This window comes from Barbatula barbatula (assembly GCF_947034865.1).
Source record: "Barbatula barbatula genome assembly, chromosome: 12".
NCBI classification, from domain to species: domain Eukaryota; kingdom Metazoa; phylum Chordata; class Actinopteri; order Cypriniformes; family Nemacheilidae; genus Barbatula; species Barbatula barbatula.
In genome coordinates this window covers 5814185-5936080 of record NC_136775.1, presented here as the reverse complement: position 1 = coordinate 5936080, position 121896 = coordinate 5814185, and the positions used below count along the sequence as shown (strand labels likewise).

Here is a 121896-nt window from a genome sequence, read left to right as displayed (position 1 = left end):
AGTCACCTGCCTTTAAAAACAAGCATGATACCAGCAGCGTGAACACCGTTAACTCTTCTTGAAGAAAAATATTTGTACTTTCTAAGCTATGACACTCTTTCGCAAGGCCTTCGACGTTAAGATCAAAGTTAAACTCCCCCAAAGTGAATGTTAATTGTTTGAAGGCTATTTGTCTTTGCACAAGACAACAGAGGTTGATTATCTAGGAAAATGTAACGTCTATTCACCTTCATTTAAATGGTTAAACGACAAAAGCTTGAAGAGCTCCTACAGACTGTGTTTAGGTGATAACCATTTAGTGCAGAAACTCTTGAGACACTTAAGTGCATGCTATATGCAGAACCTAAATGTAAAACTAAAGTACCTGACATGATTCCTTGAAAGCTAAAGAGTCGACTCAAAGCTTCTATACTGAACTAGATTGTGATATCTCATATTACAGAAAATCTACTCTAAAAATATGCTCTCTCTCTTGTAAAGTGCATAAAACAGGAAAATGAAATTGACCGATGCACTTCATGGAAAACAAGACTCAAGAAATAATTCCTACAAAAAAATTTATTAGGGAACATACGTTGTAGTTTTAATATGTGGGCTTTTTGAACAAACGTCGTAACCTTTACACGGTGGGAAAACAGGAACGAACAATGAGAAAAGGAAAGATTATGTAGCCCTTTTAACCAAACCCTATGATGACCTTTAGTTTGGGTGTTTGTTTATTTATTTTAAGTGAAGTGACAGACGTTGTGGTGGACAACCTTCTCAGCCACACGTCTGCTGTTGGTCTGGATGTCTTACTAAAACAACATCTGAGACAGCACTCCTAAGGTGAATGTGATAATTAAGGGCTATGAGGGTTTTATTTTCGTAATGTGTCATGGCAAAGGACCCGGTAAACCAATCACTTTAGCTCCCCCTCCTTTGTGCTCGCTGGGAAAGTAAAGGTGACGTCAGTTGTTTTAGATGTCTGGCCGAGAGCCCAAGCACTGTGGCAGCTATAAGCTCCCTCTTCACTCGTCCAGAGAGACAGGGCCCATAAACATGTCAACTGACAGAGAGGCCAAAGCAGACATTAAGACACGCTTTGAATCGCAGCCTGCAATGTCTGCGAGCTCTCGGCATGTTTAAAGAGATAAAGACAGAAAGAGAAAAAATAGGTGTTATCTACCGAAGATGAGATCAGATGAAACGTGGCGAAGAGTTACGTCGATCGTCATGATCGGTTAGCGGGAGTCGCAGTTGATGCGAACAGAGCAGACAACTGGAGGCGAATAAGACAGACAGCGAGCGTCGGGCCGATCACCTTTCTGTACCCTCTCCGCTTACATCCCCTAGTCTGCCGCAGCGCAGTGGGCCGCTACATAACAGCATCGTAAACCGGCAGTCCAAACACTCGTTCATCATTACAATGCATTTACGTGCAGAGTCAAATCCCGTCCCACTCAGTGACTCAGGCAACATTAAAACTTCATCTATTACGCTAAAGATCACAACCACTTAACCCTCAAACATCATTTGTAAAGTCCAAGAATAAAAAGCAAGCATGAGGTGAAAATGGTTTTGAAAGGGTTTTTTATTTAATACCAGACCCAAGTGCAAAAATAAGGTCTCTCGCTCTCTCCCCCCCTCTTCCCCTTTGAAGGACACAAGACGGAGAACAGCGTGTTCGGCCGCAGCATGGGAACGCTGGAAAGTACGATGGAAGTGTACGGTCCACAAAGCGCCACTCAGAAAAGGCCAGTTTCCTGCGCCGCCCAGTTTGGAGTCTGAATAAAGAGAAGAGAAAGCCAAAGGTGTTATTAACCAACACAAACTCAGAGAAACAGCAGGTAACCTTATTATGGTCCACTGAACATTCTAGTGTTTCTCGTGGAGGTCCTACAGACAAAAAAATATTTTCCTAAGTGCAAACCGTTCAAGTACAAGTTCACACCTTTCAATAGTGTTCTCCTTGAGAAATGTTTAATAAAATTGCTTTTAGCCAAACATCAAAATAAGGCACTGTGTGTTATGGCCTTTGCCACTTTGGTGTTTGCGTGTGTGAAGTGAGAAACAAAAGAAGAACAAAGACAATTTTGAAATATTCTCCATCCTTCCAAGTTCACAGAACAGAGCGTGTACATTCTAGGTCTCGGTGGGCCAATCAGTGTGCTCGCGCGCACACACACACACACACACACAGCTAAGATCAAACAGATACTGACTGGACCCCAAGCAAAACATCTGTGGTGACTCCCAAAAGTAGGGAACTCCAACTCAGAGTCCATAGACGCTTGTGCGATTGTGTGCGAGCGTTATTTACTCTGCTGAGCTGAGTCACTGGACTCGGACCCTCTTCTTTATGGCTGGGCTGTGCTACCTTGTCATTAGGCCTTTGAAGAAAAACACCATGATGAAAGCACTCGCTCGGTGTAAACCAGAGAGAGCAAGTTTAACAACATAAAAGGGTTGATTGCCATTCAACATTCTTAGGAACGCACTTTGGATGGATCATTTGTTTTTGCAAACTACAGGAATCAAGACAAACAGAGGTGAGAGCAAATAAAAGCGGTAAGAAAAGAAGTACGGTCAGGGTTGGAGGAGGAGATGCTCTGACCTCATTCTTGTTGACGTTGCTCTGCTTCTTCTCGATGTTCATGGCCAGCATTTGGCTGCGGAATGAAAGGCTCTTGGTTTTCTCGATCACCTGCTGGTACAGCGAAACTGCGTTGTTGCCCATCACTACATGACCCTGCCGGAGATGAGAGATGAAATTGATGTCAACGTAGCAAAAACCCATTCCTGTTCTCCCACACTTTTTTCCCCAAAATATTAACGGTCTCAACACAGTCAGCTAAAACAACACACATAAGCTAATTCTATGTGATTTGTGAGATCAGAAGGCTTTTTTTTGTTTAAAGAGGTGTCACGACACGCAGTGTTCGTAATGATAAAGTCTGTCTACCCTCAAGGTAGGATACAGTGAGCAAGCCTAGGCCTTTTTTGTCATAAGGTACAGGGCAAAATGACTGACATAATTGATTGTGCCTACTTTATCTATTAAAGCAGAATAAAATCCTACAAAAAAAATCCTACACTGAAATTAGATTTTCTGAATAATTAAAGGACACTACAGCAGCAGCGTCCATCAATCATTTGCTATTCGAGGAGGGAGGCAGACAAACAGGAGTGAAATAATATGAGTGTCCCTCACCAGTTTGGAGTCGATTTTGGCATCCAGCCTGGCATTGCGAATGAGGTTCACGATCCATCTCTCTGCTTCCTCGGGAGTCATATTCAGCTTATCCGCCAGCATACTGTGAGGAAAACAAGAGTCCATTAGTACAAACTATGGTAGAGAGAGAACATTATATACGCTGATGGTATTACGTGAAAATTGGGAGCTATATAACAAGCTCACCGAGAGGTTTGTGTGTGTGCACGTAGGTTTAAAGTGCTGATGGAAAGTGCTGGATGATAATGGGTTCACTGTCATACCTCAGCATTTAAGAGTCTGTTCAGGAGTGACAAATGCCTTACATTATGTAAGCAAGGCAATGGTGCTAATTGCACCTAAACTAAGAAAGCCATAAAAAGGGAATACAACTACATCATTGTGTGTCTGTAATAGATGGCGACAGACAAACGGAACATGTTTCAGAGACAGAATCCAATAAGTTTGGATTGTAAATTAACTACTGACTTCTACTGACCATTCCCTTGTGTTTTGGGGCTGCTGTCCATAAATAAAAGCCAGATGTTTCCTCTGATCTTTGACTGGTCACTTCCATGGATGTGTCATTGAGGGAGGACGGTGGCAGCTGGCATTCTAGTGTCTTTGATCCGAAATATTACTTCTACAGCAGGCCCCCTTGTGGCATTTTTTTAGCAAACCCTCAAATCATCTTCTAAGCTTATTTAATGCTAGCAGGAAAAAAGGAAGCTTGTCCAGTTCTGTTCTTAAAGCTAAGCCTACAGCCAGGATCCAAACAACTAATTGGCTCACGCAGTGAAAGGTTAACTCAATCACCCGCCGCGTCAACGGTACGGGTCTGGAGACAAGCAGAGATGACAGCTTATATCATTTCACTCCCAGTGTTACCCTTGGAAAACGATGCGTGACAGGGTAGATTGGTACTAAAGCTCATTGTTCAAAAGCTAGCTGCCAACGAATGTGCCGGTTGTCACATCAGAAGTTCCAAGTTGGTGATGGCTAACACATGTCGGACATCATGCAGTGACACTTGGTATGGGAGAACGAATGCCTGTCGACTCCAGGGGTTAAAGCAGGGACATGAAATCCAAGCTCTTTGGCGGCCCCAGAGTATTCGGCAAAGCAAGCTGTATGTTGATGAACAATTACAGCTGAAAAGGAACCCAATTAAAACATGGGGAAGTTTTGGAAAGTGACACATCCATTCCCAGCCTAGACCCTTGGTGAAGCTTTAATATAAAAATAAATACAACCCAAGAGTTAATTAAAAGCTAAATTTCTTGTATTAGAAGACACTCAGAGGATCAATAAACAACTGAGACTCTGTTCTCGTTCCTGTCGGTGTTCACTGACCTGACTGACACCGGGGGCAATGAACATTATTTTATCGATTTGATTAAGACATGACACATGTCAGTCAAGCCAGAGTCAAAAAACGACCCAAAACAAATAAGATCATGTTTCGTCTAAGGGGAGCCGACCCTCTGGACGAGCTGAACCAAAGACCAAGGTCAACCACTGCCTCTACACAATGAAAAGGCCCACACGCACTAATCTAATTTCTCCCAGACGAAATTTAACTTGAAGGGAAAAAACTTGTATTGGATAGCAACTTCTTCAAGCTTCCCGGTAATATAAATGAAGTTATGAAATAAAATAAAAAAATACACAGACTGAACAAAATAATTGGCGGAAAAGAAAGAAGCTGGATAAATGAGCCACTCAAGCGTAAGTGCCTGACAGGGCGGTTTAAGACAAGCTACTTGACTCCCCTCACTGCGGTCTCATTTTACACAGCCTTAAACCTGCTCCTCTGGGGTTGGGGGTGATGGGTAAGGATCATTTTCACTTCGACCCCTTACATGCACTGGGCTCCTCAGAGTTGATTTATCCGATTCCAGGCCGGAGGGAGTGGGGTAACAGGCCTCACACCAGAAGCCATACACTTTAAAAGAGATTGACTGTGAATGGTGTTTAGAAAGAGATGCTGACTTACTTTACAAATAGTTTTGTTGAAATAAATGTGTAAAATATTTGCATATAAAGGCAAAGAAAGACTCGTCCATTTGATGTGACGCCTGCTTTACATTACATTTAAAATGGATGGTTAAATCAAACTGTAATAGTACCAGAGAGCACCAGAGATCCATGTGGAGGAAAATGTTTTTATGTGGAGGACAAATTCCAAGTACAGTTTATTGAGAAATTAATAGAATCAGGATATGATAATGCCATAGACTTTATGTTACTAACATGCAAGAAAGCGGCTATAGACAGTTTCAAAGCAACAACACAAACAAACGTTTATTCGCATGCAAGTGCCCTTAACTTCCAGTACACATTCACAAATAATAGAGTGCCTGTAGAGGATTTCTGATAAAAAGGAAAAGAAACCGAGAAGAACCATAACTTGCCTAAACTTGTGTCTCCAATATTTGGAATTTAGACTGCGATACCCCTACATGTCAATGTCTCATAAGGTTTCTTTCCATATCTATGACATGCACCCACATAAAACATCTATTTTTTCTTCCCAATCCCCTATAATAAAATTTAACAGACATAACATGTAATTCAGGCGACTTTTATAAGCTACTAACTTGAACAGATAAACAGCAATCACCATTCAGTTTCCTAGTTCACCATTACCTTTGTGGCGTTTGACAAGAAAATGGATTCAATTGCAACAAGAGCCCCTACGAGAGCCAGCTCTCCAAATCAATTCCAGACTATCTGCAACAAGAGATTTGGACGGCGGCTGATCGCATTCCATGTTTCAACCTTGACTACGGCCCTTCTTGGTTTTATACAGAGCTGAAAATGCAGAGAGCAATTAGGCTGTACAATGAAGCATGGAAATAGTGCGGGAACCTTAGCGCGGCTGGTTTTAGATCGCTGTGTGTTTGCACTTCTTAGAAAATAAATAACAGATTGAGAAATCCTGTGACTACAGTTTGATAACGCTCTGGAGAATTTTAAGAAAAGCCTGAAAAACCCTTTACAAATACAGCTTTTCGTCAAACATGGTATATGATATCGTGTTGGTGAGCGTGAACATGGACTGTTCGGGATTTCCAGGATGTCATAAATCTCCCAAGGTAGATGCAACCTGTAAGCGGACCTCAAGTTGCTGTCAAGTGCTTTCTGGAAAAAGAATGCAGGACAGATGCTCCAAGACTACTAGTTATGAAAGCTCATTAAACAGGCGGGAGGGCAACGCGGCCTCTTTGCTCTATACTCTGTCAGCGGAAGGCTAATAGGAACCAGGCAGAGGGAAACCAATGACACCCGCCTCAACCGCCCTTTCCATACAGACCATATCTTTTCCACCAATGGAAAATCTTGGGGACTGAAACCATCGCGTGTCTTCTCTGGAAACCTACAATGCTGTTTAAATACCGTAAAAGGGGCAATAAAAAAGCGTAACCAGAGTAAAGTGGCAATAAAACACCTGCCGCACTCAGAACGCAGACCAGGATGTCTACAAGAAGATCAGAAGAAACACAGTGTGGATCAATGAAAAAACATACCTGTACATCCATCTCAACTTCTGCATTGTTTTTGACCGTTACGCTCAAAGGAAATCAACGCAGGCAGAACTTTCAAATGGACAACAATTCCGTGCTAGTAAGGACATGACAAGATTGCTATAGAAGGCTATACAATAAAAAGTATTGTAGACAGATCTGCTGTATTAGCCACAGATGGAGCACAGCCAAAAACATCCTCCTGAGGGCCAATATGTAGACCCTTTAGATATGCTTCGAAACAGATGGATGGATGTGCCTGAGATGTCTGGTTCTGAATGCGTGTCTGCATGTGTAAGATTGAGGCACTGGCAGCCGTTCTCTGGACACGCTTCCTCCAGCACACTAGTAATAAAAACTTATCAGAGCGGAGTGGGAATGGAAGAGGAAACAGGAAGCAATCCCACTTTGTGGACAGACTTTCAGACCTGCTACCTGTTTTTTATCACTTTCATTTGTCAGTTTTTAATTGCATTCTAGATTTGTTTTAAAGTGAAAGTTTACCCAAAAATGAAACATTCTGTCATCATTTACTCCCCATCTTGTTATTTCAAACCTACATGACATTTTTTATTCTGCAGAACACAAAAGGAGATATCTTAAAGTATGCTAGTAACCAAACAAGGATGGTACCCATAAACTTCTATTGTACAACAAGAGGGTCAGAAAATGATGATAGCATTTTCATTTTTTGGTGACCTATCCTTTTAAGTGAAACGGCAAGAGCAAAATAAAGTTTGTGTGAAAATGTAAGACTATGAAATGGAATTCAGAGGATCCCTCTGATATCAAAGTCTTTAATCAGTCCTCTTACCTTATACTGATGCACTGGTGAATTCTGCAGAAGGTCTCGAAAATGAACAGCCGAGCATTTTCAATGAAGTCCTCAAGACACGCCACCAAGAAAAAGTCATTCACCAGCACCTTCAAAAGATTGAAACAATGACACATTTAGCATGTTATAGGCACACTCATTGGAACCCAGATCTGTCTGCGCCCAAACAAACACAACGAAGAGATCCATTTTTATTTTATAGTTTATATAAACTCCACGCCGAAACAAAACAGTCTCTTTGTCCTTGGCCTCTGTTAACAGTAACAGGTTGCAGAACAACGAAAGGACGAAAAAGTCAAGAGCAGGAAAAATGTAAATAGAATTCCAGAGAATTATGGAAATGCATAGCTGCAAGGGCCAAGAGAGTCATATAGCTCACACATACAAGATATCCTATAAGAGAAAATCCCAATCTGGGGCAAAAAAATCTGGGGTCATTCTCTGCGCTCTAAACTAACCGCAGATCTTGGAATTCCACAGTCCCCACATGAAACGGGGCAGGAACAGAGCCAGCCCCCAAACCCACCGCAAGGGCTGTGACTTATCGGTGTTTGTCTTGCCCATTGCAGTGGGGTCCGCTGGGTTGTGCGGTTGAACCGATTTACAATGCCACTGCTTTCAAATTACAAACCTCCAAATCCTGCACAGGAGCTCTTTTGCCCTTACCTTGCTCTCAGATGGAGAGCAGTCAAAATCGAATTTCGTCGTGCATTCCACACGGCTAAAGACATGTGCGAGCCCCTGCTGTATCTACACGGTTCATGTGAAGTCCTCGTTCAACGTCTTCTGCGCCCGTGGGCCCTGCTTTGTTTGCTTAGGCTTTGAGAGCTGCTATGCGGGAGGTTCTGCTTGAAGAAATCCTAACTACATGACCACTGCCCTATCAGCCAACACACATTTTATCACTGACAGTGACTTACATCGAGCTGATAACCGTTCACTTGGGTGCTACAATTACTGTTGAGGTTTTTCAGAGAGAGAACAGCGCTATAACATTTTTAAAGAAAATAATTTACCCGAGTTCCGTTTACTGGAAGTGCAGATTTCTTTGTTTTTTCCCAGTCTCTACAACGATGTAAAACAGTGCTAAATAAGGTTGGGTCTATGATTAATGCAACGCATACCCCATTAAGCACCCAAACCATTGTGCCGCTCTACACCGAGATGGATCAACTGGAGGAGGACAAACTGCAAAAGCTGACTGGCTAAGCATGATAAGGTAATCACGATGCAAAATAAGCAATGTGATGATCCAAAGCTCGAGGAAAAACCCATAATGTCTATGCGGTGAGTGTCTACAGATCCAGGACTGTGTCCAGTTGGACTCACAAGCCTGCAGACCTCTGGAGCCACGGCAGCTGATTTTATGCAAAGGAATTGCTTGTAAACGGCAGTTACTTTGAAAAAAATTACTTCATTACTTCAAGAATACATTTATTTATTCAGGCGTAAATTTGATACGATCACAATTACACAACAAATGGTACACACACCAGGTGGTTTTATTTAAGGCATTTAAATTTAAAAAACTACTAATTGTTTTGGTTTACTAAAAATGTACATTGTGAAAACGTTTCTGTTCATTCAAATAAAATAAAATGTTGTCCTAAACTGATTGGAAAAATTTTAATTAAAAGAAAAAATGTAAATGTGGCCTCGTTAATTAACTGAAATTAGTTATAACACAATTAAAATCTTAAAACAAAAACTTAAATAAAACTAAAATGATAATTAATCTTATATAGCAACATAAAAATAAACTATAAATAAATTAGAAAATGACAAAAGCATAAACCAAAGTTGCAAAACGAACTAAACTTGACAAAAAATTATAAATCTAAAAATTAAACTGACAATAAAACTAAAATCAAAACTTTAATAACTATGTATATAAACCTCCCCACACACACACAAATGTTTTTTGCCTATAAATCAATTACACTGCACTAAATTATGTTTATTAATTGTATAAAGAAAAATATAATTTTAGTGTTTCCTTTTTTGACACTCAAATTAAAAAATTTAACAATAAATAAACAAATTGAAAGTGTCAATTTAATTTTAAAGATGGCAAAAAAAACATTTGTCATGTATATTAATATGGCACATTTTTTCTACATCGGTGTTTATTGTCTTAAGATAGCTTGTTTCTGAAGAGCACTGCACTTAACAACCAATTAGTTAAGAGAAACCGACAACTTTGGAGGTAAAGATGTTTGTAAAAGGCGGCCAAGAGCAGACACACTGATGACTTGAGAGGAATCAACGGTCCAACAGGAAAAGCCCTGGGCTGTAGACATGTCTATCCAAAACTCATATTAGTGAGTGTTTAGAGGTGACGTACCTCTGAGCTTAACCAGTTATATCCACATGCCAGAAAGTTGTTTCAAAGCTTGTGATCTCAATAATGCCTCTGGCTTTCATAATCAGGGTCATGACTATTTAGCGTTCATTTACCCGGTGCCCCGTCGGAGCATTCGCTGCAGAACAATGGCCGGTTCTGGAAGTCCAGCAGCCAGACGGCTCTCACAGATGCAGGTGTGCGAATTACTCTTGCAAGCCCAAGCATGCAAAGTGTAATGGAGATCTCCCAAATGACTCGATTGGTTATACCCGCAAAGACCCACCCATCCGAAAAAACGTGACTCCTGGTGATTTTGGTCTCATTTTCTGTGGTCCTTGACGATAAGCGTCCAAAATGAAAAACATCTGGTCCGATGAAATGGTCACAGGAGTAAATGTTTATAAATCGTGTCACTGTTTCAAAAAGGTTCGATGTTAAGTTGGGTTGTTCTTTATTTCACTCTTCTATAAAAAGCCTGCTATTTAACACAGGGTGCTTGTTAAACAAAGTTCATGAGGAATGGCAGGCGAAGGGCAGTGTGATTGGTCTTTGAATTCATAATAATTTAGAGAACAGGAATGAGTTTTAAGAGCTTCGACATAAGTGCACACTAGGCAAAAGGCACTCAAGCTAATTACGCTTGGGATGAATCCTTGTAATGTAATGTGTTTACTGCAACCAACAATACGCCTGAAGGCCATTTCTGGCTTTTATCACACAGAGACTTCTAAATACTCTCTCATTCAAAGCAAAATACTTTTTCATGCAGTTTAAGATTTGGCCGCAGTGTTTGCGTGGCAGTTTACCAAACAAATTTATGTCGAAAAGTAATGTTTTCCAGGGATAGGATAGCAAATGAATCTCGGTGCCCTGCCAGTGTTGTTCATAATCACATCGCACAGCGATCAGATGCTATTCCTGCACTACGATGATGAGAAAACTAACATGTTACAAAACAATACTGTCGCTGTTCTTCTGAAATCGTGTATGTCCAAATTCACAGTTTTTGAGGAAATGGAAAAATCACTGAACTTTTAAATGGTTAAATACTGTGTTGTTAAAGTTGACAAGCACCTTTTAATACAATTTGCAAAACCAAGTGATAAACATAAAGGGTGACTAATAGGGGTGTGACGAGATCTTGTGGTGGTCTCACAATTTCCTAAATCACCCTGAAGCACACTCCCTGTGGCTCAGTGATTAGAGCATGGCACTAGCAACACCAAGGTCATGGGTTCCAAACCCAGGGGATTGCAAATACTTTTTCCCAGGGGAAAAAGCTAAATAAAATGTATAGTACAATGCAATTCGCTTTGGATAAAAACGTCTGCAAAATGCATAATTGTAAATGTAACCTGTGCGACCTCAAAATATATGTTTTCATTACTGTACAGAACATGTTAATAACTGTACAAAGTATGTGCGTGCCGTGAGCTACAGTGACCGGCCCAGCCATTCATAGAAAAACGTAGCGAAAGTAGCACCGCTGGATGGAAAATAACGTTTTCTATCTAAACACGCGCTAGACGGACGGGCAACCTTCAACTTTCAACCTTCGCGCACCTCTGCCACACCTCTTGCATAAAAGCACTAGTATTTACGGCGTTTCGTGCTGCCAGCAGCACTTTGAGAGCGTGCAGTGCACAGCTGAACAGCAGCTGAGCTGCCTGTACCACAAGTACAGTTTACCAACTGCAAGTTCACATTACGTTATTTGAAATGCATTCACAGGCAAACCTCTTCAAAAACAGATCATCCGTCTCTTACATATGTGCAATGGTAGCATAAAACATGATGTGTTTATGTATTTTTAACTGTTTCTCTGAAGGCTATGAGGGTTCAGTCAGTGGACGAGAGAGGATTGACAGCGTGATATGATCGCCATCTCTGCTAACATGAGCACTATGCAAAAGCATACAGAGAAAACCACAACTCTTTATTAAAAGCAACGTTAAGAAATCAAAGCATAATGTTAAGAACAAAAGTTGTGACAAAACATTTCGCAGTGTTTACATATTGTTTATTACCTCATAATATAATTTAGGAAAAGTCATTCTACCAGATTTTTGGTTATTTTACAAATGATGCCATTCGTGTTAATAAATAGCCAACAAATACTTAATGTTAAAAATAACATTTTTAAACATAGTTTAACAAAAAAATTAAACAAAAACTTTTTTGTAACTTTTTAATAAAACAAAAATGGAAATAGACGTCAAGCCAAACCTTTCTGAAGGCATTTATCTTGAACTACCGCAATACGCTTTCAGAAAACTATTTGCCTGACATAATGTCTAAAATGTACTTCAAAATACACTTTATTAATCTAAAAAAGACTCCCAGCTTCATACAATGACCCATTTAGTGTCTTGCAACAGTAGCCGGCGTAAAAAACGTAACCGAAACTAAACTCGCTCTATTTGACTGCATTTGTCTTCTGTTCAGTGCCGTGTTGGCACTCGAAGTCTGTGCTTTAACGGTAAAAACAGAATGAATGACAAAGCAGGGCAGGGGTGAAAACTGATGAAGTGACCATTATAGAAGACCATTTATAAAGGGGAACAAAAATACAGATCACTGGCTTGTCTGTACCGCAGAAAGCTCTTTCCAGCGTGTGCGTCCGCCCCTGCACACCAAAAGCACTTCTTGTTAACCATCCCACTGATCTGACAATTACTGGCTATCATAAAAATATGACAAATGGTGAGTCAGAGGCTCTGAGAGGGGCCTGCTTCCACAGCTGCCTGTGACAAGACGGCACGCCGGGGCCGCCTGAGCTTTGAGACCCCTTTCTGTGCCTGAAACAGAAGGCTTTGCTGTTCGTTTTGGTTACACACAGCATCGCTGATGACCTTCACCAGTTCTGTGAAAGTTCAGGTGACCAATCAGAGATCAGGGATTGTGCCTGATGTCATCCGCACTCATCATTAGTGAAATTGAGGCATCATCTATGACAATTACAAATTTAAAGGCTCTTTGTGGCTAGACAATTAAAGCAGCATGAGCTCAATGTCTTTTGAGAACGACTGTCTCGCTGAACTCTAGCTAACAGAATATTTTAGGAAAAGCAGGGATGCCATGGTAAAAAGCTTATCTTATGTTAATTCCTGTTTTCCACAAACACAAGATACGGTCATTCTGGCCTTTAATGGGGAAGTTGTTCGTGGACATGATGCGAAGAAAGGTAATAAAAAGGAAAAAAGGTAACAACAGCTGGGACTTACCGCCTCACACTCTCTCAGCTTCTTTTGAGCACTATCAAAGTCAAAGTTCACATACAGGCACTCCACGAACTCCGTGATGGGATCTTTGTAGGTGTATGACTCCTAAAAAAAGAGAACATGTAAACATTTATTTAAAATAAGAGCAAAAATAAAACATTTGTCATCACCTACAACGCTGGGAGTGTTTTAAATGTGATCTTAATTTGTAATTTTGGGTGAACTGTCCCTTTTAAATCGTGGGTGTTATCTTTACCATACACAGGGTTATTTTCAGTGAAAGCACACAATAATGAGCACAACCTCTGCCTAATGTGCCATGTCTATAAACACCCAAAAGCTGAAAGACCCCGTTAACAGAGGCCCTGATGGGACAATTCCGATTCGGATATGTGATCTTCGGGTCTTCCCTGGATCTAAATACCACAGATGCTTGAGTAACCATGAGAGGAGGAGGTTGTACAGTTAGAACGGCACGCACCTCCGGACACATGTTTAAGTGATTACGCAAACTCCACGGAGACGAGCTTATTTGGATTTCAGTGCCATTGATCTCTGAAGAAGCTACTGTTGTTGGACACAGAGACATTGGAACACTACAATCAGACCGCCCAGCACCATTTATCAAAACTAATGGGTTCAAGACTAACACGGCCTGCTGAGGAGGTACAAAGATAAACTGAGATGCAGAGAGCGAGCTTTTATTTTCAGGCCAATATACACCACTCATTCATTAAATCCCACTAACGCAGTGAAATATAAGATTCCATGCAACGTGCTGAACGTATTAACTTCAAATAAAAGTATGTTCTCATTTGAAACATCACAGAAAAAATGTAGCTATGTGTTGTTTATCTGGTGATGGGTAACCTCTCATTGAAAACATCTGTCACTGCATGCAAGGCCAGTGAGGACGATTCCAGGGAGACCAACAGAGAATCAAACACCTGGCCAATGGGGTCGTGCGTAATAGAGCGGGCCAACCAATCAAATGTGGACTGTTCTTCGATTGTGCCAAAGGCTCGGTATACAAATATAAGAGAAGTTAATATAAATAATCGAAAGCTAAAGAATTTCATGAAAAATATATGAGGGTATTTCTTTCACTATAGTCCATATGGAGTTGTGTATGGAGAAATTAAACCAATTTCTCAAACTTAATAAAACTCAAATCCAAAAAACGTTAAAAGCATTAATCTATCACTCAATAAATAATATTTTTCCAAATGTTAAAAACAATTACAGCTTAGCTTGACTTGATATTAAACGTATTAAATGTAATTTAAAACGCCACCTGGGACAGAAAAGGGCCCATAGTTATTTAACCCCCATAAATGTTATAAACTGTCAATTCATTTTCACATCAATTTGTCTGCTAGGTAAATAAAACTATTACAAGTTATAAGAATTAAGACTCAATCAACACGGAGCACATACCGTGCAAACAAATGTAAACAAGGCATCCCCCATAAATAAAGGACCAAAGTCTTGTCTGATACCTGCTGGATGACTTTCACCAGATCCTTTAGCACCTGTCTGCGCTTGCGGACGTCCTTGTTGGTGATGACAGCTGTGGTCAGATAGCGCAGTATGTGTGGACACATAGTCTGAATGGCATTGAGGTACCTGAAAAAACAAAACGATCATGACACACTAGAGGAATATCTGTTATCTACACCTACTGTAGTTGAAAACATTACACGACTGTTTCTTTGTTCACTTGGTTGGTGAAGAGATCCAATGATGTCATTTGTGGAGGCTGGACAATATTTCTGAACATTTTAACATTTTCTGAACCGTCTGAATGGTACAACTGTTAATCTCTGCAGCATGTCATCTGCATGCTTGCCAAGGTGTCTTGAGATTGAAAACGAATCGCCTGCACCAGAGTTCAACATGTCAGGGCATGCACGCTAACCGCAACAGCTCTGACATGCAGCTAGTAAGAATGTTTATTCTTTGCAAGTAACCGCATCCGATTTCTATAGAGACCGTGAGCCATCAGTTTCACTTTTCTTTAATATAGTGAGCTTGCTTATTCTCTACAACATGAAATGTTGCATGTTAAAAGCACCACTGTTCATTGGTCCCCATGTGGAGAGAAGAGAAGGAAAACCCCCTTCCAGACACGGATCACCAACAACAGGCCAGCGGAGCAGTGAAACCCTATCCACCAGGGACTTGTTTTTCAGCCACAGGTCAACTAGCTGTGGGCTCAGTTTGAGATGGAAAGCAACATAGCACTACTATTACAACCCAAGACAAAGTTTCCTCTTTACAGACGTGCATGAGCTTTTTCTTACGTGAAACGAAAAAAACATACAACAGATGCCTTGTCATAGCACTGAGAGCTCCTGTTAAGGTGCACTTCACTTTGAGTCAATTTGGAGGACAGCCTCTTCGTCTGCGGTATCTGAACATCTTTGAACCCCACGTCATCCACCGTACGAGGACCAAATTAAATTTCGAGGAGGAAGTGGAGCCGCTGGCCCTAAAGCTTCAGCGCAGAGAAACACATGTCATTTGTAGGAAGGGGAGGGGGCTCGCCGGATGGTTTAATGAGCCAAACAATTAAAGGGACAAGGGGCCCTGTGGCACTTGTGATGTCGGAGCTAAAAACGGCAGCGGCTACGGTGGCGTGTGATCCCGTATGCCGCAGCCTTTGGCCCCTCGTCTCTTTGTAGTCATGGACTTCATGGCAAACCGCAACACCTCATGCTGTGTTCCTGATTAACTTACACCTACTAGCTCTCCGAGGGAGGCTCTGATGGCCAGACTGCTCACATGAGTCATGATGCCATATCTGGACTTCACAGAGGAAAAAAAATAAGAGTTATCCAACCAAGCCCGACAGCTACGGCCGGCTAAAGTGAAGACACAAATTAATCGGCTGCTAAATTTCAAGAGGACATTCAATTTGGGTGCAACAAACTCACCCCAGGGAGCTGTTTATAAAAAGTTCAAAACTCATTTCTCTCCTATGAGCACTTAACTATTTCACTACCACAAAAGCGCATAACATTTTAAGGTATAGTTCACAATAAAATTAAAATTCTGTCGTTATGTACACAACCTTTTGTCATTTCAAACCTGTCTGACTTTCTACTGCAGCACACAAAAGATATTTCAAAGAATGCTGGTTACCAAACAATGGCAGTACCCATTCACTTCTATTGAACAGACACAAAACCAATGCTAATCGATGTGTACCACCGTTATTTGGCTAATAGCATTCATCATATATATTTCGTTCTGCAGAAGAAAGTCATACAGGTTTGAAATGACCAGAGGATGAGGAACCGACTGACATTTTGGGAGGGGGGGTGAAAATATTTAACCCGTCCTCTGCTTCAATTTTCTTTTTCTGCATTCGTTGACATTAATCTGGGATCTGTACTGCCCTCGGTCTTGTTACGTTGCAGTGAGATCCTGCAAATGCTGTTAGCTCTTCCATTGCAAACCACTTGCGTTCTCCCTCATTTGTATGTCGCTAAAAGCGTCTGCTAAATGACTAGACGATTTAGAGCGTCTGAGAGAGGATGGAGAGCGATCGGTAGAAACGAAGCGAAGGAGAAAAAGAGATGCAGTTTCAATTTCATGATGTATCTGTGAGGAGGGGGGATTAGAGGTAAATCAAGTGAAACTCTGAGTCCACTCTGCGCTGGCTGGGATAGTGTTTCTACCGTATTAGCTTTCCTGTTTGCACCTACATCATAGGTCATCTTGTGACAATACTCTTTCTCAAACTGCCCTTGGACATGGAGTCGTATTATATGATAGCCTATCTTTTGTCCTGCACTAAAAAAAATTGGTTTCTGTTATTGTTTTGGACATCTGCTAGACAGAATGACTACGTAAAAAATCTTCACACTGAAGATATGGGTGCCCTCTCTATAAAAACGGGCAGCATGCGTTTCTCATCTAAATGCGTTAAAGAAACCTAACAAATAGGCGATGCCAAAGGGATTTTTTGTGGCCTGAGATGGGACAACACAATTAACATTCCATATCTGTCCTTCTAAAACCCTGTATGTCCAAATTTGCTGTTTATCAGGAAATGGAAAAAACACTGGCAACACCGTATGCAATTATTGAAAAATGGATAATTTGGATAATTTTTTCAGAAGGTTTTTCATTTGTATATTTGTATAGTAAAACATATCCTGATTTGAACAACCGACTCTCCTCTCCAAGACACCATCCAATAAACTATGACTGAACTAGAACATAACAGGCTGATGTCAGCCTAAATGTCGACAAAACAAAAACGAAGAATAACAAAAACGAAAAGAACAGAATACAAAAGGTCTTTTCAAAGGGTCAAAAGTGGTTTACTACACACCACGAAAACAGTTTTCCAACTCAAACATGACGATCAATGCGCTTGCCCTCCAAGAACGCAACACTGTTTTGGTACATAAAACGCAGTGTATCTAATGCAGTAAATTACGCCGAGATTCAGATTTATGAGGTCCGATTGCTTTCGTGGCCGCAGCTCGGCAAATAACAGCTGGAGGCAGAAGCAGCAAGAGAATGACGACAACAGAAATACGAAATTTTAAAAAATCATTCCCAGCTACAAATATCTCCGATCTTACAAATCCAACCACAAATTAGAAGAACCTTTTTAAAGGGGGTTTAAATGAAACAATGAATGTTCTCGTATAATGACGGGACCGCCAACTGTCTCAAAGGCTTGAAGCGGGGCTGCAATAAACAATTAAGGCCAATGCTGTGGGTTCAAGTCAACGGGTCAAACATTCAAGCTAAGCTCACAGCCACAGGTCACTGGCCCTCAAAACAGGAAGTAGCGGTCAAGGGCAAGAAGAAAGAGCCAAGCCTCAACAAGGTTTCCAGCTTGCAACAGTACAAACTGTCACCTCAATCCGTATTTGCACCCGCTATGGTCGGGCACTTATGAGTAATTACTGGTCTGGTCATCTTTAGCCATCTGTGCTGGTGGAAACCAGTGGAAAAAACATAATGGAGGCAGATAAGTTATTTGCTGCCGTGACTTTGAATAGACCAAGACATCTGGTCATTAACACAACAGTGCATTAAGGAAAACATGTATAAATTAAGAGATGCTTTGGAATGTAAAAATACTAACTATAGTTAACAAAAATCTAATTATGAGGTCTTGTAAATTCTCTTTAAATTAAAGTATAATAAAGTTCATTTTTTCAAAACTATGCACAAAGCTTATAAACAACGTAATCAAACCCGCTCGCCAGAGATTTCTGCATGTAAACGCCTTTACCGGTTTTCTCTCGGTTTTGTTTATGTGCGCATGTCTGACAGCACAATAGTAAAAGTCCCAAACGGAAGTAACAGTACAATTACACATAACAAATCCGCTCTTGAATCATGCATTTGATGTAGAAACGACCAAATGAAAAACTGATGTTGCATATGCGGGTTCTGCATTTTAATTTGTCCTACTATGGTAGTCAATGATGTCCAAGAACAGAGAATTGCTAACATTCTTCTAAATATCTTTGTTTCTGTTCAGCAGAACAAAGACATTTATACAGTTTGAACTGAGGGTAAGTAAATGATGACAGAATTCAAATCTTAAATTTTTGGGTGAACGATTCCTTTAAACACTGAACACGAATAAGCAGCCCATTTGCAATTGTCAGCATTCACATGATTCGCCAGACTCATTTTCACGTTGACCACTGGGGTCGTGGGTCTGCGAGCACAGCATCAGCAGTTTCGTTTGCGGACTGCGGTGGGCTTTCCGATCTGGACCTGTCCTCGTGTCCCACCTCATCCGTTTTTACTAGAGTTAAACCAAAACCAAATCCCAGATGGAAAACCTGCAGCTGCAGAAGGTGCTTACTGTGGCTGGTAGAGGAAAAGCTCAATGATGTTGTCTCTGCCCTTCGGGTGGTTGAAGAACACGAACAGAGACCAGTGGATGAGCCAAGTCCTTTGCTGAAGAGACTGTAGAGGAGAACTGACAGTCTACAGAGAAAGAAAACAAATGTGGGAGGTATTAAAGAAATACTTCCAAGTAAAAATAAATTCTGGGGTAGCTTACCCACCCTCATGTTTCCATACCTGCATGACTTTCTTTCAAGGAACAAAAAGAGTATTTAAAACAAGTATTTTACTGGACGCTCATTTCCAGAAAACGCAGCAAGAGCTACTGGAATTTTTTTACATAAAGTATTCACGTCCACGCAATATTTCTCAAGATTGCGCCAGTGATTCCCTGAATCATGATTTGATGAACTGGCTAATCCAGTTCACAGTCTTGGCAATCTGATCAGGACACCGAATTGCCTCTTGCCAACTCATTCAGGGTTAAAAGGATACAGAAGTGAAATTGTCAACAAATTCGATTTAACAAATTTTGTATGGCCTCAGAAGACTTGTTTAAAATCTAATATTAGGACTATTTATGACACTATATGGTGTTTTTTTGTCCTTGATAGAACCTGAAAGCTCCCTGCACTGAAAGAAGAAGATAAGAGTACATCTAGTTCACCATTTCTTATTTTGAGTTCTACAAAAGTCATCCACTCATATGAATCAAGAAGGTCATGAGTGTGAATAAATAATGTATTTTCATTTTGGGGTGAAGTACGTCTTTAAACAATCCTAAAAAAAGGTGACATGGTAAGCAGCTTTAATTCCCACAACATACTACGATGAACTTCTGCCTCTGAAAAACTAAGACTTGGCTTCTGTTGCCTTCAACGTACAGTTCAAATTTCAAGTTCAAAACAGAAATTTACAATGTTTGGGTCTTTTGTTTTTTATTTACACATACTTCTCCCTAAGCCAAACCCCTTTGGCCTTTCCCAGCTCAATTAAAAATCAAGCTCCACCGACAAAACAGTGCAATTAAAGTTTGCTTGACTGGTGATGAGAAGGAGGTAGAGAGATGGAGGGGTGCTGAAACACAAGGCGGTCAATATTATGGCCTATGTAAGGGAATATGAGCACGGTATTGAATTCTGAGTGGCGGGGCATTACATTGTTATCGATAGTCTCCCTCAGGCGGGTGAGGTCCTCCATGGCAGCTTCCCAGTTTTGCATCAGGATCTCAGAGGCCAGCTTGCCCCACAGAGAGTTCAGTGCGTTTCTGTCAGTGGCTGGAACCTGCACACACACAAAGTAAACATCAGCATCGATTCACACACTATCCTGCTCAAACTGCACATTGTTCTGCCCAGAAGTCAACATTCCCCTTGTGGTCTCTGCAAACCAAGTGGAATTGTTTTAAAGAGTGTATATAAGAATTGCAATTTGCTTTTTTATCTAGTGCGGGCATAAATTTATCTGAAAGAGTTTATTGTTTAAGAGTTAAAGTCCACAAAATAAAATTCACAAAAATATTAAGAACTAAGCATACAGCGTGTTTTTACTATGGTAGTCAATGGTGCCTTAGAAATCTGAGTTGCTCGCATTCTTCCAAATATCTTCAAAAACAAAGACGTTTATACTGTTTTGGAACAACTTGAGGGTGAATTCATAACAGAATATATTTATTATTCTATTATAAAGGTAAATTTGAATACTGTTTTTGAAAATCTATCTTGTAATGTTATATGATTTAATAATTATTTACAGCAATAAACACAATTTTCGCCAGCTTTGACTGCTTTAAAGACCATAGCCTGGATTTCACAGACAGGGTCACATCCTATACCTTTCAAAATTAGCAAAGAAAGCATGTAAGCTTGACCACAAATGTAAACATACGGAATTAAAAAAGGTGGTCCGGTGCCACTTGATACCAATAACGCAGATCCAAGTACCTTTTCATTTTGTGAATACTGTATTTCTGACATGCATCTTTCCCCGTTTCTGCAAACATATTCGATCAGCATTCTTGGTAACTCATTTATTTACAGAGGATAAACGGATTAAACTATGTCATCTTTGGGAAAGGAGCTTGAAAGGGAAAAAGAAATGAATCCTGAAAGACTGTTTAGCTTTTTATAAAACCTCATTTGCTGTACTTTGTGATAAAGCCACCGCTGTGCCACACACGATCCGCTCTTCACAAATCTTCTGCATTTCCCATTAGTAAGCATATCTGAGCCCACATAACAACAACACACCAGTACTGTAACTCAACTCTGCACAACGAATCTATCCGTACAGTGAATCTATACATTTGGTCAGTAACGCATTACACACATAAGAACAAAAAAGCAGCTGTGAATGCTAATGTTTTTCAGGAGGTTAGATCAGAGAGGTCCTCAGACAAGAGTCAAAGGTTAAAGGCCACCTTGTCTTTCACATTACTGGGAAATAATTACACAAGTTAAACAAGTGCTCCTTAACTAGCCTGGGGTCAAACGCTATCTCTGTGGAAAGGAAAAACACATCAAAAGACGCAAGAGGGTAAACCATTTAAACGGAGTCAAGAATTACAACTTTTCAGGACAAACGTGACTTTCTGAGATATCTACAGGTGGAGAAGAGTTGCATATAGAGTCAGTAGGAAAGAAAAGCTCTCCAAAGCTCACGTGAACTTGCAGTGACCTCAAGTGCATTGCCTTTGACTTGGGTGAGGGTCTTTAATGATGTGTGCTGCTACCGCTGCGGCCCCCGTGACTGGCTCTAACACATGTCTGGGGGCTTTGATCAGCCCGGGATGCAGACAGGACCGGAGTGGTGGAACGCTAATCAAAGTGTCTGTTTACGGAGGAGTGAGAGAATGAGGTCCAGACATTAGGCCTCAACCAATCAAATCCTCAGGTTTGATTGGATGAGGATGGATTAGGGTGTGACCGTTGTTTAAGTGGGAACAGCTTTGCCGAGCATCTGATACGGTGAGGTCTCTCTCTGGACAAATAACAAAAATTGGGCATGTCAGTAAACGCTGCAACCGATCTCGTTCGGTTCCGCTGCTATTGACAGCAGAAGCCAATAACCGTCTTCATAAGCAGAAACAGGCCCTTGGAAATAATGTTTGGATAACTTGATTAACAAGTAATTGCGATAATCTCCTGACCATTTAGAGAAAAAGCAAAACATCCTGCGGAATTAAGTTATGAAAGGCCAGTAAGATACTCGCCCGGTTTCGTGTGAGGAAATATGAACGTGATTTACCATGGTCCATCTCTGTAGAGACGATCAGCTTCAAAAGGAACAAAAACCGCTGTTTTAAATTATGTCTAAAAAGGCTGAAAACAAACACAAGCAGGAGTTAATCTGTTGCAGGTTAGAGAGATGCTGGAGCATCTCTGCATGTTTAAAGAAAAGAGAGATGGACTGTGGCCAGGGGCTCATGGGAAGTGAAGTGGTTGGGTTTACCAGCTGATAGGAAGTCTTACAAGGGATCTAGTTGCAAATAAAACCTCCCATTAAGAAACGCTCATGTATCTACAACGAGAGTGGTCAAGTGTGAATTATTAAAGGTTCAAGACCTTGTGAAACTAAAATGAGAGTTTTGTGGCTTCAGGTCCATTTCTATTAGCTTTAAGGTCATTTGTAGATATATGCAGTTAAGATTTACAATCTCTCTCTTCTGGGGAAATGGATCATAAACATTGATGATTCATCCTGCACTACAGATATTTCTGTTCAATCAAACGCTCTCTAGGATAAGAATATCCCTCTGGAGCAACAAATCAGGGTGCATCTCTGTGATGGAACTAAAGATATTAGGCACTAGTCATAAAAAAGAATGATGGTTTTCCCAACCTTACTATTTCTATTGGAAATGTGTCAACAGAGGAAAGAAAACTGTGTTTGTCACGGATCATGGTGTCTGAAAGGGATGTCAAATTTGTATTGTATCAACAAGCAGATGGATTCATGTAATGTCAACGAAACAATCTATTTGCCTAATGTTAAGCTGCCAAGAGAGTAATATTTGCATAGCGCAAGACAGTTGCATGGAACAGCTTAAAAATAAACACGGTACGGACGCAACTACCCATCCACTCACAACACTGGAGAGCTTTGATCAAAACTCGCAAAAGTTGGACGGGTCTAAATGACTTTCAAAGCCTGAAAGCTGAAAGAGAGATCAACTCAGGGGAGAACCAGAGGAAAAAGCCTTCTGCGTTGCCAATATAAAGGTCAGCATTTCAATTCTAAAAGTGTTTGTTTTTTCTTTTTTTTCCTGGAAGTCCCTGCCTGCTACATTTGGCGAAGCTCCATGTCATTATGGCAGCTCTCTGCACACTGACTGGCTTTCAGCAGTGTGGCCATGCAAGAATAGCTTCAATACCTGGGTTTTTCCACAAGTTACCTTGACTTTCCACCGCCTCCTGAAATGGGCACATTTTCGCTGACTGACCAGCAACAATAAATTTACTGTGCCGGGGATCCAACGGGATACTCAATCTTTATTCGCAACATCCAATCCCTGCATTAACAGATGATATGAATAAGTTGCTCTTTTCGCACCGAGCGCTCACTGTAACAGGACCTTGGGTCTGGATTTTGCAAGCCTGGCTTCCTCCGTTAAATGGCTACATTTCCCACGTTAGAGGGGTTCTAGAGCCCAACCTCTCCCATGCTAGAAGGCACTTGAGGAGATGGGAGGCCCAGCATGACCTATAGAGGAGGGGGGATAAGGAATACAATGAAGAAAAAAGGTGAGGCAGGTATTCCTGAGAAAGTCAACCGATTAAATCCATTTCTACATTTTTCCATGGGCCAGTTCAAATGCTGATGCTGCAACACTTTCTATTTGTTTAATCTAGGATCGTAAACAAGCAGATAACAATTGCAAGGTTTCAAAATACTTCACTGAATGCGAACAAACAAATTTCGACAATTTCTTTATTTACACTGACTGAGCGGTAATGGTGTAAACAATGTTGGTCAATGTTGTTTGGGCTATCAAAAAATTGCTCCTAAAAGTAGACAAACGGTGCTTTTTGATCATATATGGTATATTACAGTAATGTCTTGTGTTCTGCCAGCCAATCGCTGCTGTCTTCGTGGAGTGCTCTGATAAAATTAGCAAACAAAACATGGCAAAGAGGAGATACACATCAGAAGAGGCGATTGGGATGACAATGAAGTGTGTGTGATGTGGGCCTGTGCTTGCAATTAGACAGGAACTGCTTCAGACACTACCACATTTGAGTGAATAGTGCAAAAAATACACCAGGAGAACTGGGGTAAAAAGGCTCATAAATGAAAACTATGCAAATGAATGACACTAATAAGACTTATGCATGTACTACAGTAATATATATATATATTTGTCTATCTGATTTCTATTTACAATCTCACAACACACAGTGATGGTCAATAACCTTAATTTATTTAAAAACATTTGTTTTCTGAAAAATATTATCCTTTCCACATGATGATGGCACATTGTTATATAATTTGACAGTCAAAAAAACTAAATTTTTGCTTCAGGTTCTACAGGGTCAAGAAACCCAGAGGTGTATGATAAAAGACCATTGTAGAAGGCAGTTAGTCATGTCCTTTTAGTATTTTCGCTCTTACAAATACACAAAAACACAATTAGTGAAGGGTGCAATTCAAGGCTCGTCCACTACCCTTTTCCTCGGCTCCCACGAAAACCACAGGGACACAACAAGCAAACAATTAAACAAAACAAACAGCATGACAGATTCTGCAGATCATTTACAAATGGGAAACATGTCGACATTAAACAACAAATGTTAAAACACAATTGCCCCACCTCCAAGTTAAAAACGATTTTAAATCAACGTTTTTTAATCAATGACGCATCTCAACAGTGACAAAGCGTTGCTTGGCAAACGTTTTTTTTTTTTTACGACACAATGTGGGCTGAGTGAATCATACGTGAGAGCAAGTCTGTCTGGCCATCTGACCAAAGGGCAATGCATTCCATTCAGAAAGGCTACGCGGTTACGTGAGAAACACACGGCTGCAGGAGTCCGATAACTTAGCCAGGCGTGGAGCCTCTCGCAAAACTCTCGGCCCAGGCCAGCGTTGACAATGGGCACCTCTCTTCAAGACACTGGACTACTTCCACACAGTGTGACCAGAGAGAAAAGAGAGGGTCAATTTGTTCGTTCCCAGCCGTCTTAACCCCCCCACCCACCTACTAGCCAGACAGCACATCACTGAGCCTTGAGCGTCCGGCCACTTTCACCCATAAGTTCATCTTTCACTCATTTCTACAGGCAGTGGGAGAGAAGCCACAAACACCAGAGCCCAAGCAATGAGCTCTTTGTTTATAGAGGAAATAAGGAGTACGCATGTGTAACGTGGATACTGCCAGTACTCTCCGTGAACTGCAATTATCTTCCCCCACAAACCTACTTTGGTATTATCTGATTCCAAAAGTATTCCACTGGTGAAAATTATTTAATCTAAGGTCCTCGGTGCATCATTGCTTGGATCTTTCTCTAGACAACAACAAAAGAAAAAAGTAAAACGAGAGTCATTCTACAAAAGAGAACAGAGAAATACAGGACTTGTGCTAAAAAAATATGAATCTATTGCAGAAAGATTTTTACAATACTAATATTGAAGAAACTGCCTATTGAACCACTGTCTGTTTCAGCTTGAAATACCAAGAGTATGATTAATAACGTCAAGTAAAATTTGTTCGAATAACAAAAATGGATTAAGTTTAACTTGGCCCCTTCATATAGGAAACACACTGCAAAAAATTGAAATAAATGAATCAGTTTTATTTCCACACGTGGAATTGGCTCACATAGAATTTGAAAATGTCAGATTCAATGTGATTTTAGATTTGAACAGATCAGATGTCACAGGTGTGAATACAGACCTAGTGTAATTTATACGTAAAAAATATTTTTTTATCTTTATTAAGCAAGCTACATTTAACTCTTGCAAGAATAGGGAATCCCAAGAAACCAAGACTGATTAGGCCACAAAATCCCCACCAATAATCTATGGGGAGCAACTCTGCCCACAAACCCAAAAGCTTATGAGGTCTGCCACTGAACACTTGGCCCAGGAATAACCTCAAAGACTGACTCTTTGAGGTAGTTCTCATCAGTGCTGAAGACACAAGACAAGGATTTTAATACGCCATGACGTTCACTTATTAAAAAGAATCACAACATCATCAGGTACTTTTTGTTCTTTTGACCATCTCAAGTGCAAAAAGCTATTACAAGAAGTTGACTGTTGAAAAAAGTCAAGCAATGGATGAAAGCCTCTCAATAACTCATAATAAAACGCATAAAAAAATGCTGGACCCTAATTTAAGAAAATCTACCTGTGAGCAACTGATCTCCACTTTTCACTGACGTCACTTGAAAAACACAATGCTAAGTGCATGTGTAATGCTCATAACTCATAGGATCTGGCAGTGTCTGGTACTAAAAAGCAAAACCATATTAAGCGGAGACAATAATTCAGACTTTCAATGGAAGGACCGTCCACCAAAATTAACACACACAGGGGAGCTCTCCATCAAAATAAAACTGTTTGTCCATTAGACAAGAACTTATTAAACAAGAATGCACTTAATGGCGTCAATTTGCGAAGGAGAAAATGAAAGGGTGTCGTGATGAAAATAAGTTCTTTTAAATTCCCCTACTGGGAACGTCCTAAAGGAGAATGCTGAAAACCCAACGTTGTCATCTGTTAAAGACGTGGGCGTGGTAAAACACATACCAAGACTCTGAAGAAGTAGAGGTACTCCGCTGCACCTGAGTAGTTCCCACACTCGTACTGGAACTTGGCGTATCGGTACAAGGTGTCCAAGTACTCCTGGCGGAACTGCAAGGTCAGAAGTTAAAAGAGAACACAAATTAATAGGAAATAATTTATGTTAAGATTTAAAATCCAGCAAAATGAGCAATAGATGTTTTCAAACCTCAGCATCTAGAAACAAAACTATATCACTATTTGCAGAGATCATTAAAATACCCTATGAAATCACTTGAAGAGCAATTGTTGAATAATTTTCTATTGAAACAGGAAGTTGAAAACACAGAACACCTAAGCTCTGTTTGTGTCACAGCCATTAATCATTTAGTCCTATTTGGTTGAAAAGTTGAAGCATTTGATTAGAAAAAAAATTTACGTGACAATTTTAAGTTTTGTTACAAGTTAGCTTTCGGGAGCACTTGCATATAAATAGTTTCAAAAGCTCAGAAACAAGAGCTAAAAGTCACAAAACTCCAAATATGATTTCATGGGGGTCGTTAAACCACAAATCCACCACTTTAAAGCAAAATCCTTGTTTATCAAACAGTGATGACAAGACTGTACCAGAAGTTTGAGGAACTTGCTGGTAGAGCATCTTGGAACACAGAGCTCAGTGTGTGTGTGTGTGTTTATTTTATGTTTGTGTGGTCACAGTAAACTAGAACCCCGGTGTGGATGTTGTCAAGCCTGCAGGGGCCTTCCCGGGGGCGGCAGCGGGGACAAGCCTCTGCGGATCTTGTCATAAAGACAGCAAAGCCACCACTGTGAAGGTGCACTGAGGACAGGCCTCAGGTCAGTCCCAGGATGCTGGGTGGGAGTGCTGTTAAGTCAAATATAGAATCCCCAGCATTCTTGAGGCCATACCCACAGGTTGTCGGACCATTCCATTTATTCTTAACAATTCGCCACAGAATGTAAATGTCCGCAGAAATTTCTGCAAGCCATAAAATCCCCCAAAGTTAAGTTTAGGTTTTGGGAAGTCATTTAATGTCTTTCTGCTCGGGGCCCTACCCTCCCCTCCCGTCTGCCCCCAAAACAACAAGGTTCAGAGAAAAGTCATGAGAACTTCTCAAAAGGGTGAAAGAATCATCAAAAGTACTTACACCATGCTTCTCGGCCAAATAGTCAAAAAGCATACGCCCATCCCTGTAGGAAAAAAAATGTTGTGGTCAGAAATGACTGGAAGAATGTGAATTTTTCTGTTAATGTAACCTTTAGTGGATGTGCAGCAACAATATTGCTTTACAAGACATTAAATATAGAAGTAAATACAAAACCATAAAAAACAAAGGAATCAAAGAATGAAAAGGTATGATATTGTTTTAAGCAAACATGCACGGTAGGTGTGACACCGTATATTCAATGCTTCGATAGGAGCATGATTAGATTTCCAATCTAACAGTCGAATCTTTGCAGTGGCGTAGCAGACTGGCACACACTGTGCCACCAAAAATATTATTTATGATGTATAGAAAAGGCCCTTTTTAGGGTTGGGTACCGAAACACCCGGTGTGAGACCAGAAGCAGCACGTTCCGCATGCACCTGAAGATGACTCTCAAATGAATGTGTACAACATTTCCAAACATTTGTTATTTACTGAATGTTTGGGAATTGAAATATGAATTAACACTTTGTCTGTAAATGCACGTAGTTCGTTACTTAGACTGAACTTTGTGCTGCATGATACCAAAAAATTTAAATGAATTTATATAATCAAAATCACTTCATAATAGCAAGCACGGCGCAGACTTTCGCAACTTGTAATTCTCTGCACTGAAAGCGAGCCTCAGGAGGAGAGAAAATCATGCCCAAGAAAAATGGTGAAAGGGACTTTTTGACTGTTTAAATGGTGAGATGTTTTATTGCATTCCTCCTTTACATGCTGTAAAAAAAGTAACTTTATTGGTAGTTCATTGGTAATGAACGTGTTGTAGTCCCGTTTGTAAAAAAGATTTCATTGTTATCGTTTAGTTATAAAAATATTTTTGAGGCAAAATCTGGTGTAGTATTGTATTGCAGAGCATTGTTCCGTGATGTTTAAGGAAAATGTCCATTCATTTTACTATTTGTGGCTTGTGTTTAGAAATTATGTTCCTCTGCATTTCAGACATTTTTCCTCAACACATTGTGACTTAATTCTGGCATATTTGTTTTATTTCTTATTTTTATTTATTATAAAAGCATATCCTGATCTAAACAAATTCTGTAAATTAATGCGTGATTGTTTTGTGGTGCATCAATGTTGCGCAGTATCCTTAACCACCTGGTGTCTTCCCCACACGTGCATACATGCACACGCACACAAACACACGTATGATTCGACTATTGGCAAGACGTGACAATTCTGATTCGACTATGTAAATCCTTGTTTCAATGATCTACTAAATAAAAAAAATGACAAAAGGCCAGAAATAAACATCAGTGCTTGTCCACACATAAACACATACAGCATGTAAACCATAGAAAAATGAAAGAATGAGTCAAATGAGTAAAATAAAGAAACAATCACAAAAAAACACCAAGTATCAACTCATCCGGTGGGCAGAAATAAGATACTAGTGTTATGCTTGTATCATTGAGTTTTGGCAAAACGCTCGGCACGGCACTCGGGCTGGTAACCGTGCTAACCGCACGACCACCTCCGCCAAATGTGGCCGGTCTCCAACGCCGGCGGCAAATGAAGAAGTGCGTCACCGAGCGCCCCAGACAGAGAGAGGAGGATGCAAGTTTATTTTATTTGTGGGAATGTTCAAAGGCTGTTCATGAAGGCGTTCTCCTGCACAACTGCTTCTGTTCCATTATACTGTTATCCGACAGATGCTGGGACTCTGGGTGGGGACGAGCCACCCTGATGCCGCTACACCATAACGCGTGAAAAAGCATTCATCAATCATAGCTCTACATTTAACGCAAATCAAAATTTATTCAGTACTAACAATCACAGTAAGCAAAGGAAAACAGGAGTTTTCTTTGAACGACTTATATTTTGCTCTGTAGTGCCGCCCATTGTGAAATCCCATTATTTAAATATATATATATATATATATATATATATATATATAACAGTTCTGAGGACATGTTTTACTATACTGCACTTATAGCCCCTATATATTTTTCAAAGCGTTTTGCATTACAATAATTTAGAGAGTGTCATGCCATTAATAAACACCCCATCCTGTGGTAAAATATACTTCTCATACCCTGCCCATTAACATCACAAATAAAAAACAACAACTGTGATTGATCAAAAAACATGTCAGAGAGCTCTTTCTGTCTACTGCCCACTTTATTTTTAAGCTGCAAAAAGACCAATAGTCAGAAGTCTGTCAAGTCGGCTCTCACCTAACATCTCCCTTACCCATTTATTACCTGTCAACCTGTACACGTCTGTCTGTTAGTGGAAATTATACCTCAACTCTGTCAACTCGCACCACTGCCCGTCTAGGCAGAAATTGGGATGGGGGAAGGGAGCAAGTACCAAACGGAGGTCAGTGCTCAGGGAACGGTGAGAATACTAGGCCCTCTGCCATTCAGAGCAGCTCAAGCGTCCATCAGGCTCAGCCGTTTAGAGACGAATCCATCCTCACTCCATATGTTCTAACACCCCTAAACACTGATCCTGACAGATTCGCAAACACAATATCACCTGCTTGTAACATCCTGTCTATGAATGACACTGCAAACATCAGAAAAAACACGCGCACAGACACACACAAGCAATTAACAAATAATGGACAAATAAAAAAAGACTTGTCCTGATATGCACTTCCCGGTGGCGTCTCGGCCTGTGAAACTCCAGACACCGAAAAATGCCCTCCGAAACCCGAAATATTCCGATCGAACAAGTAAACTTCAAAGTGACTCGTTAATGAAGAGCAGACATCCATTTGAGCGGGTTAATTAAGACTGTGCCTGGTTCGAAGGCCACAAACTTAATCCTGTACTGTGACAAAAACATGTTTAGGAGAAAAGAAAAACAAACTGGTGTAAAAGATGTCTAGAAAAGGCGATACCACCTACTGCGATTTCTCACTTGGGAGACACCGCAAACACGCACTGGTAAATGCTAAAATGCATTTAAGCAAGGTGCTGTATTAGCGCTAGTCCAAACGAACAATTAAACAATAACCAACTGCAGATCACAGACTCAGCTGATGTACTTATTTGTGGTGCATGCTAAGACAAGCATCTACAATTGCTTATTTATAATTGTATTATTATAAAATTCCTAAAACTAGGTATCAGCTCAACTTTGGCACACAACCAAACTAAAGCTACACCACATAAAGAAAGCTACGAGTATGCTTTGGATAAAAGCGTCTGCCAAATGAATAAATGAGTATATTAAGCATATTCCTAATAAGTGAAAAATTGTGTCTCCAACTTCAACTGTAGAATAACAATACAAACTCAGAATAATACAAAATCTGGTGAATGTTTGTGAATGTATGAAAAGTAGCAGGTTTATAGCAAAAAGACTACAAAAATACAAGGTCACCACAGAAATAGTCCACAAGACTAACGTATGGAAGAACGAAAACATTTCATAGCTTTTTGTGAGGTATAACTTTAAATAATTATAAATATTGAAATACAGACAACTCTTATAAAACAAGTAGCAATATTCCATTGGTGAACGAATCTTTGCTTTGAGCCTGACCCACTTAATAAACCAGTTCATCCAAATGACAAAATCTGAATGAATAACCCATTTATACAATGTTCCAATTGCTACAATTCCAATGGAGTGTAATATCGTCTAATGACAACTTAAATTGTGGTCACAAAAACGGAAAAATCCAATGGACTACTTTTAGCGCAATTTTGATTGAATTTTGAATACTCACTCTATTCTTTTATAACCCCTATAGCATACATTATTGGAATGACATGAGTAAATGATGAAAGATTTTCATTTTTAATATATATATATATATATATTAAATAAATAAAAATTCCTAATGGCTTGTACACCAAATAACCAAACTTAAAACATCTAAATTGATCTGTGCAGCAGTTATGAAATGAAGAAATATTCATTTGTTTAAAAAAGTAGGCAAAGAATGAGATCAGAGTTACCAAAATATTTCAATTACAGTTAAGTCAGCATTAGATAAACTGAACAAAAATAGCCCCTCCAAACTCACCAAAGTACGCACAAGGATTCTGCTCTTCTGAATTTGCTCAATTGAAACCATACACTCATCCCCACAGCAATTTCCATCAAATATGAAGCAATTGTGATTACAAATGCCTGCTGATGTCCTGCCATCTATTTAATTGAATGACACTTAAGCCTGACCATCCAGAGAAGAGCCACAAATGTTCTGTTTGGAGTATCGCCTAGCATTGCAAAGGGCTCCATCCCACATCCATGAGGAATGTTTCATCTACATGCAATTCTATGTGCATTAGAAGAACAATAAATGATACCTTATATTTAAAAGAAAATTACCAATTTAGAGTCCCAATTTAGTTTAAAATCCTAACTATTCTCCACAAGTCGTGTTCCAATAAAAGCTACTGACGCATAAAAAGTTGTACAGCAAAGTACGGAAAGATGATCGCTTTTAATTTCTAGCCAACCACAATACACCCTGAAGCGTGTATTCAATACCTTAAGCATTTCTAAGAACATTTAAGAATTATTTGACTCTGCATATTTGCGGTATTGATTCCAGTTGTTTGCTGACACTTACGTTTCAGAAATGCAAATACAGCAGCCCTAGTACTACCATTGTAAAAGTATATTATGTAAAATACAGATCCACAACATTTAAAAATTCTACACACTTATTTTGTTTGACAACCATACTGACATATTATGTAATTATAAAAAATGGTTTTATTTCAAATAATAGAAGCCATTGTTTTATAATGTTCTGGATTCAAATCATGGTTTCAAAATTTAGATAATAACAATATTACATTTTTTAATGATCTAATCAACTTATTACAGGTGGCGAACACCTTTAAAAGTTGCAGACGCAGCTAATTTCATATTTACCTAGTCGACTGCATCTGCCTGGTGGTCTCTGGGTCTTCAAACACCTTCACGATTGGCTCCGTATCAGCTTGCAGTTGCTTCAACTGAGCCACAACATCAGTCCTCTTTTCTCTGAGAGCTGAGAAGAGGAGACACATAGACAATAAAAACCTCTTAGAGCCACTATTTTTTATGTTTTGCTAATAAACCCCTTTAACATTGCTTTCTCTGATAATAAGACCTAAAACCCACATCATCACTTACAGTTGGGGATCTCTTTGTTAGGAAATAAGTTCCTGTAAACATCCATGGCGAAGTCCACCATGTTGGTGTCACTGAGAAGATCCAGCTTTCCATGGAGGAGCTCATGGTCATTGTAGATCTACAAGACAGACCAGAAAGCATATTTATAACCATTAACCTTATTACCTATGTAACTACCTATAGCGCAGATAAATGTATTTAATATACTACAAAAACATGAACAAGATCAGCTTTCAACTTAATTTAAAGGTAGTTTAGTTGGTATTCTAAAATCTTACTACGTTGGTAAAAAATGCATACCTATAATGCTGTATAGATTAACGTTAGCTCTACAAATGCTAACGATGTAGCCAGCTAAAAAAAAAAAGGGTTGCCTAAAATGCAGCCTACGTTACTGGGTTTTTATACCCCAGCCCGCCGCTTTTCATAAAATGGACTGCATTGTGAAAATACAGCCACTCGTTTGTTTTAAAAGCTGTTTACTGTGTTATTGTTTATACTTATTCAGCAGTACTGCGCTCTTCTGCTTTAGAGAACCCGGATATGCCGGTGAGGCAGCGGCACTGTAGCAGACACGCGCGCACGTGGTTAAAGCTATGTATTCTTTATACATACAAATAGTGCTACGCCATGGTTTCATGCAAAAAGTTAAGTTACATATATACCTCTTTAACTGAAAGGAATTCCAGCAGTGGGAAAACCAGGTGCCGGTCAAGAAATTGGGCGATTTTGGTTGTAAGATCATATTCCGCCATCTTGGCTACGGAAGAGGACGTGATGGTTCAAAACAAGAAAGCTTTATTTGTATATAAAAAACACAATGTACGCGTACCAGCAGCCCGCCTCTTTGAGAAAGTCCCATACGATACCAATGACCATAAGTAATATGTTTTAATAGTAATTTACTCTATACCTAGCTATACATACCTTTAAATAGAATATATAAATAAAGTTAAAATATAATAAATAATAACGGTTTTGATAATGTATTCAACTATTACCATTATACTTTAGCAGATTGTTAGAATTAAGTTTTTTAATCCTTTACTAAAAAAAAATCTATGCAAATAGATTAGAAAATAAAAATAGCATTTACTTGGTACAGTGGTACAACAGATTAACAAGTTAGTGTTAAATTAAGACAAGTTAAATAATAAGTTTAATAAGTTTAAAAAAAGAAGAAGTTTACTTAAAAAATAAGTAAAAATTATAAATAAGATAATAGTATAAGATAGAAGTAAAAGTAAATAGTAAATAGATATAAATAGAGTCAATAGAAAAGTTAAAAGTTTACTCAATTGTGCTGTGTAGAATAGAATAGAATAGAATAGAATAGAATAGAATAGAATAGAATAGAATAGAATAGAATAGAATAGAATCTGTGAAAGTAAACAGTACTCTGATATTAATTTAAAGAGGGAAATAGAAGCATGATTACACTGTAAATCTTTCAAGAAAACTATAATTTGACTGCAAAATTTATACAATGAAACATTTTATTTACAAGAGGGCTGTGCTTTGCCAAGTGAACTTGCAGAGTTTTTTAAATCTTGCTCAAAGATGGGCCTCTTCCAGAACCCACTGAAACTCCTCCAGCCGAAAAATGTCAGCAAGGGTTCAAGAAAAGGACCCAGGGAAAGTGACCTCACAGAAATTACTACACTTCAAAAGATCAAAACAATTGTTACTGTCAAACTAATTATGATTAACTGACAGTTCACCTATTGCAGGGTTTGCTCCATGGGGTGTCAGCTAGCTTAAATGGAAAATAGAAAATAATATGAGAACAGTAGCGCACAATGTTTTACCCCTTATAGCAGCAGTCTTCTAAAGATGCCCATGTGCTGGCCATACACTGCAGAGAAGAGCCAATATCAGCTCTTAAATGATCTCTAATATGTTCCACTAGCACCATGTTTACTTGACAACCACACCTCACTATTCTAAATCCCTAAACAATTTCCCACTTGTAACAGTGAACCCCTCATTCTCTAGACTGTCTGCACGTACAAATGAGTCACAAATGCTGAATTGTCACTTTAGCTAAATTTGTTATACTGCGTACCTCTGACGTTTTTCAAACTCTGAACGCTGGAAGGAAAATAACAGAAGTATAGTTAAAGACATTTATGTTTGAGTGCTCGTACACAACAAAGTGCTTTATATAAAAAGGTCTTGTTTATTGTCGTTGCCATTGCAACAACATTTGTATATTGATTTTGTTTAAGCATTTCCAATTTTCAATACTAATTTGAGGCTTGACAACTTGTTTGTATTGAAATTGAAAGGTTAATATGATTTTTTACTTTTCCTTTTTAAAATAAGAAAATACATCACAATTTCACGCTTGCTTTACCATACTGTAAACCAATTTTCACAGTTTGTATGTGTGCATGAGAGGCCTTTTGCATTGACTATTTTTGCTGTCACACCCACTAAACATTCTAAGTTCACGAGAAACTTTTTTGTCCAACATTTCACGATCCATAATGTATTTCGTGCATGAAAGCAAGCATATGCATTTAGACAGTGTTGGGTTTTTACCAAAGCAAAGAAAGGACTTTATTTATTTAATACTCTTGTTTGTTTTATTATTTTGTATTGGAAATTTATTTCTCCCTGTCTCAACAATTTGGCACATCAGCCCTAAAGCTTGGGAGGGCATCCATGAGAATTCTTGTGAAATTATTATTCATGGCTGAACTTTAAGGAAATTACCGGCTATTACAAAGTGGTTTGGTTTAACTGTGCAAATAGGCACCATGTACGGGACTGTAAATGCCTGAGCACTTAAGGTAAGATTCTTTTTCCTCACTGTTCCTATTTTTAAAATTCATATGTTGCACCTTTTCAATCTGGAATCAAGGTGTCATATAAAATGTGAAACCGTTTCATTTGATTAACATTTAAAATATTATGGGTGGCAAATTGTTTCTATTTATTATTCTAAGAACAAATCAGTTTTTTTACGTGATGAAATTAACAAATAGGGTCATCGGTCCTAACTTTTATTTTTCGCTTGTAAACTTGATAGGGCAATGATTTCCAGAAAGAGGCAATGCTGGCAAAGGCTATTGGAAAATGAAGGAGCATAGGTTAAATGCCGCAATAGAATATTAATTGACATTAAGTCTTACGTTCGAAAAATTAATTCTGAGGCCAAATCGCTTTGGTTTCTCCTGTTTCAACCAGCCAATCATTTTAATGAAGAAGCCTCTGGAGCACAACATTGGAAAATCCACGTTTCTCTCCAGCAAGCAAAACTGACGTTATAGGAGACAGGGGCAGGCGGATACAGAAAGGTGTAAAGTTCTCTTAAACATCCTTTACAAAATGTAACAACATTATAAATTACATTACAAATACAAATAAAGCACCTTATTGTGTAGGTAATAAAAAAGATTGAAAAGTATGACGTTAACTTAATTCTAGCTGTGCGGTCATGTAATAAAGATCTCATTTATTGGTTTGGTGTGACAAATAAATGTCAGAGGTTCTAGGTGCAAATCTAAAATAAAATCATGTAAGAACATCTCTTATGGATAAAGTATGTGTATAGTTACAGACCTTAGCAACACATTTGCTCAAACACAGCATCAGTGTATACAGTGTACTAAATACTTAGTGTTTTAAATACAAGTTACACTGGTGATTCAGAAACCTTTCTCTTGGCTGGGGAAATACTCCTTAACAGGTCATTTTAACCCAAACTGACCCATTAAAAGGAGGAACTTTGCTTTACAGTGAATCATAGCAAGCTGTGGCTTTGTTAATGCACAGGAAACTGTGAGCGCTAAGGTGATTAAATCGTTGATGTTCCTTTGAGGGAAACCTACCCATTACTGCGGAAAAATAGAGACCTTTCTGCATTTGCAATTGGACGAAGTTAGTAAACCCAGATCCCTCTGGATGCTTAAAGGCAGTTTCTTAAACGGAGACCTAATTCTAGCCTAAATTTTATAACCTTATTTGACTGACGAAGTGTTGAATGAGCTCATGGTTGAGGGAATATAAGTTTCCCAGAAAAAAGCTGCAAATCAATTTGATGAATAAAACTGACTCAATTAATATTTTGCAAAAATATCTTGCTTGATGTCTTTGGACGTGAAATGTTTATATAGATGGAAATGGATGGTTTAAATGTCTGTGGTAGACAGTAAAATGTTTGCAGGAAAAGTTCTGATTGCCCAGATGTTGTTGCTGCTTTTTTACAACTCCTCTGTCTGGAAACTCCGCTTACAGATGCTCCACAACTCGCTGGATTGAATACACGCCTACACTCCATCCCCACCCATCTCAACTGAGAAAAGTGGTTGGTATGACCGCAAAAATAATAACTTGCACAATTAAGTATTCCACAATAATGTACATCTTTCTTCCTTTCACTATCATAAACCTCAAGCCTCAAAGTAAAAAACAGCACTTTACATAAGACGTGTAACTGAGAACCACTTCTCTATTTTGTGTTTTAAATTGATCGCACTTTATTATGTCGCACATGAAGTTTTACATCATCATGTATGGCAATATATGAAATGTGAAATCAGTTCATTGTTAAATTTGTTGAAGCACTTAGGAAAAAGATAATAGCACATATAGTACCTGAACAACACTAGTACCTGAAGAAAACTTACCTTCATTACATTTAAATGGCTTTTAAAGTATGTTTTTTTATTTAAATGTATTTTTGGGGATACAAACACATACCTAAATACTAAAGATGAGGAAACCCATCACTATAGTTCACAGAGGAAGTGACATAACACCCCATTGAGCAGCCTGGCATCATACCCTGTTTGTGTGTATCACAAGACCCTGCAGGCGCCTCTGTAACCATGCAGAACTGTTAAGTGCAGTGTCGACACGCCCCCCTGTTGTTTCTTACTCCATCGGGGGAAAAGAGTGGAGGGTGGTCTTCAGAGCAACTACGTCTGACCAGTTTCTCTGCACCTTTGTGTGGGCTTCTGCTTCCAGGCTCTCTTTAGTCTACGTTCATTAGGGTCTGTGCTGTAAATAAAAATGCCAGGGACACCGGGCACCTACAAAGGATGAACTGAGAATTTCGATGCTTGAAAAAACTATGCTTTAAACATACAGTTCTTTATATATAAAATAACTGTGTCTTGTAAGGTGTGTTAATGGTGGTACAGATCCACTGTGCTTGCGTACCGTATTTTATTAATTGTTATTATTATTTTATTATGCTTTCCTTTTTTGATGTATTTTAAGGTGTCCCTTAAAGCTGGGTATGTGTACTACAAGAAACACACAAAATCATCATCTCGTGAGGGCAACATCAGTTATTTTATAGGTTTAGCTCTGGGATTGCAGATTCCTTTAAGCATGTTATCTTTGAATGAAATCTGGCTAAGACTTAACATTCAACTGTGTCTTAATGGAGATGATAGGTTGAAAAACTTAACACTTCTCAATAAAGTTCATGACATGCAATGCAAAAAAAGATCTAATCAAATAGTATGATAGACATATTAAAACACAGCCAAACTTTCTATGAAAAAACATTCCCCTGACAGCTGCCTTGATATGTTGAAGACTCTGCCAGACAAGTGATGCAGCTGCTTTTTATTCCAATATCAAATTAATCCAAATCAATATTCTTAAAAGACAAAATGTCTCCATATACCTCAAAAAAGTCAAACATTCTCTCTGGGCCCCAGTGGCAGTATATGAATTCAAATTATATTTTCCCCCCCTGTTTAGATATGCATCACCTCGTCCGTTGGACGTGTCTGGTGATAAATCACCAGCCCAGATCCCTAATCTCATGCCCAGTACTGACTTCAGAACCATTAGTTTTGATGCCATTGGACTTGGGTTATCACTGGAGCCAAGGGGGCCAGTGAACAATGCAAACTCGCACAGAGCCTCCCATTGCACCGAGTGTGGTGAGACATCTGCAGCGCACATGTAAACCACAATCGCTTGCTCTGAGAGTTCAACATTTTAAACCTTTTAATGATTTAATGGAAAAAGCTGAATGTCCATTAATGTTTTTCTGGACGTGCTAATGCAATCGAGATATTGTGAGAAGTTGTGAAAACGTGAATGAAATAAAACTACACTAATAAATATTTTATTGAAAAAAATGACAGCAGCGAGGCAGACAGAACATAATAAAAAATAAAGTCTGGCACAGTATTTTCCTAGTTCTTTATCATAATTTTGATACATAAAAAAGTAACGTTTCTGTATTACAATCTTTTTGTAAAGCTGCTTTGCAAAAGTGCACATTCTGAAAGGTGGTGTATAATTAAAATGAAACTAATTGTAAGAAATGTATAACGAATGTTAAATGCATTGAGAAAAGGCCTGGATGACCTTGGTTGGTCTCGCCTGTCTAAATACCATAAAGAAAAGGCAAGAATGAGGTAACTAAAAATGAAAATGAAATGGCGCTAACTTTGCCTTTTTTGAAAGTACCAAAACCTCAAATGATCGCAGACCCCCTGAGGAAACAGACATCTTCAGTTGCAACAATAGCGAAGGTCCAGACCGCCGCTACTTTGGACCCCTGCAACTTTGGGAAGACAGATTCAAGCAGTGGTCTTGTGAAATCATTGAGCTCCGGCACCGCCAGAGTAAAGCTGAGGAAATTACAGATGCGCTTCAAAACCAAGCTATACTTCCAGCGGTTTCAAGTAATTGTGCTTTCTGTTTACAAAACTGGTGACAACAGTCATTCCTTTGTATTGGCAAGATACAGGGCTCCTACAGTAGGAATCCTGTATCTTTTCTGATGTGGTTGTGCTTTGCTATCCCCAGAAGACACATGTGAACACTCTGAAATGTCTTTATGGATCTGACGGACTCAGTCCAAGGAGTGACAGTGGCATGGGTGAGTTGGGGGTCATGCTCTATTGCCCCCACATATTGAGGGCAACTGAGGCGTGACCCATTCGGTCTCTGGAAATGTTATGCTAAACAAAATGAGTTCCAATTGAGGAAAGGGATAATGTGCAGTGTTGTACGCTTAAAAACTATTTCACAACAGGAAAAAGGTTTCCTGGCTGTCAACTTAAATGAGGTGCTCTTTGGTTGTTATTTCACAGCTTTACAGCACATGTTTGAGAAAAAAGAAACAACGGCATTGCATGACTACATTCTTTAACGTGCCTTTATTATCTATCGGCACACATTGTAGAGATTTTTCATTTATATTTATATAATATTGCTGTACCAACACGTATATTGATAAACACTAACATTGATAATCCTTTTTTTAAATGCTGTCAAGTTCTGTTATTAAATGAAAAGATCTTAAGTCAAAATGTAATGAAACATTAAATAGCAGTTTAAGCAATATTTTAAATAACATTTGTTATTAAATTCTAGAAAATAATTCATTTCTATCATATTTTTATTAAAAAATACAATTCTAAATTTAATATGGCTGGAGTAGCATACTTTTACAAATAATTTTCTCTTTTTTTATATTTCCACCATCAGAAAGATCCAATTGTATTATTACATTTAACTATCTTATTCTAATTATTAAGAAAATTTCAGTGCATAGTAAAAAATGAGCTGGATTTGTTGCCATTTAGAGTCTTGGGTAAATAAAATTTGCCTCGGAGTATACATCTGAGTGAACAGGAGAAGGGAAAAAGAAACTATGTGTTTGTGTGTCGGCGGGGTCTGGGGAATAATTGCCATAATGTTCTGCCACTGGCTCGACACTTTGGACAGAACAGAGGTCAAATGTGCTGTGGAAGAAGTTTCACTTCAACAAACCATGGCCATAATTAAGGTCACATGTATGATTTGTTTAAGGTTGAATGCCAACCTGAGGTAGAAATTTTCTTTCAAGACAAACACGAGCCAGCGGGTTCCAAAAGCTGAGCTCGAGTACTGTTGCAATTGCATCTGCCTTCATTTTCTGTAATTGGAAGATATTGCTCGGAACAAAAAAAGACTGGAAAAGGTTAGTGGTTGTTAAAAGACACAGAACACCTCACCCAGAGCTTCCCTTCGTCTTTATAACTGCTCGTGTCAGAGATCAGTAGCCTTAAAAACTTCTGTCAAAAATCAAAATAAAATGTCTTTCATTTGAATGCACTCTTTCTGTGGACCTTGCATTTGAGGGAAAACACAGGTCTGGTTGTCACACGTGGTCCTCCAAAGGCACAGAAAACTATTCAAAGAGCAGTTCAGAAGCACAATTTGGGTTTTGAAACGGTTGCTATTGATCTCTCCTTATGGTGACACTTTAGGCAAGAAGTGGAGGTCCAAAGTAAACACAGAGCATGTGCTACCTTTTTTCCTCACTTATACAGACCCTATTGTGAATGAAACTGACACCTGTAAAGGCATCTTGAAGAACCTGTGAACACGGGTTGTCTTCAACCTCCAACCTTCAACTGTCTTTCTAGAGAGATTGTGCTGTCTGTTCTGCTGAACAGGTTATAAGTTGGTATTTAACAGACAACCCTGTCAGACGGTGAAAAGTTCTTTATTTTACTGGTATGTGCTTGCTTTTTTATTGTTAATGTTAAACTGTGTTTAGTCTTCCAGTAAAAAACACAAAGACATTCAGATCAATTCTCCTCTGGTTACACAGCATGGACAAGCACTTGTCAAGGCTATTCAGCTAGATGTATTGCAAGTCATATATTAAGTTAAATCAGACCGGTCAGTATAATCATAATATAATATAAATGCATTTTAATGTACCCCAGGTACTTATTGTGTTGAAAAATATGAACTTTTTCTACATAAAAAAAATTAAGATGTTGTAAAAATGCAAAAATACTTACGAGACTAACATCGGGCAACATTTGTTACAATATGCACATGTGCTGAGTCAGCGCTGGTCCGAGTTTGTTTTTACTTCCTGTCCATGCTTGCCAGCAGAGACGATGACATTGTAGATGTTCTTTTTATACCACTACTCTAGCAGTGGCCTTTACAAAACGAAAATCCCGGCAAAGTTTCAACAATACATGAGTAGCCACAATGGGAATTACATCAATTTTAGTTTACGCTGCTATAAACAAGCATGTGCTGAGTCTACTTGGTTGAATGCACGATGTGGTAGACACAGCAGACTGAAACACACTGCGCCAGATCCACAGCTCCTAAGAGACCAATTGAGCACATATACAGAAAAAATAGACACAGCACATGAAACCACAGTAACCTTTACAAATGCTAAGACTCTCTGTGGTAATAAAATGCACTAAAGCTTGAGAATTAAATATTCCTTACTTCAAAGGATAAACAAGGTCAGATTGTCATTACCAAATCAACGCAACATATTTGATGATTGGTAATGCCATAAAAGGAATAAACAGGACATAAAACAGGACATTTTAGTCTGCAGCTTGGCTTGCAATTTTACATTAGTACGTCTTAGTTCGTTGTTCTGTACATGTGGTCGAAACTGTACTGGCAAGAACGTTTGACAAGTTTTCAAATTAAAACATGAATATGATGTTTATGAGGTACAGTAGTGTAAGTCTTTGTATTATGCAATACTAATACCATGCATACCTGCATTTGATACTTTATGTTTTTTTTTACATATCTTTTTCACTGGCTATTTCTAATACTGTTTTCTTATTAAAATGCATTTAAGCTACTACCCTTACCTTGTTATAAATTCGAACAACGTTCTTATTTAATTCTTAATATATAAGAAACAGCAATTCCTTACGTGTTACTCAAAATATTGTAACATTGTAATATACAAACAATATATTATCATACATTATCTTATATAGTCACAGTTAATATAACTTATAGGCAAACAACAATACATGTTAATTCAATGAATCGCTTCTCAAAACCAGTGTTCTTATCTGATGGCTCATTATTTTAAAAGCGAAACTTACAGATACATATTAAACAAAGAAACACGGCTAGAAATCGATTGAGCCTTACGACCCATGTTTGGGTTTGACCTATGCCCTTCTTTTGACCCCTTTTAGAGCGTTAACCCTTGACGTCACGACTATCCACCAATCAGCGCAGAGGAAGGCGGGAGCATAGAAAACATGTCGTCCATATCGGAGCTGTATGATGTCACTTGGGAAGGTAAATAACTTGTTTTTTGTTAACAACGCATCGTAATGGCTTCAGTTTTCCGTGTATTCATTTTGCACGATCCGCGCGGTGTGCTTTTTTTATCGCTTTGTGATTTCAGTCTTTTAACGGTTAAGCTTTTCATTCAGCATAGCATGCTAGGTAGCCAGTTAGCTTATGATTCTACAGTGTAACGTTAGTAGCAAAGCTGTTTATTAGGAAAACAACATCCTGTGTTGTCCTTGCTTTATATTATATTACAAAAATATGAGTTGTGTGTTTAATGTGAAATCATTTCTGAAAGCATTGTGACTGTTTGTATCATTGCAAACTGCCAGGAACGTCAGCTAACACAAGACAGTTGTTTCATTGAAGATTATTCTGACTATTTGTCTTGGTTCAGTTTATGTACTTTTTTTACATAGTTTATTTGAGAACAGATGTGTTTAAGCTGATGTAACGTTACTTGTTAACCATTCACAGCTAGAGATAAGAACGATTCAGCTGATTCACTAACAGACACAGTCTGTGTAATACACCAAATGTATTCATTGATAAGCATTTTGATGCCCACTGTCTCTAATCATATTTATTGTGTGCGCTTTTGTACATTGTCCAAATGTACAGATGTGTACACTAAGCAAAGAAGAAAAAAAATGTCAACTCTTAAAAATCTACTATAGTAGATTTACTATCGTAAAACCAACTGTGACAGATTTATAACATGCTGTTTTGAAGTAATTATTGTATTTTTGCACATACCTGCATGGGAATTGTTTATTTTTTGGCAATTAGGATGATGAATGGTTATAAATATACAGGAGTTTAGGATTCTGTTTTATATAATGAGTTTCACAGTTTATTCAATATGAGTTATACATTTGCAAGTGTATTAAAGAGCCATCCTTGTATTTTGCTTGGTTAATGTATTTTTTCTACAAATACCAAAGTGAAAAAACGACATTGTTGTTTTTAAGTATAGCAGTGCACACCCTGTATACGTATTTCACATGTGTGTGTTTTATTTATCTGTCCGTTAAATGAATGATTGCAATTGAAAAGGTGTTTTATTCTTATGTAGTTTATTTTGAAAAGGTGATTTATCAAGAGACAAGATGGAGGACTGAGTCCTGAGACATTTCAGTCTAATGGATCACTTAATTGCTAAAACAAAGCAGTCAGATTAATAAAGAAAATGGAATCTATAATAATAATAAATCATTTATGAAAAAAAATGAGAGAGCTAATGCGTTTCTTTATTACATTTCAGAGATGCGTGACAAACTCCGTAAGTGGAGAGAAGAGAATTACAGAAACAGTGAGCAGATTGTGGATGTCGGTGAAGAGCTGATTAATGAGCATTCATCTAAACTGGGAGATGACAGTAAGTACAATCAGTGTCTTCCAAACAAAAACAAAGCCATGCACGAGAAGAACCTTCAGTCTTGTCTCCATTGCATTCTCATTTGCAATGCTCTTGAAGTAAATTACTTTGTTTTCAAAGGCAGACTTCTAACAGACAGTCCTTAAATAAATATTAGCTTAATAAATTCAGCAATATGAGATGCATGGTATTCTGCATTTAATATAACTTAATATTATAATTTTGAAATGCAGCCATGTCTTTTGAGTCAAAAAATGTCAGTCCAGTGCAGTTTAGTGCAAGAACATGTTTAGCCGAATTTCTCTAGCGCACAATTCTCATTTGAGTGAATAGTCATTTTCGTTTTATCTATTAAAAACATTCCTGTATGTTATGGGTTCGACTTGCAAAGCCGCTTAGTGCACATGTATTCCTTTAATGCTCTCTAAATTGTTTTGGACAAAAATTCTGTTATATGAATAGTGATGGCCAGAAGTATCATACTCATACCCAGTCAAACTGAGTTGGCACTTAATTGAAATGCAGGAGTCATCTGTATGAATCATAGACTTAATCAGCCAGTGAATTCACTTCACTAAAAGGATGACTCACTCGAAATGACGCATAAAACCTTGAGCATTGAGTTTTGACCTTGCATACAGGAGTTTCTTTTCTTCAACCTTGAGGGCATGTTAGCATGCGCCAGTTGAGTGTCTGCATGCACTTGTGTTATGTATGTTTTTGGCATACATTTCACTTGACATTAGCTAAATTACACGTTACTTAACTTAGCTAATTAAGTTAGTAATTTTAACAATTTGACCTTTACACTAGGTTATTACTATTATGTAAAATCTAGTCTATGTACATCTACATCTAGTATGCTATTGGAGGTTGTGGAAGTAATGTTTTGTTCCGTAATGTCTGACCTTATGAATAAAACTATTGCAGATGATTATAAAATAACACAATTTGTATTTTCTCTGGTCTTGGTTTGTCTCTGAAGGCTCAATAACAAAAGAGACTTTTCAGCTTTTCTTATTAAATGAATATGGGTTTATATGGCAGACAAATTTCAGATGGCTTTTTCTTTATTTGCTTTGGTCAGTAAGCTTCTCTTTCCAATCCAGACAAGCAGATGAAGTCTTGCAGTCATGTTGTCAAACATAGCCAGTAAAGCCAAGACTCCTTTCAGCTAAAATTATTATCTCAGAGGTGATTCAGTCCTTGATATTGGCTCTAAAACTCACTTCATAGATGACAATTGTGGTTTACCAATTGTAGAAATTGAGCTCTTTTCTATTCAAATTGAATTCATGCCATTTGTTTTAAAACCACATGTAATCTCAAATAACTATTATTAAAAGTATCTTGGATGCTTTGTCAGAGAACATCACCACTTGTTGAGGAATCTTTGCAAACAACAATGAAGGAGCCAAGTCACAAGTTGCCAGATTGCCCTTAGAAAGATATTTACAGTGATGCATGTACTCGTACAAGCAAACAAAATAATAATGTTTTCGTGGCTCTAGGAAGTGTTTCAATCTGGATAGGGTCTGTTATCTAATCACGAAAAGATAAGTGAACATTTTGCGAATAGACCTTGTTCTCTCACATAAATGTCTGAATGTAGTGAAATTGGGAATTCAAGCACTTGCTGTGTGATGACTAGTTGCATTTTATTGATTCACGATGGATTTTTATTGGTTCATGATGGATTTGATTGATTCATGATGTAGCTTTTTCGTCTACTTTTTTGTTGTTGTCTTTATGATTCATACCGTCTTAAAAGAGCAGGCTAAACAAATTACACAGCTTGCTTTTATTGAAACCAGCTCTTAAACTGGCTGTGAAACAAGATGGTAATTATCAAAGCACGACTTGGAATCATAAAAACTGAAAAATAAACTCCAGGCGTTTGTTTGTTTTGGCATATCAGTTTTTCTTATTCTGCTGATTTGTATTGTTCTTTTTCAATTAACACTTTTGAAATCATTCTGCCAATAGATGTGAGCATGCTTGCCGAAACTCTTGTCTGTTATGGAGTTTTAATTAAATAGTACTTATATCAGAAATAACAGAACTTAAGGTAAAGATAAGATCACCAAGGTCACAAAAGCTCCTGTGAATTCTATATATATATAATATAATACATATAGAATATTTTTTATAAATTGTGTTAATGGTGTCAACTCTGTCACACAAATAAAAAAATAGATTTTGCAATTAATGTGCACATTATATTTAAGAAACAAAGTATCAGCGAATAGGTGCTTAATTTCAGCATGTAACATGTCATGACATGAAGGTTTTCTTGTCAAAATTCGTCGTCCAGGTTTTATTTGGCATCGTTGTGTGAATTTCTTGACCGTTTCCATAAGACCTGCCAGCTCGTCCACACCCAGAGATTACGAAGATAAACTCTGTTACTGATGGATGTTTAAGATGGTCTTTTGCTAATGAAACGTCACAGTTTGCTTGAGTTCAAATGGGCTGTATGTTCATTCATCATTTTTGCTACAAGGTTGAAAAATAGGCCTGCTAATGTGGTATTGCTGTATGCTTGTCTCCTCTACCCAGTTTGGATAATTTATGAGCAGGTGATGATCGCGGCGCTGGACTGCAGTCGGGACGATTTGGCTTGGGTAAGTTTCTGTTATGCTTCAGTGACTTTCTTTCTCCTTTCGTCTTGCTCACCTGCTCCACATCAGCCACCACAAAATGAGCTTTTCACCCTGCTTGCCAAATCTAAAATAATTTAAAAACATAAAAACACATTTTGTCTGTTCTTTTTAGAGACGTTTAGGAAACGGTTTAAAAGGACAGTAAATATAACACTATAAAAACGTAAAGTAGTCCATTTCGGAGGTTCCTAGCAGTGGCTAGGAAAACAGCAGGAAAAAACGCCTGTGAGCATTATGGGTCAGTCGGGTTAAGCCACAGAGCAAACTTTCCATCCGAACCAGAAAAACATTGGAATTGACAGTAACCATTCCTCACCAAGTCATGAGTGTGTAAAAAAAGGACCCAGTTCATCTCGGAGGGAAAGAGCTGGTAAAAGTAGCATCCTGCCTCTGACTTTTATAGTAGCCAGTGTGGAATTGTGGGATCCCGCTGTGCAGCGTTCTAAATTCTCACCCACGTCACTTGCAATTTTTCACGTCTTCCCTCACAGCTGTATGGCCGACCTGTTTATCATGGCACCCACGATCAGGAAAGTTACTGTTTCACTTTATGGTCAGCAGAAACCTTCCCTGTAATATTGTCTTGTCAGACTAGTCACATCACACTTTTTAGAGTAGGTCTATAAAGTTTTAAACCTTGTGGGTGAAAAATTGACATCCCACATTTCATCACCCTGAAAGATGATTTTTGAGGGCTTTTCATTATATTAAAGATCCCATTTTTCAACCTTTAGTTAGTGTGTAATGTTGCTGTTAGAGCATAAACAATACATGCAAAATGATAAAGCTCAAAGTTCAGTGCTAAGCGAGATATTGTCTGTAACAGAATTTGCTTTTCACGGACTACAGAGAACGGCTGGAACTGACTAAAGCCCTCTGGGCAATTCCAACGTTATTGACGTGATATTTTGCGTTATGGACGTGACATAAAAATGCTCAAAGAATGAATTTGCTACAAATATATTGAACCATCTTTTTATATTTTAATAAACCCTTGTTGATAGTCTAAACATAAAAAAAATGTCAGTCTATGAACACATTTTCTATTTTAACAAACGGAATAAACATGCGACAAAAAAGGATGCGGTTTTTGGGAGATGACAAACTTTGTAGGATTTCTGTGAAATAAAATGCACAATCCTGAAGCAATAATACCCAATGAATGGAGAAGGGATGCCTCTTTATAGAACATAAAATAATCACTTTATTGTCCAGTCATGTGTCCATTTATGAGGAATACGGACCGTTATGAATATGGCAATCCTGAAAATGGCACTTACCTGACTATGAAAAATCATTGTAAACATTTGACTGAGCTACAAGCTAAACTACTCACGTTGCTGATAATAAGAATTCCGCTACACACATTCTAAGATAACCAACGGTCAAATAACAGCTTCCATGACTTTAACTTTAACAGCTGTGAAAGCTGTTTTGTGTAATACACTGATATTGTGTGCGTGTATAGCCTACCTCTAAAACACTTCTACGTAAGGTCCTTTTAAGTCCTGCTTGCTGGTCTCCTGGTCATTCTGCTTGTTTTTTTTATCCAACTCGGGTCCAATATTCCAAGGCAAAACTAACGCTTCTGTTATTAGTGTTAATTAATATAACCGGTCTGACGCCATTTGGTCCGGTGTCATTTCCCTCGCCATAGTAGGATTTTTTTTATCTCTAACAAAGATTGACATTTGAACATGCACTAGCAGACCTCTGTTACACTTCGATCGATCTGCATGTTTTTAACTGATAAATTGAAGTTGACGCCATTGTTACTGTTTATTGCTAAAAGTTTATGAATACAGGTGCACTGAGAGGGGCACCAACCAATCACAACCGCCTGAGAAGCGAGGGACTTTATATAGACTGGAAGAAATCCATTTGTTTTTTATAAGAAGCGGTGAACAAAAGATCTGAAATATGTTAAATGTAAAGTTTTTTTTGTTAATTAGAAACATGAAAATCCATTGTTAAACACCCAAAAAACATAACCGAAGCCTCAAAAACAGCAAAGAATGGGTCCTTTACTATAAAATTATAGTAAAATAAAAATTATTTCTTAGAGAATTATCAACAGAAATCTGAATTTAAAAAAAGTTTTAACTATTGGTTATTTGTGCTACTTCTCTGTTGGTGACACAACTTGTTTTGAGGCAATTTGTCTGGACGCTAGGGTTGCAGATGTTACACAGGCAATTCCATGCAAATGCCAATCTTAAAATGAAAAGTTTTTACCATACTGATAGGTCACGTGGTGTTTTAATACCCATGTGAAGTTTTTACAGCATTTTTGGTGTGTTTTCAAAGCATAGTTTTCCATAGTCTGGTAAGTGAACTGTCACATCCATAACAGCCCATATTCCTCATAAATGGGCACATGAAAATAATAGTAAAATGTAGTAACTATTTTGTGGTCTATGAAGAGTCATCCCTTCTCCGTTTGTTTGGTATTATTGCTTCTGGTTTGTACATTTCAATTCACAATCCATTCAATGTTAGAAGTATGTATCCTTTTTTAGTCACATCCATTACGAATGATATTTTTTCTTTCTTTTTAAATAGAAAACTTATGCATTGACTGGTATTTCCCTGATGTCTAGACTCTATCATCAGGGGTTTAGTAAAAAATAAACAGACGATTCAATATATTGATAATAAATACATTCTATGGTCATTTTTATTTCAAGTTTTGACTTGAAAAGTTACACCCAAAAGCTGGAATTGCCCAGACATTTCAATTTCAAAGTTAACTTGGTTTATGTTAACATTGTGAATTGTGTTTTGCTGTTTTATGGACATGCTCAAATCATCATTCTCGCTGTTGTTGTTGTTCTTTGCATAGAGTTGTCTGCAGGAGCTGAAGAGGCAGTTTCCAGACAGTCACAGAGTGAAGCGATTAGCAGGGATGCGGCTGGAGGCTCTGGAGAGGTATGATACACCGCAGCACCCTCTCAACACCACAGCCTTGGAGAGGCTGCAGTGGTGGGGGGTTCTGGGACGTGAGCTGCAGGATACGTGGTGAGGGAGGCTGTTTATTTTTCAAGCCACCGTCGCTTCTACTAAGTGGGAAAGCGAGAGAAGTGGGTTTAGCCTTTTGTAGTCCTGTGGCTCTTTTGCCTGAGCGAGGAATTCCGGTCTTTCCCGATATTATTTCGATGAACCCCCCACCCCTCTTTTTTTAACTCCCTGGTTGGGTGAACAAGCCAGACCAGACCTGTAAACACATGCGCTCTCACAAACCTAGGCCTGTGTTTTTTCTGCTAGAGAATTTTGCTCTCCATCTACTTTTGAGCAAACAATTACGGCAGTGGTAAATTTATGTTAATGTATAGAATTTCAAAAGGATTTCAGGTCTGTTCGGTCTGGTCACCATATCGTCGACTTGTTTATCGCTTACGCCAGGAGTCGTTTCATAATTGTAAGTGATCACTCCTGCGCAGTCAAATTTGCTGTATTAAATAAACTGCAAATTTGGGTCTAATTGGCATCAGACGCTCGGCCTCCCCGCTCCCACAAAGTTCGATCCTACGTAAACAGAGTAAGTCAAAGCGGCTGGTGCCGTATGATATGTGCCAGAGAGTGATTGAGCTCTAATGTGGATGTGAGAGAAGGAGTGGCGTAGGAACTCGATGATAATGGGAACCAGAGCTGCTTCTGTTGTTGGTTGAGGGCTGAAACCGGTTTTGATCATAAGGCCGTGGGTTTGGCTGCGTTAGCATTAGCTTCGCAGGTTGTCCCTAATAAAAAAAATCGAGCTCAATTTCATCCCGCCACGCTTATTCAACATGACAAGTGAAGTGCCTGTGGCATCATTCGCTCCATTACTCAGAATACACTTTATGAGTTAAGCATTGTAATTCATAAACACGCGACGCTCTCCAAGCCTCGGTTCAGGTTGAAGAGGCCGATGCTCTGATGTGATTTGAGGAGAGTATTTATTTGTTTTTTTGACATCTGTAACTCATATACGTGTCTCCTTGGAAGGCTTTTTAAGCAAACGGCTCTCAGAAACGATGCCTGATTTGTGGTGGACGTGCAGGCTGATTTGTTTAGAGGTAAATGAAAGTGCAGGCAATCATGTTTGTGGATTACTCACTTCGGCGAGCTAGTAAACCTTTAACAAAACCGGCCATTTGAGCTGCTACGATAATGACTGTTTATTTCTGCCCCTTAGATACGCACAGAAAACGTATTTTCGGTCACTATAGGAACCCGGCGCTGTGTATACAAAAAGTTGGTTACTGTGAAAATTGTATCTGATATCCCTACTACCTAATTTCATATGAGCGACGTTCTGTTGATTTTGCTAAAACGTGATCTCTCTTTGCCGGTAAAGGTATGAGGACGCCAACAAGCTGTACGACTCGATACTGCAGGATGACCCGACTAATACGGTAAGCAAAAAAATTTTGAAACTTCCTGAAATGTACCTTTTATATTTGTTTAACTGGTCTGTAGCACATATAAAACTTTCTCTTCCCTCAGTGACCTGAACCCCATCCCAAAATAACACACACACAAAGACCATTGATTTATGGACTTCAAGTGGATTAAACCAGAATAAATAAATGGCTTTTCTTTTGAAGATAGGGTTTTATCTCTTGTACTGAGGCCCCGTTGAGGGCTTCTCAATTAATCTCATTTTATAATTTCCCTCATTTTTGAAACATTTAATCTTTAGGTAACTTACTGTTTGCGTTTCAGTCTTAACTTATTTATTATTTAAAGTATTACGGTAAGTATTACTATTGATTTTTCTAGTCTTGGTAAAACGCACACAAATTGTTTTCACTTAATATATATAACGTTATGTTGAGTGTTTGTCCAATTTGTTCCTACCTTAAACACATTGTCTCTCACATAAGGACTTGCATGGATCACCATGAAATGATGGTTCATAACCCTACTGTATTTTTTTTGGCTTAAAACACACATTATATATTTTATGCTGTTTTACACATAGACTTTTTTTGTAACATTTTTTCTGCACTGGCAAAGAAAACTAAGAGTCTTTTGTTTATTCTACATCTTATTGTTTGCCTGTTTGTAGCTCTCACATGCAGAATCCTTACCATTAACACTAACCGAGAGTCACTGGAAGGAAAAGGCAATACTGTTTGTCATCAATGTTTCAAAGTCTCCTTATGGTGTTAGTTTATTGTGGATTGAGTGCTTCATAGTGTTAAATTCACATTTTAAAAGCAGTTTGGGTAGGCAGAGGTATACTTACAATGTTTGTTTGCCTTACACTGTGTCTACACCGTATGCGTCGCGCAGGTCGCGTCCTGTGTAGATGTAAATGTAAAAATTTTCGCACTGTTACCAGGCATAATAATTGACATTTTATTGAGAGCATTTACCGCCTGTCTCCTTTTTTTATTACATTATTACTATTGATATTTATTTAACTTTAATCGTTTGCCGTTGGACCAATCCGTCTTTCTTCTTCTGAAAGCTAAAGGTCTGCTCTGTTTGTTTTTTCATGCATTTTTACCGGCACTCTGCCTATTCCCATGATCAGGGTTTAAATTGCGAGCATATTTAACGGCGTGTAAATAGGCAGTTGAGAAGAATGGCGTGAAAAGGATATCATCAAACCACTGTGGTTACATTACTCTTTACAATCTAGTAATCATATCGCTTTGCCCCTCTGTTAACATTTACAAGATATGAGACAAATGTTCCCTCTGAGAAATGCGTTTTTGTCCTGGTGTTTTCCAAGCAAAACACATTTGTAGGAAAAAAGTGGCAGTAGTGTGATTTTGTAAATGTCCCTGTCAAAGTGTTGCATTTCATGTGACCCTTGCCTGCCGCAGTAATGAAAACCATCAGGAAAAATGTGATATCCTGTTACTGAACACCTGCAGGGAAGAATAATTTGTAAAATTCAGTGTTTACATACACTTATTGTAAACATGTTAACCACAGGCCTTTTTGGAAATAATTTTTTGGGTTACACTGCACTTTAAGATTCTTTATTTTAACATCAGTCAATGTGAATGAACAATACTTTTACAGCATTACTACTTCAAATTTCACCATTTACTAATATATTCTTGGCATTTATTTATACTCAATGAGTCAATTTTTAAGAACGCTAAACAAGTGTTTACTGACAAAAAATTATTTGTGCTGTTAAAATAACTTACCGGTATGTATATTAACTAATGTTAACAGATGGAACCTTAGAAAGTTTTCCTCTTTTTTTTTTAAGATAATCCGAAACTGTGATAATAATTATGCTTTGACTTGGAAAAAGGTTGAATGTGCCAAATTATATTTTCTCTCCACATACTGTTAGAGGATCTGTCATTTAACCAAATTTTCTAATGTGAATTGTCATCATCAGTTTAATGAAATGATCCTTTTACACACAGTTAAGCAGGAAAATTGCTGGAAAATAGTGTCCAACCACGTCTCATTACCTCACCAGTCTCTTTCAGAAAATGTGTGCAGCCGTCATCTAGAAGGGAAATGTGCGTTTGTGAATGATCACTTAGACAGCCATCATTTTTGCACCAGGAAGTCTGGGAAATGAAGTGAAATGGGCTGACGGGACACTTGGACTCTTAAACCCTCGCTTCATCGCAGGAACTGTGAAATGTCATGCTGTGGGATTGTGTGACTGCGTTCGTTCAGGATCCGATCTGGTTTTAACTTGATTTTGGTGGCTCTCTGGGAAATCCCACAAAAGCCTCCTGATGATATCACACCTATAAAAGACCAAAACAGACCATCAGTGAAGCTTATTTTTTTTGCTGTGAAAAGCATGAAATTCCCACATGTTATCTTCACACCCACGCTTGACCGTGGGTTTGGTAGGATGCACCCCTCTTGTGGAAATGTTGTAGGCAGGCACCATGTGAACCACCCTACCCGGACACAATTAGGTTCAGTCCAGATTTCGTTGATGGACCCAAATGGAATTCCTCTTTCCTGATCTATAAACTCAAGCCTCCTCCCCTTGAAATCGGGAGGGAATGGAATAAAATAAGAGCCCTTTTGCAGTGTCGACAAGACCGTTTAGTCCCACAATCCATCTCTCTTTGTCTGGTTAGTGGGCAAGGTGGCAGAGGTTGTGTGGGAGATGACATCATCTAGGTCACCTGTCTGTAAATGTTTGGTGGTGGCAAGGCTTATCTAAAGGGTGTTTTTTTAACATGATCAGTGGAATGGGACAAGGGCACAGTCCAAGAAAAATGGCGGAAAATTGGCGACTACTGTAAGGACTTGTGAGGCATCCCAGCATGCGGGGCTGAGATTGGAAACTGAACTGTTGTAATTATAGGCTGTGGAATAGATGTGGTACCCATTAACCAGAATTGTTGAATCAACAAAAATTGCTCAAGGTTTCTCTGCCATGGCGGTGTCCAAAAAATGTTCGAACTCCTAGACCTTACATCGCTCATTATGGTTCAATACCTACAGCAATGATTTGGAAGAATTCTTCCTGGCGCATTTTGTCTATCGATATGATTGTCTCTCTCTGATTAGTTTCTTTGATGAATCATTTGCTAATGCATTGTTGCATCATTTTTGTCATATATATCTTTTTTTATTCCACCACACCAGCAGCAACTTTTTTTTTTAAGTGGTCTTCCCATGCTAAAATTTAAAGGTAGTAATAATATGTTTATATTCTCTGCGATTGACAGGCTTATTTGATTTTCAGCACTTTCACCCTGCCTATCATTTAACAAGATAAACATGATTTTGCTTGTGAAAGCAATTGAGGTCAATGAGAGTCCCCCTGAGCTCTACCCTTAGAATTACACACAGTTGTAAGTTTTTAAAGTTCAAGAACATTAAGAAATGTAATCTAAACTAGCTCAAATTTCGTCTAAACTGACATTTTGCAAAAGGGAAAGTTCACCCAAAAATGACATCATTACTTTTTTTGTTCAACACAATAGTAGAAAATTGGAAGAACAATGACGGCTTTTCTTTTTTATCAACGAAAGTAAATAGTAACTCACTTTGTCAGACGCTAAAATTTAAGGCTTGTGATTGACATTGTGAGCAGACATTCACATTTATTGTAAGTGTAACCCTTCTTTTAAAATTGTGTTCTACTAAACGTATGCATTAGAAAAAATATGGAGAGTAAATGATGACATAAGTTCTATTTCTGGGTGAACTATCCCTTTAAAATGATTCTGTCAACATTTACTCAGCCTCCGCAAAACACAGAAGAGATTTAAAAAAAAAATTGTTAACCGAACTGTGATGGCACCTATTCACTTGCATTGGTTTTGTGTCCATACTATAGAAGTGAATGGGTGCCAGCGCTGTTCGGTTCACAACTTTCTTCAAAATACCTTTTTTTGTGTTCTGCAGACAAAATAAACTACAAGAGGCAAGACAAGAGGATGAGTACATGATGACAGAATTTTCATTTTGTGGTGTACTATCCCTTTAAAACCAGTAGCAGGTCATTCTTTTATTTGAGGGTGATTTTGAAGTCAGGTCATGTCGGTATACCACAGCCCTGCAAGTCGGCTCCTCTTCACCCTGTGGGAACGATGGCCGTCTATGCAATCCCTGGAGGTGGACTCTTAACGGCAGTCTGACCGCTTGGGAAAGTGGAGCCAGGGGTTGATAGAGACAGCCAGGTCCTTCAGCATGAGAGCCACTCAAAAACACTCATGAGGAGCATGAAAACGAGATGATCTGGATCACATCGGGAGGGAGGAAAAGAGAGTGGAATATCTTGGAATAGCTCTGTTTAATCAAGTTTCGTAAGCCTCTGTATGTTTCTATCGCTCCCAAGTGCTCGAAGAGGAAACAAAATACAGATATTGGGCCCAGTTCATGACCGGTGGTCTTCCACCTTGTTTGGCACAAAGTACAAAAAAGTAAAGTGAGTGAACATACGCAATAAAATTTGATAGCTTAAACTATTTTAAATGGTTGTTTGGTTTCGTTCCATAGTTTCTTTAAATTCGTTCTGAGGATGAAGTTGTATGGCAATACAGAAATAGTGCTTGAGGTTAAACAGCTACGGCCTTATTTTACCTGTCATCTATAGTCCAGAAATGTGAAACCACATCTTCTACTGATCCAGTAAGTACTATCAGACTCGTGTATAGTTTAGGTTTGGCAGCTCATCGGCTTCGTTTTTTGTGTGTCTCTGCTTAAAGCAGCAAGTGAAAGCAGGTTCGTTTGGCTGCCTTGTTGATGGATAAGTGGATTTTGAGTGACGGTAGTATCATAGCAGTTGCAGATTTATGGCCTTTCAGACGTGACTCATGCCCAGCTTGATGGGGTTTGGTCCGTGCTGTGGTAGCAGGGAAGACCCACTTTATCAAGTGCCAGTCTATAAATAATATCTAGGGCAGAGAGGTTCTCTTCTAATGGTAAAGCTTCTGCATCTCGGTCTCTTTTTACCAGCAAAGGGAAAGAAGCGGCCCTGGAAAAGACGTTGAAACCAGCGTAATACTTTCTGATTCAGATTGATGAGATTCTAATCCGCCTGAAGGTCACTTCTGCGTTGGAACAAGGCGTGCGTTATTTTGTGGCTGATGAAAACGTTTATGTGAATACATATGGCCCACGGCTCTTTGGCAGCGGGCTGTTTGCACCACTTAAATAAGTTGAGTCTTCACTTATCTTCTCCCATTCGAGCGAGCAGCATCCTCGCCTGTCCCTCATCAGAAAGCAGATGCTTCGCACGCCAGAATCCGCAAGCTTTCTAATCTGATAAAGACATTACTCTTCTGTATCTGCTGGTATATTACTTATGACTTGGATGTAGCGTGTCGGTAATAATATGCTTTCAGGGAAACGTATTGGATGGTCTTATAGTGCAAGGCTGTTTATTACAACACAGCCTCGGGGGAGGAAGGCCGAACTGCAGCAGCGCCCGGCACGTTTGACACGCACTCATGATGTCTGTTACTTTAAATCGAAATCCAGATCAAAGTATCACGGTGTTTAAAGCTATATAACACACATCTAAGGAAACGCATGTAACATTTTACTTTGAATGCACTTTGAATAAAATGTCTGCCAAAAGTCTGGTAGGCTATTTTGGATGTTGTTTAACACTTATTGTGTTGTATTGTATTTTTGGATAGATTAAACAATAAAAAGATTAAAATGTGAAAATGTTGCGTTACATCATAGCAGTACTGAGAATTAAAACAACACGTTATTTTGATATAGCATCAAACGCAACGTCTTGGTTGTCTAATGCCATGTTTTATCAAATTTGAGAAAGTTCTAGATTTTAGATTTGAGTGCCTCTGCTGTTCCTACTGTCTAGGGCTCATAACAACAGAACCCTGGGGGATTTGGCGATTCCTTCAGCTCACACAATACTATGATCATTTTACATCCCTCTTTCACTATTTGCTTTTTCTGTTCCAAACAAACACTTGAAACACTAAAGCCTTAATCCTCTGTGATGTCAACCCACAGGCAGCACGGAAGCGTAAGATCTCCATCCTGCGAGCACAGGGCAAAAGCAGCGAAGCCATTCGTGAGCTCAACGAATATTTGGAGCAGTGAGTGTTTTACAAGAGGATTTAGACCCCCGTTCTCCTCCCCTTCCCCTCCACTTTTTAATTAAAAGTGGTTTTGCATGTGATTGAGATTGCCCCCCCAAGCCTTCCCTTCCCCCTTTTGTCCCAAGTGGCCTTTCTGATGAGCTAACGACCACTCTTCTGTCTTGCAGGTTTGTGGGAGACCAGGAAGCATGGCATGAGCTGTCCGAACTCTACATCAACGAGCATGAGTAATGATTCCTCACTTTGTTTTATTAGTTCCGTCTTTGTTATACCTCCTTAAAGTCGGGGCGCGATAGGATCGTTGCTCTTTTGGAAACTGCTGAGAATGGTCGAGAAGTTGATAGTTTGATTAATGTTTCCATTTATGTAGAAATTATATAAACAAAAAAGTCTCATTTAAGTGTATGACTATGACAGTTTTTTGATTGACATGGTGTATATGTGTGAACACAGAGATCTTTCCCGTAAGACAAGAAACAAGTGTTTGTGTATGTATTATTCAACGTAAATTAAACAATAAAACAACGTAGAAATCAACATTATACAGAATTACTTCTATTACATTGTAAAATCCCAAAATGTTATTGTGTGTCATTATAAGTAAATCCCCAAACACCAAGGTGTCAACAAAATATCCAGAAGTTGTCTGTCCGGAACATGATGTTTACGAGGGTTACGAGGTCACATTCACCGCAAACTTTCAGTTCATTCTCAGGACCTTCCGTTGAAGCCTGATGGTTACTGCTGAGCTGTGGGACGCTTCAGAGTAAAAGCCAGTGAAATGCCAGTCTCAGCCAGGGGGCCCTTCTTAAAGCCCAGTGTCTGTTTGTCCCATGGAGTAGGGCCTTAATAGGATTTGTTCCTTGAGCCCCCTCTTCAACTCCCGGGAAAAGACTGTGCTCCCCTGCTGATATCTCTTTTGCCAGAGGTTACTTTCTGCCAGGCATCAGGATTGTAGGGAACTTTGTGTATGTCTTGTCTCCTCCATTCTTCTTTAATTGTTTTCGACTTATTGTCTGCAAGGTGGGCTTCGGGGAGTTAGTGTGCGTTGTCACGGTCAGAGGGCGCAAGCCGTAGGAATGCGGGCCCTCGGTGAGAGCGTTGCTTATTAGACGGTTTTGTGTAAAGGGCTTTATTGCTGTAGCAAATCCAGGGGTGTGAGGATTATCTGCCTGCTTAACACAACTTTTCTAATATCACACCATTCTTTGACAACCCCCTATCTATAGGCGTGTCAATGTCACTCTTCTGCCTTATCCCTTTTTTATTTTAGGTCACAGACTCCCTTTTTCCATTTTCCTCCTCTTCCGGCAAAACTTGTATTATCTCCTTGTCTACGCTGTGAAAGAAATGAAAAGGGAAAAAAGATAAATTCCCAGGAGAATGAGGTGCCACCCGTTCCTTTAACCAGTCAAAACAAGTTGAAGAGAAACAAACGCCACCCAACCAGCTGATTAAGCAGCTTTGAACTATGACAGATTCATGTTCAAATTTTCTTTTTTAATGTAAAACGATTGTCTTAAATATAATTATATATGATGGAATAACAAAAAACATCTTTGCAAACACAAATTATTTGAATACATTTGGAAACTGATTGTCACTGTCTAAAGAAATAGATGGCGGTCTTGGTCCCTTGGCCATAGTGCTAAATGAGGTGTCATGTAATCCTCAGGTGTGTTAGAGTTAGGAATATCGTTTGTTGATGCCCTTTTTGCTTTCTCTGATTCTGGATCCATCTGTCCATCTCTTTCTCTCACTCTTCGCTCCACTCTGCCAGAGTTTATGGCACAGCAAGATCACATCTGAAAGTCTTTATGGAGAGGAAATGGTAATTGCAAGCAGCCTTCAACCTTCTGAGCCTCACTGGCTCGCTTTCTCAAACTCTCTCACTGTCTGTGTTCCTCTCTCGCTCATCTCTCTTTTTTCTTCAAAGTCCCCTGAACATTTTCTAAATGGCTAGATAGGCTCATCATCTTGTGCGAGTTGGTAAATCGAACGCTCTTTTTTTTCCACCAAAAAAAGCCTTCTTTACGTCAGCACGCTTTTTTCTGCCAGTTCCTAGCCGTATGATTGCTCAAGATTAGCATCCACAACTAGGTTGGAAGCGGTCCAGGTCTGTTGTACGATTTGATGTGTTGTGATAAAAAGATTTGTGTGCGCAAGCACGTACGACATGGGCCTAGATGTGTGGACCTCGCACGAAATGAAATGGAGTCCTAGCTTACAGTAGCTGAAAAGGCTGTGCGGTTTTAGGAACGTGTCGATGTTAGAGGCGGTAACAAGCATTTCATCCTTGTCACTGGCCTCTGGACACATTGAGCTCATTTTTGTGTCTTGCGGCTTTGCTGTAATGGTCCTGCAGTTCTTGGTGAAATTGTTTGGTTATTTGGTCAGGGGAATGGGAAACGTGCATGCCCGTAGTACTGTATTCTCATTTAGTCGAAAGCGTCTTAGACATGGAACTATAGATTAGCGTAAGATCAAGAGCTCAGCAGTCTGCTTAGTAGTGATCTCATCCAAGAAAGGACAGATTGGCAGACTAAAAATGCAATGACAATCTCACAGCTTTTGCCCCTCATTCATCTTTTAGGTTCTGGAAAAGAGGACTAGGGCAGAATTGCGACCTCTGTTGCAAAACTGAATTCATCATTTGACCATATGGGAATTCATACACAGATTTCCATTAACCCTCTTAAAAGCTGATTAAAGGGAAACCTCAGACCGTCCCGTCTATGACTGTCAGCAAGACTAAGCTTTGCTTTGCATAATCGGCCACAAAGCTACTGGGAAATGTTTTAGAGTATGTGTGACCTTAATTTTTTGTCTGTTGTATTCCTGCAGTTATGCGAAAGCAGCGTTTTGTCTAGAAGAGCTGATGATGACAAACCCGCACAATCACCTGTATTGCGAACAGTACGCTGAGGTACAGTAAATGTCTTTTTCCATGCTTCACAGTCTATAACTCTGCCTTCTAGCGTTTGTCAACTACTTTCAACCAGGTCAGTACGCTTATAACAAAACATTACCTTTCTCATTCTTTTCCAATCTCTTGCAGGTAAAGTACACCCAAGGAGGGCTGGAAAACCTCGAGCTGGCCAGGAAGTATTTTACGCAGGCACTGAAGCTGAACAACAGAAACATGAGGGCCTTGTTCGGCCTTTACATGGTGAGATCTGTATAGCACTTAGCAAACAAACACTGAATACAGGGGTCATAATTGGTGCACGTAGGGCCAGTCGCATTCTGCGTTTCCATTTTCCGTGTTGGGAAAACCCCCCGTTATAATTTTGCTGTAATGTAACCCTTTCGTTCCTTTGTGGGGCATTTCTGTGTTTATGCCAAAGACAAACAAACCTTTGACAACAAAAAGAATGGAAGAGAAATGTCCGCTGCTCTTTCACACGTTGCTCCGTTGAGGAGGTTTCGGCAATATCTGCGCTGAATAAGCCTTTCATCTGTATTTATTTAAACAGGAAGTTGTCCATTAACACCAATGCATCATTTGTAAGTGACTCTTGACATATGAATACAAACAGCCAGCCAGGAGCAGAAGGCTAACAGAGCGTGCAGGGAGCCACACACAGACGCACTATTCAAACATACGGTCGCGCACACATGCACGCCTCAGTAGTGCAAACACAGAGCCACGACGGTCATCAGCTGTCTTTGATGTGTGATTTGCATGTGTGTCAAGGCTGGCAGAGGCAGGCACGGAAGCAAGTCAACACAACAAAACAGAGAGAGATCTCCCTCTACAGGGAGACACTGAATGTAAATTACCTTTCCACAGGTATGTGGCCAATAGGATGAGACTTGCCAAAAACAACTACCTCACGAGTGTTCGAACTGTTTCAATACATAGCATGCTGCCTCCGCATTCAGTGTTTTACAGTATCGTAGGCACATCCCTTACGGGAAAGCCGGAAGGCTGTTCTTAAAAGGTCGGCAACTTAATTATGCGGCCTTTTAAGATCCCTTGTTTCGCCAAAATCAAGGCATCAAATGTACCCGTCACAAAGAAGGAATAATTATTTCATTACTGAGAGGTATGTACGGAAGAGCATACAGGCCAAGTCAAATAATGAGATTTTCTTCATACACAATGATTCTGAAAAATATAACCTTTATTTAATATTTTTACATTTTGTAATAATATACAAGTAATTTAATCTTGACTAATAGTGACTTTAATAATTATCAAAAGATTATCTCATGTGTATATCACTTGTAATAGATACTAGAACTATGTTCTGATGCATAATTTCTCCACCAATACTGATTATTCTGATGACTATTCTGAAGATAAAATTTATATTTCTTAACTTGATGAATGTTATTAATTCATATCATGACTATTTATATTGAACATCAAACTGGTGAACTTCCTTCTTAACATTTTCTATATACAGAGCACAAATTCAGTGCATTTTCCTGTTCTCTTTTCATCGACAGGATATATCGGCCCTGTTTTTAAACTTTTGGCAGATAGCGATTACTGGCTGATATATCGGTGCAGCTCTAGATGTAACGTACTGTTTTATCATTGACTGTGGATGTTTTTATAGAAGGGCAGGTGTATATCTAGGCAGCTATCTTGGTTTTGAAACAGATAGCGTGCTTCTGGTGACAATAATACAAAATATAGTATGAAATACACACACCAAAATCCAGAAGGTGTCAGATACAGATGAAGCTGATTGGTGTGCAGTTAAAGTTTCAGCACATTCACGGGGAAAGACTTTCACGTTCCAGATGAAAGAGTCCTGTGAGCCCTGCCGAGCTGCTCTAACAGCAATAATGAGGGAACGATGGAGGATTAGTGGTTGTGGAAGGGAGATCTTTGCGCGGCTGGATAACATGATTCACGCTGCACCACGCCGTTCACACGCCGCCTCCCAGACACGCCCAGCCCTGTCAGCACTGCATATCTCTGATGCAAGACACATCAGCCTATGATAAGTGACACAGCGGTCTGACTTTTCACTACACTGCCAGGCCCAAAACCCTCACATTTTCCACCCTTTAAAAAATACCCTCCATTGCGTCTGGGTTTAGCCGCCCTTCCATTATGTGGGCTTTAAGTGGTGGAGCATGAGCATTTGTCTCTATGACGCGTTATTGACACTTTCCAGGAATGGCGATACAGTCCTTGTAACAGAAACAGTTCAGTTATAGATTTTGAATAAACTATTCCAACTGTATCTCCCTGCTGTGTAAATACGGCTGCTTCGTGTCTCCTCCATCAATGTGGTATGTCTCACTCTCGTTCGTTTTCTTTTTATCTTCCTCTCTTGCAGTCGGCGAGTCACATCGCTGCCAGCCCAAAAGTTAGCGCAAAGGTCAAGAAGGACAATGTGAAATACGCCGCATGGGCCACCGTTCAGATCAGCAGAGCCTATCAGGTGAGAACTTCATGAGTTACTGTTATTGTGGTTTGGTTGGCTGCCTGGTTTCTCTTTTTCCCCGATCCAGGGCACAATCTGATACACAGACAGTAGAGCACATCACCAGACGGTGAGAGTATGCCATGCCTTCACGCTGGTTGTGCACTGGATGCGCGTGCCTGGGCAGAGCGCAGCTAATATGTTGACTTAAGCCCACAGGGCCTGGCATAGTGTTTCGCAGCTGTTTTCTATGTCTGCATGTTAAAGCGCCACTATCCCTATGAAGCATAACAGCTGGTGCCAAACACAGGCTTTGGGGGTTAGGAAGGGGAAAGTATGCAGTATGCACACCACGGCTGCACAGGGAGGGAATAATGATAGCAAAAGAGAGGAAAAATTAAAGTGTAGCACAAATGGTATCACTAAAGTGGTTTATACTGTTGCCATGGTACACAGACTATAAATATTATAGATGTATTCCTAATCTACTGCCATCAGCGTGACATTCATTGCTTATTCAAGCATTGACTATTAAGTGTAATAAAGGGGTCCTTACTCAGCAAGTGGGGCTATCAAGGGCCACACACAAGCGTGTGGGTACTGTTAAAGTGTTTCCTGTGTGGTTGGAGGACTGTTGTCACACTTTCTAGAACTGAACCCTTCTATATGAGGGTGGGTGTCTCAGCACCATGGACGGGGGGGGACTTTTGAATAAACAGGAACTTTCCATTAATGCTGAGGGGACTGATTACATGTACATGGTTACAAAGTTATCCTGAGGGTGTTTTAAAACTTGGCCAGTTTTCTGTTAGAATTTCCAGACCACCCAATACGGTTATTAATGTCACTCGTTCTATCTTCACTTTATCTATGTATCGAGGGTTTCTCTTTCTAAATTCCTTTATCACCTGATCTAAATTCTGCTTGAGCAAAGACTCCACTTACGAGAGCGTCATTGGTTACGGGTGGAAATTTTTTCTTAAAGTCAAAGACCATCATTATGTGTCCATTTTTTTGTATCTATTTTAGTGCATTGCATAGGCTAGTCCCTTCCACAGTGTAATCTGATGGTCCAAAGTCGTGTTCTCTATAACCTTACACGTCAAACATTTTTCGATGAGGACAAAGCTTAAAGGGATAGTTCCCCCCAAAATTTTTAATAAACTGTCCTCATATACTCACCCTTTTGTCATCCAAACATGTATGACTTTATTCTGCCAAACACTAAAGAACATACTTTGAAGAAAGTTAGTGACAAAATAACATTAGCTTCCATTTACTTCCATTAGCTTCATGTACATTTCTCAAAACATCTTCTTTTGTGTTTCACAGAAGAGTCATACACAGGTTTTGAACAAGGGTAAATAAATTATTTTATTTTTGGGTGAACTATCCGTTTAAGAACTTTTATATTAAGTACATCTAAAGCTTTGAGTTATAGTCGGTCAAGGCGGACAGTTTTGAAGGCACAGTTAAAGAATTAACCCAAGGCTGTTCTGAAAGAGCCATCTATCCCTTGCCCTTCACAGAATACTGTACCTGAAAGCACCTTAGTTATATTTTGTCATGCAGCAGGCTGGAAGGTCAACCTGTCGTATTCTTTGCTTTGAAGAACTTCTGAGGTCTTTCAAAGAGAAGTTGAGTCACTCTCTAGCAGAATAGCTTTGATTGATGAGGTCTTTCGGAGGTCAACCACTAGGTATGAGCCACTGTAAGCATACCTTTATTTAAGATGAGGCAAGTGCAGAGCACCTGAAGAGGTCACATGCTGGCCACATTGAAGTTCTTTGACAATAATTAAATTGTTAGAATTGAATTTGATCGCATATCCTCGACTCATCTCTCTTCTTCCTAGCATTTGTCTTCTTGTGACTTCAAGAGTAAATACATGAAATTCGTCCCTGTCTCAATTTTGAACTAATAATTCACAATTGATATCAATTGTGAATTATTGTATTCTAGTTACAGTATTCTAGTTAGCTGCCGTCAAGGCTTGCGTCATTCCACGTTTCATAGAATGATGACTCATCTCATTGATGGATAAGGATGCAAATAAGGACTTCTGATGCGTAATGCTGTAGATGCAGGGGCCGGAGATACAGTGTGGTCAGTTTGGTATAGAATGTGCACTCAGATTATTTTTTAATTTGGGATGAATTAGATTTACCCTTTCGAAAAGGCCCCAACAAATGCAACAATATTGATAATGAAAGGCATTGGGTATGCATGCATAAATTCTGTGAAATCTATTTTGCGCATTGAGTGGACTGGTGAATATTGAGTTGTCCTCTGCACCATTTATTGAAGTTCTGAACTTTTATGCTGGTCTGAAAATCAAGTGTGATGGAATCCATCATTTAGGAGAAACCACACAGCTCACTTGCACAATGGGGATTTTGTGAGAATGCTGGGAAAAGCAGCTTGGCACACAGACCACATATCATCTCTATTAATCTAGCGAGGTTTCCTGGTAAGAAAATAACATTTGTCTCTGTGTGTGTATACGTCCAGCAGGACTCGTGAATGATTTGCGAGGACACGTATATGCATTTCCAAGTCCAGAAACGCCAATGCCATGCTTTCTCTGCCATGCTTCATGTGCTTCTTTATATTTACCCAGTGAGTTCACTGGCACTCCTTTTTGTTTGAAATAGTGCTGTTTACTGTACAGGAATCAGTGCTCGGCCAGGCAATTTGCAAACTGCTATTAGAACATTTCTTCTGATTTGAGAGCCCATTGGTGACGTATCAAGTTACATGATTACATAACCTGTGTGCAGAGTGATTTTATGAGCCTATGAGAATATTTAGACACTCTGGCAAAGTTATTTTATGCTGCATCTTTATACCATCAAATGGAAGCAATGGAAATTATTGAAATATATAAAACTTACACAATTCATGCATGCATTTTTTGTTTTCAAATAATATGCTTTTACATTTTTTTATATTCCATATATTGTTTTTGTATTTTTCTATATAATATGTTTATGGTGCATATATTTTAGATGGACGAGTTCGTGTTATTATTGAGAATTTTTTTTCTCTGTTAATTAAAATCAAATATAATATAAAAGATCCACTATAAAAGATATATATATATAAATTAGAAATGTTCACTTGGCAATAAATTGAAAAAAATGAAGTTAAGGGGCCAAAGTTATTAACTGAAACATAATAAAATAAAAATTTAAAATTACAATAGCACGTAAAAAATTAAGCAATAATTCCTAAGAAAACATTGAAAAGCTAATTTTAAAATATTAACAAAACTATGATAACTGGACAGAAAAGTAAAGTTTGAGCCTGAAATATATTGCAGACTTATGAGGTGACTGATGAGAAGAGATACAGAGCACAGCGTTTAACATTCAGTGGATTGGTCTGTCGTGTCAATGACTGGATGGGAGGATGGAGAAGTGTGCTTTGGCCGATATGGTCAATTTGTTCAGTATGACGGGCAGACAGAATCTCAGCAGATGAGTCACACCGGATGTGGCAAAAAGCGTGACTAAGTATACTTGGCCACGGGGACTCAGGGCTAATGGGTCTTCGTGAGCGAGCATGTGACTCATTAGGTCGTAGTAACCCTTCAATCCACTTGCTCTCACGGGACGAACAAGGAGAGAAAGAAGACCTGCGACTGCATCTCAATTACCACAGTAGTGCAGGATAGGCCAGAGGCCAAAAAGTTGGCATGAAACCCTTGAGGTTTATCGCACCACATCTAGCGGTCATTGCTCTTCATCCTCTTAAAATAAAGGATGAACAGTTTTGGGAACTCGGCTCATGAAAAGAGATATGATAGGCATGAGCAAATACTTGTCTTTTAGCATTAGCATGTTATTGAGTCTGACGTACCGCAGTGTTTGTGTTAATAGTAATGCATACAAAAACATTGTAAATTCAACAATGTCCCTTCATCAACCCTTCTCTCCCTCTCTTTCTTTTAGATGGCCGGCCGTGGGAAGAAAGAGAACAAATGCTCGGTGAAGGCGGTGGAGGAAATGCTTGAGTCCATGCAGATCACCATGTCCTAAACCTCAGCTCTGTCCCCCATTCCCCCAACCTCTGTCACCACAACATCATGGCAGCGCTCCCTGCTCACTACAGTACACCACTGCCACCACCCACAGACCAGACCACCCAACCGCCCCGGCCTACGCTCTCTCTATCTGTTCATCCATCATTGTATTGTTTGAGGTTCCTGGACAGCCTTCATACACCCCCAGCCATTCCACACATTTTGTTTTTCCAAACTTCTGCACTCCTTTTATTAATTTATTAAGAGCTTAACATTTGGGTTGATTTGGGGGAATCTAACGTGTCTGCGATGGACGTGAGCGCGCAGGGAAAATCCGTGTTTCGTAACGTTTCAAATTCTGAAGATCATTGTAGATTTAAGGCTGTGATTAGCGAGTGATATTAACAAAGAATAAAGATGTGACTTTGACTAGCGATGCCATCTGTACATGCTACAGAATAACATAAAGAAAAATAAAGGACTGCATTTTTTTCAACAACGATTTACATGTCTTCATTTATTAATTATCTGGTCCAAAGACTTCTTTCTTCTGCAGAAAACAAAGCCGAACAGCAGTACCCGTTCAGATATATTGTACGGACACAAAACCAATGGGTCAATGGGTACTGCTGTTGTTTGGTCACCAACATTCTTCAAAATATCGTATTTTGTTTAGGGTTGCCAACTATCTCGTATTAGCCGGGACACCCTGTATATTGAGCCTGCCAGATTTTTCCTGCTCGTGACTTTCCATGTCCTGTTTTTATTGACCGCTTCGCTGATCTAACCACTGATTTAAGCAACAACAGCAGATCATGAATGATATTACCTACACCTGTCATCCAATCACAGCCTCTCTGCCGTGCATAAGTTTACGTTAAGTAAATACGGCTTTGTTTTTGAATCGGCAGAGCATGCATCTGTCACTCTCACGCTACCTCAGAACTCTGAGTCCGCGTCACACGCTTGCACACCAGCACAATGCAGTGTTTACGAACATTCATTGCAACATGAATGTAGTTTGCAGTGGTGTAAAGTATTGGAGAAAATGTAACTGTACTTAAGTTTTGGCTACTTTGTAGTTGTACGGAGTATTAAAGATATTAGCAACTTTTACTCTCTACTTGACTACTTTCATGAATAGTAGTACATGTACTCTTCACTCCACTACATTTGTAATGGCTGAATTACACATGGCACACAGACCAAAAGGAGCAACATTGCCATTTACAGGGCGATATTTATCAGGTGGTGGACATTGCTGGTGTTTCATGACTGCAGCTGGCTTTGACTTTTGTAGTTTTACTTAACATTATTTATCCTTTTTACCGAAGACACCTTTTCAGAGGATATTGGTTTCCTTATGAGCGCTTGAGCTAAACCTCACCACTTGGTTCGTTGCAATTTTGAGGTGTTCAGTTTGATGCGATTGCTCTCCTCACAAATCGACAGACTCTTGTTTTTCACTGACATGTTATGGTGTTAAGGACAAGTGCTGCTTTGAACCTACATTCAGTGCGAGTAAAATACTTCAGTGTTAAAATCAGAGAGTAAACGCATTTAAGACGTGATGACGTCATGTACATACCAACTGGCACTGCGCAGGTCAAATGTTGTCCCGTATTTCATAGTGACAAAGTTGGAACCCCATTTCTCACACAGGTTTGAAATGTCAAGCGGGTGAGTAAATGATGACAGAATTTTTGGGCGAACTATCCCTTTAACTAACGTTAAAACTAGTAGTTATCATTCGTCCAGCTTCTCGTGCTCCGTCCGTAGCTGAAGAGAACCGCGGTTAGGAGCCCGACGTTCTTCGTTTAAACCCACCCGTGCGCCACACAGTGTGCTTGTATGATAATATCAATAAAGAGGATAATAATCACCATTAATACGATCATATAATGCGACCTCAGGAAACCCAGAGAAGCGATAGAGCCCCGGCTTCACGCTACCTCACAGCCGGTCGCGAGGCTCTGCTGAAACGCTTACGGGGAACAGAAACTCCCATTAAAAGAAGGCCTAGCAGCAGGCAGTCTCACTCTGGGACTCGTGCCCCTCAATTAAAGAGAGACCATCAGGAAAACGCCGCCTGTAATTAAAACAAAGGATCAGAACTGGTTTTCTCAAGTGGGAAAGATTGAGAGATGCTGCGAAGGTCTGGTTTCCTACAGCTCGCGTCTGTAACGGCCACTACGCTTCGGGACCAAAGCGTTATTTTCTCACTCGCCCGTGCAGGGTCAGCTGCTACTTCAATCTCTTTTGTTTATTAAGTCGCGGCGATTGTCTCATAATTTCACTCGCAGTCCGGTGGAAAAGTTGAGCGTCGACTTTATTGCCTCCCGTTTTTCTCATGGACCGGCTGACTTGTTAAGGGCTCGAAAACCCGAAGTGGAAGCGGTGAAAGTCATTTACTCATCAGTTTTAATACTTCGGTCGGTGGATGTGTCTGCGTTTGATTTCGCATTCCAAACTAGCAGAACCGATGAAAGGCCGGGGACCGCGGAGGGAGACTGACAGAGCGGTTATTTTTACAGGAACCGCTGCATTGAAGTGTAGCTTTTTGAGAAGCCATCAAGGATGGTTCATTTGAGACAGAATATAATTTGCATGTGGACCTCCGTCTCCCCGGCAACTAGGAATGGAAGAATCAGATGCCCTCTCTTGTAAAGGTCATTAAAGGCTTGTTAGTGGTCTGTAAAAGAGCACGTCAATCACTTTGATGCGCGAGACCCTCAAAGTGAGCTTCAACTTGACGCAATAGTGCCACCTGTAGTCCAGAGGACGGAAGTTTGTAGTCTGCTTTCCCCTTTTTAACAATTTTAGGATGTCAAACACGGTTATATTATTCTTAAAGTAAAATAACTGTTTGGAAAGCCAACTCGGAACAGTCATCCATCTTGTGTGCACGTTGGCACGCCGTAACACTTACTAATTTAGCATGTGACATTTGTACAGGTAGCAACTAATTACATTTATCGGAATGTGTATATAACACTGTCAGAGTGAAATTGACTGCATTTGATATACTGTTCCAGTAATCACAGCTTGTGTCTGTGGTTCTTCTTATGAAGATGGAAAACCAGCCGAACCAGGCTCCCATCCATGCCATAGACATCCAGCAGCTGGAGTATTTAAAGGCTATGCCTCAAAGGTCGAAAACAAAGCATTGCGGATTAGTTCCCTGTGTTATTTTTAATACCTCACTCCCAACGGGAAGGCAGTGGCGTAGGCCTCATCCAGCCTTCAGTCATGTTATGTCACAGCTCGGCCTGGTTGTAAACCCGGATGGCGAGCTGGCGGATTAGTCCAATCGTGATCTGCGATGCATGGGAATTGGGGGCGGGTAGGAGACACTTGGATGTCTGCTGTGCATTACACACTTAAGCCCCTATGGATACTCCCCAGGTGATGAGTCAGAGAAGGTATTAATCATCTGTAATCCATACACTCAGCACCACAGACGGGGAATGGAGATAAATTTCCTCGTGTAGAAAGTGACTTTGTTCTGTGCTATTTTTCGAAGAGAAATTAAACGATCAGAGGAAGTGGGAGGAGGTGGGGAAAGAGGGAGTCTCCCCATGTTTCCCCATAGAATTCCCTGGGTGGTTGGAATTGGCAAGAAAATTGGAATGCCCCCCAACCCACAGCATCTGTCTGTCTTTGGTTTAGAGACGAGGCTGGGTGGACTGATAAAGAATGAGGCATGTTAACCCTTTCCAGTCAATCAAGAAACAATGTTTTGCTTTTCAAGGATTCATTTCTGGGAATGGAATCAAGGAGGGAGGAATTGGGAGGATGCAATGATCTGCAGTTTAGCAACTGAACATGAATGATACAAATGCATCCACAGTACATTATCTGCTAGTAGATCAAATGAAACAATACTGTTTGGAAGAACCGAACAAGCAACAGAAATATCCGGTGTGGTTTTCCCTTATTTTCGTTTGTATTTTTCTTTCCATCACCTGGGCAAAAGTTATTTTTTTCCACTTCAAAAAGCAAATAAATAAATAAATTCAAGAAGATGTTCTCAGACCACAGTAGTTCTTGTGGCCTCGTGTCCTTTTGGCTGGAGGGTGTCCATTTGGTTCTTTGATATTCAACATGGAAACTCTCCACACAGACAGCAAGACGTCAGCATCCATCAAAAAACTTTTATTGAGCTCTTGAAAGCTGCAGATCAAAAGCATGTTTCCGTTTAAAGATGTATTGATGAATTGTGTAAATTGGTGCCAGTAGCCTCCGTAATTGAGATTGCGTTGAGAAATATTATCACACCTCATTGTTCAATATGCTACTAAATAGTTTTATAGTATAAAACAATGTTTTCGGTTGCTGTCTGGCCAATTCCGTGATGCATAGAAACCTTATGTGAACTCACTCAGCATCTCTAATATCTGTTTTTGGACGCATGTGTTGTTTAAAGTGAAATGCACAATTTCCAGGAACAATGTGTTTTCTTATGTAATGATCCTCCAAGTACAGCGCTGGCCATGAATAACAACCCAAGTTTTTTTTAAAGAAGGTTGTTCTGTGAATTTACCCTTCATTTACTGAACTGTCCAAGCATTGACTAAATTATTGACTACTAGGTGGAATAATTATTTTTTTAGACACTATTGATTTAGAATAGCCATCGCAAGAGGCAGTTTTCCGCTTCGGTGAAGTCATGTGTACGCATGTTGCTTTACAGATGTCTCTTAACTTTCACCAAAGGCTATTTGCTTTTGTTGTTTCAGTCTGTCTGAAGGATATGGCGCAATGCTAAATTAAGTTTAAATTATATTTTTATAAATGGTACATTTTTTCAGTTGGTATCAGTGAAGCAAGGTGATTCAAATCTATTCATGTTGTAATATTTCATTGTATGAACACATGAAAAAATGTGCAGTTTCACAGAGCCAATGCTAATCTTATTGTTTATATTCATGAAACATGTATAAGCCCAACGTGTTCCCATCTTAAGCAATGACTGCAAGTTGAACACTTCGGTTTTGCCTCAAAAAGAATGTAGTTATAATGTGTTGGAAATAAAAGTCAATAGCATCTTTGGCTAGAACCAGATTCACAATTTAAGTCAAATTTTACCACACGCAGGCGAGAAATCGAAGTCCTTTGTGAATATTTTAAATTTGACAAGTAACATGAGGTTTAATATCAGATTTTTTTGCCAGATCTGTCAGTTTGACTGATTTTACTTTAAAGTTGTAAATTATTTATGATCACTTTGTGCGGTACTTTAAATGCAATTTCATCTAAAGTACTCATAGGGTGGACAGAGTTGTTAGCGTCTAGCCTGCACTTCACATAGCAAATTCAACAATCTGTCAGAATGTGAGGGAAATAGAGGCACACATTTAGACAAAATTCGTCGCTTTCCAATTAAAAGGTCCTAACCGCTTTCTGAGCAGTTTAGAGATAACATGCTTCAAAGTTTTTGCATTCCATTTGACTTTTTAAAAAATGTCCCAAAACAATTAACATCACATAATGTAAATACGTATTTACAGATTAAGACTATGTGAAGAACTCAATTTTGACAAAAATGTCACACAGAACCTTATCATTCCAAGGCGACGAATTTGTTTTCAATTTGGTGCTCCAAGATGCATCCCATGTAAGGCCTTAAAGCAAAAAAAGTCTTAAGCCTGAGGTGAGTGGATGCAGGGTGTGAATCACAGGTGGTTTTGAGGAGGCCTCTTTTTAAGACTTCATATAAAATCTTGACAAAAGATTTGGGCCGGAGTCTCAGATTACATTTTCAAAATTTCACAAGGAACTTTTCAGTAACCACAAAATTTATATCAATTTTTATGCGACTCTAAACAGACTCGCGCCTCTATAACTTTTGCAAATGTTTGCTGCATGAAGGCTTTCCACTAGCATTAGACAGCCTGGTGTTGTTGGCTTCCAAACTGATGTGAAAGCTTTGTAACAATTAAAGATTAAATTAACCAAGTTCATGTATGTCAAAAACTTGTGTCCAATCTCAAGTGCACAAACTGCACAATGCTAGTTACAATGTAAAATAGATGATCGAATCAAATTAGCTTATCAATGTATCTTTTCCGGTCAAGCGTGAGTGTGCATCGTATGTTCCCATTAACAGCTAACAGGATTCGCTGGTCCTACCAAAAGTCTTATTGACATTTCTACAAGCACCTCTTTAGAAATTAACCGTGCAGAGTATCCTGCATTGACATATAATGCTGTAAGAAGAACATTACTGCCTTTCCTGTGTTAATACAGCCATGGACTGTGTGTGAAAAGACTCTTTCCAATGCAACCAACCATCACAAAGTGATGCTAGTCATCTCATGCACACCCTTCAAAATAGTATTATGTTTTACTTTGATATAAGATAAATGCGTTGCAATGTGAAAAGTTAATATGCAGTATAGAATATTGGACAATTATAATTTTGTGCATTAAACAGATGACCCAAAAAAAAAATCATTTTTTCACCAAGGTCCTTTTACTTAGCGAATAGTGTTCGGGTTGAGGCACGTTAAGTTGATGTGAGAAGATGTTAGTGTTGAGTTTCAAAAAACACCAGCTCTGTGCTCGCGCTAATTTCTTCACGAGCATTTCGCTCTGCTTCTCATTTCTTCTTTCTAAACAATGATGCCTTTCAGCTCCAGGACAAAGGAGTCTTAGACATGTGCCTGACAGAATTCATAATGGCAGCTATTGGAGGTGAAAGGAATTTCACTACATCTCCCTCCTTTGATGCTGACACTTCCTCTTCTTGGTTTAGATATCTTGTGAACAACAGCAAGTCTACATCTATCTCTCACACGTGCATAAGCCTGTGCCCCTGCAAGTTTAGAAGTGACTCAGCCGTTTAGTTTAGCTCATGAAGCACTGGATCTCAACAGCTTTAAAGCCGTACTAATACCTCTTGCTTGCTAACCAGAGCATGTCCAGCTTCATTTCCGTATGATGGCCATCATGTTGCAATTTCATTTGCAATTTGACTTAATAAAACTCAAATTTGACTGAATGAAACTCAAAGTTCAGATTATTTTCCCAGGACCTGTCAATAGTGTTGTGTTGCACACCTGTAACCTGTTCTTTCTTTGGATTGCACATGGGTGCTGGTGGTGTGGACAACAAAGGATCCAACGCTATAGTATGAGTTATTAGGAAGCACAAATAACGGCATAGTCATATCATAATATTACATAATTTTATATAATTTGCTGCTATAGCTTTTTGTTTGCTAGCTCAGTCCTGTCATATTTTTTGGGCTTTATTATTATGAAGTTAATAAAAAAATTAATGATATTAAAACTAAATTATTCTAAATCATTTCTTGTGTCTAAATCTTGTGGTGAGGGGAGCATATTGTTTGACTGCACAGGGGCTTTTGGTTTGGCGATTTTAACATCCTGGTTGAAAATACCTTCTTAAAGTGGCGCTTACCACTCTTAGAAAGCAAATAGGTATAATTTTATTACGCTTTCTAATTTTTCTTTCATTGTTTTTTTGTCCTCTCCGCGCACTCAACCCAACAAATGTATTATTTATGACATCCACATGTGCCGAAAAGACTTGTGGACACGCATGGTTTGATTTACCAGTAGGCTGTTTAGTTTTCCTTGGTGAGAATGTTCAGTTCCTCCACAGAACCGAAGGTAATTGACCGCTGCTACTTTCAAAATAATAATTGGAAAATTTAAAAGATTTTACAGACAAAAAGATATGATATAGCCTCCTTTCCCTCACATCCCAATGTTTTCATTTTTTTCTGCTCTCCAAGATGGATTTTTGTGCATCTGTGAGACTTACACGTATCAGAATAACATGTAGACTTTTGCACAAACAGAGCACGGTCAACTTATGTTGACAAACATGTTTCTCAGCATGAGCTGAGTCAGAGATTGAACTGTTTGATGTGGCCGGCTATGATATTGGGGATATCTCAGATCTGTCATGTAACCACATCCCTGTCGTGTGATCCTATCCAAACAAAAGGATCTTTGCCAGATTTCAGCTGTTTGTTTGAAATGCATCCCAGATTTTTCTTCTTCATTATTCTTATTCCACAGGGCACGTCTGGAATGTACCATTCATGCTGTAAATCTCTTTCATTCCCTGCATCACTTTCACAATCTCGCTGATTAAAAAAGGTAAGAAACTTATGCTTTATGTAACCTTTTCTTCGCTTTGTGGAGATGACTTTTGCATTGCCAACCAGCACTCTCTCAAGCTGAAAGTTTCTTTCACGTAATTGTGACTTTTTATAATCATTTGTTTATTATTCTATAAATGTTTGATGTATTTTGTTAATAGATCTTATATTTAACATACTGCGAACTTGCTTGATAAAATTTTAAGCAAAATAAAAGTACAGAACCCTTAAAATTCCACCCCAATCCCAAAAGCATGACCCCTATTCGCACACACTCCCATGTTGTGTTTATTTACCAGCTCATGGTGTCTGCCAGTGTTTATGCAATGCGACTTTTGCAAGTGAGGCAGCAAAGAGTTGAAATGAAGCGCGTTTGGCAATAAACAAAAGATATTAGAGGATATGGTAGCAACATCATCATCATTTGCTCACTTACTTGAACTACAGTTGACATCATCTCTTTCAGCTTTCTGCCTTGTTGCCCTGGTCGCCTTTCAAAAACCACAATTACATATATGGCAACTGAATATTATATTTTTAAACTGTTTCTGTCTAGTTTCAATCACATGAAATCTGTTTAAATGAATTCTAAGCGCATTCCATGTTTTAAATGTGCAGGGGCAGTTTGAATAAACACATGGAAAACGACTAGTATGTCCAAAATGTCTGTGATTTAACCTATCATGCCGCAGAAGTTTAAACCTACTTTGTACAACAACTGAACAGGCTTTGCACTTTCACATGTACAGCAAATGTCACTGAAAAGAGATAAAGAATAGAAACTAGTCATAATAGACAAAATCATTAACTGTTGTTATTTATGAGTAACTAATTACAGTACTCTTTCAAATAAAAGTAAATGTTGGTTAATTTGACATAAATTTTGAAAGAAAATCAGTTATTCCCAAAATGTTCACCTTTAATTAGCATTTTCTTTTAAAAACCATAGCATACCATAAAATAACCTTTATTGTGACAGTACTTTATATTAATTATGCTATCCATCTCAAAGTAAAAACCATGTAACCTGCCTTGCAGAATTTCATTTATGTGAAATCTTAATGTTATAATCTAAAGCCTGGCTGTGAGAGATATTTTATGATTGTGGACATTATAGGACGTTTATAGGTCATTAAGTTGAACTTAAAACCATACTGTATGTTTAACTTTGTCGGTGTGGTAATGTCAAAGCGTCAGTGGTGCCAACAACACGAGAAACTAAGCTGACGATGCGTTACGTCACAGTCGGTATATCAGTCAACTTCACACCGTCCCTTTAGACAGACATAGACGGCGCTTTTGCCCATTACTGTTATATGATAATGGCGCCGACATATAGTGGAAGACGGTCCTAAAAACACACAGCAGTGATTTTGGAAGCTAAGGTTTCCCCTTTTTTGTTAATACTAAACGTTAACGTTAGGTTGTCTAATTCACTTGCTGTACATTACCAATACCAGGCCCTGATATAAGAACGTATAGGCTACAAAACGCATTCTTTCCTATCAAACCTCAGCACAAAACACTTTTAGTCAAGGTATGGACAGGTAACGTTAGCCTAATATTATTCGCCTGACGAATAATTAACATTTATGACTGATTTAGTCACGTCGAATACGTGTGATAAACTACGAGTAATATTTACGTTGACTTTCCTCAAAAAAAGAATTCGAAGAAATAGACCGTCGACATGATTTATCTTTAAACACTATTTGTTGCATTTACTCTGACAATGACTGCCTTTTTAGTTTATATCATAAGATATTTACTTAAATTCTTACCTTTTAACTAGCTCTGGAAACAAATCAGTCAGCCCCCTCAAGCGTTATCGCCCAGACCAACGGTCCTAGTTTTCGAAGCGCATGCGCTGATGCTCTCGTGCACCTTGCTCCCGCGCAAACGTACCGAAAGCGGCTTACTTCTGGTCTGTGAACATTTTATGTTTTTTAAATAAAAAAGCCTAAAGTGGTATGTCAGCAAGATATTTTACAAAGCTAACATGGTAAAGTAATTTTTTAAATAAAAACGGAAAACAAGCAATAATTATTTGTAATAATATTATTAAGAATATGTAATATACTGTATAAATATAATTTTTCATTGCATACATGTTTTTTCAGTCAATATTCAACAATATAACACTGATTCAATAAATCATATTTATGTAGGCCTACTTAAAAAATGAATTACTTTAATTGTATGCAATTGAATTAAGTTTATATGAAAATACAAAGTAATTGTGTGACATGAGCTAATTTTAATCAAGTAAATCAGACAACAGAAAAAATCATTTTACATGAACACCATTTGTTGGACATCTTAATCAATTTGAACATATTCTTGCAAAGTGACCATATCATGTTTTGATGACTGTGTTGAATTTCATTTAGACTTTACACAATACAATTGTGTTTGCATTTTAAACATAAAATTATTAAGTAGACTGTAAGTGTTTTGTTTTAATATATTCAGCAAAACAGCTTTTCCTTTTTTTCAGTGTGGTTTGTGTCTGATCTGATGCAAAACTTTTGGTGTGAGGAACATATTGCGGCTGCTTCTCTCTCTAAATAGTTGGCAGGAGGGAGACCATCTGTTTGTGGGAAAACGAGATGCCAGAAGGACCACCGCAAACAGCCAAGGTAACATTGAAAGAGCTCCAAAGTCTTGTGTCTTTCTCCACATCATGTGGCCAACTGCAAAAACTTCAATGCCACAATTGCCCCACATGATTATTAGGGCTAAATACTCTCCAGTCTCTCTCTCTCTCCCTCTCTCTCTCTCTATATATATTATATCTTCTTCCTGTAGTAATTGAGAGACAGTGGTCTCTGTTGTATATTTTACAAAGCAAGAACGTATTTGTAAATGATCATTTAAACATATCGTAACTACGAATCTTGACTTTCTGAATATCAAAATGATTACACAAACTCCAGATATTCTCAACTGTTATGCACATTGCTGCAGTCTTTAGAAAAATGTAAAAGTCCTTTAGCATTTTTAGAAAGGGCAAAGTGTATGAGGGTTTCGTGAAAACTATTCCATGTTTTACTTGAGGCAAACCAGATTTCCACAACTATGATTACATATTACGCATATGATGTTCTGTTTGAATTTAGTAATAGGCACAGATTAATAATAGGCATAACTTGCCTAATTTGTCAGGAATTTTTTTCTAATCACAGCAGCAAAATTGATCGCATGTAGATTTTAAAATATTTGGTTTATGTGTTCATTGCCCTCAGAAATCTCGCTTTACAGGAACCATAACTAATTTCTTACAACTGGAGTGATTGCTTTTGATGGAAGAATAATACAAAACACAATTAGAGATCTACTCAAATTCTGCACCGATATTAGACATCCAACAACATTTACAGCATTTGGAACAAGAACTGAAGAGAAAAAGGAGCTATTCAGAGGTTGGACAACAAACCAAACATACAGTTTAAGTGGTTGGCTGGCTACATGGATGATGGTTGAATGAAAACAATGGCAATGAAAGGCTGTTGGAAGATGTTAAAACAGCCCCTACAGCATTGTGTTTGCTTTTATTGTTATTATGTAATATACATTTTCTAATTAAAATATTTGGCCATGACAAACAAAAGAACTGAACTCAGGAAGGGATGAAATAGAAAAAACCTTAACAAACAAAACAATGCAAAACATTGTGACTCCTGGCACTGTTTAAATTTAACAATTGTTGTATTTTGAGGCTGAGATTGGCAAATTGGGTGGAATATTTTTAACATGCAATTTGTTGTAAAGCCCTTGCAGTTATGATATCATAACTGTATGTTATGATATAATTCATTATTAAATCCTAGTCAAACAGTTACACAAACAGATAATAGTAAATAGTAACAAAATTACCTTCACATACAAAAACTTTGATGTACACCATCTGACTCATAGCAAAATGTCACTAAAAACTTTGGCTACATTTGGATGTTATAATGTGAACATTTATTGTTTCATCCACAACTGATGGAAAGCACACATACACACATTTGAGGATAAAACCGCAACCAGCAGTAGGATGAGGCTGCCTCCTCAAAACCCAAATTGGACATCATTTTTTTAAGAAGGTCGGATTAAAAACCAAAGTTATGATGTTCTTTGAAAACTTTAATGTTCCTGAGTCATTGGACTTGCATTCTTGTGTTCTCTCTTTGCTGTAGGTTGGAAGAGCAGCTGAAGAATAGCACCATAAAGGACACATGACCCAAAGATCCTTTATTTTTTATCTCAGGAAGTGGGATTTGTTTTGGGGGGAAGAAATGGGGTTATAGTGAATCCCAACCATACTGCATGTGTGCTGGGGTAAGATCACACGCTGACCCTGGCTCAGCACATGGAACAGTCAAATGAGATTAATGAGCCTGGCTCTATAACCCACAATGTCCTGTAGACGGTTCTGCCATTTCTTACTTTTGACAGATCAAGTGCTGTTATTTTTCACTTTGCTTGTCTTAACACTTGATGCTGCCTGGCAACGCACGCCGCTCTACTACGACAGGGTTTCTGCAACAACTTAGTAGATGTCACCAGCCAGGCATTTGCCATACCAATGGATTTTACACGTTAGCAGGAGATAGAAGGGTTAAAAAACAGAGTTTAAACAGAAGTCTTACTGTAGGTACACAGCAGCAGAAAATAGTCAAGAATACACTTTTATTCTTAGAGCATGAAAGAGGGTGGTCATAAAAACAAAATTATGACTGTTTTTGGCACAAAGGACAGCACTAATATTTTTTGTTGACCTCAAAAATGTAATGTTAATATAAAAGGGATGGTATGACCCCTTTAATAGTTTAGTAGTTCAGTAACTTAATCGTGCCAAGAGTCCACCACATATCCTTTCTGGTGAGGAGATTTTAAACATGCAAGAATCACGCAATGTTCTGGAAGCAAGATGATGAAATGCCAGGTTTCTGTGTCCACTTAAACTGCTCTCATAGATTTCCAATTTTATAAAGAGGGGGAATAGCATGCCTAGGCTGTGGAAAAAACTTATGTTGTTCTTCTTGTCTTTTCATGAAGATGGTTGGAGTCCAGTGGAGTTTTTATTAATAATCAATTTATTTTATGCAAGGCCATGTAGGTTACACATAACTGTTAACACAATTACAAATCCTTTGTCGAAAATCTCAGTGGTGATAAAGAGTCACATATCCATATCTATGCAAAATAATATCATAAATATAATATCTCACAGGTGTCTCAAAAATCTTAACAATGTTACAAATTATTCTCAAAATTCTGCAATCAGAAGTCAGAGATTTCTCATCACATTCTCACCAAGAAGAGCAAAATATCTGCTGCCCACGTCATTTGTTTTACAAATACTTTGCAATATTGTGCCAAAAGGTCTACATTAAATCTTCTGAACTGTAAGAAATCTATTTTTTGGATTTACAAAGCATGTATATTTGTAGGCCCAAATGTGATCTCAAGACAATTCATTTCTGCACTTAATTTGGTAAAAAATCTGGATGTAAAAAATCTAAACATAAGTTGAATAGAACGCAGACCACAAATGTTAATAAACAAACATACAATGGTTGGGGGATGTCTTGCTGAACATTTTGCAGATTCTGTGTGGGCCTTCCCATCGGGTTTACATGGGGGACAAGTTGTGTTTACATTCAGTGCTAAAGTTGAGCGATGTATGTGAAACAGGTCTCCCGGAGAGATGTTAGCACAGCAGGAGGGGTGCAGAGTTACTAAAGAGGTTCATTACACGTGGCGGCACTCTTCAGACAGTAGGACGGGAAGGTGAGAAAGTGTGAAGTTCTGAACACATAGAATCTTGCCTGAGGGTGTTACATAATTCATACTTCCAGTTTCAGTTAGTCTCTTTCACTAAACATATAAACCCATCTTTTTAAAAGTTGTACTAATTTCATGATCAGGGCAAATTTCATATATGATGAATGACAGATATGAAAGTATCAGATAAGTCCAGGCCGGAGTAAAGGGCTACCCTAGCCCCACCCCTAAACCTAACATCACTGGGCAAGTCAAACCATTACAACACATACGACTGAGATCGTAGGAAATAGAAATTGACACCTTGTAAAAAATGGGTATGAATTCCCATCAGATTGTGTTATATATTTACACATTTGAAGGATACCGCATTTTAAAATACATTACATTGAAACTCTAGCTGAACTCTAGCTCTGACAGTGACCCTTTGGTAGCTGACCAATGCACAAATCGACTGTCTCGAGCTGAATGGGTTGTGTTTCATGAGATGATTTTAAGATGACTAATGAAAAATTTGACATACTTTGACTAGACATTTAATCCACTGATGTCCCCAATGTATTCACTAAGCATGTGCCGGTTTACATCAGCTATGGTGCACATCCAACAACAATCTGTCTGAATCATGGAAAATTACCTTAACATTTTGGCTTGAAAAGCTTATTGTTATTTGTACTGAAATATAAGATACCACTAGAATCCATTCAAATTTTTCTGTTATCAGAACATCTGTGGACGATCCGAGATGTGTGTGTGTGTCTTCTCTCAGCCGGTCGACCTCGATAAGGAGACTGCATGGAAGAAGACTGGAAGAATATCACTCATACTGTGTTATAAATGGGTCTCAGATTTTGGGCTACTGTGGAAAGACTGGGAAAAGGGACAGACACTATCTGTCTAGGCCAGCATGTGCTGGTAAGTTGTGTTTTGATGCATGGTACCTGGTTTATGCTGGTTTGAGCTGGTTTAAGCTGGTTATGAGCTGGTCCTAGGTTGCTTAGGAACAGCACACGACCAGCACATCATCTTAAACCAGCTACCATGCATCAAAACATATCCAACCAGCATATGCTGTTTTTTCAACAGGAATTTCTTCTAGATAGTTTGTAAAAAGAGCAGAATAGAGGGAAAACAGGTGTTATGTGTTTCACGGGGACAAGATCAAATGTGGTATATGCACAAGGGCCGATGATATACTTCCCCTAAAATCTAAACCAGCTCTGTTACATCCGGTGCACTTGGCCACTTCAAGATACATTTAGGATTACTCTTAACAATGTGAGGGCTTCAAGCTATACGTTTCAAGCTACATCCACAAATAAAGAAGGCTTGATCACAAAGGCATATAACAATGTTCAGCAGTAGTGCAGTCGATTCGACTTTTTTCTGTAAACATAGTGTTACCTCAGCACTATGAAAGCAGAAGTGGCTTAGCTGGCTGAGATTTTAGCGGTTCTGTGTGCATACATGTACCCCATTGAAAACCACATAATTTCGGATGACTGAAAAAAATTTATGAAAGAAGTTGTATGGACCAAATGACCACATTTTGATCATGGGCCAGCAATTTGAAAAAACCTTGCAAGAGAATTTAAAGTTTATATCATTTATCAGACACTTTTGTCCAAAGCGATTTACAAATGAGGTTAACGATGGAAGCAATTTGAACAACTTAGGGTCAGACAACTGTTCTCATATAGCTACCACAGTATACAGAGCTAAGATTTGTTTTTATTGTTTTTATAGAAAGTTGAAAAGAGATTGAAGTCAGAGCTGATCGATCAGGTGTTGATGGAAGAGATGTGTTTTCAGCCCATTCTTAAAGATTCTGAATCTGCTGAACTTTTAGCAGTGGGCAGATCATTACACAAATGTGAAACTGATCCAGAGAAGGCACGTCAGAGCGATTTTGTTTACCTTTTTGGGATGGCACCACAAGATGTTCGTTTGCGTAGAGATCTGATGGGTACATGAATTTGCATTAGCGAGTGGAGATAAGGGGGTGCCGAACCAGTGGTGCTCATTCAGGCATGCTGAGATGTGTGGAGATGTGTGTCATCTGCAGAGCAGTGATAGGAAAAGCCATGTCTCCGATTGACAGAAGCCTTGTGTAAATGGAGAAGAGCAGCGGTCCAAGAACTGAGCCCTGTGATACCCCTGTACCGAGATACTGTGACTCACAGACCTCCCTTCTCCAGGATACTCTAAATGACCTATCCGAGAGGTAAGACTCGAACCACAGTAGGGCCGCTCCAGAGACACCCATAGCCTTGAGGGATTAAAAGGAGGATGTGGAGGTTGACAGTGTCGAAAGCAGCCGATAGATCTAGGAGGATGAGTGCAGATGATTTAGAGGCCGTCATTGCCAGTCTCAGGGCTTTGATAACTGAGAAGAGTGCAGTCTTGGTGAAATGACCCCTCTTGAAACCAGGCTGGTTGATGTCCATGAGGTTGTTCTTTGTGAGAAATGAGGAGAGCTGGTCAGCTACCACACACTCAAAGGTTTTTGCAATGAAGGGGAGGGGAGATATACTGGTCTGTAGTTTCCTAGCAGTGCAGGAATAAGAGTGGGCTTCTTCAGTAGCGGGTTATACTGGCCTCCTTTAAAAGCTGTGGGAAATGTATCGGTGGTGAGAGAAGAAGGGTTGGAAAGGCGTCTAGCGGGCAGGTAGTAGGTTGATTAGAAGCAATGACCTTGGATACGTCAGCTTCAGACAGGAGAGAGCAAGAGGGGACTGAGCAGGCTTCGGGAGTTTGTGCAAGTTCAGGAGGCGTGGTGGAGTGAACTGAATGCTAATGGTTGTAGTTTTCTCTACAAAGAAAGACTCAAAATAATTTGCTTTTAAGTGCGATGAAGATGGGGGGGGGGGGGGGGGTCAGGCTGGCAAAGAAGAGCAGAGATGGTTTTAAACAGGGTACGAGGATTGGTCGAGCTGTTGATATTTGAGTGGTAGTACAGAGTTTTAGCAGGGGTGACATCAGCTAAGAAAGAAGAGAGCAGAGTCTGATAGAGACAGAGGTCAGCAGGATCATTTGATTTGCACCACTTCCTCTCAGCCGATCTGAGCTTGGCGTGATGCACACCCATAAGTAAGAAAAATTACAAATGAGAGCTCTTAATCGCTTTTATTTTCCAAGACACCAATGAGAATGAACGGAGAGCAAATGGAAACATTTGCTTACTATTTCTCCTGAGAATAAGACAAATGTTTCAGTTTCAATGTCACAAACTGAGCTCAGATTTGCCAGGTCTGCAATCAAAAGTCAATATTATTGAAGATTTCAATATGATCTCAAACATTTCCCATCAGATTTAACCTACAATCTTCTTTAACTTTACAACTCCATACTCTTTATATATTTTACCAATTGTCTCATTTGTTTTGATTTGATTTGTACTTTTAGGAGAAACATCTAAGACTAAGTTGACTGAAATAAAATCTTTCCTCTGGTTAGTCTAAAACCCTTCAAATGGCCAACCTGAGCTGTGAAGTGAAAGGCAGCAGACAAAGAAAACGCAAGTCTGTTGTAAGCTTTTAAGAGCCCTTTAAAAAATGACATTGGCAAAAGATCTCATGAAGCTCTAATGAAATATCAGCAAAAGATGTTGGTAGCCAACCGAATGAAGAAATCTTCCATCAATGAAGAAATACCTTTTGGAACCAGGTTGTGTACTTACGACATCTACTAGTGTCTAGGGACCGTGCCAACCAGCAAAACATTGACACTTTGGCCTGTAACTAAAAAAAGTTCCTAAAATATCTATTTCCAACCAACTTCCACCATCTGCCTAATTTGAATTATGTGCAGAAGTAAAAGTTATTACCTTACATTTTCATTTTTGATTAACATTGTGACTAAGTGTATTATTTCAGGCAGGATCATCTGGCCGCGTCCAACATGTTGGAGTCCTGCCCCCAATGCATTTCCCTTTTCCACTGCATCAACTTTACAGGCATGCCTTAAACACCTTCTGATTTATTGGGGAGAGCAATTCTTACATCCACGAGAGCTCTATGAACTTAGTAAAATGTTATTGTATACAGCTCATGAAATGGTGAGACCGCAGTCTAGCCAGTCAGGGCAGCGAAGGGCCATATCGACCTCGGTGTTAGAAGAGAACCATTTAAAACCAAACCTTAACAGATTTAGACAGCCAGCAAAGAGTACAGTGATGCTCCAAGAGAATGCTCTAGAAATACGTAGTTTCTTTTTCCTCAGAATGTCTGGTCAAATGCCTGCTGAGAGAGAAACATCAAAACGTCAGTCTCAGAGATGTTTTCACATAGCCTGAAGTGAACTGTGCAATTTATACAGTGTATTCTAACAGTTTCTGAGCCAAAGTCAGCCAGAATAAAATAAAAAGTTAAAACGTTTGGTAAATGGAATGGAAAAATGTGCAGCAAATACATTTTCTCAGCAATATAAGGCAAATGCAAAGTCAATGGTCGGTGGCTGTCCTGACATTTAAAGTACGATACTGCTGAACATCTGCCGATCGATGATCATTTTGCCATTGCTTTACTGACATTGTATTCTTTACATATGACCCCTATATGATTTCTTGCCAAAAATGTTTTTTTGCTTCCCATCTGACTCAACCTTTAGGGTTTTCCAACCATTCCTGTTCCTTCATTATGAGCCCTGCCCAAAAAGAAAGTTTCTGGATTTAAGAGTTGCTGTTGGCCGCTTATTATCCAGAGATTCTAAATCAATTGCCACCAGGAGGGTATTTTTGCTCATTCAACCCTGTACTCCAGACCCACGCTACAGCCAACAAAACACCCATCTCACAAGACATTTAGAAAGGGAAGAGTTGAAAATAGACTTGATTCTTTCACGTCAGTGAACCTGACATAATCAATGACAAGTGAGTGCTTTTTGAAGACCTTCAGCCATTAGCTGTTCACAAATTTACATTGACGCAACAGAAAAGGCCTGATGGTTAAGACTGTGATTATTTTTAGCTTGCCCTCATCTGCCTTTGGCACACTCTCCTAATGTTGTACCACAATTCTTTATGGTACAATCAATACAGTTTTTTGTGCGAGGAACAAAAAAGCCACAGAGGTGGTCCTAATTGATTATCTATGGTAATTGGTTGTTGAAGGATAGCTTTAGAAGTTAACTGAACTCATTGTGATTTTTGGCCTATTTAAAGGCCTTTGAATCGTAAGGATCACATAAGGACACGGTCGGAAATATATGTTCAAAGTCCTTAGGGCATGAGAAACACATGTGAAGGTCAGAGCAGATGTTTGTAGGGTTTCTGTCATTTTTTGCCTTGTCGAAAGCTACATAAGAATATGATGTTTACATTAACATTACCATAACATGGTAGGTAATACATTATGATTTTTTTAAGTGAACTTGTAACATAGCAACTTTAATTTGAATTTTTTAACTTTTTTAAGTAAAATTTTTACTGAAGGAGCATTATATTGTTAAATTCTTCATAAGATCTTACATACTTAGGTCATGTCCTTGTTACAAGGAAAGATGCTAAGGGTCAAATTCTCTTCCCGTCCATAGCATTAGAATCCCACTGTGTTTCCATTTTCACACACTACCCCACAATTCCAGGACAGATCAGTCTCAATAGACCCAGAAAATCAAATATTATCCTTCAGAAACACAGTATGTGGGCATGACTGTGGCAGTTAATGACCTGGCCCTTGCCCTTAATCCACACCTCCTACGGGTAGATGGCGGTGAAGCTATTCGTTCCCGCAGAATGAGAGGAATGTCTTCACGCCGAGCGGAGGTCATCGGTCACTTGAGGGTCTTCAGCGAAGGCCACAAAAACTTACTCTGTCTGTGAGAACTTGCTCGCACACACACCTCCAAAACACTACACAGTCAATTCTTGGAAGCGTCAACATTCTCTTCTCAGATTCCTATGTTGATACTGTACATTTAGTGGGAAGGAATAGCTAAAGGTGTGTCTGCATCTCCGTGGGCTGTGGCTACTGGCGCCTCTATTGTTTCGTTCTGTTATTTCAGAGCTTAGAAATCCCTGAAAGTTAATTTTCTCTGGACGTTTGTCTGAGAGTTGTGCTGACGTTTTTCTGGAGGTCTCCATCTTTTAGTTACATATCTGATTCTCTGTTTCCTCAAGATGCTTTGAAACAGGCCACACAGATATAAAACCATTGCCAACATAGCGTCACTGCCTGCTGTCAAGTCCTGTTACAGAGACCGACTGCTTCAAAGCAAAGCACGCAGGAATGGGATGAGGCCATAGGGAGTTACTGAAAAGGGCAGACGTGAGTCGAATCATAAAAATGTTGATTCTAGTCAGAAAAATCTAACAGTTATTGTTTTTATTAGTTGTAGAGTTTTCGTATAAATAGTCCAGGAAAGTGAAAAAAGATCAGATATTATTATTATTTTGTTTAAATAATAATAATTGTTGTTGTTTTTGTTCTTATGTTTGCTTTGGCAAAATTCATTGATTAATTGACAGCTATGCTATTCCCCAAATTGTCGTTCTTTTTTGTGAAGTATAAAAGAAGATATTTTGAGATATGTTTCAGTGGTTTTCTGAACTGCAGGTCAATGGGGTCCAGTGTTTGGTTACCAACGTTCTTCAAAATATCTTCTTTTGTGTTCTGCAGAAGAAAGCAAGTCATACAGTTTTGGAATGACATAAGTGTGAGTAAATGCTGAAAGATTTTTTTATTTTTGAACTATCCCTTTTAGTACAATATGCTATTTCTTCTGTTAACGTTTTAGTGTTATATTTGTATATTTACTGTACATATTTTAAACAGGAGTATAAACATAAAAGAAAAAAAGGAAAGAAAAAACTATGTACATTTAGGAAGTGATCTTTCTTCACATCGTAAATATTAATACAAAATAAATCAGGTCTATGAGAGGTTGCATAAATGGCGCAATTTTTCCCAGTACAAAGCAAATTGTTCCAGTTTATGATTTACAAATATTGTTATTTGCTCCATTTTATAAATTACGATTTCCATCAATGCATTTAAGTTAGGACTCTCTTGCAGGGGCGTCACAAGTTGGGGGAAAAGGGTGACTGAGTACATAGGGCCCTAGCATGTGAAGGGCCTTGAAGTTCCTTAAATTATATTTATTATTTAAGCCTATACTGCGATCTGTGCAACTTCTTTGTTCTTTTTTTTAGTAGCTTTGGCAGACGTCTGTCGTGCCTCACATGAGCATAGCATGCATCCAATGGCGAACTGGAATGGATTCACATCCCTGCTTAAAGGCATTCTCTTATCACTTGTATTCCGCTCCGGGTTTTCCATTCCCTGCTCACCGTCTGTGTTCACTGACTCCACTTACAGCAGATAATGGATAGTCTCATCGACAGATAGATGAAGTACAATACACTTAACAGCTAGTGCTTGATCCGATAAAAGTAGTATTTGGGTAGTTTGTTTTTAGTATTTGTGACGGAAATCGTTTTTGTTTCTGGCAGTATTTTGGAGGCCTGCTTAACTTATTCAAATTGCTCTTGCTGGTCTAAATTAACACCAAATTCGCTGTTCTTAGCCTTCAAAAAATTAGGCAGGAGACTCTGAGAGTTAGATAGAGTTGGAACTGAATATAGCCTATAGGGCAAGCTACTCACTTTAAAACAATCACTTGAAAACAATATACACTGGACTATGGAGTGCATGAAGGGACAAACATCTCGCACTTTTTGTTTTTATCTGCGTATTGAGGTATACTTTGGATATGTACGACGTTGAGGCAGTTCTTCTGACATATTCATTTTATCCCTAATAATATAAACATTCAATTAAAATAAAATCACGCTAAAGTAATAAAGTTTACTTAATGTAAGTAATAAAAAGTTGTGCTAGTGTATTTATGCCTTTTTCTGTTTTGTAATAAAAATTGATAAGAGGATAGCCATGTTTTCTTTACATACTCAACTTGGCATTACACTTTTTAAGAAATTTATATTGGCAATCTCAGTTACGGTCATGAAGTGATATAATTACTACAATTTATGCAGTACCAGTACTAGATTTTTTACTTTTTAATGGTTAAATGTGTAATGTTTTGTAATACACTGCACAGTGTCTCCATGAAACACAATTCAAATTAAATATAGTTAAACTGTCAATTCATGTTTTAAGTACATCACAATTTATACAGAAATGAGATTTAGTGCTTTTTCGTAAATAAATATAACAATTTACTTGATATATAGCGTGGATTTGTCTTTGCACAGTGCCGAGATTCTGTGCTATGCCGCGGCTCTCTTGTGACAACCATTTCTTACAGTTGAAACTTAGAAAATTGGATAGAGTTTACAATTTAACTCTATGTAATTTTTTTATCAAATCAAAATAATCATGAGGCAATTGAGACAATAACTGAGAAAAGAATTTGCAAATTGAAAAAGACACTTTCAACCTGCCACCAGGCCGCCCAACAGCCAAATAAAAGCTAAACACAATCAGTGCTCTCATGCACTCATCGGGTTGAGAAAGTGCTTTAGAAAGCGGGAGCTGTTGAAACAGATGTTTCTCATATTGCTCCGTTAAAGTGAGAAGCGTTTTCTTACATTAGCACAGCGAGGCTCAATGCTGTCATTATCGCCTTTACTTTCATTTCCCTGTAATTACCCACAACTCTACTCTAGCGTCCATTAATGCACGTTTCTGAGGGCCTGCACCATTGTAAGTTTGGTCCAAAAATATGTATCCTTTTCAAAGGTAATATTGGTACAGTTCATGGCTCTCACAGCGGCCATTAAAAGGTTCTCAGTATAACATCATTCAGTCAATTTGCATCGGAGCGTTCAGACAAGGAGGTTTGTGTTGTTCGGGTGTAAACCTTCCCCATGAGAAACAGACACGTAATTGAAACATTAAAACTCTGGAGTAAATAGTCTGAACTTCACTGACCTCAAGCTGAGGTGGGAATATTTTTGTGTTCCCAGCCTGCGCACTATGAAAAAGCAGCGCTGGCATCATCATACATATATTTAATGATAATATGTAATGATCTAATCATTCACCACCTGGAATTGATAACGATGTATTAAAAACTCAACATTAATGTGACCGGCAGGATTTAAAGAATGAGTGAATAATGATATAAACTTCATCTGTTTCTCACACAAAGATGATAAAAGAAAATTTAGTTTATGGGTCCATAGAAAAAAGTGATCATTAAAATTCTTAAAAATGAAGCTTTTGGGTTTCATTTTTGGGTGAACCAGTATATTAATAAACCAAAAAAAACAAGGAGGTGTAAATGAATGTGACAGCACTCATAAGTCAGTCACACTCATATTTTCATCAAAGACAAAAATGGTTTCACTCCCTTATAGACAGAATAAGACGTTTCCTTTCCATGTGTGTCTAAGCCGAGTACATTAGTCAAACTTGCCTCTGTCAGTTAACATTGTTTCGTCTGAGGTTAAATAATGATGCTGAATATAATAAATAAATATCTTAAAAATCCTTTTAATGTCAAAACAAACCACAAAAGATTAAAAAACAACAGTATTTTTGCGTCTGTGGTATTTGCTGCAAGGCTGTTTTTGATAAACGCATGGATGTTTGACTCATGTGATGTGGCGGGGAACTTCTTGCCTTCATCCCTCGAAGCTCCTCTTTCCAACGCTTCATTCCACCTCTCCGCCAACATCCATCTCAGCCCACAAATACTCCTCATTTTCACATTGCCCTCTGTGTCTCCTCCAGGAGGATTTTGACAGATTGGGCTGACTGGAGGGAAAAAGAAGGATGTGCAGATCTGCCAAAAAATCTCTGGCCGTTGAGAAACAATGGCACGCCCTGCATGTTTCTCGACACTCTTCGAACCCTAGACTTCCTCCTTTTGTTTGTCGGATCTCGGCAGACTCTGCAAATCGACATTGGCAGGGTTGGCTGGCGAGCCTCGAGACTTGACCAACATGGTCACCTTTCCTGCCAAGGAGCGTGAAAAAAGACACAGAGAATGTGAGAAATGCTTTAATTGGTCCAGGAATCTAGACAGTTTCAGATGAGATCCGTTTGAGAAATGTGCGGGTAATCATATGAGGTGAAGGGAGCGTGCCCGACCAGCAGGCTAATGGCAACTTTTGTGGCTATCCAGACCAAGATCGACGAATCCATTCCAGATAGCGAAGAGCAATTATATACGTGCGTGTTCAGATCATATGAAGGAGCAGGCTGGAGGTTCTCTCCATGGGGTAACTGATGTTAAAATATGCTGAGCTTTCAGGATATCTAGAAAAACGATTAAATTGCCTAGTGAGAAGCGTTCTTATGACCCCAAATTGTTTCCTGTAAAAATGCGCTTTAAGACATTATCGTACTTTAAACGGTCCCTTCAAGAGAATTTTTTATCACTGCGAAACTGTAGTCCAATTTGATCTGTATTGACAAAGGTCAGGATAGGACATGGTGCTCCAAGCAGTTTTGGTAAACTCAATACTGCTTAAGTCATTACTTTCATGGTTTCTGAGCCGTCTCCAAACTTGAAAGCAATTTTTTAGCCCTGTAAAAAATTGACATCCCAAAGAATGAGTAATTTGGCACAATATATGGCAATGAATACAAATGAAAACTCTGTTGTAAAATGACTTTTAATATATTTGAATTAGGAATACGGTGTAAAGAGAGGATTACGCCTGTTCTGCCGACTTTCCTGTGAGCAATGGATTCGGAAAAGGGAAAACAATTATTTTGGCAAATTATATTCACATAAAATATATAAAAAATAAGTCTGGCTGGACATTAATATTACGTTGTGCCAAAGCATTAATCAGTTCCAAAAATCTGCAGGTGATTTTTTTATGGCTAAATATTAAATGCAAGTATGGAGTTTAACAAGCAGAAGACTGTTGACATAGGCTTGCTCATTTCCGAAACAGTCTGCTGCATACCTGGAGGTGTCAGCGGGAGGGAATGATTTACATTCGTCCAGCATCGTATGGTTTCACATCATTAATGTCTTGTGTTCACTTTGTCATCTCTCATTTAAAATGTGGTGCAGACCGGCACAAGTAAAAACTGCAGCTTCATGTGGACTCTCTGACATCCTGTGAGGAAGCTGTTGATAAATAACATGTAATGAAATGGCATTTGAAGGATATCACCAATCATATCTTAGTTAATTGTTTCTCTTAGCAATGAGGTTAAAACAGGGTAAATGTAGACCATTTGATCTGTCACACCGGAAAAAAGTATTTTTTATATTTTGTTATTATTTCGCAAATTGCGTACCTATGATTCATAGAACCAATGTACGCACAATATGCCTCTTTTCAGATGTGAAATCTATAACTTGCAGAAGATCTGAAATTGTGTGAATCTGAACAGTTTCAGATCTCTGCCTTTTAACTATGTCTAATTAATGTCATTTAAATATAAAAGAGCACCTGTCAATGTCCAAATCCTTTACAAGCGACAAGAATGGCTTATATTAAAAAAAAACAGCAGTACGTCTGCTCAGACCCTAACTTTTTCATGTCAAAGACCGCTTTTATAAATGTGAACGTTCCCTTGGATGTTTGTGTACAGACGCTCTACAATCAAATCCGAGCATATGCAAACTTTATAAATGCAGTCTCTTCTCAAAGTATCTTGCAAAATAATATAAAATGTTCATGAATGACGTACCTGAACTACTAGCTCTAGACACTGTCAATATCAAGTTTTAGTCTCATTTTATGACGTCTCATGAATTTTTCGGATTACAAATGTATTACTGGAATAAGGCATACCGGAGAACCCCATTTAGTCTTTATGATGTTCCTTCAGGGAGACAGAATTGGGGTCTAGTGATTTGCTAATGGAAATCACAAATGGTTGCATGTGTCACCATTGAGTAACACAACTGCTTCTTGCTTTTTTCTGTAATCGCAGTTCATCACAGTTTCTCACCTGTAGCCGATTATAACCCGCTGTCGTTTAGTGCCCCATTAACCCTGTAATTTATTACATCCTTAAATCTGAATGAGCGGACATTCATTTTTACTATTGGGTAATCTCATTATGGCTTGCAATGACCTCATATTTGTTGACAAGTGCCCTGTGCTTAGTAATGCCATTTCAGTAAGCATTAGCCATGTCGTTTTATTAGACTCCTGATGGCTTCCACCTCACTGCTAGTATAAATATTATTTATCATCCACTCTTCGCTGCATTTTCATATTTTATGTGCCTGCAAGTGAGCTCTGGCCAGAATTTAGATCGCAAGGCCCTCTGTTATCTTGCACAACAGCTAATCAATGTCGTTTAGCAGTGTCAGGGTAAATCGCCTTGAAATCTGATAATTACATGTAAGTGAAACTCTTATAATTTTTACAATGCTGTGGTGTGGAATGGATATAGATTTTTCATCTGTTCTTCTCCAAGGCCTATAGCAGGTTTTTTCAAAAAGAACAAAATAGTATTAATCAAACCTCATTGAGTGCAATCTGGCAACTCCATAGGTTGAATTTAGTTTCTTTGACAAAACTGCTGATATAACATTTTACTGCAAGCTATTTGTTTCTGTCTACTGTGATTTTCTTTCCTTATGCACACTTGACATTATGCACTGTGGGACACTGAAAGCCAGGTGCACAATGTGCACTTTACGATAGTCAGACATGATATGAGTCCAGTGAGATCTTGCTTAGACTAAAATGGTAGCTGGAAAATAAAATTATGATGCCATGAATGGAAAAAAGGATTTTGTTAATTGTTTAAAAATGTGATCATGCCGTGAAGGAAATGTGAAATTAGATATTTATGTTGCATAAAGACTTTATCTCAAATGGCAAAATAATGGCCAAAATAGGTTTAGGCTGTTACTCTCTAATTGATATTTAAAAGCAATGGAATGAATCTTCTTAAACTTCATCTTCCTGCAGGGTGACGAGTGGGTCAGGTGAAGGGCAGCCCAGGAAAAACAGCGCCCCACTGCCAGGCAGACGGCTCGATGGATGGGATGCGTTAAAGGTGTCTGGCCCTGTCGGCACTGAAGCAGTGGAACTGCAGAACAACCAACCTCAAACTCAAAAATGACAACAGACCTGTCAGGGTTATAATATTTCTCATCCAAGCTCACAATTCTCCCATGAATTTCCATGGATTGGAGTTTGTTCTCGAATGAAGACATAAATTCTTCTCAGGTAGTCCTCTAAGAGGGATAGGTTAGTCTTTATCCTCACACACACACAGACACCTGCTGCGTGATTGAGATGGATGTACTGTATAGGACATTGGTGGGCTACAGTTGGATACGTGTGGCTGCCAGTAAGACCCACTAGTCAGGTAGCCGAGGGCCCCGGGAGTAGAGATATCGGTGTGACACGGTTGGCTGACAGTTTGGAGAGCCCTTATTGAAAAATCAATGTCCATTTGTGTGTCCAGCTCACCTGGCTGACTGCCAGCTTGCCAGAAGTCACCTAATGAAGCCTGATCCCGTTACCCGATTCCTCATTCACTGTGTCAAAGTGACTTTGTGCTTGAAGTCACCATTTTTGGATTCTTCTCCCCCAGCATTCCATGAATCAGATGTATTTACCAGGAGCGTGGTCCGTTTCGCCCTGTGTCTATGTGGTGATTGTATGAGCTCTGTCTGTGGGATGAAAAAAAACCACTCAATCAAACAGTACTGATATGTCATGCTGGGAACATCAATCAAAGTATACCACAAACTGAACAGAGCACTGCATGTTCTCTTTAATAACGTATCTTTCATTACTATTATTGTAATTATCCCACCAATTCTATAATGTATGGGACTTACCGAAAGCCATGCATACCTTGAGGGAACACTATGTAGCAGTGGTTTTTATTGTGCATTCTGGTATATTGGTGGTGGTGCATTGTGGTTATAAAGAAGAATTAGTCATTTTGGAAAGATTAAATGATGATCAAATGTCAAATGAAAACATTCTCTTATGATTTTTTTTCACTCAACAAAATTAGTTAATCACTATAAGTAAATAATATTACCGTTTACATCTCTTGGCAGATGCTGCTAATCACCAAAGTGATAATTAAAAAACATGTCATTCAACAAATATTATAAAAATATTTAGAGAATAGTATGTTAATTAAACTTGTTAATGACACTGATTTAAGTCTGTTAACGTCTATTGAGAATGATTGAAGCAGCAATAACTGTAATCCCTCTAGGCCTTCTCAGAGCTCGTCCACTCCAGCGGTGGTTGAACAGCTTTCGGTTACATCCCAAACTACACAGACATGTGAAGTTAAGGGTAATGCAGAGGTGCTTCCGGTTGTTGCACCCATGGATAAACAAGAAGTGGCTGTCACAGGGAGTTCCTTTGCCGAATATTCCAGTGAGACGGTTGGTGATAACAACAGATGCTTCCCTGACGGGGTGGGGAGCAGTCTGGCAGGTCTGCCAGAGGTCCTTGGGAGCCCCCTTGGACTTCGGAACATTTCAACGTGCTGGAACTCAGAGCGGTTTACCTATCCCTGAGAGATTTTCTTCCCTTGTTGCGGAACAAGCCTCTCTTGATAAGGACAGACAATATATCTGCGGTATATCACATCCATCACCAGGGCGGAACCAAGTTGGCTCGTGGCTGCAGGTGTTGAAGGAACTACTCTGTTGGGTGTCTCAAAAAATGGTCTCCCTCAGAGCAGTGTACATGACAAACAAAGCAGCGGATTTGTTGTCCTGAATGCGACCACTTCCGGGAGAGTGGCCTCTCCATTCCAAAGTGATAGGACAGGTATGGCAACAGTTTGGTGTGGCAGGAATCGATTTGTTTGCAACTGCAGAGACAACTCATTGCGATCTATGGTATTCTCTGGTCAGACAGGGGGGTCCACTGGGGATAGATGCACTCAAGAATGACCGGAAGAGTTATTCTACGCTCTTCCCCCCTGCCCCTGATTCCCCTGGTACTCAGGAGGATAGCGTTGGGCCGTCACAGGGTCTTGCCAAGGTGGTCAAAGAAGTACTGGTTCCCGACACTTATACAACTGGTTCAGGGTCATCATTCGCCATTGCCGAAGAGAGCCTACCTGTTGTCTCAAGTAGGAGGCCAAATTTGGCACCCAAGGCCAGAGATTCTGCAACTGTGGGTGTGGCCATTGCTCAGGCCCTCTCTAAGAACGTTGTTGGATGCAGGGAAATCCGTTAATACCATAAAGGTTTATATTGCAGCTATTTCAAACTTTCATGTTTTGGTGGACGGTTTGAGTATTGGGAAACAGCCTTTGGTCTCCGAATTCTTAAGGGGTGCATATCGTTCGCGCCCAGGAAGAGTTATGAGATCACCCGCTTGGGACCTTATGATTGTTTTAAATTCATTAGTCAAGGCTCCCTTTGAACGCTTGGGTCAATCTGACCTTAAGTTCTGACATGGAAAACTGCTTTTCTTCTGGCTATATGTTCAGGTAAGAGAGTTAATGAATTACACTCGCTGTCAGTCAGTGAAAATTGTTGAAGTTGGAAGGCTGAGGATGCAGGGGGTTTTCTTTGGCCAAACCCATCATTTTTACCCAAGGTTCTTAGGCGTGACACAGTAAACCAGGTGATGTAGCCTAATGCACATGCTTCATGTCACTGCGAACATATATTGAGCGTACTCGCCCATCACGGCAGTCGCACACGCAATAAATGTATGCAATAAACAGGGTGATTTAAAAATGTAATTCTTAGATAAATAAAGTAAGTTATCAATATTAATTTAAAAATAGTTTGACCTCCTTTTTCACAGTTTGCACAAAATTGTTTTTAAACGACCTGTCAAATACACATTTTACTCATTTAACCACAATTATTGCACTTTTCCAGGAATGAAAAAAAATATGCTCTGTGTTTTCTGAAAATTAGTTACACAATACAATATAGGAACAATATGCAGAGGGATACATTTCATAAAATTTTTAAATGAATTTAAATGAATTTCTTTGATCTTTGGAAACTTTAAATATAGGAGGTTCTAATATGTTTAAGCATTCCTCTGTCAAAGAAAATATTTGAATTCGTTCTTACAGCCTTGACATGGTTGAGAGTTTGTCTAATACACGTTTTAGAATATTTCTCACTTTTAAACTCAGTTGGCCCAAGAAAAATGCGATGAAAAACACGAACGCGATTATTCTATTACTGACGGTATCAGTCGACTCGACGGCGCGATTTGGGAAGTATCCGTCTAGCCTGTGCTGTTCTTACTTGTGCACCTACTCTCATCTTTTCAGCGAGACAAGGTGCATCTCAAACAATCCTATTTATATAGATCAGTGAGTCAAACAAACATGTCTACGCACGGACACCGCACATGCGAGTTCTGGAAATGTTTACCGCAGCGGAAGATATCCGCCAATGTGCTCACGCCAGTGTTTCAGCTTTGAGGCATGCGAGTACCCTTCCTCTGTCAAGCCCACACTTCACAGCCAGAGCGTCGTGCCATTTGTATCTTAATAGAAACCAATTGGAAATGCTCACTCACCTCTCTCTCAGAATAAACCATGTTTTTTGGCAGATTAATACAGTACCATTTATTTGTATGAACATACATTTACTTTGAACAGTTTGGTATTTAACCATAGTTATTGTGGTCAATAGCACTTTATTCTCTGCACTTATTCTGCTTTCTTGACTGTTATGCTCCATAGTGCATTAAGTATATTCTGACTGATTAAGCCGCTTAGAGTTTATGCCGTCCTGTCAGACAGCACCGAGCTAGTTTAAAGTCGTTTGACCTACACTTTGCACAACTCTTTAAAAATCCCACCCTTGTCCATTGGACATCATACCAATCCACAGCTCAAAGTGAGCAGAACAAGGTGTCCTGTATGCACCACTCGTACCTCCTCTCTTTCCCTTCGGACGGCCGTTGGGGAGGAACAGCACGCCGGCAGTGTATAATGCAATTTGGTTGATTAAAAGAAAACATTAAAGCACCACCTTATTGAATTTGACGGCACGTACAGAACCGGATCTGTGCCGGCCACTCTCTTTTATTGGCTGGGATAAAGGAGATCACGTCATCCTTATCCTCCCCAACACACACACAAATCTCAAGCGTCAAACTGGCCTTAGCTAGGAGGATGTCGTCAGAAATTTGTTAAATACCCCTCTTCCTCCACAATCCTTCCCTCTCAAGTGCAACTTCTGCCAAACTTGAACAATGAACAATGAACAATGAACAAAGAAATCTCCTCAGAGGAGAATGAAAACGAACCCTCCTATGGCACGGCCAAAAGACAAAAGGGAAGACCTTTTATTTATCTGTAAACAAGGTCGATGACTCATACCTTACTCGTCGCTTTCTTACCTCAGTCATTCATTTATTGTTCTAATAGAGTCTGGGACAAGGAGAGAGAGATGGGCTGCCATCAGTGCTGAACACCATGCAGACACCCATCGGTTCTGCCCATCACGGTTCAAGTACACGCTCTCTCTCTCTCATTCGGCTGATTTATCATCTGTACTGTCCCGAGAACAGTCACCATCAAAGACTCCACTAAGCTCTGTGAAAGTGCTTAGACTTATGAAAGTGATGAATCACATCACATCAGCCAGACTAACTTATAATATTAGTAGGAATTTGCATTAAATTTATGCTTTCAATGAAATCTGTGAATTTTTTGTGCGCCCATTGCAGACATAGATATAGGGCTATTGAATCTTAATAAGGTGATGTAACATTTGCCTGTAGTCTGCATTCTTTTCTTTACATTACAGAAATAAATGTCTTAAAGGTGCTGTGTGTGATACGAAGCAGGATCTATTGACAAAAATGCAATATAATATATTTCACTTTTTCCTCATAGGTGTATATAGCCTATATAGCGTTCCTTTTTCTGCACACAAATAAAAAAGACCCACATTGATAAACTATTTAAAACTAACATTTCATGAAAAAATGGGCATTGTAATTTTTTATTTCACTGGGACTTTAAAGATATTATATATTGTGGCTAATTCACAGCGAAAGTATGTCTTGCGTTAATACTTAATGTTAGTATCACAACAATATAGTTATTTTTATGAAATCTTAGTGAAGGGTATAAATTGATAATAAATTGTAGTCATATCACATATCATGTTTACCAAATACCAAATCAACCTGGGAACAAAAACTAAAGCTATAAAACGCATTCATGCTTCATCAATATGAGGTTTTAAAGAACTTCATACCAGAGCTGGTATTCAGAAGCTTCAAAAGGTATTTGTGGGTTAAAGGGGTTGGGGTTAAGAATACAGTGTATATTTTGAAGGGAGCTTCCTGTTTCTGGCCCACAATTTATCAATGATGTCAGGTCAAATCCATCCACAGTCACATTCAATTCAGTTATCGTTTTACTGCCTACTTTTATCCAAAGCACATGTTTGCACGTATCCATTTCTTTTCTTCTGTAAATCATGATTTGTGTAGTTGTTTTTGCTAGGACAGAAAGATTGTAAAGATAAAATTCACATGTGCTCTGTGCAGTATGTACATATGCTTTTGGTAATATTTGCGTGTTTATTTCGTGTTTCCTTCCATGTTCACAGAAGCCACTTTCAAGGCCGAGGTTAAGAGTGATGACAAGGCACAGCATCAGGTCTAGATGCAGCTGAGAAACCTGAGATCAGCCCAGATACAATCGTTTGCAAGTGATTCCCGCAAACAGCCTCTCAACTCCACAGATATCCGAGTAGGAGGAGGGCTGAGGCGGCCCTGGGCGAGATCACATCAGGGCATCACCCGCCTTGTCAACAATAACAAAACATAATGTTGCAATAATCCTTTACATGGTGCGTGAACATGACACGCAAACAAGGCCTTGATCCTAGTGATATACTAGAGGAAACCCTCACTAGGCATTGTTGCTGTTAACGTACCCATTAACAGCTATTGACAGGAATAAATAATTAATCGCTTTGGTCCGTGGAGAGTTCTTGAGGAGGCAGAGAATGTGATGCAAAGTTTGCATTGACCAACCCAAGATGACTTAAATAAAGCACACAATTTCGGTCACGAGGGCCCTGCGTGTGTATGTGTTTTTGCAACAAGATTAGTGAGAAGATAAAATTGTGCAGTTACATGGGCTGCTTGTAATGAGGCTGTTTTAAACAGGAAGCATTTAAAGTTGTTTGTGTTCATTGGCATGTTTGTTATGATTTATTCAATAGGATTTGTTTGCATGTTAAAACTTTTGCGCAACGTCGTGAGTTCTTACGTAAAACGTTCAAATCTAAAATCTGGAGGTCACCACCTGGGAGCAAAATAAAATGTCTGTAAACTGATAAGAGAGGGAAAGTGATACCAGCATGCAATTTATAAAATCAAATAAGCTGTGTGTTAGGTAAGAGATGGATCAGCGCTCTACTTCTAGATCTAAAGGTGACACCTCCTGGACATAAGTGGGAACTACACTTGTCAAAGGAGTAATTTGAACACACAAGAGTGAGAAATGACTTTCTTATTTCTGCTTATTTTTCTTTACTATGTTAACTGTAACGTCATGTTTCATATTTGATTCTTGTGAAGATCATATCCTTAAAATCGGATTTAAGACGGCAAAAGAAGAAGACGTAGAAGAATTAGCCTATTGTTTTAACTAGACTCATGTTGTCTGTTTGCTGTTTTTGTGTATTTGTTAGAATATCAAACACTGAATGCAAATGAAATATGAAAAAGGCAATCCTTGCGTGCTCTCTGAGCTCCGTCAGCGTTGGACACTGCTGGGCGGCTTTTCACCCGCCTCCGACTGATCTAAACAGAGCATCCGTTTCTTCACAGCTTTATTTTGCCAGGACAGTCATGTTTAAGATGGTGATGCAAACTACAAACTAGCCTGACCTTTATGTGCATGATCACAATAAAAGTCTGTTTAGATGTTGACAAAAAACAACTTCAACAATCGGAAAGCAAAATTGTTGCTTTCATGCTAATACTGTAGCTCATTGCTGTGTTTTGTGGAAAATATGATAGATACTTTCATATATATATATATATATATATATATATATAGACATCTGTAAGTAAGCCATTTATAGGTTGATTTCTCTGTAATGCTTTAAACCATTGGACCTTGTGGAACCAAAGATTAGACAGAACAAAGCAGAGCGATTCAAGAAATTAGGCTTCAGCATGTGACACTCTTTTCCATTTGCAATTGAATCTCCGCAGTTTATCCAGACAGGTAAGACTCTTAGAAGTTAAAAGGCCTCTCAAAGATTTCCCATGAGCTTTTAGAGGCATCTTTGCTTCACCTCATAATGACAAAAGCTGGATGAGAGAAACTAATCTAGGTGCTAACGTAGAACAAAGCAGAGCGTAGTTCCATTTCAGCTAAATAGCTTATAGGATTGAATTTACATTACAAAGAAATATCAGGTCTAATGTTAATAAACCTTGGTAAGTCATACAAATACCCACATTGTGCTGATACTAAAAATAATGCAGAGGATATGGAGCCAAGAGCAGACAGAACCGAGGTCAGGTCCCTGAGGCCCTGAGTGCTGTTCTGAAAAATCAATACCATTGTTCATTTTCCAAAGGGGTTCCAAGGGTACAAGTACACACACTTCAGCATTCTATTGAGCACTGGAGTATTTCAGTAAGAACAAGTTTTAAAAAGCTATCATCTCTAGTGAATGAGGTCTGGATTGAACTACATGACTAAAAGATTCCAATTAGGTTAAAGTGTGCCAACTTGAAAGTTTGAGGTGTACAAGGAACAAATTTGCTTTCCACTTAAAAAAGGATACCGATACTAAGCTCTTGTACTCATACTTGTACTCCGATACCTCATGTGACATAACTGACAGAACTTACTGATGTTGTGATGTTTTTTTGTGAAATTTGCTTTGAAAGTTTGTGACAAGCACATCAAATAATTTGTTGTAATGTGTTTAAGGTGGAGTTGTGTGTAATTATAAAGCTATTATATTTGTATCACTCTCACTGTGTTGTGAAAAGTTACAGGTATCGGCGAGTACCAGAAAAAAATATCGGCACGCGTACTTGGTAATTTTTCAGAAATACGTGCACAAAATGGAAAGACTAGGTAGAACGAGAGCCCAGTTTGCTGATGGAAGCCAGTTGACGTAGATGTCAAATCAGGTTAAAAATATTCTCTTACAGACTGTGTCTGCGACCTGAAATGGACAGTCTTTCTATTTTCAGCATTCTGACCATGTGGACAGGACAAAAACGACCATTCTGTTACAAAACCTAAGGTTGACTGTGGCTGCAAGAGCAGAATTTGGCATATTTAGAATTGGTTGTTTTACTTTATCAATTTATAAAAATCTCATTAAAATCAGCTTTTGATGTAACCTAAAGAAATGTTAATTTAAAGGATGTAAAGCAAGGGATATACCGTCCCTGTCCTTCGCAAACCTACGATGTTCAAATTCAATGTTTTGTAGGAAATGGAAAAACACTGTACTTTTTAAATTCTATGTTGTCAAGTGACAAGCACATTTTAGTACATTTTATTGTTTAGAGGATATTTTCAGAGGATATTAGAAATCCTGTGATAAACATAAAGGGTGACTAAAAATAATGATTTAGGGCATACAATACAAATCAAGGAATACGGAGACATGTTTAAGGACTGCAGCGGTATATTATGGATTAAATTATATTTAGAGGTCTTCAAATTATATTTTGAGGTTTTACTAAAAAAGCATTTTGAAATCAAAGTAGTGAGTTGCAAATAGAATAAAATAGCCAACCTAAAAGGAAACAGAACTGTAAACTCCTCTTAAATGCTCCGTTCAAGCTTGTTTTCTTAACATTTTTATTTCTATTTGAGACAGACTGTTAATGATTATTCTGTTGCATAGTTTTTATCTATTTTTTAGATTTACAAATCTTCCTGTGTGAGGATGATAATAAATCTAGTTTCCTTAAAAACATCTGACATATTTATTTAATCCATGAAAACCCATCCCCTATCTGCCCGAAACATTTTGAACAATGTTGTAGTTGCTTTATCTATAAAAACTTAGAAACACCATAATATTGAGTTTAAATTCAAATGCAGCATGGCCGTCATTCCCACACAACTCGGCACCAGTTTTTTTATACAAACCTTTGATTTCATGGTTTTGTCTTCATGTTGCTTCCTCAGCGAGACACAGAAAACTGCTTCAGAAAGCAGAATCATGATTGAAAATGTAAAATTCACGTTTGAACCGGTCACAGTCAAAGATCACAATAAAACACCGACAAAATGAAGAATAATATACTTTTATTTTCACATCATTAAGTGAATCTTTGTTATACGAGTTTCATGAATTGTCATTAGTGTCAGCAGTGTTATATCTGAGTGCGCATTTATATGTAATTCACAGTCTCTGGATAAGTCCTGTAAGCATGGAGAAGGCTTCACAATTATTTAACATTGTTATGCAGGTCTTATATGTTTTAACTCTGTATGTCATGAAGATACTAAAGCTTTCCTCTCTTAGAGAGGTGGCATTTTAATTTCCAAAAGAAAGCAGATGATTGTGGCAGCTACTGTATCCGCACTAAATGGTTATTAAAATGTTAGTGCTTGGGAAAAGGTATGACATTTCTGCATGGACCTTTCCTAACTAACAAGGACATGTGAGAAAATAATGGCGTTTTTTTGCAGGGTAGCCCATATCTGTTTATCTAAATGCAGGGCTACCTGCGCTCCAAACCAGAGATTTATAGCCTCCAATTACTATAGTAACGTCTTAACATACCATGAAATGGCTTAGGTGAGCATCTATCACTTTTGACAGGGATCTGAACATGTAATAAAGAGGCAGTAAGATTGTCAGTATTAGCAGCTGCATTCTGAACATCACGGGAAGATTAATTCAGTACTGTAGGTAAATCTGTATATATTTATTAATTGTTGCAACTCTCTGAGTCTTAATGTTTTGTATAGACAAATACTTGGTTGCCACGAAACCTATGATAAATGCAATATCATCATGCTGCATATGGAGCCTGAGAAATCAGTAACGTGATATTTTGTTCATCTATATCAGTCTTATACAAGGGCAGAAACAAGCTCGTTTGGTCATGCTGGAAAGGTCAACGTCATTTTAGGCAGTCCTATAAGGATTAATAAGTAGTCAACTGATGGCATCGCCATTTTCCTCCTCGACAAAACTGTGCGCAGGCGACGACCGACTGGGACTCGATCTTGTTCTTAAATTAGTAGAACCGTAAAGCTTTGTGGAGTGCTTGGAATAGGCGAAGGCTTTCCTCCGGTACATCTCGCCCTTCCACATCGATATCATCAGCAGAGTGGACAACACCACTCCGCCTAAAGTGAGAAGGCAAAGGCCGGCGATAACGCACCTGTCCAGGTGAGCGCCTATCCTTGCGCTCTCGTTCTCGAGTCTTTCCATTTCGCGCGCGGACATGTTTTCCGGTTTCACTCCAACGTCCCGCGGCACCGCGTACGATATGATCACCAGAGAGATCCCGGTGAAAAGGAACGTGACCGCGCTAATGAATCCGTAATCCACGGACTTGCCCGAACTCTCCGAGCTGATGTCCATGTCGGACATAAGCGATAACTCCTGCAGCGCGTCGGGACGGATCTCGCTCGTGGAGTCGTGGAGCTGGGGAGGACTTTTCTCGCTACTGTCCGGAGTGGCCAATCGGAGATTGACGTTTTCATCCACGTACGTGAACGACGTCTCGAGCTCCTCGTCGCAGCAAACTCTGACCTTCTCCGTGGGCTGATGGCGGTGGTGGCCATGCTGTCCTTTAATGGGAGCCGTCCGTGGTGCTGAATTACATTGCGCCTCTCGAGCAGGCGCCTTCCGAGTGGGGGAAGATTCTTCCACCGAGCTGTTCAATCTGCGGACGTGAAGAGGACTAGAAGGCCAGTCCAGTACTCCAGGGGGATCGGGTGTACCCCCTCTATTGTTTAAATAAAACAACTCCACCGAGGCCATCAGATCCCACCGGCTAGTTTAATTTCGGGTCGCTCCACAACATTCCTATAAACACAAATGACAACATCTCTTTTTCAAACAACTGCCCAAAGCGAATTATTGTATTTGGACGAAATTCCTCAGCCTCTCGTAACAAAAGACGATTCAAGTTACTGATTAGCTACATGCTTCTGTATCCAATTAGCAAAGCAATCCGCGTAAAACTCAGGATAAGCTGTAAGTCCCTTTAAACGCATGGCTCAACCGCAGACAGGGGAAACAAGACACTTCTCAGAATGCAAGATACGACAACGTGTCCATATACAATTTAAAAAGCAAGCACGCTGACACATAACTCTGAAACAACCGGTAAAATGCTATAGACGGAATTGTAACCTAAATCTAATAAAGAAACTTAATCGAGTATAAGATAGAGATAGTTTTGGCACGTGTCCATCCGGATGCACTGCAATACCGCTCAGACAACGACATAAAGAGAACACGTCCCGCCGACTGAATTAGTAGGCGTATTTGACGCAAATAATTAGTTTGGTATAAACTGGTTATTTTTGCCTTAGTTTACCTTCTCGTTTGGCGAACATTTTGGCCTCCCGGCAGCCGTTCTCCACTGTGCTCCCTCCCACGCGCCGTCTTAAAGCTCAACTGAGCTATCGCTGACGAAATGACTAATACTACTATGGTAAAGGCTGCCGTCTTAAATGTTAATTAGATCCGGCTGACGTCGCTGAGTGACGTTAATATGAATATGAATACAGCCGTGCCGCGGACGTCCTATGGCAGCGCTCGCAACTTGAATATTAATTAGGCAAGGCTGACGCTGCTTGGAGGAGTCATGCAATGGCAAAGGTATCGCCATTCCTTTACTATAGTACGATCCGTAAAGTTACCCGCAGGTTGGTTTTTACATCCCTTCTAGCGTTGACAAGTATATAATGGGAGGTTTATAATCGTAGAATTATGGGAAATGGGGTTTTTGTGTGCAACATCAGCCTATTTATTGGATAAACGCATAGCGTTTTGGATTGAAACCCGCCTGGATACATTTCCTACTTCAAGACCATTAAGAATCTGCGACTGTGATAAACCACACCCATTCTCGTCATCGGTGGCTTTTTCAAGCATGCAAGATTACTGGTTCAGTTCTGTATAATATTGTATATAGATATGTTTTATATAATAACATAAATACATTTTTTGTACATTTTCAGTCCGTATCTACAAAATACAAACTTACGATTGTGCAGGACCTAAAACCTAAATAATACTTCAAACTATTTCTGTTATACAGACAAAACACCCATTTTTCTCATAATCTCGTGGCTTTTATTTGAAATCCCAAAACATCAAAGTTCAGTCTGACATTACAACGACCAAAAGCAGTTCTAATCTACCCTAAGCAACAGACAATCAATATGATTTCCTCAGATTTGTGCCATTGTGTTGACCAATACAAAGGATGACTTTGGCTAAAAGCCTGACAAGTTCCCATATAACAGATGAGTCTACAAAGAAGCAGGGCTTACTCAGCCAGAGATTCACGTTCCAGGTTTTAGTAGGCACAGCTCAGGGAGAACAAGGTGCACAGTCATGAATTCCCATCTGTCACAGCCGGCTTATGAATAGAGGTGAAGTAGCTTTATGTGTCCGTCAATTTGGACTGTTTTCAAAGAAAGGAAATCTCAGAAGGATGCACAGCTATCTTTTTGTTGTGTGTCCCTCTGAGATTTCTATGCCATCAGCTGCCAGCTGTATGATTTGTCAAGGATGAAATTGTGTTTCAACAATAAGCCTTAGGTAACCAACAAACCTTGAAATACACTGAAACATGCTGTCATTTGTCAATCTATTTTCATGTTGTTTAAACAAAAGTTACAAAAAACGTTGTTTGAATATTAGTATTCATACTTAGTATGAATATAATTCAACATTTGCCATTTACTTGTGTACCTCCAGGCACTTACCACTTGACATTTTTTTCATGGTTATTTACTGAGAACCCCAGAAGTGTCCTGAAACAAAATGGTTGTGAAAGTTTCAATCAACTATCATGAAGACATATTAGATAGATAGGGACGACACAGTGTAGCTTAGCCATAGTCTGGACATCCTTGGTTAATATTTCTGGTCTGTAATGGATTCAGATGGTGTAAGGTTCTTTTTAGTCACTCTGAAAGTGTCTTTTGAAGCGAGTGATGCAATCCAGCAAGCTACGTTTCTCAAACATTGAGACCTTTAGATTTTGCCCTTGTCAGGGGGAGCAGCTTCTTTATGAATAATCAGATTTGCGTAAGGAAATCTTAGAAAGTTCGGGAGGAGCTGTCCTTGGTGCTGAATTCTTCAGAGTTAGGCTGAGACACACATCCCTGCTGCCCACTGAGCTGAGAATGTAAAATGTTACGTGATCCAAGGTCAAGTCACATGATCCAGAAGTCGCTCGCATTCGGTTTCATCCGGATAAGGAGGTGCGCTGTCTGCAGGGTCTTAAAAGGAAAAAGGGAAATCCTTTTAAATAAAATCCTTTAAGTGTGAGTACATAGAGGAGATTAATAAGGGATGTGGACAGTGTGTTTCTATTCTGAAGGAATGAAAATAGAGTCCTGGTCTTTGCTCAGGTAACATTTTAGTGTGAGTTTATATAAAAAATGAGTGAGAAAATATATATATTTTTGGTATTTCTTCTTTTTAAGGTACAAACGTGCATGGCAACATTGATCGAGAAAAATAATCATATTCATAATATATTATATTCTAACTTCTGGGCTCCATTGCCGTGAGCAAGTTAGCATTGCTATTATAATATATTTCATGTAACAAATTATAATTCAAATATGACCTTGTTTCCATTACAGCCAGTAACAAGAACACACAAAATGTGTAGTTTCACCCCCTCTGTGTGCTGCATCATGTTATACAGCAGAGCCCTTACGGATGAGATGCATGCGAGATGAGTCACAGAACTGGACTCTTGTCATTAGGAAAATGAGAGAGTCTTGAGTTTCAGCCAGAATTTTTATTTATTCCTTTGAGATGCGGACTGCCAAGATTCAAGTGGTCTGTTGGCATTATAATAGATGGAGAGCAGAACAATGTTTGAAGATGAACATTTTTGAAGTTTGTTGAAAAAAAGTTCAATTACAGGATGGATGATTCATACAGTTCGCTTCATGGTGAATTATTCATTACATTACCATAACAAATGATGAAATTAGAGGTTTGTCTTTTTTTTAAATGCTTGTCTCGCTTTCACATTCACAAACGTTTGCTTCCTAGTTTGATAATAACTCAGATGTCTCATTAAAAGCTCCATTACAAGGAGGTGATACATCACAAACAGCGATGTTTCAACACTGCAGATAGTTTTCCTCTGCTCTTTCTGGAGGAAAGATCTGTCATACATAAACAATAGACAGCAAGGCCTTATAAACTCATAAACTCTCAAATGTTGCTTATATATTGACCATGTCCGACAAATTGGGTGGCGTTAAATCGAATTTAAAATTGTGATTGAGTTAAATAGAAATACTGTCCCAGGGAACCATTGTGGGCGCCATAAGAATTCTATAATCTTAAAGTTAAACGGGAACTCTTTGTGTTGTCCTTCAATGTTTCCACTAGATGGCAGTGTAATATCTATTACGAAACGCTTTGCTAATTCAGACATTCCTTTTAAAATGTATCCCTGATCTGTCCTGAACTAAAAACAAATATCAAATCAGAAAAATCTTTACAAATCACGGCGAGACTTTTCCATGTTTACATGTCCAAAGGTCTAGAAATATCTATCACCAAGAATAGCAAAAAGCTCCAACTGAAACGTTGTTGATTTGTGGTTTTATGTAGGCATTATGGATTTTGTCTTCTTGGCCACAGGTATCACCTCCCACAATATCATAAAGTCCACAAATAGATCTGACCTTCTCATAATGGAAAGATGCAGTGACTCATTCCACTTATCAGCCTGTAATAGCTTTTATAATGCAAGATCTAGTCAGGACAGAATGAAAGGGGGAATCAATTCATTAAAATAAACACCCTGATGAATGGCCATGGCAGCTTCAATGAAGTGATTGGTAACTGTAATTATCTATTCTCACATCCAAAGTCCAAAAAGAGCATAAAAGCTGTCAAAAATTATTTACATTTACATAATTTGGCTGTCAATAATTCAAATTGTGATTCTGAAGGAAAGTTTTTTTCCACTTGTTTCTGCACAATAAATGTTCTCCTTATTCTTTAAGGCTTACATGTTTGTAGCAGGGTGAGGGTGAGCAATGAACTGCCCATATCTAATGGCAACGCAAGTGAGCACCAAAAAGAGACCAATAATGTTGTGAATACACGGAAGACCGTTTAAACCTGTGAAGCATTAGTAAGGATGCAAACAGACTAGGTCCTCAAGCATCAATAATGACTTTGCTCTCCTCTGGGTTTGAACCTTGAGACTTCTACAAGTGTAATCAAACCCGGTCGACCTAGATCAATCATAGAGCGGGAAACAAACAGTCTAAAAGCAAGTGGTATCAGTACTGATATAAAAACAGCAAACTGACTTGTAGAAAAACACCATATTGCACTGGAACACTGTAATTAGAATCTAAAATAGACCCATTTTTCCCTTGTAACTGAGAAACCTACAATTGAACAGATTGTGTGGACACTTTCTCTCTTGCCTGCTCCAGGATTACGCATGGCACAACATGCCCTTTAGTGACGCTCCTAGACTCGTATTAGAGTTACAAAGGGGCTCGGTGAGCCCATGGCTGTGTCCAAATATCCCCACTTGCAGTCTTTGCACTTGACCACTTGACTACTTTCATGACGTATTTCCTGTTTTTGTCGAAAAGTGTTCTAGATCCCGGCAAAAAGTTTCATGAATTATATCCATAACGTGATGCATGATGGGATAAACTTAGCCCTGAATAACGCTCCGAAGCGGCATTCAAGATAGCGTGGTGCTGCGTCCCAATTCACATACTATCCATCCTAAGTATGACCCAAATCGTGGTATGTTGAAAAAAGTATTCCAAAGATTCCCAGATGGTCTACTTCTTCCGGTAGAAATTCGAAGCGCAGAATGATGCATACGCTTACAGCAAAAGCCTGAAGTATAGTTCCCTTTTTACACGTAAGCGAGGGACAGCTGTATTAATTAATTTGTGTGATAACGTTTATTTTGTATGTACGTATATATGAATGCATGTTCTCAGGCTTGTTAATATGATGTAAATTGTATTATATGACTGCATTTTTGGATAGACTCAACCTTCATATACATTAAACCAATCCAATAGTGGAAATAGTATCAGTTTCCGTGGTTACATTAAGTATCGTATTGATTTTAAAGTTCAACAACATTTGGTATATTAAAAACAAAACCCAATCTATGATATTTACAATATCCTAGTACTTTACATATGATGGTTTTATAAACAAGAAACATGGATATCTCTTTTGTCCTGCATTTCCTGAAATACAAATTCCATGTTCTCTAGTCTCTTTAGAGTGAAAAGGAATGGAGCCCAGATTTCTTCATCCCTTTCACCTTCATAAAACGTGTTACTAAATAAGTCCCACACTGTGATAGCCAATAAGGCATCCTCGTCCTTCATTCTTATAATCTTGGGCGGTTCAATCTTCCTGTGTTGGTGCTCCACCACTCACTCACATGGCAGCTGAATGCTTCTTGTGACCGCTGAGTCCTTTGTGCAATATAAGAAATTCCAAGAATAATGTAATGAGTCAAGTGCTGATCATAAACATGATTGATCCAAGTCGACGAAGTTTGATTACACATGTAGATGTCACAAGGTTCAAACCCAGAGAAGAACCAAGTCATTATTGATGCTTGAGGACCTAGTCTGTTTGCATCCTTAATGCTTCACAGGTTTAAACAGTCTTCCGAGTATTCACAAGGAGAGACAGAACATTGTGATTATTGGTCTCTTTTTGTGCTCTGTTGCGTTGCCATTAGACCATATGGGCAGTTTATTGGTCGCCCTCATGCTGCTATAAACATGTAGTGGATCAATGCGATGATGTATTGTGTGCTAGTGCTGTAGTTACGCCCCCTTGCATGCCTCAAGGCACTCGTCCTTTTCCGGAAATTATCATCTGTATCTGTCCTTGATAAATTTGATCAAACTAAAGACTCTTCGAAGATACGAAGTATGTAAAACTACCGTATAGGTACTCAAGATTAATATGAGGTTGGCAGAAACTGCCTGTGTTACCTCATCTTTAATGACAAAGACAGTAGGCAATGTGAACGCTTACTGTATATTCATCCCTTCTTTCTTTTTTCCACTGCATTAAGGTCTGGTTTATTTGCGAATTAATATAAATAATCTGATTCATTTGTGTAAAAAAGTTTAATTTTATGAATGTACGTATGAATGCATGTACTCAAACAGGCTTGTTAATATGATGTACACTGTGTTATATGACTGTTATTTTGGATAAACTCAACCTTCATATACATTAAACCAATCCATTAGTTGAAATAGTTCTGTTTATCAGTTGTAAATCTCAGGGCAAGATGATTTTATTTACGTAAATATGCTGTAAAAGATTACTATTATAAAATGATTTTCATTGATTAAAATGTCTAATCCATAACAGTGAATGTTAACAGTGACTGGTTAGTAATAGGCAACTAGTCTGAAACCTGTGATTAGCCATAATAGAGGATTAACACGATAAACAAATTTGCTCTGAGACAAGTGAGGCATCCACTTCGACAACATTTGGGAATGAATAGTCACATATTCCTCCGTCATTTCAGGTGTTGCTGGATTTATATGTTTCTATTAACCTTAATTAGAAAAATTTGCATCTTACATAAAATAAATCCTTGATGTATAGACGAAATGTTATAATTAAGAACATCATATAATAAAATAATAAACATCATACATACTTTTCGAGAACACCACCATGTTATCACACAAATTTGAATGGTATATTAAAAACAAAACCCAATCTTTATTTACATACATGATATTTACAATATCCTAGTCCTTTACATATGAGGGTTTTATAAACAAGAAACATGGATATCTCGTTTGTCCTGTATTACCTGAAAAATAAATTCCATGTTCTGTAGTCTAGAAAAGTGAAAATGAATGGAGCCCAGATTTCATCGTCCCTTTCACCTTCATAAAACGTGTTCATAAATAAGTCGTACATTGTGATAGCCAACAAGGCATCCTCGTCCTTCATTCTTAAAATCTTGGGCAGTTCAATATTCCCCGCAAAGTGGTGTTGGTTTTCCTCCACTCACTCACAGGGCGGCTGAATGTTTCTTGTGACCGCTGAGTCCTTTGTGAAGGACTGAATCCACTGATAGCACCACCACTTTCTGATTGTAGGTATGTCAGACTGATTATTGACAGCAACTGAAAATCTGAATCATTTTATTATTCTTTTGATTCGTTCTCAGTCATTCTTGCTTAACAAATAACCATAAATTGATGAAAACTTACCATAGAAAAATCTAATTGCTTTGAAAATGCATACAGAAATACAAAACCAAAACAATATCAAGAAATGTTTGTGGTCTTAGCACACAACAAGACAACAGCGATTATAAGACCACTTACCATCAACATGAATACCCCACGATCAATTCCTACCAACTGAAGTGATGCACAAATAAATACAGAATGTAGTTGTCAAGTCTGGTAATCAATGTTTAGGCGAAGCTTTATGTTTGCTCATAGTTTTGTTGAAAAACTGTGTACTGATTGTATTCTTTCAAGTCTCTCCACTACAGATATTAAAGAGGTACATGCAAAGAAGTTAAAAAGCTGTACCTCAAAATCCGTCAGTACAGACATGTTCCAATGGCCTGGAAAATTGTCATTTGCCAATTTTCTAAAGAAACACAACAAAACAAAACAAAACAAAATCTAGAATAAATAACAATATGGACATTCAAATCCGAATGAAGACATAGTTGATCATTTTGCTATAAAAATGTTAGGGTTTAAAAGAGAACTATGTTAGAGCCAGTGGCGTGGTTTTACTATGACTGAATTATAAGTATCCACAAGTTTTCTACGCCCCATGACGCTTTGCATGAAAGATGGGAGAAACTTCTGGTTCAATGTAAACAAACGCATTTCTGCCGTATTTCAAGTCATTCGTTTATAGCAGAATGTGAACTTACATACTGACAACCCTTATAAACCACATCAGCATTCAGTCCACTATTTTAAAGAGGAATGGAATGTTGATTTTAATACTTGACAGGCGGATATTTAGCAACTTTATTGATTCAGGTGTTGTGACAGTAAACCAATGAGCAATTTGAAAAATCATGGAGGGTTTTCAATTTCTTTGCATGATGTCGATTGTGTGCCATTTAAAGATGTGGTAAATCATTATTCATTGTGTTTAAAAGAAAACTGCAAGCGTAACACGGGCCACGTGCACATATCTTAAAGCTGCTGCATCCTCAGTTGGCCATATGATAAACATTATACTAAAGATCATGTGCAAAAGCTGCCTTTTTACATTTGTAAAACATTCTCTCTGCGTTTTATTTATAAGACGATAAGAGGAAGAAATACATATACTTTATAGGTATCAAGCTTATCAGATGAGAAATGTAATCCACATGATGTGATATATTGCAACAGATGTTTTACAACACATCGGCAAAAAACTGTAAAAATCCTTGTAAATCCAGTTTACCGTCTACTGTTTTTATTGAAGACCGTACAATGTGTTGATGATAACATTAATCTAGTTAAACTCCCTTTTAAAACTGCTATCTCTTTTTTAACTATGAGCACATTCAGTCTAAGTCATGTTCGTCATCTATTTGCTTGAGATAAACGGTCCACATCTTGAAGTTTGTCTTTTAAAAACTGGTCAGTCCCTCACAGTAGCAGTCCGTCTTAACTTTAGATCTGTGTGTTAAGCGCTCTTTTTTACGACGTGAAATAAGCCTCGCCTGGTTGCAGCCACGAACAGGTGTTGCTTATCAGTTTCAATGTGTACTGGAAATCATAGCTGGCTGAAAAAAGTATGAACTCAAACAGACGGCTAGTTGCTCTTCCGTCACAACTTTCTAAAAACAACTCAAAACATACTAACCAATAACTGTCTGTTTTAATGTCAATCAAATAAAGACAACATTTCATGTTGTTCAGTCTCTCCCTTTCTTGCTTCAACTTTAACCCTCCTAGTAACATTGCCTGGTAAAGGCTTTCAGTAGAAATTGTTTAGCCTGTTGACAAGATGTTAAATGTGCTTTGGATAAAAGCGTCTGCCAAATTAATGACAATGTAATGTAATGACAGGGCAAGTTCTGTAACTGTTAGTCATGCAGCTGCGATCCTCTGACAGGAAGGTTTGCTTTAGCCTATTATGTTGAAAACTGCTCAATACATATCAAAATTATAAAGGCAGATTTTTAACTGCTGCAAATATTATTATATCACTATTTGCATACTGTTTTAGTTGTGCTCAATATTTTTTTATGTAATCTGATATTTTACATTTAGTGTCAATCAACCTGTAAATTCCTGCCTTTGAAAGTTTTTTACTAAACATAATAGTTTATTAGTCAAAGAAAATGTTTTGTTGACATTTTTTGCGTTTGTACCGGCTATTATGGCAACCTCCCATTCAGGGGCGGACTGGCCATCTGGTGATGTAGGCTATTATAAATGCAAATGCAACAAGTCGAATGCAGAAGACTCGTATTCATGCCACTCCGCACCTCAAGAATCCCCCCGGTCGAGAGAGACGAGCATACACCTCCACAAAATATCTGGCCATTGGATAGTCAGTCTTCCTATATACGCCCACGGACCATTGGCTAAACGTCTGATGCATAAGGCACACTTTTCTGGAAACACTTCAACACACTGGTTGAATTTCACGGGATTTCCGGGAGAAGTGCGTGCCATGTTCTTTAACGGTCTGCTTGGAAACAACACCGTCTGATCTAAGTAAGCTGTCGTGTTTACAATAAGAATACATCACAATTGATTAAATGCTTAATTCTTAAAAGTATGCGAGGTTCAAGGCATATAAGTATAATCATTGTTGTTGCTGTTAACTTTTGTCACGTTCGTGATGTACACTGTTCTGTTACTGCGGGGACATAACCACTCCTCTAAACATGAAGTGGCACAAAACGAAACGTGAACAGTCTCTTGGGCGGGCCTTGGCCAAAGAAAGCTGCGATAAGTTCAGACCTTCAGTAGTCCTACCCCTGTTTTGTTGCTTACATCATGTGGTGAAAAGTTGTTGTTGAGAGGGCTGAAGGGAGCACAATGTTTTTGATTAAAGCAAGTGTAAAAAAAATAAAAAAGTTGAAATGCTACAGCAATACCGACATCAAATATAAAAAAGCATTTTATGCGGAGACTAAGACAATTTAGAGTGGATAGAGATATGATGTTACTTTTTTATCACTCATTTGTGGAGAGCATGCTACTTATTTGCTGTGTTGCCTGGTATTTCTCTTTGTCAGTGACCAACAAAAACAGACTGAGCAATATAGTGAACTTGGCCAGCAAAAACTACACAGTATGGCTATTACCTGTAAAAGAAGTGTGTCGAAGAAAGGTCAAGCAATTAATAACGATACGTCACATCCCCTCCACCAGGCATATGAGGTGTTGCCATCAGGGAGGAGGTTTCGGTTACCTTCTTTTAAAACAAATCGGGCCAGTAAGTCATTTATTGCAACTAGCATCACATTGAGGAACAAGAAGTTACCTGCAGGACAGCACTTTAAATAGCACCATACACTTTCTTTCCAGCTGGACTGTCACAGTACGCACAACTACACTTTGTTATCCCAGCTATGTGTAGTGGGGTTTGTGTCTTTTGTCTGAACGTTGTGTATATGTGGGGGGTGGTTGGGGAAATTCTAATGTATATTTTTCTTTTGTATCCTACTTTGTCTTTTGTATAAGTGTATCAGACATGCTGTAGGGTGCAGAACAATTTTCTGAAAGGATAATACATTTATATCATCAAAAAATAATGACGTGCATGGATAAATAATTCATAATAATCGCTGCAACACTGTGTGCAACACTTCATTTCATGGTGTTTTTAAGGTAATCTAAACACTTTTTTTACCATGCGATGCATATTGTTTGAGTTCTGATGGACTGTACATGCGCGTGCATGCGTCTACAGTAGCTCAAGCCCCGCCCACTAGGTAGAGCTCCAGCAGCGAGCGCACGTCAACTTGTTCATCCCTGGGCGGCGCAAAACCTCACTCAGCTCTCCACAGTTATGCGCACCAAGGAGACGATTATTAGAGTTCACACGAATTACTAAGGACACTTTCTTGGCTTTGTACCAAATGCAGCCACTTTAATATCCATTTCTGCAGGTTCTAGAATTTTTTTAAAGGAAATGTCTTTCTCTGGAATGTCAACGGGATATTGGAACATGTCCTTTTCGCGTGCGCACCGAACACCTGAATAGTGCTTTTTGTGCAACAGAGGTAAAAAACCGAGTTGATCATGGAGAACAGCACTTTATACCCATTTGACAACCAGACTCTTCCTACATGGACTGATCACAGCGTCGAATACAAAATCGTAAGCATACTATCAGTCATGCTTATTTGTGGGATTGGAATCGTCGGCAACGTTATGGTCATTCTGGTAGTATTGACCACCAAGCACATGCGCACCCCAACTAACTGCTACTTGGTGAGTCTGGCGGTCGCCGACCTCATGGTCCTGACGGCAGCGGGGCTGCCCAACATCACCGAGAGTCTGTTCGGCCAGTGGGTGTACGGATATGCCGGCTGTCTCTCCATCACTTACTTTCAGTACCTGGGCATCAACGCGTCCTCGTGTTCCATCACAGCCTTCACCATTGAACGCTACATTGCCATATGTCACCCGATAAAAGCGCAGTTTCTGTGCACCCTCTCTAGAGCCAAAAAGATAATTGTTCTCGTTTGGTTTTTCACGTCCCTCTATAGCGTCATGTGGTTTTATCTTTCCGACACTAAAGAGGTAGTTTATGAAAACGCTATCCTAATCACCTGCGCCTACAGAGTGTCTAGAAACCTGTATTTACCCATATACTTCACCGATTTTGCAGTGTTTTATGTTCTCCCGCTTTTGCTGGCAACTGTTCTATACGGGTTGATAGCGAGAATTCTTTTTCTCAACCCACTCCCGACGGATCCCAAGGAACGTAGAAGGAATTGGAGAAAGGATTCGTCCGTGGGCAATAAATCCGTGAACTCCAGTTCCTCCAGCAGCACAACTGCAGCTTCTCGGAGGCAGGTAAAGTGCATATTTTGTTTTTAGTAGGTTTTTATTGGATTGCGCATTTGGAGCGCTTGTGGCATGGTCTGGATTTCTTAAACAACCGGAATTAGTCAACAAGTAACTATTTCTGCGTTGTTTCTATTTGAAATGTTTGTCATATTTTTGCCTCGAGCAGAATACAGTTAAAATGCGCCGTGAAACCTGAGTCCATCTGATAAACTCGGAGCGACTGCGCCTGTGTGGTTTTGTTGCTCTAGGGCGCGTTTGGTGTCTGGTTGTCTAAATGGTTAGAAGAAAACACATCTCATCACCTTTTTTTTAAAACCAGACCTAAAGCTATTTGTTTTAACTACACATTTGTCTGTGTCCAAGATAAAGATCGTTTCTTAAAATTGTGGGGAAACAAACAAGGTTGATTGATTATGTTTAAGGGTCAAGATTGAAAAAGTTACCTCTTTCTATAATTATCTTTTTCTTAAGATCAATTCAAACACGTAGTCAATATGTGCATTTTTCCAGCTGTTGGCTACTAAACCGTTCAGTCTTCTGATGAGAGAACATGCAAATAATGAAAATGGACGGTGGCCAGCAGCTGTCAAGTCCTTAAAAGCATCACAATGCATTGGGAGAAGTAGCCCATATGGCTCATGCACTATATTGAAAAACCAGAGAGTGGATTGGTAACATATTACCATCAATAAAAAAAAATGAACAACTGTCTATGTGGTGTAGGTGACAAAGATGCTGGCAGTGGTGGTGATCCTCTTCGCTATCCTATGGATGCCATATCGGACTCTCGTGGTGGTCAACTCCTTCCTCAAGGAGGCCTACTTGGACACCTGGTTCCTTCTCTTCTGCCGACTCTGCATCTACATGAACAGCGCCATCAACCCTATCATCTACAACGCCATGTCCCAGAAGTTCCGCGCCGCCTTTCAAAAACTGTGCCATTGTGGGTCGCAGCGCTCTGAGAAGCCCCCCACGTACAGTGTTGCCCTCACTTACAGCGTCATAAAGGAGACCTCCAATGGTGAAAGCCCAGATCACTTCACCACAGAAGATGACGTCCGCGGAGCTGCAGAAGAGCTCCTGCCTGGAAGGAAGAGGTTGTCGTTTAAAGAGTCCTCACTAGTTAGTAACGACACCTTGGCTAGAGCTTAAATCCTTACCGGTATGTTATGATGCAGGAGGACATTACATGGATTTATAGTGTCAATTGTTTCAAAGTTAAAGGGTGCCTCTGAGTAACTAGTCTGTGAGTAACTGTCTTTTAGCTACATGGGCTTGTCACATGGGCAATTGGGCATTGTTCACAACTCACACAAATCTGATTCGTTTTTCAAATCTGATATTTACAACTGACTGTTCATTCTGTCATTTTGCAAGTGATTAAATGTTTATTCAGGCAGTGCCATCAGCATCTGGTGTATATGGGTAGTTGACGAATATGCAGTAATTTTTTTGTAAAACACAATTTCAGAAGAAAAAATACACATATTTATGTAAAATGAAATCTCAAGTTTCAGAAAATATGTCACTAAATTAGTCAACTTTTTGAATTAGTTTTTAAGCATTTTTACCAAAATGTCCTATGGTGTGACATTGTAGGAAAAAATCTTATATACAAATATGAGCGTGATCTATATTCATCGTTAGACTCTTTATTTTAAGTGTTATTTATTTAGCATGAAATTGTGAAATAACATTATTTTATTCCCACGACTTTTTTGTTTTCAATAAATATGAGATGAAATTTGCTGTCATCCTGTGACTATAACTCAACTACTGCAATACCCAAACTTACCTTTAAGATATTATGAGACAAAAACTAATTTGTGGTTCTAATGTGTGTGTCACACCAAAGGACATAAATGGTAGTTATTGCATTAAATGAGAAAGCGAGGGGTATTTTCTTTTGTAATGGTGACCATCTTTTAAACGTTTATAGATATTCATTAATAAAAATAATTGTTTCCCCCAGAAAATGTAGAAATATTTGATTTTGATGAAACTTGTCTCCCTACTGCACAGCTAATTGTTATTCAAACTATATTAAGATGCAAATTAATTTTATAAAGTATAAGGCTGCTCTTTCTATAAGGAATCATTTTGATCCTATTTTTCTTTCTCTGTCATTCTCTTAGGATCTCCTCCCTCTCTGTGAATCATTGTTAATTTTCATCTGTGTGCTCTCTCTCCCATTCATTTTTCTCCCTCAATTCTTTCTGTCTCAAAACCAAAGGAGTATCTCATTTTATTTATTTTGATGACACCCCGTTACATTTTCTGCAAAAACAACAGAAAATTTGTAATTAAAGTAACTATAAAATTTAACAACACCGCAAATTATCAAAAAATAATGAGTTAAACAATTATTATTAAATTGTTTTAAATGCTTCTTAAAATTACCTCTTGTGTGATAGTACAGTACAGTTGTCACATCAGTGGACATTATCTGTCGCACCGGTGCACAATATCTGTCACACCAGAGTACATTTCAGTCTTTTGTCTAAGCTAATGACCTTGCTGTTTCTAGCTAAACTGTCAACAGCAGTTAGCAGTAATTATTTTTTAATCTTCCATGGTTATAGTTTTTCAAAAAATCAACATTTTATGCCTGATGTATTTATTACCATTGTTATGCTTTTCTGGTGTATCTACATCGATTGCCATACTAATGACATGAGCATCAATTTCGAAACCCAAGAGACTTCAAAAACAACTGGGAGAGGCTGCGGATGGAAAGCTAGTAATTTGCTTCTGGATATATGAGGATTGTAGAGCACTTGTTGTTAAAATGTTTTGAAGCAAATCACATGTATTCCCAATCTACAAAAACATTCAAAATAAACCTGTACTCTTTTTTCAAGCAGAGGCCATTCTGTACAGGTGGTATATTGCCCCAAAGCAGTCATGGGAGATACACAGACACTTGAACGGGTGATTGAACATGACTGGCCAATTTTATTGATCTGGAAATGATTAAGTGTGTGAGCTCAGGGGTAAATTCTCTGGTTCTTCCACACAGGAAATCTTTGTGACTGTAGACGCAAGGCACTGTCTAATGGCAACTGTGGAAAGGTCTCAATGCATCATTGCTAAATCATTACAGTGGGAAACTTGTTTCAGAGATGATTTTCATACAAAAGTTTATTTACTTTTGTATGAAGACAAACCAACAGTACCCAACCACCCACATAAAACGAGGCTGTTCAATAATACTTACATTTGCAGAAGTAAACAAAAAGAAACAAAAGAAGATATTTTGAAGAAAGTTGTTAACTGAACAGCACTGGCCCCCTTTAACATCTATTGTGTGTACACAAAACCAATGCAAGTGAATGGGGCCAGTTACAAACATTCTTAAAAATATCTTCTATAAAGTCTTAGAGGGTTTAAATGACAGAATGATGAGTACATTATGACAGAATCACATCTTTTGTTGACATCAAACAATCTCAAACCACAGCTAAACATGTTTTACTATATATTGTGCTCATTATGGTATCTGCTTCACTCCACCTTTCCATCGGTTTAGACTGGCTTCTTTTAGATCTGGTGCTAGTGTAGCTAGTAGAGCAGTGCCCAAAAAGCATGCAAATGAGTAGCACAGTGAGCTGTAAAAGATTTAATGAGAAGAAAATGTGTTTTGAATGTTTTCACTTTCCTAAAAATAATGGAAAGGAAATGGATAGCTCACCCAAAAATGAAGATATTTTGATCATTTACTCACCCTAATGTCATTCCAAACCTGTATGACAGATAACAAAAGAAGATATTTTGAAGAACATTGGTAAACAAACAGGTCCTCATTGACTTTGATTATATGTACAGTACACAGAACCAGTAAAATATCTTCTTTTGTGTTCCACAGAAAAGTCAGATTATGGATGACACGAGGGTGAATAAATGTTGACAGTTTTTTTACTTTTGGAAAACTGTCCATGTAAATATTATTTGATGCTGTAAAAAACGCTGTGATCCGTGTAGTTTTAATAGGTTACTTTAAAGTAAACATTGTTTTTGATATAGCGTTTTTAACCCAAATAGTATATATTTATTTATCATCAGTTGTGTTGCATGAACACAAAGGAAAAATATACAATGCATGTTCCAGTTAATCAGTGACATCAGTGTATCAACAGTACTTCTTGGTGTTTTATAACATGTTTTGTATTTTGTACCGTTGTCATTTAAAAATAAACTAGTGTATATTTGGGGAATTTACTTTGTTTATCAATCTCCTTTGAAAAAGATGTGATTTCATGCTCAGCTGTTATATGGAAGCTGTGTATGAATGTATCAGAATCTATTTGCGATTGTAATGACGTGCTTCGTGTGCTGCAAGATAAAATCCCATCAAATGGATTTACCCTAATTTCCTAGAAGTCATCCAGATATCAAATAGATTTTTTTTGTCACAGGTGTTACTGTGACAGCAGACAGCCAAGATTACAAAACGGGTTCATGGGTGTCCAAGTAAAAGGTCAAACAAGAGCTCCTTTCAGTGCATTCCATTGTAGAAGCAGTGGTGTTATTTGTCCCTAAGACTGATCTTGGAGAAAACCAGACGTATAGTGAGCCAGAAGATGGATGAAAATGAAAGGGTACCATTCCCTCCTCTCTCTCTGCAATAACAAAGTAATCACTCCATATGGAGAAGTGGCTTATCCAAAAAGTAATTTACGAAAGCCAATAAATTACAAACATTAGAGCCTTTGCGGATGCAAGCAAAATAAAAAGCCTAGAGTGGATTATGTTCAGGCGTGAAGCTGGATCTATGACAAACCGCCTGCGTGCCCGGTCATTGTGACCATAAACTGACCTCACTAAGCTTGTACCTCTGAGTGACTATATTTAAATCAACTTATATTTA

General features: G+C 38.8%; 4 protein-coding genes across 5 annotated transcripts; 2 read left to right on the top strand and 2 right to left on the bottom strand.

Annotated features, from left to right (window-relative positions):
- Nucleotides 1–541: 541 nt before the first annotated feature.
- Nucleotides 542–33793, bottom strand: eif3ea (eukaryotic translation initiation factor 3, subunit E, a). Its single transcript, XM_079470528.1, has 13 exons — nucleotides 33651–33793; nucleotides 32986–33103; nucleotides 32743–32860; nucleotides 27838–27880; nucleotides 26699–26803; nucleotides 20108–20233; nucleotides 18966–19090; nucleotides 14620–14746; nucleotides 13124–13225; nucleotides 7535–7644; nucleotides 3194–3296; nucleotides 2597–2731; nucleotides 542–1766 (listed from the first exon to the last, which is right to left on the bottom strand). Exons 1-13 carry the CDS (start codon nucleotides 33738–33740, stop codon nucleotides 1728–1730), a joined length of 1341 nt encoding a protein of 446 aa, XP_079326654.1. The 5' UTR covers nucleotides 33741–33793; the 3' UTR covers nucleotides 542–1727.
- A 9139-nt stretch (nucleotides 33794–42932) lies between these two features.
- On the top strand, nucleotides 42933–68114 carry emc2 (ER membrane protein complex subunit 2). 2 transcript variants are annotated; one of them, XR_013787415.1, is made up of 12 exons: nucleotides 42966–43038; nucleotides 44297–44410; nucleotides 46970–47034; nucleotides 49916–50001; nucleotides 51410–51467; nucleotides 57493–57578; nucleotides 57749–57808; nucleotides 60426–60507; nucleotides 60640–60750; nucleotides 61279–61374; nucleotides 62337–62986; nucleotides 66922–67486. XR_013787415.1 is itself a non-coding variant. In XM_079470527.1 (11 exons), the coding sequence occupies exons 1-11, from the start codon at nucleotides 42999–43001 to the stop codon at nucleotides 67006–67008; spliced, it is 894 nt and encodes a 297-aa protein (XP_079326653.1). In that variant the 5' UTR covers nucleotides 42933–42998; the 3' UTR covers nucleotides 67009–68114. The 2 variants fall into 2 exon arrangements, 1 of the variants encoding a protein (XP_079326653.1); XM_079470527.1 differs by lacking the exon at nucleotides 61279–61374 and having other exon boundaries at nucleotides 42933–43038; nucleotides 62882–62986; nucleotides 66922–68114.
- Nucleotides 68115–103051: 34937 nt separating this feature from the next.
- tmem74 (transmembrane protein 74) lies at nucleotides 103052–105415 on the bottom strand. Its single transcript, XM_079470596.1, has 2 exons — nucleotides 105323–105415; nucleotides 103052–104805 (listed from the first exon to the last, which is right to left on the bottom strand). The coding sequence occupies exon 2, from the start codon at nucleotides 104758–104760 to the stop codon at nucleotides 103927–103929; it is 834 nt and encodes a 277-aa protein (XP_079326722.1). The 5' UTR covers nucleotides 104761–104805; nucleotides 105323–105415; the 3' UTR covers nucleotides 103052–103926.
- Nucleotides 105416–115981: 10566 nt separating this feature from the next.
- Nucleotides 115982–119001, top strand: trhra (thyrotropin-releasing hormone receptor a). The gene is made up of 2 exons (XM_079470407.1): nucleotides 115982–117035; nucleotides 117753–119001. The coding sequence occupies exons 1-2, from the start codon at nucleotides 116256–116258 to the stop codon at nucleotides 118179–118181; spliced, it is 1209 nt and encodes a 402-aa protein (XP_079326533.1). The 5' UTR covers nucleotides 115982–116255; the 3' UTR covers nucleotides 118182–119001.
- The last annotated feature ends 2895 nt before the right edge of the window (nucleotides 119002–121896 follow it).

Excerpts from the sequence above, each read along its gene's own strand:
- emc2 (XM_079470527.1), top strand. The coding sequence starts at position 42,999 with ATGTCGTCCATATCGGAGCTGTATGATGTCACTTGGGAAG. Across the intron at positions 50,002-51,409 it reads CGGCTGGAGGCTCTGGAGAG|GTATGAGGACGCCAACAAGC; the intron begins GTATGATACACC and ends TTGCCGGTAAAG. Across the intron at positions 62,987-66,921 it reads AGATCAGCAGAGCCTATCAG|ATGGCCGGCCGTGGGAAGAA; the intron begins GTGAGAACTTCA and ends TCTTTCTTTTAG.
- eif3ea (XM_079470528.1), bottom strand. The coding sequence starts at position 33,740 with ATGGCGGAATATGATCTTACAACCAAAATCGCCCAATTTCTTGACCGG. Across the intron at positions 32,861-32,985 it reads TAACAAAGAGATCCCCAACT|CTCTCAGAGAAAAGAGGACT; the intron begins GTAAGTGATGAT and ends TCCTCTTCTCAG. Across the intron at positions 2,732-3,193 it reads CCAAAATCGACTCCAAACTG|GGTCATGTAGTGATGGGCAA; the intron begins GTGAGGGACACT and ends CATCTCCGGCAG.
- tmem74 (XM_079470596.1), bottom strand. The coding sequence starts at position 104,760 with ATGGCCTCGGTGGAGTTGTTTTATTTAAACAATAGAGGGGGTACACCC.
- trhra (XM_079470407.1), top strand. The coding sequence starts at position 116,256 with ATGGAGAACAGCACTTTATACCCATTTGACAACCAGACTCTTCCTACA. Across the intron at positions 117,036-117,752 it reads CTGCAGCTTCTCGGAGGCAG|GTGACAAAGATGCTGGCAGT; the intron begins GTAAAGTGCATA and ends TATGTGGTGTAG.